The sequence below is a fragment of the Heloderma suspectum genome, chromosome 4 (assembly GCF_057233095.1).
Source record: "Heloderma suspectum isolate Gila_16-S chromosome 4, 16-S_ref, whole genome shotgun sequence".
NCBI classification, from domain to species: Eukaryota; Metazoa; Chordata; class Lepidosauria; order Squamata; family Helodermatidae; genus Heloderma; species Heloderma suspectum.
This window is the reverse complement of record NC_139461.1, coordinates 41,622,205-41,766,383: the sequence shown is the minus strand read 5'-3', so window position 1 is coordinate 41,766,383 and position 144,179 is coordinate 41,622,205. Positions and strand designations below refer to the sequence as shown.

Below are 144,179 nucleotides of genomic sequence, written 5' to 3'. Positions count from 1 at the left end.
GTGGCATCTACTGCTCCTCCTCATCACAGTCATTGTCTGGGCCAGAGCAAGAGGCAGGTGAACAAACAGCTTACAATGGTGAAGAGGAGGAGCAACTCCAGGGGGGTCTTGTCCTGACCACCTGCCTACAAACCATGACTACAAACAACTATCTTTCATTTTGCCTCACCTGGGCAGGATCTGGCAATAGGTAATGTGACTCCTTCATGTGTTCCTTCTGAAAGTAATTGGTCTGTAGATCTACAAAATTACTTCAAAGACCCTAAATATGAGGCTTTTTTATAGCCCTGAATTTTTAGATGTGAATGTTCAAATTCCCAAAGATCATATTTAATCACAGATTTTGGAATCACCTTCAAGTTTCAGAAGTTCAGCTGAAATCCCATCTTTGAAACTATTGGGCAATGAATACTTGCTAGTCAGTCAGCTAGTTAAGAAATTATTTTCAGAGGTTACACAGATTAAGCAATTGCTAAATAAGTACATCAGACTATTAATGACTGTGCAGTAACTGAAACTGGAAAGGGATCTTCCACACTGAAGGCTCTTCTCCAGGTGGAGTCCAGTCTGGCCATAGGTCCATGTGGAACCACCAGCAATCTGCTTAACAAAGGAATGGTTAGCCAGCAGGTATAATAACAACATTGCCCTGCTGAAAGCAATAATTTTGAATGGGAAAAGTTAGAAGCAGGAGAGACAAGTCATGTCGGGACAAATTGGGATGAAAAACTAAGGGCTCAATCCTACTCAGGTTTAGGCAGAAAAAAGTCCTACAACTCCCAGCATTCCTGGGAATACTGGGAGTTGTAGGACTTTTTTCTGTCTAAACCTGCATAGGATTGCACCCTGAGGGAGCAATCCTATGGCTGCTAGACAGCGGCTAGACGACCATACAATATCTGGTTTTCTGGGAACTGACCTCCACCCACTTCTGCACTGCCTCTGCCCCATGCTCAGCTGTCGCAAGAGGAGCATGGAGCGGACAAAAAGGGGCATTCCCGGGGGGCATTCCAGGGCAGGGAGGGCGGAAATGCCTGTACGACACATCCTATGTGTCGTACGGCAGCCTTCTCCCCTGCTCTGCCTTCCCACAGCTAGACAGCTGAAACCAGCTGTCTAGCCAAAAATGCAGGGCAGGAGCAGTGTGGAGGGAACGATCCCCTCTGTGCTTCTCCTGCCCTTGGATAGGTGGTTGCCTATCTGAGTAGGATTGCGCCCCAAGTCTTCCATTCCAAAAAACAAATCTTTGATCAAACATGCACAGCAGCAGACTGACAGCGTATTTTCAGAGCCTTCAAGAGGCCTAGCCTTACAGCAAAAGAATGCAAGTTGGAAAGGCTCTGGCTCAAATTTTATCACAGCAATTCACTCACTAGATCATATTAGATAAGCTGCTAGTCTTTCACCTCAACCCCCATCTGCAATTACCCACAATAGTGGCCCATTTTTCATGGTTGTTGTATTGGTTGCACAGATATAAGGAGGCCCCTTATGAATCACCAAAACAGAGGAGAAAAGATTATAGCAATTTGCATAAAACTGGCATATGCTCATTTATGTGTGTCAATGTAAATTTAAAGATAATTCTTATAATTCGTGGCAGAACGGTGACTAGGTAACCTGTGTGTCTGCCTGTTTGGTCTGCTGTCCAGGTGCAAATTGTTGACAGGCAACAATTCTTTAGTTCTTTATCTTTAAACCGGAATGAAACAAGACAGCCCTTCAAATGGAGGAATGTCCTCTGTAAAAGAGGACACATGGCCCCTCTTCATACATGAAGGACTTTGAGATTTGCAACATGTGATATTAACACAAAACTATTCTTATAGATGTTAGACAAAGAGACTCCATAACCGGTTGGCGCCTCAGTTACGTAGAAGCCCGAGTGGCGGGAAAAATGTAGGCGGAGCAAGAAGGGAACCATACTGATGCGCTCATGACTAACGGCTTGGTAAGCTGGTGTACTGGCTGTTTATTGGCTATTGGCTTGGTAAGCTGATGTGCTGACTGTTTCATTGGTTACTGGCGAGAACAATAGAAGTAATAAGGTATAAAAGGTTTTTGCACACGTGCTTCGGGGTCCAGACTGCTCTGCACCCGTTTTGCAAAACGATCAATAAAATAGTGTTGGATCCACTGCTGCCTGCCTGGCATCCTTTCTTTCTTTCAACCAGAAGCAAGAACTTTTTATCTAACAATTTGGTGCCGTGACTCGGATCCTGCTTCGGGGCGCGTCCCCTTCGCGCTGAGCCGAGGGGCCACGGAGGAGGAGTGGCCACAGGCGGTTGTTTTACACTGCCTTCTCCTCACGTCGGCGGCGGCGGAGGCGCTTGGGGACCAACGCCAGAGGGAGAGGGAGACGTGATCACCCCTTTTAGGCACCGGCAGTGGATTAATAGGCAGCTGGACGCAGCTGTGGGCGGGACAGAGGAGCCCTTGGGGTAAGTGAAACAACTTACTTTAGGGGACACACGCGGGACGGTGGTTCGTTTGTGATTGTGTGAGACACCTATGGGCAAAGCGAGTGAGGAGCCCCGATCTGCATTTCCTTGTCTCGGCAACGGGCTGGGTCAGAGGAGGGCGAAGCGCGAGATTTGTTGAGTGAAATCCCACCATCATGGGTGGGTCCCAATCCAGGCCCTCGGAAGAGTCCCATACGCCCTTGGAGTGTTGTTTGCGCAACTGGTCACATTTCAAACAAGATTATGGAACTAAAATGACAAAGGATCGCCTTGTCTTGCTTTGTGCCCGGGAATGGACGGTATTAGAACCCAAATGGCCACCTGAGGGGTCTTTTGACCCAACCCTGGTATCTGCTGTGCGTATAGTAGGAACACAGAGGGGAAGTTGGGACCAGTTTCCCTATATTGATTCATGGGCAACTTGTGTGCCCCTCGGCGGCAGGCCCGCCCCGTGGGTAGTAAAATTATGTCCTTGGCCCTCCCTGTGATAACTGGAAAAAAATTGACGAGGAAAGGGACACCTAAGGTGGTAGTTACGGCCCCCGAGGATCCATTACTTCCTCCTCCCTATGGGACGGCTGTCATGGGGGGACCACGCCTGCCCCAGCCTCCATTTCCTCCAAGGGAGTCTGCCCAAGAGTTGCAACCATTAAAAATTCCCGAGATGGACCCCACCCCGTGAGCCAAGGTCCGGCCCTGGGTCTATGACTGAGTTCAAGGACACTCTCCAAGATCGTTTGGATGCCCTCGAGAAAAATTTCAAAGAGATGAGGGGTGGTTGGGGGCCTCGAACTCAGGAAGAGGCGCCTGATAAAGAGGGGGAAACCAAAGGAGGGCCTAATTACAATTTACGAATGGACCCTCAGCCACCAGTAAAATTAACTTTCCCTATTAGGGAGGTCCCCGATCCTACCGCCCAACACCCTCAGGGGACAATGTTTGTTTACGTCCCCTTTACAACGTCTGATCTGTACAATTGGAAACAGTTCAATCCTCCCTTTGAGGAGGACCCTGGCCCATTGTTGTCCTTAATGGAAAATGTGAGGCTCACACACAATCCTACCTGGGACAACACAGAGATGTTGTTGAACACTTGTTTCCTTAGTCAGAAACCGACTATTCTTGCAGGGGCACGAACTAGATTTAGAGAGGAGAACCCCCAGGCGACTGAAGAGCCAGTGTGGTGTAGTGGCAAGAGTGTTGGACTAGGAGCTGGGAGATCTGGGTTCTAGTCCCCACTCGGCCATGGAAGCTCACTGGGTGACTTTGGGCCAGTCACAGACTCTCAGCCCAACCCACCTCACAGGGTTGTTGTTGTGAGGATAAAATGGAGAGGAGGAGGATAATGCCAGCCGCCTTGGGTTCCTTGCAAGAGGAAAAAAGGCGGGGTATAAATGCAATAAATAAATAAATAAATGAGCGGGTGGCAGAGGTTTTGCCCATTGGGAGGCCTGACTGGGGAGTGGCCACGGCAGCGCAAAGGCAATTACATGCTGAATTACTTTCGGCTTGTCTTGGCGGGCATGAATCAGGCCTCTCGAAGGGCCCCCAATCTGCAAAAGGTTTTGATGTTAAAACAGGACAAAAGTGAACCCCCCACCATTTTCCTCCAAAGGCTGAGAGAAGCCTTTGCTAAATATACTGACATCGATCTGAACGACCCAAATAACCTACGAATTCTCAGAACGCAGTTTGTAGGAAATAGCTGCCAAGATATTAGAAAGAAGTTACAAAAAGTCGAAGGAGGACTGGCGGCTGATTTGGGAGTCCTGGTTGAAGTAGCCCAGAAAGTTTATGAAAGACGAGAGGAGGAGGAGGAGAAAGAAAAAGATAAGAGGCAAGCAAAACTACTTGCTGCCATTCTCAGACCAGAAAAAGGAGGGATTAAGAAGGGTGGTGGAAAGGGGAACAGAAAAGGGCCTCCCTTAGGAAAAGATCAGTGCGCTTTTTGTAGAAAGATTGGACACTGGAAGCAAGACTGTGAAGCCCTAAAACAGAAAGAGAAAGAAAGCAAGGGGGAAGAACAAAGAGTGTTGTATGAACAAGAAAGAGATTAGGACAGACCGGGGCCCGGCCCCCTCTTGGCCGTCTCCGAGGCAAGACAGGACCCCATGGTCAAAATTAAAGTTGGGGGCCGCTCCTACGATGCCCTTGTAGACACAGGGGCTGCCTTGTCCATACTCCCCTTGAACAAGCCACCAACGGGAAGTGGGGGAACTACCACCATAATGGGAGTCGAGGGAAGGGCAACGCGAGTGCCCCTCTCTCGTCCTTTGTTTACTAAAGTTGGAGAAACACACCTAGAGCACGCGTTTGTCTGTACCCCCTCCTGTCCGGTGGCATTGTTAGGGACGGACTTATTGACTAAGCTCCAAATTGAGATCACTTTCACTCCTGATGGAAGAATGGAAGTACTGCTCCCCAAGCAACAGAGCAGCAACTATCAAATGGCCCTTCTTAGGGCCATAGAGGAACCCACCACAGAGGCAAATGAAGACTGGTGCTTAATAGAAAACAGAGTCAATCCACTGGTTTGGGCCGGGGTTGGAGGGGCCTCTCGTGCCAAATCGGCAGCACCGTACAAAATTCCTCTCAAGGAGGGGGCGAAACCAGTCCATGTGAAACAATATCCCCTTTCCCATCAAGGGAAGCTGGGTCTACAACCAGTAATAACGAAGCTCCGAGAGGAAGGTCGACTCATCGAGATAATGTCCCCCTACAACACGCCCATTCTCGCTGTGTCAAAAAGGGGGGGCAAGGGTTTTCGCCTTGTGCAAGACCTCCGCCTCATTAACCAGCAAATCGAGGCCCCCCACCCTGTGTCCCTAACCCACATGGAATTCATAAGAATTCCAGGAGATCATGCATGGTTCACTGTCATAGACCTAAAAGACGCTTTCTTTAGCATCCCACTCCACCCTGATTCGAGGCCTTTGTTCGCTTTTGAGTGGGAAAGCCCAGAGAGTGAGTCGAAGGTTCAACTAACCTGGACAGTGATCCCTCAGGGGCTAAATCTTTCACCAGTCGTTTTTGGCCAGCAACTTCAAAGGGACCTCGAGCCTTGGGTCCATCAACACCTTGAGGTGCACCTCCTCCAGTACTGTGACGACCTCCTGATTTCAGCCAAGGCTAAGGACATGTGCCTAAATGGGACAATTTCCCTCCTTAATCATCTAGCAGAGGGGGGCTATAAGGTGTCAAGGGAGAAGGTGCAGTTAGTTCAACCAACTGTAAAATTCCTAGGTTACCACCTAGCCAAGGGGACCCGAAGCTTGGGATCAGAAAGAGTTGAAGTCATTTGTGACACACCTGTCCCTACGTCCCCCCGCGAGCTAAGGGCCTACCTGGGATTAACCGGATTCTGTCAGCTATGGATAGCCGACTATGGGGAAATAGCATGGCCATTATATGAGGCACTGCAAAAAGACAAATTAGACAAATGGAAATGGACTAAAGAAATGAATAAGTCTTTCCTCAGCCTTAAAGCTGCCCTTGTGTCACCACCGGCCCTCGCCATGCCAAATCCCAGTCGACCGTTTAGACTCTACGTGCATGAGAATAATGGCGTAGCCTCGGGAGTACTCTGCCAATGGACGGGCCCTTCCTGGAGGCCAGTGGGCTACTACTCCAAAGTCCTTGATGTTGTTGCACGAGGATGGCCAAGTTGCTTGAGAGCAGTAGCAGAGACGGCCTTAATCTGTACTGAAGCTGAAAAGATGACAATGGGAGGGACCATCGAAGTCTGGGTGCCACATGGGGTGCCACAAATCCTAGGGTCAGGGGGAGGAAGCAAATTCCTTAACCCGGCTTGGCATTCCCGATATGAAATAGGCTTGCTAATGAACGAAAGCCTCACTTTCAAAGCCTGCTCTAGCTTCAATATCGCCACCCTGTTACCAGCAATACAGGCCACACGTGGGCCGGGGCTCCCAGATCATGATTGTCTTGAAGTGCTGGATTTAGATACCAAGGGTCAGCCAGATCTTGAAGATGAACCACTAGAGGGAGCCGAAGATTTGTTTGTAGATGGGTCCAGTTATATGCTAGACGGAAAGCGTTACACAGGGGCGGCTGTCGTCACCCAAAGCGAGAGTGTCCATGAAGAACGACTGCCTCCTCATTTCTCCGCCCAATCCGCTGAACTGGTGGCCCTGACAAGAGCTTTGCAGGCAGGCAAAGGAAAGCGGGTAAATATTTACACTGACAGTAAGAATGCTTTTGCTGTTGTACACGCTCACGGGCAGTTATGGAAAGAGAGGGGATTCCTCACAGCAAATGGATCCCCAGTTGCCAATGGCGGCTTAATTGTGGACCTCTTAGATGCCCTTCAGTTACCCTTACAAGTGGCTGTTATCCACGTCCGAGCCCATGGAAGGGAAAAGGAGGAAAAGTGGAAGCAAGGAAATCAAAGAGCTGATGAGGCCGCGAAGAGAGCAGCCAGGGAAGGAATCCAAGGAACATTCCTTGTCCTACCCAGAAGGGAAGAGCGCCCCATATACTCCCCCTCTGAGTTGCAAATGGCACAAGAACACAAAGTGAGTCCCCGTGACAATGGATGGATCCAAATGACGGATGGAAGACTGCTACTCCCGCAGACCCTGCAGGGAGCTATCCTGGAACAAGTGCATCATTCTCTTGGACACCCTGGGGCATCAGCCATGATTGACTATTGCAAGAGGCTATTTGTCTCTCCTGGCCTAACTGAACGCGCCCATCGACTAGCCACAACCTGCGAGGTCTGTCAGAAAACTCCCGCAGGGCACCCCCTCCACCAAAAGGAGGGCGACCATGGGTGTACTATCCCTTCCAGAGGGTACAGATTGATTTTGCTGAAATGCCACCGTGTAGGGGTTAAAGGTATTTGCTTGTAATAGTGTGTCAAATGACGGGGTGGGTAGAAGCGTTCCCATGCAGAAACTGTCAGGCAAAAACTGTAGTTGCTAAGTTGTTACAGGAGGTGGTGCCCCGGTTCTCCTTGCCTGAAGTTATAGAATCCGACCAGGGCTCACATTTCACCTCAGCTGTTACGCAAGGGTTGGCTCGAGCCCTGGGGGTAGAGTGGCACCTACACTGCCCCTGGAGACCCCAGGCAAGTGGGCGAGTTGAAAGAACCAATCGGAGTCTCAAGGAGACTCTAACCAAGCTCCAGCAAGGAGTAAGACTCACTTGGGTTGAGGCTCTGCCAATAGCTTTGACAAAGCTTCGAAAAATGCCAAGAAAAGACATAAAGCTGTCCCCCTTCGAGCTAATGTTTGGATTCCCGCCTCGGGTACACTGTGGAAGGAGGGAGGAGGTCAAATGGGAAATGGGAGATCAAATGTTAAGGGGCCAGTTAACTTCTCTACAGTCTGTTCTTTCACAGCTACGAGCCTACTCTGTCCCATTCCAGAGATTGCCGCTAGATGCTCCCATCCATCTTTTCCAACCGGGAGATGAAGTATTGCTGAAAAAGTGGAATAAAGAACCTTTAAAGGAGGGGTGGGAAGGACCCTACCTAGTGGGACCAATCAGTTATTCATGTGTAAAACTTGTAGGTTCTAGCAAATGGACACATTGCAGTTGGTTGAAGCCATTCAGACGACCCCTGCTTCCTCCTGTCACCTGGAAAGAACAGGAGGACACGGGCAACGGACCTCTGCTCCCTGACACCTCCCCGGAAGCTGCCAGGGACACAGGCGAAGAAGCCACCCAGGAGCCACAATCGCCTGTAATATATAAGTCACAACATCTGGGAAAAGCTCAGGTTCGAATTACAAAAAACTTGTAATATGAAGCAAGTATTGTGGGCGGTGTTGATAATGCTAGTCAAAGAAATATTAACATGGGTGGTGATGCCTCAAGGGTTTAGGCTTGACAGCTTTAAAATAAAACCCCAAAACGCCACACCTGCGCCTCCCAAACCACCTCTAGTGCAAATTCCCAAACCACCTTTGGTGCAAATCCCCGAGGGAGAGAAGCATCCCTGGAAAGCCAGGTTAGGAATCCCAATAACAGAGGAAATTGACAATGTGTGGTTAGAATGGGTAAAGTATACTGCCAAATCCTTAAATAAGTCTGACTGTTTTGTTTGTGCCGCAGGAAGATCGGTAGTGAAAGTGATGCCTTTTCCTCTAGGATGGGACACTCCCTCCCTCCTCACCTGTATGATCCACTTGTTCCAACACCCTGATGCATGGGGGGAAGAGGAGTGCCAGACTCTCAATAAGCTATACCCTCCTCTCAAATTAAAGAATCGTGTTAGACCTTCCATAGGTTTTTTGCAACAAAGAAACCATACTGGATGCATACACCGGGCCTTACAGGGATGGGGGAGCAATTGGGGAACGTGACAAGCAAAATAAAATGTGTTAATTCCACCTGCTTTAGGAATAATTCCCTTCCAATCCCACGGGCTGATCTCTGGTGGTACTGTGGAGGTCTAGAGTTATATGAAGTGTTGCCCTCTAATTGGTCCGGAACTTGTGGATTAGTCCAATTGGCGGTCCCCTTTTCAATTGCATATCATCCAGCAGAAAGAACTAGCCAACCCTGACGGAAGCGGTTGGTAACCCCTTTTGATGATCAAATATACATTGACTCTATAGGGGTGCCACGGGGAGTACCAGATGAATTCAAAGGGAGGAATCAAATCGCTGCAGGATTTGAGTCTACCTTGTTTTGGTGGGTGACAATTAACAAAAATGTAGATTGGATCAATTACATTTATTATAATCAACAAAGGTTTATAAACTACACCCGTGATGCTGTAAAGGGATTGGCTGAGCAGCTAGATGCCACTAGCCAAATGGCCTGGGAAAATCGGCGTGTTCTTGATATGATGTTAGCAGAAAAAGGAGGGGTTTGTATTATGCTAGGTGGGCGATGTTGCACCTTCATCCCTAACAACACTGCTCCAGACGGCACAGTAACGAGGGCCTTACAGGACCTCACTGCCTTATCCGAGGAATTAGCCAAGAATTCAGGAATTAACAACCCTGTGACTGCCTGGTTGGAAAGATGGTTTGGAAAATGGAAACACCTAGTGGCCTCGATCCTTATCTCGCTTGCAGTAACAGCCAGAGTCTTAGTACTATTTGGTTGCTGCATTATCCCCTGTGTCAGAGGCTTATCCCAGCGATTAATTGAAACCGCTCTGTCAAAACAGATGCTCTTGCTTTATTGTACCAATAAAGAGGCTCCGTTTTAAGACACTTTAAGACGTGAGTAAAGACTTAAAGGAGGGAATTGTTAGACAAAGAGACTCCATAACCGGTTGGCGCCTCAGTTACGTAGAAGCCCGAGTGGCGGGAAAAATGTAGGCGGAGCAAGAAGGGAACCATACTGATGCGCTCATGACTAACGGCTTGGTAAGCTGGTGTACTGGCTGTTTATTGGCTATTGGCTTGGTAAGCTGATGTGCTGACTGTTTCATTGGTTACTGGCGAGAACAATAGAAGTAATAAGGTATAAAAGGTTTTGGCACACGTGCTTTGGGGTCCAGACTGCTCTGCACCCGTTTTGCAAAACGATCAATAAAATAGTGTTGGATCCACTGCTGCCTGCCTGGCATCCTTTCTTTCTTTCAACCAGAAGCAAGAACTTTTTATCTAACATAGAACAGGACAGATACTATAGGAACAGAAGCTGCAGTAGTTAAGGCTTTTATTCAACGCTCCTAGTTCTGACACTTCTGTCCTTTTGATTTGTGCAAAGGTGCATAATTTAAATCTAATACTTCAAACATTCTTTGAACGGGCATGCTAAGAGACCCTAATAGAAGTGGTTTGCACATTTCCATAGTTTGTCCACTTCCATATTATGAAAAAAGGCTACCTGTTATCAGTTTTCAAATAGTTATTTATTATTTATTTAAAACATTTGCATCCTGCACTATATCATTAAGATCACAAGGTGGCATTCAGATCAAATCAATTCAGGGCGCAATCCTATCAGGATAGGCAGCCGCCTATCCAATGCAGGGCAGGAGAAGCACGGAGGGGATCATCCCCTCCACGCTTCAGCCACCCTGCATTTGCAGCTACACAGCTGATTTCGGCTGTCTAGCTGCAGGAAGGCGGAGTGGGGGAAGCAGCTGCCAGATGACACATAGGATGTGTCGTACTGGCATTTCCTCCTTCCCCGCCCTGGAATGTCCCCCAGAATGCCCCGTTTTTGCCACTCTGCACTCCTCTTCTGAGCGCTGAGCACAGGGCTTTTCCAAGCTGCATACAAGGCAGCACGGGAGGGAGGGAAGGTTGGTTCTCAGAGAACCGACCTTGGAGTGTGGGCTCTGAGGTCGGTTCCGGAAAACTAACCTATCCTATGGCAGTCTAGTTGCTGACTAGCGGCCATAGGATTGCTCCCTTAAACAATATAAAATAATAAATAATTTAAACAGCTAAAACTTATTAAAACAAGCTAATACCAATTAAAATCTAAAACAAATGAAATAGTTAAAACAGTGTGCTACTTTAGGGAATGCATTCAGCCCTCAAACGCTAAATATGCTACATGAGGCACAGAATAGAACAATACCGCACAAAGTGGCTATATGTTACTGTCTAATTTTGCACATATCCACCTATTTTGCAAGCCTTACATAGATGTCCACTAAAGACAATATTGTCATAGCTCTGAGGTTGGTCTCAATGACCTTTTAGGATCCCTTACAACCCAGTGCTTCTAACTGGAAAGAGATTGAGGATTTTGGTAGGATGCCTCTCCTCTTTCCCACTAAAGGAATGTGGCTTGGCCAAATCTTCCCAGACATGTCCTGAGAGCTACTCAAATGGAAAATGACTCATCCTTTTGTCCTACTAGTAGGCCAAGGAGATGGGGCTAGCCTGTCCTGTCCTTGTAAGCAGTTTGTGCTGGAACTGGGTCTGAAAAGGAGGTAGGGAGCTGACTTTGCTCTTGCAGGAAATTGTATGACACTATGGGTTCTCTTATAAATCTGATGGAAAACAGGAACCTGTGTTAATGCTGTGAAGCCCCATCTGTTCAACCTGTATCGAGGTGTCATTAAACTTTATATCAAAGAAACACCATAAGCCTCCTGTGACCTTCTTCCAGAGAAACTAAACCGTGGATGAATGCTGGAACCTCTGAAATTTCTCACCAGGCATAAGTGGGGTGCACACATGTAACAATATGTGTTTGGGTGTTTGTTTGCCTTGAAATGTAATTTTAAAAATTAAAACCCTTTCCCCAAAATACAGGGAACACTGTATGAAGCATGCATGTAATGCAAATAGTGGGTTAGATCCAGACTTGGTCATAGAGTAGATTCACTGAAATCAATGGGACTTAGGTTAGTCATGACTAACATAAGTTGCATTGGTTTCAATGAGTCTACTCTAAGTATGATTAAATCTGGATCCAACCCAATGTTCAAGGCTCATCAAACATCCTGCTAGGAATAAAAAGAAACAAATGTGTTAAGAATGTTAAGGTGGCAGGGAGAATTCAGTGAGTACAATGATGCTACCAGTAACAAACGAGACGATGATGGGCAGACTTCACCAGGCAGGCCAAATGTGGCCCCCAGGCCTGAGGTTCTGCACCCCTGATGTAAACAGTCTAGGTCAGGGGTCCCCAACCTTTTGGGACCTGTGGGCACATTTGGGAATTTGAGAAACTGCTGTGGGCACCACCACAAAATAGCTTCCATGGAGGATGTGGCTAGTCCCTCAATGGCTGCTGTGAGAACCTGGCTAGTCAAAAGTGAGCTAAAGAGGGGAAACAGGGAGGGAGAAACAGTGAGGCTAGAGACTGGGAGGGAGGGGAAAATAGCAAGGTAAAGAGGTAGAGGGGAAAGAAAGAGCAAGACTAGAGGCTGGGAGGGGGAGAACCAGCATGGTGGGTAGAGAAATAGCTAAGCTAGTGTCTGAGAGGGGGGAGAAACAACAAGGTAAAGAGATGGGAGGAGAAACAGAGAAGCTAGAGGCTGGGAGGGGGGGGAACAGCAAGGCAGCAGGGTAGAGAAAGAGCAAGGGTAGAGTTTAGGTGGGGAAGAAACAGCTACAGAGGGAAATAGCAAGGCTAGAGACTGAGAGGAAGTGCGCTGGGGGGAACCAAGGCGAAGAGGCAGAGGGGAGAGAGAGAGCAAGACTATAGGCTAGAAAAGGAGGGGAAAAAATTGTCCTAACATTTGCCAAGGTTTTTATTTTAAAAATGTTGTGAAGGGGGCATGGAGTGGAGAGCTTTGTGAGCACCATTGGAGATCCCTGTGGGAACTGTGTTGGGGACACCTGGTCTGGGTACAGCAAGAAAAAAAGACACCCAGTTATCGTTATGCTGCAAAACAACAACCTCACAACACAAAGCTTCAAAACATAAATTGCTAAAACAACCCTAGATTTGGAAACTGATACCATGCAACTGGCTCCTCCACATCACGCAGGACCTCCATAATCTTTGCAAGAAGGTGCCCTGTCGATATGCAGGAAGGCCTCAAAGACCTGAGGGGCATCGGCGTCTTTATAAAGAGCAAACGAAGTTCCCTTCACTCTGGGATGACTGTAGAGCCCAATTGTGCATCAGCCTCCTTTAATGCAGGAAGTTAGAAAAACTAGATGCCTTTAAACATAGGATGGTCATACTGGGAGATGAACTAAATGAGGTGTGAAACCCAAAATTAGACAGGCTCATACCATCCCATTGCTCTCTTAAATCAGGATGCTAAAATACTATCAGCCATAATGACTCATAGTCTAAACACCTTTATTATGCTCTATACAGATAAAATGAAATTTATGCCTAATAGGCAGCTAGCCAATTTGGTCAGTCACGTTCTCAGAATCTTTCACCATAGTAATACCCATAGGAAGTAGTGGCCCTACTTTTCTTGATGCCTTCAACAGGCCTGAACAGTCTTTTCTGAAGAAAATCTTAACTAAATTTGGATTTGGGAACCAATCCAGGAACATCTTCAACCAAACCAACTTGACATCAGTCAGGGCAAATGGTCTTGACTCTTCCCATACAGTATAAACAGAGACACAAAAAGCGATGTCAACTCTCCCCATGCACATTGTTTTAAAGGAAAATCACAGCTTTTTGGCAGCAAAATCAGCTCTGCAGCAGCCAGTTTTGGCAGCAGCAGGGAGGGGTACAGTCCGCGATAGGTTTCAGGAGGGCAAAAGAGGCCCTTGAGCCCACAAAAGTTGTTACTGATAAATGTAACCCTACTACTGATAAAGGTAAACACATAGCAAAACAAATTATCTCAGAGATAATGCAGAGGCAAGAAATAAACTTGTTGCAAACTCTCCAATTGCAAAGTTTTGCATCCAAATTAATAAGCAGGAATGAAGCCTCTGGTTCATTGGTTGTTTTTTAAAGTAGGTGTATAATAAAGGTATCACACAAGGTATACGGTCAGAAATATTGGAACAAGGATAACTGTTTTGGCAGTTGGCCTCTGTACACCACCACATTGAAGGTGAAAGGAAACACACCCAGATGGGAGCCAAGTCAGGACTTTCAGCTGTAATTCAAGGGGTTTGACAAAAGTGGGGCACTAACCATTCAGGAAGCACAGTCAGTGGCATACACACACACCCATCATTAGTGACTCATAAGTAATGGAACAAACCAACATGATTTCAAACTGAATGATTGCCTTTAATAGCTGGCTGAAAATCCTTTGCAGTCAATGACTGCCTGAACTCTGGAACCCATGGACATGTCCCAACGCTGAGTTTTCCTTCCTCCAGATGCTCTGCCAGGCCCTTACTGCAGCTGCCTTCAGCTGCTGCTTGTTTGTGGGTCTTTCTGCCTTCAGTCTTGTCTCCAGTAAGTGAAAAACATGCTGGTGACTGACTTGGCCATTGAAGAACATCCCACTTCTTTGCCTTGAGAAACTCTTGGGTAGCTTTTGCTGTATGTTTTGGGTCATTATCCATCTGCAATATGAAGCGGCGTCCTATCAGTTTGGCATCATTCGGCTGAATCGGAGCAGAAAGTATAGCCCTATACATTTCAGAATTCATCCTGCTGCTTTTATCAGCAGTCAGGTCATCAATAAACACCAGTGACCCGGTTCCATTGGCAGCCATGCATGCCCATGCCATAACACTGCCTCCACCATGTTTGATAGATGGTGTGGTATGCTCTGGATCATGAGCTGTTCCTTTCCTTCTCCATACTTTTCTCTTCCCATCGTTCTGGTACAAGTTAATCTTGGTTTCATCAGTCCAAAGAATCTTATTCCAGAACTGGGCAGGCTTTTTTAGGTGTTTGCTGGCAAAGGCTAATCTGGCCTTTCTGTTCTTGAGCGTTACCAGTGGTTTGCACCATGTTGTGAAGCCTCTGTATTTACATTCATAAAGCCGTCTCTTGACTGTAGATGTTGACAATGACATGCCTACCTCTGCAAGAGCGTTCTTGACCTGGCTAGATGTTGTGAAAGGGTTCCTCTTCACCATGAGAAGAATTCTGCAGTCATCCACTTTAGTTGTCTTCTCTGATCTTCCAGGCCTTTTGCTGTTGCTGAGCTTGCCAGTTAATTCCTTCTTTTTCAGGATGTTCCAAACTGTTGTGCTGGCCACTCCCAATGTTTTTGCTGTCTCTCTGATGGGTTTATGTTGTTTCCTCAGCCTAATGATGGCCTCCTTCACTCGCATGGACACCTCTTTGGACCTCATGCTGGGAGTTCCAGTGAACATCCACCAAATGCAAATGTAACACTCAGAACCACCTCCAGGCCTTTTATCTGCTTGATTGGTCATGGGGCACCCAGGAAACAGGCCACACCTGGCCATTGTTAGAAAAAAAAGGAGACTCCATAACCATTGGCGTCTCAAGTTACGTAAGAGCCCGAGTGGCGGGAAAATATAGGCGGAGCAAAAAGGGAATCATACTGACGCACTCATGACTAACGGCTTGGTAAGCTGATAGTGACTGTTTATTGGATATTAACTTAGTGAGCCGATGTACTAACTGTTTCATTGGTTACTGGTAAGAACAATAGAAGCGATATGATATAAAGGGCTTTTGCACACGTGTCTCGGGGTCCAGACTGCTCTGCACCCGTTTTGCAAAACGTTCAATAAAATAGTGTTGGATCCACTGCTGCCTGCCTGGCATTCTTTTCTTCTAAACCGAAAGCAAGGACTTTTTATCTAACAATTTGGTTCCGTGACTCGGATCCTGCTTCGGGGTGCGTCCCCTTCGCGCTGAGCCGAGGGGCCGCGGAGGAGAAGTGGCCACAGGCGGTTGTTTTATACTGCCTTCTCCTCACGACGGTGGCGGCAGAAGCGCCTGGGGACCAACGCCAGAGGAAGAGGGAGACGTGATCACTCCTTTTAGGCACCGGCAGTGGATCAATAAGCAGCTGGACGCAGCTGCGGGCGGGACAGAAGAGGCTTTTGGGGTAAGTGAAACAGCTTACATTAGAGGATAAACGCGGGACGGTGGTGTGTTTGTGATTGTGTGAGACGCCTACGGGTGAAGCAAGTGAGGAGCCCCGATCTGCATTTCCTTACCCCGGAGACGGGCTAGGTCAGAGGAGGGCGAAGCGCAAGAATTGCTGACTGAAATTCCCACCATCATGGGCGGGTCCCAATCTAAGTCTGCGAAGAAGTCCCATACGCCCTTGGAGTGTTGTTTGCGCAATTGGTCACATTTTAAGCAGGATTATGGAACTAAGATGACAAAGGATCGTCTTGTCTTTTTTTGCACCCGGGAATGGCCAATATTAGAACCCAAATGGCCACCCGAGGGGTCTTTTGACCCAACCTTGGTATCTGATGTGCGAACAATAGTAGCACAGAGGGGAAGTTGGGACCAGTTCCCTTATATTGATTCGTGGGCAACTTGTGTGCCCCTTGGTGGCAGGCCTGCTCCGTGGGTTGTTAAATGCATGTCCCTTGTCCTTCCCATGGTGGTCAAAAGGAAACCACCAAAAGAAGGACCACCCAGGGTCGTGGCCACGGCACCGGAGGACCTACTGCTTCCTCCTCCCTACAGGACAGCCGTCGCAGGGCGCTCGTTGCAACCACCACCCTCTCCTGAGGGGCCCGCCCAGCGGTTAGATGCCCCCGAGAAGGACCCCTCTCATGAAATAGTACCAGAGGACCCCACCCCTCTAGTTGAACGCCAGGACACTCTCCAAGATCGTCTATATTCCCTAGAGGAAAGATTGGAGGTCCTACAGAGAGAGGCAAAAGGGGGACCTAACTACAACCTGCGAAAGGACCCCCAACCACCGGTGAAGTTCACCTTCCCCATCAGAGAAGTCCCCGACCCTACCGCCCAACATCCTCAAGGGACGATGTTTGTTTATGTCCCATTCACAACATCTGATTTGTATAATTGGAAACAATTTAACCCCTCCTTTGAAGAGGATCCCGGGCCACTCCTGTCTCTGATGGAGAATGTGAGGCTTACTCACAACCCCACATGGGACGATACACAAATGCTATTGAACACCTGTTTTCTCAGCCAAAAGCCAACCATCCTTGCAGGGGCACGAGCCAAGTATAGGGAGGAAAATCCCCAGGCAACTGAGGAGGAGACAGTGGAGGTTCTGCCCACAGGGCGACCCAATTGGGGGGTGGCCACAGCGGCACATAGACGCTTACATGCTGACTATTTTCGACTCATTTTAGCAGGCATGAAGCAAGCCGCGAGAAGGGCCCCCAATTTGCAAAAAGTCCTGACTCTAAAGCAAGACAAAAACGAACCTCCTGCTGTGTTCCTCCAAAGGCTGAGGGAAGCCTTCGCTAAATATACTGACATTGACTTGAATGATCCAAATAATTTAAGGATCCTCACGACTCAGTTCGTGGGAAATAGCTGCCAGGACATCAGAAAGAAGTTGCAAAAAGTTGAAGGAGGGTTGGCAGCTGACTTAGGAGTTTTAGTTGAAGTAGCTCAAAAGGTTTATGAGAGGCGAGAAGAAGAAGAAGGAAAAGAAAAAGACAAGAGGCAGGCCAAGCTCCTTGCTGCGGTTCTTAAACCTGACAAGGAGGGAGCTAGGAAGGGGAGGAAAGGGGGAAGGAAAGGATCTCCCCTGGGGAAAGATCAATGTGCCTTTTGTAAGAAAATGGGGCACTGGAAGTGTGACTGTGAGGCTTTGAAGCAGAAAGAGAGAGGGGAAAATACGGGAGAAGCGCAGAGAGTTCTGTATGAACAGGAAAGAGATTAGGACAGACCGGGGCCCGGCCCCCTCTTAGCCGTCTCTGAGGCAAGACGGGACCCCATGGTCAAAATAAAGGTTGGGGGCCGCTCCTACAAAGCCCTTGTGGACACAGGGGCCGCCCTGTCCGTCCTCCCCCTCAGTGAGCCCCCAACGGGAGGTGGGGGGTTCACCACCATAATGGGGGTCGAGGGAAGGGCAACCCAAGTGCCCCTCTCTCGTCCCCTGTTCACCAAGGTTGGGAAAACACACCTAGAACATGCATTTGTCTGTACCCCCTCCTGTCCGGTGGCATTGCTAGGGAGGGACTTATTGACTAAACTCCAAATTGAGATTGCTTTTACTCCTGACGGAAGGATGGAGATACGGCTCCCTAAACAGCAGAGTAGTAACTACCAAATGGCCCTTTTGAAGGTTGCAGAAGAATCCACCCCAGAGGCCACCGAGGACTGGAGCTTAATAGAAAACAGAGTCAACCCTCTAGCTTGGGCCGGGATTGGAGGGGCCTCTCGTGCCAAGTCGGCAGCACCATACAAAATTCCCCTCAAGGAGGGAGCAAGGCCTGTTCATGTGAAACAGTATCCCCTTTCCCGACAAGGAAAGGAGGGCCTACAACCAGTAATAACAAAGCTCCGAGAAGAAGGCCGGCTCATTGAGATAATGTCCCCCTATAACACGCCCATCATCGCTGTGCCAAAAAGGGGAGGGGGGGGCAAGGGCTTTCGCTTAGTGCAAGACCTCCGGCTCATTAATCAGCAGATCGAGGCCCCCCATCCTGTGGTCCCCAACCCACACACCCTCCTTGTAGGAATTCCGGAAGAGCACGCCTGGTTCACTGTCATAGACCTAAAAGACGCCTTTTTCAGCATCCCCCTCCACCCTGATTCAAGGCCTTTGTTCGCCTTTGAATGGGAAAGCCCAGGGGGGGGTCAAAAGTTCAATTAGCATGGACAGTCATCCCTCAGGGGCTGAATCTCTCACCGGTGGTCTTTGGCCAGCAGCTCCAAAAGGATCTCGAACCCTGGGTCCAGCAGCACTCAGAGGTGCATCTCCTCCAGTACTGTGACGACCTCCTGATTTCAGCCAAGGCCAAGAATGCGTGCCTGAGTGGGACGGTTTCCCTCCTCAACTATCTAGCAGGGGGGGGGGTATAAAGTGTCAAAAGAAAAAGTACAGTTGGCCCAACCAACTGTAAAATTCCTAGGCTACCACATAACTAAAGGGACTCGAAGCCTAGGGCAAGAAAGAGTTGAAGTCATCCGTGACACTCCTGTCCCTAAGTCCCCCTGAGAATTGAGGGCCTACCTGGGGTTGACCGGATTCTGCCGACTATGGATAGCAAACTATGGGGAGACAGCACGGCCACTGTATGAGGCGCTGCAGAAAGATAGACTGGATAAATGGAAATGGACTAAGGAAATGAATAAGTCTTTTCTCAGTCTTAAAGCTGCTCTTGTGTCACCACCTGCTCTAGCCATACCAAATCCCAGCCGGCCATTTAGACTTTATGTGCATGAAAATAAGGGCATAGCTTCGGGAGTGCTTTGCCAGCGAAAAGGGCCCTCTTGGAGACCAGTGGGATATTACTCCAAGGTCCTAGATGTCATAGCACGAGGATGGCCAAGTTGCCTGAGGGCAGTAGCAGCAACGGCTCTGGTTTGCGCTGAAGCGGAGAAAATGACAATGGGAGGACCCATTGAAGTTTGGGTGCCGCATGGAGTGCCACAAATTTTGGGATCAGGAGGAGGAAGCAAATTTCTCAACCCAGCCCGGCATTCCCGATATGAAATAGGTTTACTAACAAACGAAAACCTCACTTTTAAGGCTTGCTCCAGCTTTAATATCGCCACACTACTGCCAACATTACTGGGCACAAACGGATCAGGACTCCCAGATCATGACTGCCTTGAAGTATTAGACCTAGACACCAAAGGCCAACCGGACCTTGAGGATGAACCAATACAGGGAGCCAGAGATCTGTTTGTAGATGGATCTAGCTATATGCTGGATGGAAGGCGCTACACAGGCGCGGCTGTCGTTACTCTAGAGGAGAGTGTGCGTGAGGAAAGGCTGCCTCCTCATTTCTCCGCCCAATCCGCTGAACTGGTAGCCCTGACAAGAGCCCTGCAAGCCAGCAAGGGAAAGCGAGTAAATATTTATACCGATAGCAAAAATGCCTTCGCCGTTGTGCATGCTCATGGGCAACTGTGGAAAGAGAGGGGATTCCTTACAGCAAACGGATCTCCAGTGGCTAATGGCGGCCTAATAGTGGATCTTCTGGATGCCCTCCAGCTACCCTCACAAGTAGCTGTTGTCCACGTCCGAGCCCATGGGAAAGAAAAAGAGGAAAAATGGAGACAGGGAAACCAGAAGGCAGATGAGGCCGCAAAAAGAGCAGCCAGAGAGGGAATCCAAGGAACATTCCTCATTCTACCCAAAAGAAAAGAGCGCCCCACATACTCCCCTGCTGAGTTATGGATGGCACAAGAACACGGAATAAGTCCCTGCGATGACGGATGGATCCAGATGACAGATGGAAGACTGCTTCTTCCACAGACCCTGCAGAGGGTTGTTCTAGAGCAAGTTCACCATTCTCTTGGACACCCTGGAGCATCAGCCATGATCGACTATTGCAAGAGGCTGTTTGTCTCCCCTGGCTTAACTGTATGCGCCCACCGACTAGCCGCAACCTGTGAAGTCTGCCAGAAAACCAACCCTCCCAGGGCACCCCCTCCTCCAAAAGGAGGGCGACCATGGGCCTACTATCCTTTCCAGAGGGCGCAGATTGATTTTGCTGAGATGCCACCATGTAGGAGTTATAGGTATTTGCTTGTAATAGTATGTCAAATGACAGGGTGGGTAGAGGCGTTTCCATGTAGGAACTGCCAAGCTAAAACTGTTGTTGCTAAATTGTTACAGGAGGTGGTGCCCCGGTTCTCCCTACCCGAAGTTATAGAGTCCGATCAGGGCTCACATTTCACCTCAGTTATTACACGGGGGCTGGCACAAGCTTTGGGAGTAGAGTGGCATTTACATTGCCCCTGGAGGCCCCAGGCAAGTGGACAGGTTGAAAGAATCAATCGGAGCCTCAAGGAGACTTTAACCAAACTCCAACGAGGGGTGAAGCTCACTTGGGTTGAGGCTCTGCCAATAGCTTTAATGAAGCTTCGAAGGATGCCAAGAAAGGACATAAAATTGTCCCCCTTTGAACTGATGTTTGGGTTCCCGCCTCGGGTACACTGCGGAAGGAGGGAGGAAGTCAAGTGGGAGGTGGGTGATCAGATGCTAAGGGATCAGTTGACTTCTCTACAGTCTGTTCTTTCACAGCTACGAGCTTATTCCATTCCGTTTCAGAGACTGCTGTTAGATGCACCTATCCATCTCTTCCAGACGGGAGACGAGGTGTTGCTGAAAAAGTGGAATAAAGAAGCTTTAAAGGAAGGGTGGGAGGGGCCTTATTTGGTGGGACCAACCAGCCACTCGTGTGTAAAGCTTGTGGGTTCTAGTAAATGGACACATTGCAGCCGGATAAAGCCATTTAAGCGACCCTCGCTTCCTTCTGTCACTTGGAAAGAACAGGAGGACACAGGCAACGGTCCTTTGCTCCCTGGCACCCCTCTGGAAGCTGCCAAGGACACAGGCGAAGAAGCCATCCAGGAGCCACAATCGCCTGTAATATACAAGTCACAACATCTGGGAAAAGCTCGGGTTCGAATTACAAAAAACTTGTAATATGAAGCAAGTATTGTGGGTGGTGTTGGTAATGTTGGTTAAAGAAATATTAACGTGGATGGTGATACCTCAAGGACTTGGGCTTGACAGCTTTAAGATAAAACCCCGAAATGTCACACCAACACCCCTCAGACCACTTCTGGTACAGATCCCTGAGAAAGAGAGGCGTCCCTGGAGAACCAGGTTAGGGATCCCAATAACAGAGGAAACTGATAATGTGTGGTTAGAGTGGATAAAGTATACAGCCAAGTCTTTAAATAAGTCTGACTGTTTTGTTTGTGCCACAGGGAGATCTGTAGCAAAGGTGCTGCCCTTTCCACTGGGATGGGACACTCCTTCCCTCCTCACCTGCGTGATCCGTTTGTTCCAACACCCTGATGCATGGGGAGAGGAGGAATGCCAAACCCTCAATAAATTATACCCCCCACTCAAATCAAAGGATCGTGTCAGACCTTCCACAGTCTTCCTGCAAAGAAGAAACCATACTGGATGCATACACCGAAACCTTGCAGACACAGAGGGGCGTATAGGGAACCTGACGAGTAAAGTAAGATGTGTTAATTCTACCCGCTTTAGGAATAATTCCCTTTCAATCCCACGAGCTGATCTCTGGTGGTATTGTGGTGGCCTAGAGTTGTATGAGGTATTGCCCTCCAATTGGTCCGGAGCTTGTGGGTTAGTTCAGTTGGCAGTCCCCTTTTCAATTGCATACCATCCAGCAGAGAAGACTGGCCAACCCCAGCAGAAATGATCAGTAACCCCTTTTGATGATCAAATATATATTGACTCCATAGGAGTACCAAGGGGAGTGCCAGATGAGTTCAAAGGAAGAAATCAAATTTCTGCAGGATTTGAATCTACCCTGTTTTGGTGGGTGACCATTAACAAAAATGTAGATTGGATCAATTACGTTTATTATAATCAACAGAGGTTTATAAACTATACTCGAGATGCTGTAAAAGGATTGGCTGAGCAGCTAGATGCCACCAGCCAAATGGCTTGGGGAAATCGGCGTGTTCTTGATATGATGTTAGCAGAAAAAGGAGGGGTTTGTGTCATGCTAGGTGGACGGTGTTGCACCTTCATCCCTAACAACACTGCCCCAGATGGCACGGTAACAAGGGCTTTGCAGGGTCTCACCGCCTTGTCTGAAGAATTAGCCGAGAATTCAGGGATTAACAACCCCGTGACTGACTGGTTGGAGAGATGGTTTGGAAAATGGAAACACCTAGCAGCCTCAATCCTTATTTCGCTTGTAGTGATGATAGGAGTTTTAGTGTTATTTGGTTGTTGCATTATCCCCTGTGCTAGAGGCTTATCCCAGCGGTTAATTGAAACCGCTCTGTCAAAACAGATGCTCTTGCTTTATTGTGCTAATAAAGAAACTCCGTTTTAAATGCTTTAAGACGTGAATAAAGACTTAAAGGAGGGAATTGTTAGAAAAAAAAGGAGACTCCATAACCATTGGCGTCTTAAGTTACATAAGAGCCCGAGTGGCGGGAAAATATAGGCGGAGCAAAAAGGGAATCATACTGACGCACTCATGACTAACGGCTTGGTAAGCTGATAGTGACTGTTTATTGGATATTAACTTAGTGAGCCGATGTACTAACTGTTTCATTGGTTACTGGTAAGAACAATAGAAGCGATATGATATAAAGGGCTTTTGCACACGTGTCTCGGGGTCCAGACTGCTCTGCACCCGTTTTGCAAAACGTTCAATAAAATAGTGTTGGATCCACTGCTGCCTGCCTGGCATTCTTTTCTTCTAAACCGAAAGCAAGGACTTTTTATCTAACACCATGCAGCTGCTTGTCAGCCATTCGTTCCATTACTTATGAGCCACCAATGATGGGTGTGTGTGTGTGCCACTGGCTGTACTTTCTGAATGGTTAGTGCCCCACTTTTGTCAAACCCCTTGAATTACAGCTGAAAGTCCTGACTTTGCTCCCATCTGGGTGTGTTTCCTTTCAACTTCAGTGTGGTGGTGTACATGTCAGGAGCACCCTAGCTGCCTCTTGCAGTCCCTTCCAATAGCCAGCTCAGGACACAGATGATGAGGATTCTTTCCAAGGCTTTATTCCTTTATTATTTTATGACTCTTTCAGATACTAATCACTAGCGACTAAGCAAGGAACAGCACTGGGGAAAGATAGAAGAGTAACCTAAGCTCCAGGTAAGGCAGTTGGTCCCCGTTTGAAGGAGAACTGCGGGAAGACTCTAAACTTATGGGCTATGGAGAGATCCTCCCTCTTTCCCTTGGGTCCTCCGGATGTGACCATTGTTTGAGCGCCAAACAAGTGGAGTGCCTCCTCTCGGTGCCCTCCATCTGTCATCGCTCCCTGTGTCTGCGCCGAGCATCCAGCAAGCCCCCCTCCAGCGCTCTCTCGCTGCCAGGGTCACTATCTATCCCAGGAATGCTGGCAGGAGGAATCTCTGCCAGCTCCTTTGCCTGTGAGAGATGAGCGCATTCCTCTCCCATGGATTGCTGTTCCTCCTCAGAATCAGAACTGCTCTGGGGCTCTATGGGCTCAGTTTTCACCCTGACAGTACAGAGGCCAACTGCCAAAACAGTTATCCTTGTTCCGATATTTCTGGCCCTGACTGTAGTTTCCTATAGCTATAGCTTGTTGATAGCAGACTCAAGTGGGACTTTTTGCGATCACAAAACTGTCTGGGAAGCCCATAGTGGAACTTCAATCCCAGAGCCAAAATGGGACTCATCAGCACATTTTTAGAACACTATCAACAGCAATGAGGGAATCTTCTCTGAAACTGATTCACAGGTGGCATTTAGTAGTAGTAGTAGTAGTATTGGTGTTTTTCCCCCACTCTTCAGCCAAAAAAGGCTCCCAGAGTGGCTTACAAAGATGAATATTAAGACAGTCCCTGCCCTCAAGGTTACAATCTAAAAGACATGACACAAAAGGAGAAGGGATTGGGAGGAAGGAGGGGAAGGAAAGCAAATACACCAATGACTGATGTAAAGGACCAGGTTGGTCTCCCCCGCGCGATGATGTTCATCCTGGGAGGCAGGAGGTGCAGCCCCCCAGTGGCCCTCGGTTCTCTAGCCAATGGATGAGGCCAGAGTCATTTCACACCAGTAAAGATGTAACAAATTAAAAAAGCCCTGCCACTCCTTTCATGAAGTGGATTCACTGAGACAAACTCCCTGTTCTATGTGTGGTGGATATGCCCTATGTACAGGTATTGTGGAAATCAGTTTTTCGCCATCTCTCACTGATTGTGCAGAAACCAGTTCAATTAGACCCCTTACTGCCACTCCTCTCTATTTATCATGGTCCGCAAGAAAAACTTCATGTAGACCTCATCCAGTTCCTGATGATAGCAGCCAGACTGGAAATTGCAAAAAAAAAAAAATTGGAAAAATGCCACAGTGCACACAATACATAGTTGGTTCTCTAAGATTTGGCAGATAGCCCTGAGAAATTAACACATGAAATCAGGCTAATTAGAGGAATATCCAAACAAGATTTATTTTTAGAACTTTGTTTTTCATTCATTTCTTTTGTAAACAAAGAACACCATTTATTTATTTATTTATTTATTTATTTATTTATATTTAAAATATTTCTTGGTCTCCTTTTAGGGCAGGAGCCCTCTCAAGGCAGTGTACAACACTAAAACACATAATAAAAACTGATGCTGTATTAAAAATGGTAAAAACACAATAAAACAGTAAAAATACAATAACAACAACAGCAGCAAACATTCTAAAAAACAGCAAACACTCACATAAAAGAAAACTTACAACAGACAATTACAGCCACAACCCAGTCAGATAAAACATCATCAGGGTAAAGCCAGAGTACAGTAGTACATTTTCAGGGCCTTCTTAAAAGCCTGCAATGATGGGGCAGACCCCCTGGCAGACCCCTGATGGCAACTTATTCCAGAGGTGTAGGGCCACTGTGGAAAAGGCCCTCTCTCATGTGGTCGCCATCCTAACTGCTCTCACAGGAGGGCAAATGAGAAGGGCCTCTCTCCATGCATTCCTCTTTCTGCAGATCTACATCACCTAAGTGGAAGAAGAAACTGATTTATGCAATAGTTAATGTGAACAAACTGTATTCCTCCCCCCACCCCAAAAGCCCTATCCTTTGAATTATCTGCTGTGTACACATTGTTACTTATTACTATACTGATGTTCTTTTTGTTTGACATATAAATGTTTATGGAAATCAATAAACAAATGAACACCAGTGTTTCCCAATATCATATAGCAAAGCAGGCTTCGGTATTGTCAGTGTCAACACCTTAACTTAGAATAGTATTTTGCCTATCATTAGGACTCAGTACGATGAAGGACATTTGGAAAGTAACAGCTAATTAAATATTGACTGTATTGCAGTCCTATGTAGCAAGCTCTTGCAAAATATGTCACAGCGCAATCCTATGCAAGCTTACTCAGACGAAAGTCTCTTTGTGTTCAGTCTCTTTGTGTTTATTGTTTTTGTAACAATAAACTTACCATAAACATAGCCTTAATCTATGTTTATAAGCAGGTTTAGTTTAGTATATGATGTATGCGTCACTAAAAATATATGCTAACCCACAAAGTGGGGTTTGCAACAAAAGGCAACAAGTGGCGTGCTCCTGTTCAGGGTTCTGGCCTGCTAGCTATGCCCTTTCCAAGATACTCCTTCAGAGCAACAGTGAACACGTTACCTGCTCCATCTTCTGCATGACAGCCTTTCAGATACTGAAGACCACGGTCATGGTTCCTTAACCTTCTCTTCTACAGGCTAAACATACTTAGCTTTTTCAATTGTTCCTCATAAGACTTGGTTTCCAGACCCTCACTATCCTGTGCATTCTCCTCTGCATATGCTTTTTTTTCAATGTTATTCTTAAAATGTGGCACCCAGAAACGGACACAGTACTCCAGATATGGCCTGACCAGCATGAAATAAAATGGAACTATTACTTCTCATGATCTGGACACTATGCTTCTGTTTATACAGCCTAAACATGCTGTATAAACATAAACATGCTGCATTCCAGCCTGTCAAGTCTTTTGAAACTTGATTCTATCTCCTATGATGTTAGCTACCACATCCTGCTTCAGGTCATTTGTAAAATCTCATAAGCATTCCCTCTACTCCTTTGTCCAAGTCATTTATGAAAAGGCTGAACAGCACTGGGACTAGGACAGGGGTGGAGAACCTCAGGACCGGGGGCCAAATCCAGCCTGCCTGGGGTTCCAATCTGGCCCTCCAGTGTTCCCCAGATGGCAGTGCCCTCTTTCCCCAAATCACTGATAGTGTGGTAGTTTCCTGGATTTTGTGCATCCCCTCCCCCCAACACACACACTTCTAAAAGGCTGAAATGCCACTCCTAAGGCTTAGTTACTGGCAGTAAGGGCTTTAAGCTACAATGTGCTGGTATTTTGAGCCTACCCCTTTTGCCTTTGCCCCCTCCCCCTTTGCATTCAGCCCCAGCCACAACTGGACTGCAGTGCCTAAGAGCTTCTCCAAAACTGAATTTAGCATTAAGGCTGAAAGAGGTTTCCCACCCCTGGCCTAGGACAGAGCCCTGTGACGCTCCACTTGAGACCTCCCCCTAGGTTGGTAAGGGCCATTAAGGAGCACTCGGGAGGAATGGTTTTTCAAGTTACTGAGGCTTCCCATGTCATCTTTAAGGGTTCTCTATTGCTGCTAATAGTTGCTGTGGGGCCAAAAGAATTGGTGTAGGCTGGAATTGCGGCTGAAATTTTTATGGCTTATCTTTGGAAGCTGTTTTAGGGATTAAATTAAGTGTTCAGTGCCTAAGGTCTTGTCAGTCGTTGCAATCACGTGGTCTCAGTTCCCACTCTGTAGAAGTATTGGGGGGGGGGGTTAGAGTGGGGAAATAAACTGAACATTTATCACAAAGGGCTGCAATATCCCTGTTAAATTTTCCCTCACCCCCCTAAAGTATTGTACTTCTGCAAACCTCAGAGTCCCCCTGAGTTTACTGATACCTCTCTGCTGTGCACGGGCATCCCTCCTGTTCCTGAGTGCATTAAAAAAGGTGATTGTTAACTGGGAATGAACATTAAAAAAAAATTCCACATTTAATTTCATTACAACGTACAAACTCAGTGGGTGCTTAAGAAGTGTCTTTTCATGCACTCTTTTACACACCACGCATTGATTTCTGGCAAATAAAGCTGCAATCTTATACGCACTTACCTGGGAGTAAAGGCTCTCCCTTAAGTGGGACTTATTTCTGGCCAAACATGTATAAGATTGCTGTATTTTTAAAAAAAATCCAGCCAGGCAGAAATTTTAGGAAAAAATCCAGCCAAAAGATCCCCCCCGGTATTTAGGGAAGCCAACCCATAAAGTGTGTCAATATTACGCCAAAGGAGAAAAGAGGGGGGCTTGGGAGTTCTTTTTATCCATTTTTTTATTTAAAAAGAGGTCGCATTATCTTAACGGTATTGTAATAATTACTTTAATAAATGTAATCACAAGTTATAACAAGTGAAAAGAATAATAACAACGATAATGTTAACACTGCTATTTTATTATTACCAAAATTTAAAAGGAATCTTCAAGCCCTCCCCACCTCCCCTCAGGTTATCGGTGCCAATCTATCTACACCGAGTCTCTGATTGGCGAGCTCGAGGGCCACTGCTCCGCCCCTTCAACCAGCCGCTCTCCCGCCCCCGCGAGGAAATCACTGCCACGTCGAGATTACTTACGCCTCCGCTGTCTGCACCAATCCTACGCAAGGAGTGACGTGAGCCGGCTGACTCCCCACGAGCCCCCCTTTTGCTTCGAACGCGTAGTAAAGGGGGAGGAGCCCCAACCGGGGAAGTGGGAGGGGCGGGGTTCTTTACGCGCAGGCGCAGCCTGGGCCTTCCCAACCAACGGCTCCCTGAGCTCCACGTGATCGCGTTCGTCACCGTCGCCCTGTGCGCGCAAACCCGAGGCGCGCGCGTGCGCTGGAAGGCTGCGGCCGCCGACGTTCGGCGGCGGAGGGGTGACGTTGCGCTCTTGGGCCGTGAGGGGCTGAGGAGGCGCTTCTCCCAGCGGTGGTAACCGCCGCCTTTCGGCCTTCTGACGGGCAGCCGAGCCGTGGGAGAACCGAGGAGCTTTTGGCCCCTCCGCCCCAGTCCCAGGCGGGTGAGAGATGCGCTCGGCGTGACGTGAGTCCCGCTCCGCGCTCGAGCCATGGCTGCGCCGAGCTGGCAAGAGGCTGCGGCCCAGCAGGCCGAGGAGGTGTCGGCCCGGCTGCGGGACGTGCTGTCGGCCGGCGTGGGCTTGTTGCGCACCGAGCTGGGCCTGGAGCTGCCGCTGGGCCTGGAGCCGCAGCGCCTGCCCACCTGGCTGGTGCTGCTGTCCACGTCCGTCCTGGCGCTGCTGCTGCTGCTGGGGCTTCTGTGGGCCGCGGGCTGCGCCAGAGGAGGAGATGCTCGCGGAAGGCGCCCCAGGAGAACCACCGAGACGGAAGAGGAGGAAGAGGACGAGGAAGAAGAGACGGCGGCGACCCTGGGCCTGACGGGAGGCGGCGGCCCTAACAAGGGGGTTGCTGGGACAGCCACGGGGCTCTTGCTGAAGGGCGAGGAGCAGAAGAAGCGGAATAAAAAGAAGCCACCGGAGAAAACGGGCAGGGTGAGTGGAAGCGTAGAAGGAAGGGCAGGGTGGGGGGAATTGGGTGCGTAGAAGGGGGTCGAGGGAATGAAGGAAGTCTCGAGGAAGGGGCACAGGGACTAATGATTTCTCGACCCAGCTAACGGGTTGGGTCTATTTCGTGCATTCTACACAGCACTTGTCGTGTTCAAAAAGGTGCATGTATGTGTGCGTGATTGGAAGTGCAATAGCCAGAGCCAGTCTGGATGTTGCATTTGTGAAGACTTCCTTCCTGTTCCTTTCCCCCCCATGCACTTCAATTAATATTCTGAACTGGGGCCTCACAGAAAATTGCTGCAGGTACTTTCCTAACCTGCAAACTTTCTTATCACAGAAGTAATCTCTGCAGTCATCCCTGAGTCCTTGCTTCTGACATTTCACCGCTCCTGCAACTCCTCCCATTAGCAATAATTTACAGGCGTTAACTGGTTGCTGTACCATTTGCATCAGTTCTCAATTTTCCAGTGTGCATGCATACACCAAAATGCATGTGTGTGCTTGTGTTATGTAAGGGTGCACATCAATGTTTCACACCTTTGTCCTATAGAGAAAGTGAAACATGTGAAGCAATGGCCCATGGAAGACTGCAAAGTCAAACTTCATAACTTTAGCTTGCTTGGTCCACTTAAATTAGACTGATTTTTAATCCTAGGCATGCATTTGAGTAAACCCTATGCAACTAGTGGGGCTTTGTTCAAAGTAAATATTAATTGGATTGGGTTGTTTAGTAATGTTTAGCTCATTCACACAGTTTATGGACTAGTGGCTGTAGTGGCTATTCTCCCTCTTCTGTATTTGGTGAATGAATATTAAAGTGTTGTGTTTTTTTTTAAAGAAGCTTGAACATGCTACAGAAAAGTGGCAACAAGCAGAACTAAAAATTTCCTCGCTTTGGTATTTTTTACTAGGGAGTGACATCTAAGTTTTTAGTTTTATTTTTGGAAATGTGCAAGATGCTTGCTTAAGAATGTGATGTTGGCTCCCGTTATTTATTTACTTACAACATTTTAATACTGCTGATCATTAAAGTTCTCCAGGAAGTTTACAGAAGTTATAAATCTAAGGATGATATCTAAGAAATGGAACTCTTTTTCCTGTCATGTGGTTCGGTAAATCAGTCACTATTCGTGCATTATGGTCTGGGCCATGGCAAAACTGAATGTGTTCTTGCTATAACATGATACTAAATTCCCTAACTCCTATGATAGAATCACATTTTCTGATATAATGGCATATTTGAGAATCCATGCATAGGCCTAAAGTTATATGTAATATACTATAACTAACCAAATATTTCCAAGGCTAATGTGAAAGGTCTGTGGGATACACCAGTCAGATTTCTGTATGCTGTGCTCCAGGTTATGGTACTTCTGATTCTCCTGTGGCAGAGTTTTAGGGAAGATAAATTGTTACACAGCAGAAACTTGACATGAACTGACACTTGCGTGTTTCGAAACGTTAAAGAAGGAGCTGGCATTTTCTTGAAAGACTGAAAATTGTGTTTGTTTCAAGCTCGGTGCTGTATTATGTGCAATTTGCAAATCCAATCAGTTGGATGAAAGCAGGGGATCTAAATATGACACCCAATTATTTCTTCTCCAGAGCCAAGTACAGTAATGGATTCTTTAAAGCAATGCATAGAATTGGTAATAGTCTGGATGAGGGTTGACATGCTTAAATTCAGTCCAGGCTGGTTGTTCTTTAGGAGATCACACTCTCTCCTTGAAAGAGAAATTTCACATTTGGGGGGTTTTCCCAATTCCACATTTACAGGGTGACACCCAAATGCAATCTGGCAAAGTCCACCTTTTTTAGTTGCTTCCTCTCCTGGGGATCTAGCCACAGTCTGGTAACCTCACAAATTGCAATATGAATGCTCTTAAACTCATGCTGTTCTTAAACTTTTCAGAAACTGGGCACAATTGAAGGTTCTGGTTCTTATCTTTAAATCCCTAAACTGGTCAGGATATCTTGGGGATCACCTTCTCTCAAATGAACTTTCCTATATGCTTCCATCATCTTTTGAGATCCTGCTTCAGGTGTTATGGATGGCTAGGAGAAGCAGGGGCTTTTCGGTGTTGCCCACTTTCCAGAAATCCAATCCAGAAGAGGTTTGCTAGGCTTGTTCCCTGTTGTTAGGTGTTTTTAGTGTCTGGATTTTTATGATAGTCTTGTTTTATAATTTTATGATGTAAGCTCCCTGGTTTCAGTATGAAATGGGATGTATTAATTAAATATAACACTCTTGCCTTTGACCTGTAGTTTCCAGTTCATTCTCACAAAGTCTGAAATATGGTAGGGCCTACTTAAAAATGATTCTTTGGAAAGAGAACTGGTTCACAACAAATGTGATATGACATCAGTACATTATAGGAAGAGGAGGGAAAACTAAACACAGGGTTACAACTTTGCAACAACCCCTAATTTATCTCATCTAGTTCTGCCCGTAGTTCCTATGCAAGTAGACACTGCTTGCTTTTTTTGAAGGCAGTAAGATGAACTATAGTGATTTATGAGGAATAAGTATATGCATTCAGTGTTATTTCAGTGAATCTCACTTTGTGTAGCAACAATTTTCAAGGTATCTAACAGAGCAGTTAGGCTGGGTGGAGGGGAACTACTCTCGCGGAACAGCCTTCCCTCGAAACAATACCAGTACCTATCATTTAGGACTGTGCGGTTGCCTACACCCACATGTTGCCTCGCACAGAGGAGCCAGTGAACCCGCAACAGCAAGAATACTCTCTCTCTCTCTCTCTCTCTCTATATATATATATATATATACACACACACACACACACACACACACACTGCATTACACCATGTATTACAATGCTAGAGCACTCCTAATGGCATGGCCAGCAACAACTCTGCTACTCAGAGCCCTCTGGGATTCCTCCAGGCAGGGGTTTGCGTCACTGTTTTGGAACACAGCAAACACAAAGGGATAGCCCGCACAATATAACACTCCCATAGCTCCTTATGTAGGATGTTGCCTCATACACCCAAGTAGCAGCATCCATCCTACTTGTACTCCATGAGATACATGCTCCCTCACAATCCAGGGAATTTGAGCGCATAGAGAATAGAGAAACGTGCGGTCACTACCCTTGAGCCTATCAAGCTCTTCCCTCCAACCCTGTGTCATCTTCTAAGGCTAACTGAAGTGAAATCATACTAGGATAGGAGAAAGGGATCCCTCTCTACCATTCCCTAGCAGTAAAGATACCACACATGTGGCAGTTATTTATTGAACAGTGTCCAGGAAGCAGTAGATTTTGAAAGGGACGACAGATGCATGGGGTAGCTAACCAGTCACCCTAGCACGGCTCCTGTATCTTGGACAGTGGCTCAACAGAAAGCAGGTATTGTATCCCTCATAGCTCCAGGTCTGTCCTAGAAAAACCATAATCTGTTGCATAACTTGTCTGTCATGGAGCATGCAAAGGTGCAGGACCCTGGAACAGATAGGCTGACAGTCCCACTGAGGAAGGTGGACAACCCCAATGAGGAACAGCTGGGAGTATTCTGGTCACTACTGCCTCTGTCATGGCCTGCATGGCTTGTGGGATGGATCCTGTACCTATAGGAGAGTGGCTTGTGAGAGCAAAGGAGGATGCAGACCGAGCAAGGCAACAAACAATAGGCAGCAGCTGGAGCGTATAGCCTCCGAATCTGGATGCACAGGAGGAAGGAGTGAAAGAAGAGTGCTCAGCCCATGCTCATGCCTCAGCCTCCCCCTCCTAATGAGGGGAAGGGAAGACTGCACTGACTGTGAGTATGTGTACCAGGGTTGGTAAAAATCAATGACTTTAAAAAAATGATTTTTTTATTTAAATTGGATCTTTTTAATTTAAATTGGATTTTTTAATTTTGACATTTTCTTAAAATAATTAGTAAAAAAGAGCCTAGGTCAAAGATATCATCATAAATACTAATTATACAATTTCTAAGTATATTCTGTGAATATCTTAACAGCAGTTTATGGAGATGGGAGATAATGTGATCAGTCCTATTCTACACTACAGGTGGTGTACAGAAGCGCATGCTGTCTCGTGCACTCTCTCGAGACCTTGCCTGTAAATGCAAATATAGAGAAGGTCAATGAATAGAGAATTTGGGGAGATGGAATAGATCTGAACAAGGAGGAAGAGTTTGGATATAAATGCAATAAATAGGAGAGAGGAATAGAAAGTGAAACCAAAAGTGAACAGAACATATTCATGCAGTCCTGACTTCTGAGGAAACTGCTTCTGTATATATCCTCCACAAAAATCCAGGTGCGTGTTTTATTCATGCTGTTTGTTGAAGAAAAAACTAACCAGAAGAATAAACAAGTGTATTAGTACAGTTTAAAAGCATGTTTGGTGGTGGTGATTGTGGCACATTGTGACAAAAATATCAGGATCAACTGAACAGTTGTAGCTGGTTCATCTCCTGAATGACTTCAGAAGTTCATTTTGCTTTACTACTAAAATGACCACATTATCATTCCATTTTTTGATTAAAATAAATCTGAAAACAATTCAGAATAATTGCTTAGTGTGTTGTTGCTGTTGTACAGTCGTTCAGTCGTGTCCGACTCTTCGTGACCCCATGGACCATAGCACGCCAGGCCTTCCTGTCCTCCACTCTCTCCCGGAGCATGCTTAAGTCCATATTCATTGCATCAGTGATGCTATCTAGCCATCTCATCCTCTGCCGTCCCCTTCTCCTTTTGCCTTCAGTCTTTCCCAGCATCAGGGTCTTTTCCAGAGAGTTTTCTCTTCGCATTAGGTGGCCAAAATATTTGAGCTTCAGTTTCAGTATCTGTCCTTCCAATGAGCACTCAGGGTTGATTTCCTTTAGGATGGACTGATTTGACCTCCTTGTGGTCCAGGGGACTCGTAAGAGTCTTCTCCAGCACCACAGTTCGAAAGCATCAATTCTTCGGCGCTCAGCCTTCCTTATAGCCCAGCTCTCACAGCCATACGTTACTACTGGGAAAACCATAGCTTTGATTATGCGGATCTTTGTCGGCAAGGTGATGTCTCTGCTTCTTACTGTGCTGTCTAGGTTTGCCATAGCTTTCCTCCCAAGGAGCAAGCGTCTTTTAATTTCATGGCTACAGTCACCGTCTGTGGTGATCTTGGAGCCCAAGAAAATAAAATCTGTCACTGCTTCCATTTCTTCCCCCTTCCATATGCCAGGAAGTGATGGGGCCAGATGCTACGATCTTAGTTGTTTTAATGTTGAGTTTCAAACCAGCTTTTGCACTCTCCTCTTTCACCCTCAACAAGAGGCTCTTTAGATCCTCTTTGCTTTTTGCCATTAGGGTGGTATCATCTGCGTATCTGAGGTTGCTGATAATTCTCCCGGCAATCTTAATTCCGACCTGTGATTCATCCAACCCCGCATTTCTCATGATGTACTCTGCATATAAGTTAAATAAGCAGGGCGACAATATGCAGCCTTGTCGTACTTGTTTCCCAATTTTGAACCAATCGGTTGTTCCATGTCTGGTTCTTACTGTTGCTTCTTGACCCTCATACAGGTTTCTCAAGAGACAGGTAAGGTGGTCTGATATTCCCATCTCTTTCAGAATTTGCCACAGTTTGTTGTGATCCACACAATCAAAGGCTTTAGCGTAGTCAATGAAGCAGAAATAAACGTTTTTCTGGAATTCTCTTACTTTCTCCATGATCCAGCAAAAGTTGGCGTTTTGATCTCTAGTTCCTCTGCCTCTTCGAAACCCAGTTTGTACTTCCGGTAGTTCTCGGTTCGCATACTGCTGAAGCCTAGCTTGTAGGATTTTGAGCATCACCTTGCTGGCATGTGAAATGAGCGCAATTGTACGGTAGTTTGAACGCTCTTTGGCATTGCCCTTCTTCAGAATTGGAATGTAAACTGACCTTTTCCATTCTTGTGGCCACTGTTGAGTGTTCCAAATGTGTTGGCATATTGACTGCAGCACTTTAACAGCATCATCTTTTAGGATCTTCAATAGCTCAGCTGGAATACTGTCATCTCCGCTAGCTTTGTTGTTAGTAATGCTTCCTAAGGCCCACTTGACTTCACTCTCGAGGATGTCTGGTCAAGTTCAGTGACCGCACTATCATGGCTATCAGGGCCTTTCAGATCTTTCCTGTATAGTTCTTCCGTGTATTCTTTCCACCTCTTCTTAATCTCATTTGCTTCTGTTAGGTCCCTGCCTTATTTGTCCTTTATCATGCCCGTCTTTGCACAAAACGTACCCTTGAGATCTCCAATTTTCTTGAAGAGATCTCTAGTCTTTCCCATTCTGTTGTTTTTTTCCATTTCTTTGCATTGTTCATTTAAGAAGGCCTTCTTGTCTCTCCTTGGTATTCTCTGGAACTCTGCATTCAGTTGGATATATCTTCCCCTTTCTCCCTTGCTTTTCGCTTCCCTTCTTTCCTCAGCTACTTGTAAAGCCTCCTCAGACAGCCACTTGGCTTTCTTGCATTTCTTTTTCTTTGGGATGGATTTCGTTGCTGCCTCCTGAACAATGTTACGGACCTCCGTCCATAGTTCCTCAGGCACTCTGTCTATCAGGTCTAATCCCTGAAATCTATTCCTCACCTCCAGTTTATATTTCTAAGGGATATGATTGAGGTCATACCTGAATGGTTTAGTGGTTTTCCCTACGTTCTTCAATTTAAGCCGAAATTTTGCAACAAGAACCTCATGATCTGAGCCACAGTCAGCTCCAGGTCTTGTTTTTATTGCCTGTATGGAGCTTCTCCATCTTTGGCTGCAAAGGACATAATCTGATTTCGATATTGACCATCTGGTGATGTCCATGTGAGGAGTCACCTCTTGTGCTGTTGAAAAAGAGTGTTTGCTATGATCAGCGTGTTCTCTTGGCAAAACTCTCTTAGCCTTTGTCCTGCTTCATTTTGTACACCAAGGCCATACTTGCCTGTTATCCCGGTGATTTCTTGACTTCCTACTTTAGCATTCCAATCCCCTATGATGAAGAGGACATCTTTTTTTGGTGTTAGTTCTAGAAGGTGTTGTAGGTCTTCATAGAACTGATCAACCTCAGCTTCTTCGGCCTCAGTGGTTGGGGCATAGACTTGAATTACTGTGATGTTAAATGGTTTGCCTTGGATTCGTACCGAGATCATTCTATCGTTTTTGAGATTGTACCCCAGTACTGCTTTTCCCACCCTTTTGTTGACTATGAGTGCTACTCCATTTCTTCTAAGGGATTCTTGCCCACAATAGTGGATATGATGGTCACCTGAATTAAATTCACCCATGCTTGTCCATTTTAGTTTGCTGATTCCCAAGATGTCGATGTTCAATCTTGCCATCTCATGTTTGACCACCTCCAGCTTACCTTGATTCATTGATCTGACATTCCAGGTTCCTAAACAATATTGTTCTTTACAGCGTCGGATTTTCTTTTCACCACCAGACACATCCACAGCTGAGTGTCCTTTTGGGTTTGGGCCAGCCGCTTCACTCTTTCTGGCGCTACTTGGAAATACCCTCTGCTCTTCGCCAGTAGTATATTGGACACCTTCCGACCTGAGGGGCTCATCTTCCGGCGTCATATCTTTTAGCCTTGTGATACGTTCCATGGGTTTTTCTTGGCAAGAATACTGGAGTGGGTTGCCATTTCCTTCTCCAGTGGACCACATTTTGTCAGAACTTTCTGCCATGACCTGTCCGTCTTGGGTGGCCCTGCACGGCATAGCTTATGGCTTCACTGAGTTACGCAAGCGCCTTCGCCACAACAAGGCAGTGATCCAGTGAACTACTATTTTGTAGTTGTTGCCCCCTTCTCTTGCTCTATTGATATGCACATTGCTATGCTGGATGCACTTTTTTCTTCTTTTGTGGGGAGCTTTTTTAATACACATACATAAATGTGTATATAGTCATAGCAATGAATATATATGGAACATTTACACTGACCATCGTTACTTGCCATCAAGTAGGTAAATAATTAAGAGTGAATATTAGTGAGTATTCATCAGTGAATATTAAGGACTGTTCCAATACAAAATGTATCTTTATATAACCTTCTCCCCAAAGAAAGCAACTACTGGACATTGCCAGAAAGTATGTTTAAAGCAAGCAATAGCTGCATTCCACTGCCACCAATTAGCCAACTTAGACAATCCCTTATTAAAGAGTTGTTGCACTTTCCAGTAGACACAAAAACAAAAGTTTTTGCTGAATAAGGCACAGCCTAAGATCCATAGACACAATAGGTATAGACACCAAAGTGGCAATCCACTGATTAGGCGGAATGGAACAATTCAATTCCCTTTTCCATTCCTGCTTAAAACCCTGTGTATCATATTTATTCACCAATAAGAAGTATTTATAGACATGGATCATGGGTCACTTTGCCTGACCAGCTTCAATAAGTGCTTCCAATAATGACTGAGATGTATGCCATAAAAGTGGTGGGGCCAAACCTAGATACTAACAAATGCTGCAATTGCAAGTATTGCCACAGGCACAGCTGGCAAGTCATATTTGGCATGGAAGATAGAAGATTTCAAGATTCATCAGCACCCACCAGTTGATCCAAAGTAAAAATTGCCTAACCTTTCCATGTCCGCAACAAAAAAACATTTTCTTACCAACTTTTAGATCTGGATTGCTCTATAAAGTTGATTTAAGTCACTTCAGACAGGATGCAGACGGGAAGACCAAAATTCAGTACAAGTCAGCATATACGCCCAATAGTATAAGGCAAGTTCTGGAAAACCAAGTCCACCTTCTTTAATTGGAAGTTCCATCCTTTTCAGAGATAATCTTGGTGGAGAGGAAGACCTCTATATTTACAAAACAAAGCATTGCTTTTCTGAAAATATATGCCAGGTATAGATAGCTATGTTGGGTGCTCTGCCCTGGCACCTTTAGTTAATGAAGTAGAGTTTGTGTTGGGTGTCTTCATCTGGAATACCAAGGTAAGGTATCTGTAAGGATTCTAGGAAGAGAAGAGCAAGGTGCTGAAGTTCCCATGTGCATAGCAAGACCCAGCTGATCTGTGCAAAGTGCCCTTTCTCTATAGTTAACCTAATAAACTCTAAATTTGCATGACATGGGACCAGAGAGAGATCCATGCTGCATGCCCTATCATATGCATTGTGGTCTTCCTGTATGGGGTTTATATATTGGTGACATGCTGAGGCCCCATATCCTGTGCTGTCATCGACGCAAGGGTGGCCATTTCTTTCTTTCCCATTGAAATCAGTGTTGCAGGGAAATTCCATCCACCAGGCCTGGGTCTGGTGTAAAATTATGCCATTAATATAGATGTGGCCATGGTCTGGAGAAATACGATATTGTGAAAATGTACTCATGCCCAGTGCTGACGCTGTTCTGTTGATGATCCCAGCCTGTTTTAGCTGTTCTGGTAGCATATCACTGCAATATATTTTGCCTTCTGCCTGTGTAGCGGTGCTCCACCAAATTGTATAAACCCTTAACTAAGCTTAGGAGTGCTCTGTAAAATCTAGTTTCTCAAACAAGAAACTTGTAGCCAAATATTTGGCTGGCTTTTTAGAACAACATGCAATCTGGCCCTCTCCTACCACATCACTGGCACACTGTCCAGTTGCTTTCCTAACTGTCCTGCATGTCCAGCCACAAGTCATCTCAATTGTTGCATCAGCAGCACACAGAACTTACTCTCCCTAAACCTGAAGCCTCCTAGATTGATTTCAAAAGTTTTATGCTAAGTTGACAGATGATTTAAAATAGGACTGGAGAAATAATTCAGACTTGAGGAAGGGGGACCAGGATCAGATTTGTAGACTCTAGATATATTTGTTTTGTGTTAAGGCTATAGCTGTCTGGAGCTCTTTTCACACTTTTGCTATACCCTACATTCAAGAGGGTCTACCCTTAAAGGCAGCCTAAGAATAATTTTCAGTAGAATACAGTTTTAAATAATAGGCTTGCTACTAAATGGATTACATGACATTGGTAGGAGATGTAGTCCTATATTGTATAATATAGCGGCCTCATGCTGTAATGTAGGCAAAAGTTGGAGGTGCCATAGTGGGATCTGTTTTTTCTCTTCTAACCCCCCCCCCCCTTTTCAAATATGCATGAACTCACCCTGTTACATAGAGTTCATATGGCGCTTTGTGGATGGGAAAAGCATACATTCTCAAGGCCTCTGTGTACCATGTTCCATTTTTGATGAGTTTGTGTATCCTATCTGAGGGCCTAGGATACAGGCCCTCAATGGCCTATTTCAATAGGGGGGGGGGGGTTGTTTCACTTGATATTACCAGGTTCCAAATAGAAGTTGTGCAAAGTAGCTAAACTTGAACTAAGCTGTGTGTTCTGTGTGAGAAACAGTATTGAAGGCGCCTGGGAATACAGCATAATGTATATTGGCTAGATTCTTTGCACCATTTAAATCAAAGATGAGATGTAATTATAGAAGGGATATTTTGCAACTGTGGTCGTTTCCAGCCTCCCATGTTGTAAATTGAGAATTTGTAGTGACTTAAACTTCTGTAGTTATATTTAGGAACTTGATTTTATGCCATTGCCAACTTAGAATGTTTTGAAGATAGAGCTGCCTTAGATATATCTCAAATATATTTTCAAGAAATGTTACAGGAGTATAGAAAATCTTCCTTTTTGCTCTAAAGCTGGATCTCATGTACTGGTCATGATTTAACAAATAACTGTAAATTTTTATAACTTTTTTAAAACAAAGCTATTATCAGAAGATGGATGAACATGATGGCCCATTTCACACATAATGGTGGGAATTCCTAGGTTAATTATCCCAAGATTTGCAGGGTGCATGCCGCTGTCTCTTTAAATATACAACCTCCCATCAGCCTGACCAAAGGTTGCTCCATGATGACCCAACCCGGACACTGTGAACTGGTTCGCGCAATCAAAACAATCCACCATGACATAAATAAGCCATGATGGCTTGTTTTAATCCCCAGTGTGTGCCAAGCACAATTTCCCTAATTATCTGCACAGGCAGGGCTTGTCATGTCATGGTTTGTTTGGGGGGGAAAAACCCTGAAATAACCCATGGGGAGTTGTAGGGTTATTTGAAGGTTGTTTCTTCCTCAAACACGACAAGCCTGAGCGAGTAATTGGGGAAATGGGAATTAAAACAAGCTTGTTTGAGCTTGCGAACCAGCCCTAACCTGCAATGAGTTGTTACATTAACTTTGCATTGTTTAACCCACAATTAACCCATCGTGTCCAGGTTTGGATGTCACAGATCAACCTGCAGTTGACGATTGCATATTCAAAATGATGGCAGCAAGCACCATGGCAAATTATAGGTTAACCCACGATTTTACACGATTACTTCCGAACAGGCCCTTTACCACGAAGCTGCTACAGGGCATACAAACTGATGCATAATGATGTGGGTTTTCAGGAAAAGGTTGAATTGGAAATTCTTCCTATGCAAATTTGCACAGTGTAATTTGCATCAGAAAATTTTCAGTTTGCCTTGGAAAATACTTCGATGCACTACAGTGACCTAATTTAGCATGTTTATTTTATTTGTGTTTAGTAAATAACAATGCTTAAAGTACCCCATGTTATTTTTTTGCCCTAGTACACCAAAAGTATTTGACCTGAAATATTTGTTGGGAGAAATTAAAGCACACTTAATGTGATTTAAATGTTAAATTCTGTAAATATTTTTATCGGAAGAAGCAGCATGCTGGGTGATGTCTCCATTCAGGTTTCACCTGTTCTTGGAATATGTTATACTCTGTCTTTGGAGAGTTTTCTATTGGCATTGCTAGTTACCCTGTTGAAGCCTTAGTGGGTCTCTGGAATAGGGAAGTGACCCAAATGATTGTGATAATCACTTTTAGATGTCCTCTTTTGTTTACTAGAGGCCATGCTGTTTCCTTCTACACTAGGGAGTTTATGGCAATGGCAGAATGTGGATGGAGAGAGATTCAGGACAAGTCTGACTGAACATCAGCTAGACCCCACTATAAGGCCTACTTTGTAGTGGTTGGTTGAGAGGCTTATTACATTTTAGATTCCAGAGGGGTCTGGAGGAACCTTCAGTGGCTGCCTCCTGAGCTGTTTACGAAGTACTTTGTGGATTAAAAAAGTGTTTATGGTATTGTAACATGTTTTATTGTTTTAATATGTTTTAAATTGTGTTTGAAAGCTGCCTTGAGTGCCATTTTTGGTAGAACAGCAGGGTTTAAATCAAATAAATAAATAATTAAATTTCATGCGATCTGAGTTTGATGCCACATTGGGTGCAATTTGGTCTTTGGCTTCTTCCTCTGCTTGAATTAGTTCCAGTCCTACCTAGAGGGTATAGAATGGGAATGGAATGGAATGGAAACCTGTATGGAAATACTGCAAGCTGCAACCGTTTTGTTGCAGGGCCCCACTTGCTCCTGGTAATACTGATTTGAGTCTTCCCATGGTCATGGAGCTGGAGCCAGAATGGCACAAGCCACACACATGTGAGTGGTATCAGAAGACAAAGGGTTACTTGAATACCCATAGCTGCCTGTGGACACCAATTGAGAATTCAAGTAACTAAATGTAGCTGGGATTGGGTGCATGTGTCCAAACACCCCAAGGAGGAAAATATCCCATAAAAGCCAATTATGCCCACCTTCAGCTGGTTCATCAGTTACAGGTGTTTTGGGGTCAGGATAGCCTGGCCTCAGTGACTAGCCAGTAGTAACATTCTGAATAGATTACAGCAGTGTGCTCTCCGTGGAGCTATCCTTAAAGATGGTCTGAAAGCTGCAGCTGATGCAGAATGCTGCAGCCTGGTAGCAGCAGCAAGAAGGGATCATATCACCCTGAACTTGAAAACACTGCCCTGGCTGCTGGTTAGCTTTTGAGCCTAGCTCAAGGCCTTGCTATTGGCATACAAAGCCTAGTTTGGGACCCAATTACTTTAGGGAGCACCTTCCCCTTATGAATACCGTATGATCAGCAGGGAATGCCTTGCTCATTGTCCTGTCAATAGCAGAGGCTAGGAAAGAGGTGATATGAGACAGGGCATTCTCTGTGGCTTTATGGAACTTTTTCTGAAGTGACATGAGGTCTTCCTCCACAAATTAATTGTTTAAATGAAGACTGATGGTATTTTTTATATTTTCAGGTATTTGCATCTTGATGGTTAGGGTGTTAGAGAGGCTTATCCCTACTGTTTTATGGTATTTCTGATTCCTGTTGTGATTATTTTAATGATTTTATTATCTTGGTTTGTTAGGCATCCTGTGTTCCAGAACTGGAAGAAGGGTGGGATACAAAAATGCAGAATGAATGAATACGTAACAAACACATACGCACATATGTACCGAGCATGCTCAGTGGGAAGAGAATACTGATTGTGTTGGGAGAGGGGAGGGACAGGGTCGAGATGGACTGTGTGGGACCCTAAACAGAAGTCCTCCACACGGCAACATTTTGCTGCAGGGCTCCACATGTAATTCCTGTTGTGTGACTGCACAGCATTTAGGATTGGATATGCTACTTTGGTGGCCTTGGACTGCATGTAACAGAAAGCAAATTTTAGTGGTTCTTTGCGGGAAACTATCTTTTTTTAGCCTGGAAATAAAGCAGTGCCACTTGTATTTATTTTTTTAACTCTTCCCACTTGCTGTGGACAAGTGAGTCTTTAGGATTTTCATTACTAGAAATCTAAGACTAAGCAGTGCTCTGGGTAGATAGGTTTACCCATTTAAGACAGGCTTAACTTGTGAAACATTGACTGGCTTCAAGAGGGTAAAATATTTATATTGCATAATAGTGAAAGATTTAGATTTGTAGTTCTGTGTGTGCTGTCTGAAATCATGTGGCTTCATTTCTTTTATGCATCTAGCTTAACGGTCAGCCTGCTCATGAAATGTCCGAAGAGGAAATAATGCAGACAATTCGAAGGGAGAACCTAAAGCAACCCTCAGATGTGGAAAAGAAAACTGAAAAGGTTAGTAATTGACTTGTCAGTGATGGAAAGCTGCAGATAGTATCATTTCTAAACTGGTAGTGTCCAAAGCAAATTTCACACCGCACCTCTGCTATTTTTGGCTGGTCTTGGTTGCCAGCCACAGTTTGTTCTTGCCACCACTCCTCCCTACTCCGCTCCCAAGGATAGGATTGGAGTCTGGTTTTCATTGTCATGATGAGCTTTGTGCCTCTGAGACCCAGTCTGACTGCAGAAGCAAGCCCCTGTCTTCATTTCCAGCCTGGAGAAAGATGCTGGTTTCTCTAACCTCAGAAGGGCTTTTAAAGCATCAAGACATTTTATGTTTTCCGACGCTCAGTATAACATCAAGGGTGGGCAGAAGGAACTACTAGTAAAGCTCTGGGTGAACTGCAAGGGTTTCTGGCTCCCAGTTGTTTAACAGTAGCAACAACTAAAAGACTCTTTTCTTTTCTGTTCTTTTTTGCTCTAAATAAGAAAGCTTGGGGGAGAAAACCAGGGGTGGGTTTTTGTGTGAAAAAATGTTAAGTTCATTTTCAGTACAGAAAACAAACTCCTGCAATGAGCATGTGCTTAGTGGCACCTTGTTCCTTAATTCAACGTATATGTTTGTACCCTCTAGTTGGCACCTGCCTCTAGTTGATGGATCTAACGGTTATAGTAAAACAGAATAGATCCTAGAAGTCTGTTGTCCCCTGAACAAGGGAGAGCTCCTCCCTTTTTCCAGGCTCTACAGAAGAATGGGGCACTCACTAGATTAAAAACAAAAATGTTCCCCTGATGGAGACCTTAATTGCATGTTTGTTTGACATAGTGAAGTCTGGAAGTAAACTTACCACTTCCTTTCTATATGGGGAGACTTTTTGTTTAATCTCCCATGTGCAGCCTTCAGATCTTAACACATCAGAGAACTTGTGCTTTTAAAATGCTGTGAAAGAATGTAAAATGTTTGTATGAAAATGTATTGGCACTACCCAAAATGTATTTACTGTTCAACAGATATGCAAGCTTGATTATAAACATATTGATTGGGTTCGCTAAACACAAACAACCCATGCTCAAGGTTGAGTGTGAGTTGTTGTTGAATTGTGGGTGGTTGTGTTATGTGAATCCAGCCACACTAACAAACTGTGGCTTGTTAACCATGAACAACCCACAGTTCACAAGCCAACAACAAACCATGGGTTCTCTTCATGGGTTGTTCATGGTTAATAAACTATGGTCTGTTAGCATGGCTGTGTTCACACGGCACAACAACTCACGGTTCAACAAGAGTCCATGATTCAACAACAACAAACCATACTCAACTTTGACTTGGGAAAAGCCTATTATCTGACAATACTGTGCCAGTTCGCACAACATAACAACCCACAGTCAGGGTTGCATATTCATAATGACAGCCAGTGTGCACTACAGCTCCTCAAGCATAAACTAACCCTTGATGAGCTATCATGTCATGCAAGCCTGGTCAAAGTTGGTCATCATTGTTGGCACACTTATTTCAACAGTACTGTTTCAGCAAACTCCTACTCAGAAGTAAGACCCGAGTTGAATGGGACTTCTAAGTTAAGTGGGTTTAGGTTTTTGGCCTTAATTTGTATTTTATAAAATACATTTTGATTTTAGTAATAAATATTAATCACTGTACTGTTATTTTCTATGAAACTCAAGCATGCGTTAGTTATACTTTCACTTTGGGGCATTTTTTAGGCCTCTTAAGAAGTATTTGTACTGCTTTGTGTGAAACATAGCACTTCTAAATTATTACTTCAGAATGACACCTACTACTAAACTTAACCATGTCTTCTGCTGTAATTCCTGATGCCCAACTTCAAGTATTTTAATAGCATTCATCAATACTAAGAGAAAATACTTGCCTTCTATTTTAGTCAAAGAAGAATAAGAAGAAACCAAAGGGAGATGCTAAAACGGTCCAGGATCAGTCACGTGTTGATGGAAAGGAAGTTGATGAAGGTACTGAAAAACTGAAAACATACTGCATTGGATCCAACATACTTTCTACTTGTGGAAGCATCCCTTTGAGAGGAGTTCTGCTCAGAATGCTCCTGCTAGCAAAGGGGAGGGAGTGATCTTTGCCTATAATTCCATCCCTCTGCAGCCTCCGGCACCACCTCCCTCGCTGTTTGGGGATGTTGTCCTCCAGTCCCCTAGAGAAAAGCTGGGCACAGGGAGGGCACAGGGAACTAGAGGGGAGAAATCAGCAATGATCGCTACCTCCATTCCACCAGCAGAACTCATCTCCTGAATTGGAAGCCTCCAGCATATGGAATGAACCCTTCTGTCCATGGGAGGTAGATTCTGGATCCAAACCACAATTAAGAAATTCATGGTTCATTCTATTACATCTTAAAATCATGTTTCTAATCTGTTAGGCCGCTAGTCTTTACATGATTCAGTCAATATTTACATATAGAGTTAGGAAAGCTGCCAGTTTGTATTATTGTGATATATGCTGCTGTTTTGTTAAGAATGCTATCTGAATGTTGAGTTTTATCAGGTAATTAGAGGTGTATTGAATCTTAGGTGTTGGGAAGAAGCAAACAACCAGTCATTTTAGGATATTTTGGGAGGGCTTTTGTGGGGGGAGGATACTATGCTGGGGAAAATCCATTAAAGGTAACAGCTTAACTATTAGAATGAAGACTCTTCCTTAGTAGCTATTAAAAACTTTATCCACAAGGTTTCAGGTCAGCCAAAGACTGCAGCTGCAGTGAGAACATTTAAAAGAGTATTTTGAGAAAGTATCACAGTATAATCATTTATGAAAGTTGTATACTCACGATACCCAACACTGTACAATGGCTGACCGTTTCAAGGGAAAGTTCATAGTGGTGGACAAGTAATCTTTCAGAGCTGCTTGTCTACCATTTGCTAGTTTCTTCATTGAGGAATCCCCAACAAGCTTCCAGTGAACATCCAGGATTCCCTTAAACACGGTCTAGAAATCACTGGGTTAGGTTAGTTTGTTGCAGCTAATATCCTCTTGTGGCTGTTTCAGGAGCTTGGGAAACAAAAATCAGTAACAGAGAGAAACGGCAGCAGCGTAAACGTGACAAGGTGCTGACTGATGTTGGGTCAGAGTCAAATCTAGCAGCTATGGAAAATTCAGTTACAGTATCCACTGAACAACTAACATCTGCAACATCCTTTTCAATTGGTTCCAGAAAAAGCAAAGGTAGATGTGTAACTTCTGTTACTTCTGTTTTTTGTTTCTCACCTTGGGGACAGGACAGCAACACGTAAAGAACAAGAAAATAGTAAAAAGTAATACTTGAATTATAATGAAACTCTTCTTTGTGCATTTAATTAAAGATACTTTTAAAAGATATTGTTCAGTATTAACTAAAGCATTGAGCATAAATCTCAACAGCTGAGGAGACTTGAGCATATGAGGAACCTAGAGACATTCCTTAGACATCCGTTTTCATCTGTCCTTTTTCTATGATTAAATAAATCATATAAAAATAAATATAAATATAAAAAGAAATAAATATTTCTTTTATTCAAGCCTATATGTCTTATAGGCATTCTGGGGCTCTTTCAAACTAAATTAGATAAAGAGCATTACATCAAGTATGCGAACAGTGCCATGGAGAAAATTGTTTCTAATAGGATATATACTTACCTCACACTTCACAAAGTGCGGTGGCAACTTCAATAGCACAGTGGAATTGTACTACTTAACCGTGATTATGATTGTTTTATTTATTTGGCATATTTATATACTTCCCCTTTTTGTAAAACTCCCAGGGTGACTTTTGTATTAAAATAGTAAAATAGCAAGTGCAATAACTGAATGTCAATGTTAAAATGTTAGAGTAGCTGATACAGTTATTGAGCATAAACAGTGCAAGTTCATTCAAGCAAGTGTGGTAGATACCAGGTTCATAACGTAGCATCTTTGTGGCACTTCTCTTTGTTCTTTTTGCTCACAAGCATGCCAAGGGAAATACAAATGGTACTAAACTGGCAAATCTTTGCTTGTCCGACAATTCTGGAACATATATTTTTTCATCTGTTATAGAGAATAGCACTATAGGTGTGATTTTATGGCATAATAGCAGCTATCTACCATCCTCATCTTTGCCTTGATACATGAATGTTACATTTCCCTCTACCTTGTATGACAGGTGTCAGCAACGAAAAGGTTGCCTACCCGTGTTGTATGAGGTCTGTTCTTCAGTAAACAGTGCTAGGTATCTGGAGGATAATGATGGTGATCAAGAGTTCTCTTATTGCGGATCACAAAAGCATTGTAAGAATCAAACCTACCAGCTATGGGTAATCCAGTAACAGTATTCACAGAACAGCTAACTTCTGCAACATCCTTCACCATGTGTTGAGATTAATATAAATGCTGATTTGTGATAGTTCTTTCTGAGTTTGGGGCCTCAGGTCACAATAAACACATTTTTTTTAAAGCTGTATTTAAGACCATGTTTACGAGACATTTGGGGGGTGAAATGTGAGGCTTTCGGGTTTCTGATGCATAGGCCTTGCATTGCCTACCTACCAGCATCAATTATTGACATACGTATTTAGTAGTAGGCTATTTAGTCATTAATCCCTCTCCTTTTCCTTTCTTAATCAGGTGATCCTGTTTTGAATGTTCAAGCTAGTAACTCTAAATCTGGAAAAGGTGATGGTACACTCCAGCAAGGTAAGATCTGTCTTCTTTGCATAGTACGCTCATTGGAGTTCTGATACCATTTAGGAATTTGTGTACTGGCTTACATGGAGCTTTTACCTAAGTAGGCAGTTCACCAACATCCAACATGTACGTCTTGCGTAATTGCTATACAGTCTTTCCTAATGTACACAGCATATTTTCATCTCCTCCATTTTTATTCCCCTTCCCTCCTCTAAATGATTCTGTACTCAGAGCTGCTAACCTGAATGCATAGGACACACCTGGCCCATGTGAGTTCATCTAATTCAAATAAAGAGAATTTGATGATGATAATGATAAAAAAATAAGTGAAAGTTAGTTGTGGGGCTTACAGCCTGGTCTTGCATATGTTTACTTAGAAATAAGTCCCAAGTATGCACACTAGGATTTAAAGTGAAAAGAAAAACTGCTTTTTATAGATCTAGTGATGGCTAAATGTATTGCCCTCTAGAAAACATTTTATATTTGTTGGTAAAAGAAAGCACAACTCTTTCTACTCTTGCACCATCCCCCATTCAGTTCAGTTGTGAACTGAAAAACCGCATACCCATAAACTTTATGTTTGGCCTTTCAAGCGATCTATGTGATAGCCCCATCTAGACCATCAAAGGGAGTACCTGCAGCTGCTTTGCTTTGCATAAGCCTAAAAGAAACCATGAAGTCTCATTAACCATAGTTTCCCATTTTGTCCAAACTGGAAGAGTAGGGTTACCAGCTTCAGAGCAAGACAGGATATTAAGTCATGGTGTGAAGTTGGCTGAATATTCTGGCTTGTTCTGAAGCTGGTAACCAGAGTTTACCAGTTCAGACAAAACAGAAAACTCTGGTATTTATTTATTACATTTATATCCCGCCTTTTTTCCTCCAAGTAACCCAAGGCGGCTTACATGGTTCTCTTCTTTCCTCACAACATCCCTGTGAGGTAGGTTAGGCTCTAGAGTCAGTGACTGGCCCAAAGTCACCCAGTGAGTTTCATGGCCAAGGGGGGACTTGGACCCGGATTTCCTGAGTCCCAGTCCAACACTAACCGCTATGCCACACTGGTTAATGAAAGATGTCCTGGTTTCTTTACACAGTCAATCTGATTAACAGGATCATGAAATAGTGATGGTTGCTAGCCAACTCTTGCTGGGAGGAAATTAAGGCAAAGATGTGGGTCAAAAAGGAAAAGTTGAACTGTTGGGCCAGAAACAAGAATTACTTTTAATGGGAAGTATTCTGCAGTCATGTGTATTTATGGTATTGCTTTGTTTAACACGACAAATGTTTCACTTAAGTATGTGTTTTGCCTTCAAAGTTTCTTCAGGACTGAGTGAAGGCCCCACGGTAAATGGAGGAAACTGGAATGAAAAGCCTGTAAAGCTTTCTCCTCAGATTGGTGCAAGTGAGGAGAAATGGACTCCGGTGTCATCTGCAGGTAGCAAGAGGAAGAATGAGACATCAGCTTGGGGAAAAGATGCTGGAGATAATGGAAATGGGAAGGATTGGGGAGTGTCCCTGGTGGGCAGAACCTGGGGTGAGCGCACTTTGTTCCCTGGTATTGGTAAGTGAAAATGCTTGTTCCTCCAAGAAAGTTTTTCTGTCAAGGTAGCTGGAATTAGTACTCTTAAAAACACACACACACACACACACACACATACACCCAACAACCCAGCATTAATATATCTTTAACTTCTTGCTCTGCACAATAAAATCCTTGCATCCCATTTTTCAACCATATTCTTTGAGTTGTAATTAAAAACGTTTAGTATTTTATTGTGTAAGCTATAGTTAGAATATAAAGAGCTGCCCAAGGTCAACCTGAATGTTTCCATACATCCAGAGAGCATTTTGATTTTTCAGCAGCAGACCACCCCATACTATATTATTTGAACCCCGCTCATCCATTCCACACACACAAACACTTGCCCCAAGCAGAGTCTACTTGAACATTCAGAACTAGTTATGTGTTTGGATCCTGACCTGAATCTTTGGTCCCTGTAAGTAGTATAAATTCAGCTTCGTTGTCCCTGCTGGGAAAATGAAGGGTAGTAATATTTGGACTTAGACATTTTGTGTGTATGCATGTGTGCTTGCACCCAACACACACATACACACGGTGTTATAAAGGTACAGAGGTTAGAATAAGAATGATATTGCAGACTTTAAAGAAAGTGTATCAGATCTATGTCTCTGACACTTGTTTTAGAATTTTCAGTTTCAATAAATTTGAAGTCTTCTAATTGTTTGGCATGCTAGGATAGTGTAATGGGAACATGATGGGAGTCAGATTCTTGACTACAATATTTAAATTGTCTTAGTATTTGTACAACAAATCTGTAATATTCTGGATCCTAAGATGACATGAAGGAGCTGCAATTATAAGAGATTTGTCTTAAGAATGTGTTCCTAATTGCCAGTGGAAAAAATGCTAAGATTTTGGGGTTTTTTCAACAGCCTGGTCTGGAGTAGATGGAAGGATTAATACTCCTGAACAGAGTTCTACTTCATTTACATCTTTGGGGCTAAATGCTACAGTGTCAGGTAAGATTTAAAAATCACTTTACAAATAAACTACATACTTGGCTATGTTTTTTGCTTTTTAAACCTCTGGTCGTCCTCGCTAACTAAGAATTGTTGCACCTAAGTTTGGAAAGGCTTACTAATGGATAAACCTTATACATGGATAGTCAAAATAAAGGCTAAGACACAAAAATGTCAGCTGTCATTGACTTATCAAGCTGTAATAAAATTTTGTCCCTTGTACTGTCAGAAGAGAGAAGGAAAATGCTTGACCTTGTTAGGCAAATATGGTTTTAGTGAAGCTTAATCACTAATACCAGTGACAAAAAGAAGAAAATCATTCTATCACATATAGCTTTCCCAAGATATATGGCCCTCTTCAGTTTGAAGTCTTTAATATGGAGTGACAGGCCTATCAATGGCTTATTATTCCCATAAAGCTAATGGTTGTGTGTGTGTTCTGTTCTTTTCAGGATCCAACAGTGAATCTGTTTCTCAGCCTGGTACTACAGACTTTCAGTGGGAATTAAACCGTAATCAGGCACATGTTGACGATGAATGGTCTGGGTTAAGTACGTTCCTTTTTAAAACTTTGTCCAACCTTGTTCGATGTGCAGCTTAAAGACTTGTTTTCATATTCATATTCCCAACCATCAAGTGTTTCTTCTGCAAATGGGACCAAACATTTATCTACATGCTTTCACAATAGTTTTGTGGTACTTCAAAGACTAACATTTATTGTGACATAAATCAGAGTCTTTATTAGATGAAGGCCAAGTGATGCAAGAGGGTCTGGTACATGAAACCTTATGCCACAATAAATTAGTATTTAAAACTTCTTACTGTGTTTGATGCAGCATGTTGTATCAATGTTCGGAAGCAAACTGACTGATACTTCAATACAGTGACCTGGTTTGCATGTAACGACAACCCAGAGAACAGGTTGAATCATGGGTTGTCGTTGAATTGTGGGTTGTAGTTATGTGCGAACCCTGCACTATGTTTTAACTATAGATTTTTAACCACAAACAACCCAGAGTTCACAACCCCAGCAACAAATCATGGGTTCTTTTCTTGGGTTGCTCATGGTTCAACCCATAGTTAAACCATGGTTCAACCCATAGTTAAACCATAGTTTATATGACAATCTATTAATTGACTGAAATGAAACATTCTCAGATATTCCACAAAATCAAGAATGCCACTGTGTAGCTGACATTGTTTATTTCGTGATGTTTATTTCACTTTTTGGCAAGGACAGGAGGGAAGCCTGCTTTTCCTAACTCTGCAGTGGTCATGGCAAACTTAGCAGCATAGCAGAGTTTCTCCTATTGGTCACCTGCTGTAACTGCAGGAATCTCTACACAAGAACAGGAACACCCAGACCTGGTTCATACATCATCAACAACCCACAGTTTGTTAACCATGGGTTGTTGAAAATGAAGCAGTAGCGAGCGTGCTCGTTCCCAGCTGCACTCCCACTGCGTTAAACAACCCATGGATGCTCTGTCCCTGGATTTGGTGTGTTGTCTAAACCCAGAACTCTGGGTTGTCTCTCCCCCCCAACAACCCAGAGTTCCAGGTTCAGAGTGTCCCTGGGTGGTTTATCACAGCCAGGAACCAGCTCACTCCCACTCATTCACAGTTACCCAGGGTTTGTTTAAACACTCAGTAGCTGCAATGTGTGATCTGGGCCCAGTTGTCCAATGCCAAAGGTCACCACCTAGAATTAACCATGTTGCTTGCTGCAGGAACCATGGAGTTGATGGTGGTGATTGAACAACTGGCCAAGTTAGCCCAACTGCCTTTTAAAACTGTTGCTGCTATTTTGCTATTTTGTAATAGTAGGCTGATCCTGCTGTTCTCAGGTAAAAGCTGAAGAGAATAGTGAATACTTCATGTTTTATAGAAACTTTATCTAACATTTGTTGAAGACTATAGGGTTGGATCCAGAATTGCCATTCCACAAATAGCTCTGCCCATTTGTGAAAGGGACTGAGTTCCAGCAGAGGCGGGGGGTGGGGCAGTGTTTGCTGATTCCCCCACAGTGCCTCTCATGCTGTTTTGGTGCATCACCCGACTCTCCAGAGGAACTTTTAGGCACCAGGGGCAGAAAGTTGAAATAAGTGAACTACCTCTCTCCTTCCTCCAATGGGACAGGCAAAACTCAGTCCGTGAGTAAGCTAGATCCAACCCTTGTAATTATACATTTATAAAGGTAATTTCATGGCTTCAAAATTAATTTGTTTTTGTAATCATTGAATGTAATACTTATACTAATCATCTTTTTTGTTCTAATTAAGCAAATAGGTTTTTAAGAATACTTGATGGATATTTGACGAGTCACATGATCATTTTTAAAAATTTTGTGGGGAGGGACAGGTCAAATGCCCAATCCCAGTTTTTGGTTCTAATAAATGGATATTGAAGAAAAGTTGTGTGAAATTACATATTTAGTGCGAGTCAGGATTTCTTTAATCTTGCTGTATTTGTTCAGTTAAACCACTTGTTTCTTAACTTTTCCCAGATGGGCTTTCTTCTACTGATCCCAGTTCTGATTGGAATGCCCCAGCAGAGGAATGGGGAAACTGGGTAGAAGAAGAAAAGGCTCCTTCTGTTCCACAGCTTGAAGAAGCATTGTCTGAGGCTCAAAAGGTATTGGTGTGACAGCTGCTGGAAAACACATTTGAGTTCGATGGACCACGAGTCTGGTCTACAGTGCAGTTCTTACTTTACATTGAAAGAAACACTAAGAAAAGAAGGCTAATTTCATAGGCCATTGCGTCTTTCTTCCCTTTCAACTAATTTAAGCTTCTGCTAAGAAAAGTGAACATAAATCTGGGCATTTGATATGTATGCCGCTTCTCAGTGTTAACTACAATTGAAATAGGTTTGAAAACTAAAATTACATCTAGTGATATGATTGTAAGAGGTGTTACATTCTGATGAAAAGCTCAAATCTTTCTGATTTTGCATTAGGCTTCAGATGATGAGAAAGAAAAGGCAGAACCAACTCTGCAAAGTACTGCAAGCAGTAAATCAAAAAAGAAAAAGAAGAAAAAGAAAAAGCAGGGAGAAGAGGCTAGCTCTCCTGTACAGGTACACACAGCCTAAGTATTCACTTTTGAGTAGCAATTTGAACACTCATTAAAATTCTGCTGGCGTTTTTCAAGAATATAATCTGATCACTTGCAGTCATGATAGCATCCATGCTTTTATTAAGTGTATACTGTCTATGAATGAAGTTGTTTCACCTGCTATTTAGGCCATGTAATATCATACTTTTTTTCTTGGGATGCAGAAAATTCTGTAAATCCATGGGGGCTTAAAATGTGGGTTTACTATGGATTGGATCCAGGCAGTCATGCTACAGTAGACCCAGCTAAATCAGTGAGACAATTTAGTCATGGCTTACTCGAGTCCCATTGATTTCAGTGGATCTACTCTACACATGACTAAGTCTGAGTTCAACCCCATGATGCAGAACCATTTTCCTTAACTGTTTCTTAGCCAAAGCACACAACTCATTTGCGTCATGTTCCTTAAGAGCTATTTGGAGCTCAGCTATTTTAGTAGGTAAAAACTGCTAGAAGATCATGAAGGTGAAAGCTTTTCCCCAATCTGTTAATGTTGCAAACACAGAGTAGAGAACAGTATCATGTGCAGCTGGTTTTAGAAAAGTTATTACCCTAGTTTGGTTTAATCTTGCAATAGAATGCCAAGCTTTAAAAGACCAGTTCAGTATTCCGTGTCTTCTGTTTGTTTTTCTTGGTAGGATGCTGATGAGCTGGATAGACATGCTGGAGAAGAATTTTCAGAAGATACCTCAAAAGTTCAACAGGAGGAGATAACTCTCTCTTTAAGGACCATCAGCACTAGTGAACAAGCTGAGGTATAAAGAAGATTTAGGTGAACGTTAGGCATGTATTCAGTATTTATAAAATCTCCTGAAGGAATCCAAATGCCATAAGGCTTTTTGAGGATCAAAAGGCAGGGTATAATTTAATTTTATAAATGTTGAATTTCCTTTCTCTGGGCCCATCTTCACACACTGCCTTCTCAGAGGTCAGTCTATACAGTCCAGACCAAAGTATGGCACAAAGGTAGAGCAGGTACACTGCAGAAAGATATCTGCAAGCAAAGGTGCAGATAATTCAAGCAGCTGATCACCACCCATCTCACACACTGCAGATGAAGTCCCCAGGGCTCTACAAATCGTGACAGTGAAAAAATGATTGACCCCTGAATATTGTTTTTAATCAAAATCCTAATGTAAGCAAAACCTATCTTCTAATGCTTCTGACGTTATTGAAGCCCGGTGCTACAGCATTTACTGTCCTGTCTTTCATTAGTTCCTAATGACCTGAGAAAAGAGGGAAGATATGGAGAGGCACCATGAACATTTCTATTGGAGTTTATTCCAATGCATTATTTTTGTTTGGGGTTTCTTACAAACTTGTCAGCATAAAATGGACTTGGAGCCATTGGTGCTGTGCAGCAATTTTTTTGTAACTTCTAGAGTCTGACAGCACTCTTCTTAGGATCTTAGCCCAGAATGTACTAGCTCATCTCCGCCTCTCCTTACCACTAGATTAGTTTTTAATGTTCAGTCTGAAGTCTGACACATTAAAGTCTAACTTAATTTATGCATGTGTTTGCATTGGCAAGAGTCCACTTTTTCAGACTTGTCCAAAAAAAGACCATGTATATAAAATTATTTTAGCTCTTTCTTATCTTAAAAGTTACCACTTTAGTCACAATAGTGTCTGAATAGGAGACTGTTGTCCAGCTAATAAGGGTTGTGTCCAATTCTGTCAGTTCACCAGCAGAATAGAAGCAGCTGGCAGAATGGATTCCTCAGTCCCCCACATCTGTTCCAGAGAGTTGGGGGTACTGCTCAGGCCCTTGGCTGAGCAGAATTTCATTTGTGCTTTATTGGATGGGACCCCAAGTATTTTTCTAGCCACAATACCATAAAACATATGCTAGTTATAAGAGACTGCTCTAACTTGATGTACATAGTTGCCGGATTGTATGCTTTTCTAGTTTAATGCATTTGGAGCTAATCAAGTTTTTTAAATGAAACTTGTTTGCTGAAATAATTGGATATAGGTTTCTCAGTGCCCTGCTTTGTAACTATATTGTAAATTGAAACATTAAAAAATATAAAGTCAAATCTTTCGCCATGTTGTATTAAACAAGCTTACTGAAGTGTTGCGAAAATCAGTATTTTGATCTATAATTTCTATTTTAGCCTGAGGAGATGCCCTCATTTGCTGTTTCTACTGAGCCATCTGTAACTGTATCAGAGAGTGAATCTGACAAGATACCTTCCCAAGTGCCACAGATGCTACAGGAGACAGAAGTTCCCATTTCTAATGTTAAACAAAACAGTGTGCCTCCGCCACAGAGTAAGTAATTCTGCATATTGAGTGCCAGCAAGGCCCGCTGGGAAGCATTCTATTTCCATGCAACAACATTGCGGCTGTAGTATAACAACCAAGCAAATCTTATTGCAGAATTGTGCTCAACCCTTGTAGGTATGATCATCAATGTTCAGTTTGTGTATGTCTCCTTTAAACTTGATGGCTGTTTTGATCATGTGTTTGATCATATTCTAGATGTAGAGGCTGTTACCATATTTTTGACAAGCTACCAGAATATCACCACTCTTGTGCATTTCTTTATCAGAGTAACCGTAGAATGAAATGTATGGATGAACTATACATAAATATAATTCACAATAAATATTCTTGATTTTTCTTAAACCCTTAGCAAAGTCTGAAGAGAGCTGGGAGTCCCCCAAACAAATCAAAAAGAAGAAAAAAGCCAGAAGGGAAACGTGAATTTTTTGAGATGGACGTGTGTTGCAGAAACACTTGTCATGAAGATTATGCTGTTTATGCAATAATTTGTGAACCTGTACAGAATTTTATATAAATTTCAACAGATTTTTTTAAAAAACAAACTGCTTTGAACAGAACCATCTTTAAGAACAGGAACTGAAGGAAAATAAGTTGGTGACACAATTTAACAGGAAATATGACAATACTGGAAGACGCATTGAAGAGTCTGTATTTTCACCCTGTAGGGAAAGTAATTTTAAAAACTTGGCTTTACAACAGTGCCCTGTTTACAACAGAATATCTCTAATCCATGTCCATCAGAGAAAGAGGATTGGTCTTAAAAGTCCCTAATCATCTTTGAAAGTAGTGTGTCACTCTTGAGAGGTGTCCATTCTGAATTTGTTTAATGCCTAAATCAAAGAATTCTGGTTAAAAAATCTGCCATATCTTTCTAATATTTAATAGAATGTGTTAACCATAAAGGTAATTATAAGTACAGAGAGAGGCTGGAGTCCTGGAAGCATTTACTCTTGAATAGTCCCCCAACTTGAATGGTAGTCTATTTCTGAGTAAGTGAGCATGCAAATTATGGCTAGAAACATTTAGCGAGATTTCTCCAGCAAAAAAAAAAAAGGGAAAAAAACGGTTTAGAGTTCAACACTTGCAAAAACTCTTTATCAATTAAGAAACTAAGAAGTTTGGTCAAAACCTCATGAAATTGCTTCTAGTAGTCTACTTGAATTACTCAAATAATATATTTTAAGAATATGGAGCAGAGTGCTCAAAATCAGCCTTGTGTTTTATTCCTTTTTAAGGTAGTAGGTTAGTTGTTTCCCTTTAACCTTTATTCCAAGTCATGTTCCATTTCTCTCCCACTCCCTACTTTTCTTTTTTGATTAAATGTCTTTAAAAAAATTTAAAAACTTCCATAAACTGTTCAAAGGCGTGGTGGAGAATGAAAGTGGAAAATAATGGCTTCAGACAGCTTTAATTGATGTTGAAACCACCTGTATCAGGAAGTGCTTTTTTACTGCCTTAACCTCTGTAGAATCTGCATCTAGACGTCGTAAATGGAATTAGTGTGGGGGGTTTTGTATTTTTAAAAAAAATCATGCAAGTATAGTAATGTAAAACCAACTTTCCTCTTGGAATTATTGATTAAAATGGGAGTTGAGCTGCATCATTTTCAGGCACTGTGTAATTACATTGCATCAGGCAGGCAGGTATCTATGAATAGTACATGGCCAGCCATGTATACTGTATATAGCCTTTAAAAAATGTTTGTGTGTGTTTAAAGGACCATAATTAACATAATTTGGTGAACATCTATTAAAGAAAAGCCATGATTATTTGATGTGATTGGCTTAGGGTTTTTTTTCATATCGCAGAGAAATTGTAACAGCTGTAACCAATGGTACTTATTGACTCTCCCATAATGTCTCATTGTATACATCTGAAATTTTGGTAAAATTAACTTGCAATGCAAGAACAATTAAAGCAGCAAACTGGATTTAGTTGTACTGAAGACAAGCCTTATTAATTGATAGTGTTCCTAATGAATACTAATATGCACAGGTATTAACTCCTGTTTCAGGAACATGGCAGATGTTTACATGTTCAGATGTTTTGTTTAATTCAGTGACATTTCTAAATCAATTTTGTTAAAATAAATGGAGCAAATTGATAGCATTGTGTTATTTATGGGAAGGGAGTTGTGCTTAGACAGTGTTTTATCAGGGGGAGGTGTCCATGAAAATATTTTAGTATTGAAATTTTTCAGCAGTGATTTTAAGAGGATGCTTATCATGTGAAGTCATGCGTGTTTTTTGCTGTAAACTCTTCATTCATCATATACATCTTAAGTGTGACAGACTTCATCCATTTCCAGTATTATAGTCCCTCTCCACACTTGATCAGATATAACCTTCTGCAAAAGGTAGGAATATGGTAAGCATTGTTCTGAACAGTCATGAAATTGGAGGTGGACAATGTCTTTGCTTCTGTTGGTGGAGCTAATTAAACGTTAACTTATTACATATGGCCATGAAGCCACATTTTTAATTCCCACAAATGCTAAGTCATATCACTCTTATAAGGAGACTTGTAAGATGGGAACGGTTTATATTTTTATCTGCTTGCAAGTCACGTATAATGTTGGAAGCATTTTGATAATAGGTTTTGACAAACCACTTGTGGAAGCAAAGTTGTAAATCATAGTGTGGGCCTACTGCTAAACAAAAATTTAAACAAAGAGCCAGCATGGTGTAGTGGCGAGAGTGCCGGACTGGGAGCCGGGAGATCCGGGTTCTAGTCCCCACTCGGCCATGGAAGCTCACTGGGTGACTTTGGGCCAGTCACACACTCTCAGCCCAACCCACCTCACAGGGTTGTTGTTGTGAGGATAAAATGGAGAGGAGGAGGAGGATAATGTAAGCCGCCTTGAGTTCCTTGGAGGAAAAAAGGCGGGATATAAATGTAATAAATAAATAAATAAATAAAAATTTAAAGGTTCTTTCTAACATTATAACATTGGCCAAAATTAGACTACTCACCTTAAGCTCTGACTTGTTCTGAACCAGTTTTGTGGTGTCTTTGCATTCATGTTTCCCTTGTTTAGGAGTGCATGCTCAATCCAACTTGAGCAGTTGCTCTAGAAGTTGTCTAGGAAATGCTTAGGGATAATTGGGCAGTTTTCAAAATCAGTCCACAGTGTTTATACTTTTAGAAACTAGCAAATGTGGGATGACCTTATACACGTGGGATGAACAGTTAAAAAACACTTCCATTACTTCCCTCACTCAGTTTGCCACGCAGCCCAGTCCTGTGCAGAGTTAGGTGTGCCTGTGCCCATTGAAACTAATAGGCCTAAGTGCACCTTAACTTCGCATAGGATTGAACCCTAAAATGTCAACTCTGTTTTCATCCACTTCAGTCCTAAAATTGATCCAGCCTTTTAAATCGCAGCCTTTAGCTGTTGACATTTTGATAGGTTTCCCCATACTCTTGACTAAGGATGTCCATCGCCAGGAAATCCATCCCCTTTTGGGCTTGCTGGACTTCCACAATGCGCTTGGCTTTCTTTTGCGAGCCAAGCCACATGGTATCCCCGAGTTCTGGGGACTTCTAACATAATTTTTTTGTCTTGGCTATAATTTGTGCAAATAGAGATTTGCGCAAATTTGCATAATTTGGACACATTTGGGCTGTAATTTGTGCAAATAGCACAATTTACAGCTGAAATTTGTGCAAATGCTTTTACACACAAAATATTTTACAGAAATTCCACCAGCTGGCCTGACTGGTTGCTCATTGGGTCAGGCCAGCAGATGGAAGACGAAATGGAGTCCAGGGGCTGAGCCGACAAAAGGTCATTGAGCTCCACCCCACAACTCCATTCCTCCAACTTCCCTAACTCTCACAACTTCAGACATTCTACGCGTAGAACTATGGGTTTTCCCTCAAACTTCGGTATTGTGCATTTGCTTCAGCTAGAGCTAAAATCAGATGATCACCCTGGGGAAAATAGTACTAAATGTTTGCTAGTCTTTGAAGCTTCTGATAAGGTAATGGAGCGATTTATGAACTTTTTGAAAAGTATATGACTTGAGTCCAGACAATCTGGAGTTACTTCCTAAATGAGGGAAAGTAGGAAAATCAACATAATTGCTTTATGAATGTGACTTAACCTTCTATTCAGAATGTTTACAGAATGGAAATTTTCTGAATTACACAACTGGCAATGACAAAAGTATCTCAAAATAAAGTTGTATTAGTGTAGAATTCAAACCAAGAATGAAAATATCCACATTTGCACATATTGGTTGACAGTAGCCTTTATGGGCAACTGCATCCAGATATCTGTTTATGGCACAAACAAAGCAAACCAGCTAAACATTATAGTGAATGCATGGAATGTTTTCCAAAGAGTAATGTGGGTTTTGTAACTTTTGAAATTGTTTGTATGCACAACTTTACAAAAATTGTGATATGTAATTGGGTAGTCATTGCATGCTTTAATCTTCCTTGACTTTTCTTTTGGGGTTTTCTTAGGGAAAGTGTATAGAATTCATACATGTTTGTTATAGAGTTGGCTCAAGGTGAATGAAAACTGTTTCTATTTTTTTTTAATTTAAAGGAATTACAGGAGATAGACATTATCTAACTATTTACTGAAGAATGTATGCATTAAAATAAGTTTTCAAAACTATTTACAGAAATACCTTTTTAGTGTTGCTCTTTGCCATTTTTTTTTTTTTTACTAGCACCTATTTCCCTCTTCTCTTTCAATTCAGTTTGGCTAAGGTCAGTGGTCTTCAACTCCTTCAGAGCTAGGGTCAGGCTTAGCATCAATACCTGGCACCCTGGGGCAGCTGCTAATACCATTGGATTTACCTGATGGCAGTGGTGAATGGCTGTTTTAATTGCTCACAATGTCCCTGACATAGCATCGGTCTGGGGTGCTGTGGGAAATTAAGACCTACCAATGGGCACTTAGCAAGGGCCCCCTCAAACCTGGAGCTGGCTGAGCTTGCAACATGTGACCCATTTTAATGTGTTGTCTTTGACTGTCTTTGTAAGGGCCATAGCCAACAATTATTTATTTAAAATATTTCTTGGCTGCCTTTCAGGGCAGAAGCCCTCCCAAAGCAGTTAACAGGATAAAATACATAAAAACAGATAAAATATTAAAAGTGATGAAAACATAATCACAATACGCAAACACAAAGTCATTCCGCTAATAAATTATGTTGCACTGGTATAAAGGTCCTCTAGTGCAGCGGTCCCCAACCTTTTTGGCACTAGGGACCGGTACAATTTTTCCACAGACCGGGGGGGGGGTTCCTCTGGTGGACTTCTGGTCACTGGGACACAAATGGCATCCGCTATGCGGATGCCATTTGTGTCCTAGCGGCCGGAAGTCCGCCAGCGGCTGGAGCCGGCCGGCAGCTCCGTGGAGTCGCCGCGGAGCCGGCCAGGGCAGGTGAGGATTCCGGGGGGGGGTGGACTCCCCTGCACCCCCCCGCACCCCCCCGCAGACCGAAGGTGAGGGAGTTTCACACACCCTTGCAGCCCAGTTGCTGACAGGCCACGGACCAGTACCGGTCCACGGCCTGGAGGTTAGGGACCCCTGCTCTAGTGAAATGCCAGTAGCATTAGCCTGTGCTATGGTTTTTCCAGGGCATCCTGTCATGCAAGCTAATGCTATTGGTCCTTTACATGAGTGTGATGTAATTTGTATTAGCAGAATGACATCATTGTTTAAGGTTTTGAGCAGTAACCAATCATTAAAAAGAAAATGGCAGTTGTGACTTATTCAGCCCATCTGATGTTGGATCTGAAACCAATTCTGTGGGAAACTTTGTAAATACTCAGACTGCATGGAACCCAGAAGTTTGCCAATTGTTGTCACTGTGACTCCCCCACACACACTTTCTGTCCATGTATATCAATTCACATTTAACATGGCCAATCCGATAACCAAATCTGTAAGAAAATTGCAAATTTCAGATTCTTAGAAACCAGTATCCCATAGATACCAGCCTTCTGCACAACTGAAGAAAGCATCTCAAATCCCTAGATACCTGCATAATATTTTCCTAGGGGCTTAAGCAAGGTTTCCTTGAGTGTAACAGACTTCTTAAGGTGGGAATGGTATGGATTGTACTCGAAGAAACTGTTGGTAGGAAGTAGAGAGTGGCCCTTTGAATTTGATTAATCAATACAGCTGTAGATTGTATAATCTACATTTCCATTAAAATTAGGTTGTCTGTGTGTTTAAAGTTAATGTTACTGTAGTGTGTTCCTTTCATTTAAATGCTTCAACTACAGAAATTTAACAAGACATAGAATAAAATATATAACTATTTACATCACAGATCATTTATGTACAGTAATATTAATTTATTCCAGTATAAGAGTTCGTAAAATACATAAATAATTAGTAAGTTTTGCATTAACAGATATAATTCTCACCTAAACAAATTTTAGTTGAGGGTTATATATAATTGAACATCTAGGAGACAGTGATATATGCATGTGCGTATGTTGATTTCTGTATTATAATTTGATTTCTAATAGTAAAAGGAGTCCATTCTTTCACAAACTTGCATTTTTGCTGTCTCCCATTCTGTCTCACTATTTCACTGATTCTCAATAGTTAAGCTATTTGCCATATTTGATTTATTCACTCTATGTGTAATTGTTTTTGTGTTTTTCCAGTTTTTAGCAATTATCCACTTTGTTGCCGTTTAATAAATTGGATATCGTTGATTTGTTGTAATTTTGAGAATGGAGAAGTTCTAACAACATTGTTTCTGGATCAAAGGTTAATTCATATCCAGGTGTTCTGTTTCTCTTTTTATTTGTCTACAGATATTTGAATTTTTGGACATGACCACCACATGAGCATGTAGTCTGCTGACTGAAACCCATACTTCCTCCCAGCATGCACTCTATTCATTCTATAGATCTGATTTAGTCTTGATGGTGTTAGATACCAACAATAAAGCAACCTTTAATAATTCTCTGAAGTTAACACGTATTGAGTTTGCCTTTCTTCCTGTAGAAACCACTTTCCAGTCTGCTTCATTGAGTGTTCCTTTCATTCTCCACCAGCTCTGGGAACAGTCATCACGAAGCAGACCTTAAACGTAGTGCACAAAGCTCCTGGTTACAGTTGCAGAGTGGTAATAAAGGCAATGGGTGAAGCAGACTGGCTGACCACTGGAGGCTGGGGAGAAGCGTCACCAGTTCAGAACTCACCTAAACCACGTTGTGCTTCTCAAGGGTATCTAGCGACATTTCTCTTGGCCTCAGTCTCCCATCTGCAATATTATGACTACCTCCTTTGCAGGGTTGTAAAGATTACTTGATGAATTCTTCTGACATACTTGAAACGTCCTACAACTATCAACTCAAGTACTGTTTAAGTAGACAGTCGCTGTGTAATGTCTGCGTCATTTTGAAGCCATCACAAGGATGAGCTTTGTGATGGTAGCTTCAGAAGTATTCATATGACATCTCTGCAGCTCATTTTGCTTCCATCTTGAGTCCATCAGAGGGGAATAACCTCAGTCCTGAGCTGTGTCTCAAAGCCAGCAAAACAAAAAAGAGGTTATCTTTGAGTGGTGCAGGACTAGGTTGTGGTGTGTGTGTGTGAGTGTGAGTGTGGTAAGGCTGTCATTGCAGATTCCCTGTTTGCTTAGGGCACTTCTGATTTTTCTGCATCAGAGGAAACGATAGCTAAAATCCACAATTCAGGCTGAGCGCTAATAACATTAAACCTTAATTAGCGATCAAGATCTAGATTCTAAAGCAAGGGTGGGCAATGTGTGGCCCTCCAGATGTTTTGGACTGCAACCTCCATCAGCCCTAGCCATCATAGGCTGTGGTGAGGACCAATGGGAGTTGCAGTCCAGCAAAGCCTGGAGGGCCACAACTAGCATGTCCCTGAACTGGAGAGAAAGGAGAGAAGTTTGATCTTGTCTGTGCAACAGTGTAGCTGCTTCAGTGGTTCTGTAAATTTCATCTTCCTATCCCATCATGCTTGGCCTCTAGTGCTCCTTGGGTTCCCAGAATTTCTCCTGTATTAAAATCTCTGGGTTCTTTCCCTGCAGTTAGCCCCCTGCCAACTTTTAGACAGACTTTTAAATTACGGATTTATTTACTAGATTTGTATACTGCTGAACATATTCAAATATATCCCTAAGCGGTTTTTAACTCTCCATATGCGGGATTGCAGCTTTAATGCTATTGAATTCAGTGAAATTTAAACAGCCCGCATGCCAGATTACAGGCCTTGGGTTGGATCCATTTCAATAAATGGGACTTGTGTTAGCCCTGACTACATTCCCATTGATTTAAATGGATCTGTTCAAAGTATGGCTAACTCTACATCCAACCCCTTGACTCAGCATATATGATCAGAAGATTTGCCTTCCCTTTTGTGGCTTGACATGTCTTTGAGTTTATTTCCTACTTTCAGCCTTATGCTGCATGATCCTGACCTTGGCTTTGAGTAACTTGGACCCTTCAGTCCTATTCACATATATTTAATACTGGGATGGTACTTACTAACTTAAATGGGACTTAACCCTAAGTTAATCATGTATAGGATCTGGCTATTAGGTTTGTGCATATTACTATGCACATGAATCCCATACCTGCAGTACTATAATGTCCAACTTTTCAGGTAAAGGTATTTGGCTGAGAACTTTTGGTGAGTGCAGGACCTAAATGTGAGAGGGGAAGCTACATTTTACTGGGGCCTGAAGAGTGCTTCACCCAGGCTGCAGCCCCATTACCATGAGGAAAACAAAGCTAAATTGTAGATCATGTTTGAAGATATTTATGGAAACATTTCCATGTATTCATTTACTTACTATACACTTAAATGGCCCAATAACTGCAGTTCTCTGGGCAGTGTACAATACATTAAAACATACTGTACAAATATTAAAAAATAAAGCAAAGAAAAAACCAGCAACAGTGAATAAAACTGTTACTACACCATAAAACCAGCAACAGATTAGAGCACTAAAAGTTCTTAAAATGCCCAGGAGAATAAAAAGGTCTTCACCTCGTGTCAAAAATACTGTAATGGGGGTGTTAAGGGGAAAAGGGGGATTGCCCCAGCTCCCGAACATGTAGGGGGGGGGATTGTTCAGGCTGAACACCAACGCAGCATGGTAGGCTGACACCATTCCTTACATCATTCCTTACATCATTCCTTACATCATTCCTTACATCATTCCTTACATCCAGCTCATACTGAGCTTGGCGACATGCAGACTTTACAGAACACCCCTAAAGCTTATGAAATGAGCTAAACTAGTACTCTCTAGTTCTGAGGCTTAGACCTGAAGCCTTAAACAGTAGCATTAACCAGGAGGAAGACAGTTTAATACTGAGGGAATTTAGAATGACGCATGCAACCAGCTGTAAGAGGCAGTAAGTTTATTGGGAAAGGGGAATAAAAGGCACATAAGAACCAGGGCACTGTTTGGAAACAATACTTCAAGGCAAAAATAACAAAGCTACCTAAACCTGCATATATCTACCTAAGCAGAGGTCTTCCAGTAGGAGAGGTCCTAAAAGGAAATACCTGGAGTCCAAAGCAAAGGCAAGTCGAAGACAATAGGCAGCTGTAACTCACTGGTTATACGCTTAAGCCTTTGGCAGCTCTCAGGCTGGCTAGGATCTTTTTCTCAGGCTGGTAAGGGGAGGTGAAAGTTCCCACAGGAATGCAACTGAGATCACTTAGTCCAGTTACTCTGGCCTAGAGCCATCACAAGAGAATGCATACACGGGTGGTTTACCCATTATGTGCAGCCCTAGCCTTTGTAAAAAGGGAGCTTACAGACTTGCTAGAACACAAAAAATGAAGTTCTGAGCAAGAACATTTCAAAAGCAGCATGCCACCACTGAAAAGGCCCTCTCTTGTAGCCACTCACCTTGCCTCATTTGGCAGGGGTAACTGGAGGAGGGTTTCAGACAACTATTTTAATGTTCAGGTAAGTAAATTTGGGAGGAGACGTTCCTTCAGCTAACCTGGCCACAAGCCATTTAGAGCTTTAAAGATTCCGTTCCTCCCCTCTGGAATCCTCTTTGTCTGGCTGCGTTCCGCGGCGATCCTGCCAAGCCGCCAGCCAGCTCCGAAGCACCAGCGATACGGCCTCAATGCCATATCGCTGGCTGAAGGGGACTTGACCGACTGCAGTCCTGGACGCCATTTGCGGCTGTAAAGGCCTTAGTTTAAGGTAAATGCAGCCATTTACAGCTGCATTTACCTTAAACTAAGGCCTTTACGGCCCTAAATGACATCCTGGACACCATCCGCAGTCCCATTCAGCCAGCGATATGGCATGGTGGCCGTATCTCTGGCAATCCAGAGCCAGAGGATCCAGCTGAAGAGGATTCCGTGGGGAGGCGGAAGTAAGTGTTGTGTTCCGCCACGGACTCGGGGGGGGGGGGCGGATTCTTTAGAATCCAGCCTCACTGGAGTCCATGGCAGAATTCTCTGCCATCCCTAGTTGTAGTTGGGATATCAGCCTAAGCTGCCAAAAGGCACTCCAAGCCACCAAAGCCACCTGTGCTTCTAGTGACAATGTCGGATCTAAAAGCACCCCCGAGCTATGAATCTGCTCCTTTAACTGGACAGATGAACCACCCACAACAAGTGTCTTTGTCTTCTCTGGCTTGAGTCTCATTTTATTGGCTGTCATCCAGTCCATTACGCTGCCCAAGCATTGGTTCAGAACATCAACTGCCTGACCTGAAAGGGAGAGGTAGAGGTAGGTGTCATTTGCATATTAGTGACACCTCAGCCCACATCCCTATTTACCTATTGTCCAGATCTTCTGCAACAGTGTCAGAGCAGAACAAGAAATATTCTGAGCTGTGGGCTATTGGCCCAGGCCCTTCTCTAGAACAGATAGTGAGCTTGTACAATTAAACTAGGGCCTCTCGTGCAAGAGACAAGATATTTGTGCTTGTTTATGTGACATGCTCTCTCAAGAACTACCAGCCCCAGAGTTCCTTGTGTGTAAGCAGGAGGGAAGGACAAAGCACCATCATAATCAGAGCATTGATTATAGGGACAGTGGAAGCCCATGCTGCAGCCAGGACTTGCAGGCCCAAAATATATGTAAGTAAATGTCTAGTTCACACACACTCACCATGTCTTTCATATAAATCGGGTAGCCAGAAATGTAAGGTTAATCAAAGGGAACTAAAAGTCTTCAAGTACTTGAAAGGTTGTCACAGAGAAGAAGGCCAGGATCTCTTCTTGATTATCCCAGAGTGCAAGACACGGAATAATGGGCTCAAGTTACAGGAAGCCAGATTCCGACTGAACATCAGGAAAAACTTCCTGAGTGTCAGAGCAATACGGCAATGGAACCAATTACCTGGGGAGGTGGTGGGCTCTCCCACACTGGAGGCCTTCAAGACGAGGCTGGACAGCCATTTGTCAGGGATGCTCTGACTTGGATTCCTGCATTGAGCAGGGGGTTGGACTCGATGGCCTTGTAGGCCCCTTCCAACCCTACTATTCTATGATTCTATGATTCTATGAAAACTGAAGGACACCAGTTTTTCAAAACGGACAAGACCTTTCTGTGGTCTGACTGAAGTTGGTCCATCAAAATAATTTAAAAACAAAAATCATCAGAGTAATTCATTTACTAAGACTAACCAAAAAGTTACAGACTAGCAAGCTTTGTAGGACTCATCTTCAGGCTGTGTATTATGCTAAAGAAGCATACCCAAAAAGGGACGGGCATGGAAGAAAAGCCCCAGTGGGCCATGGCACAATTTCAGAAATACAGTACATGTACTTTCAGAATTAAACTTTTATCTCACACCTGCTGAGGTTGTATGTATGCGATGGAATTGTGATGTGTGTGCAAGAGAGGCCAGCCTTAAAAGTTTCTACTGGACTCCCCCCACCCCCAAATGACTGGGCCCTGGCAAGTTGTGAGGTCTGTCTTGTAAATAATCAGGGAGAGCTATCCTAAGACCCCTAGACAGCATCTGGGGGGGGCCATAGGATAGTTCAGACTTCTGGATCTGAGTTTGGAGACTGCACTCTGATCTTGGACCCAGGAGTCCGAGCTCACCTCCCCCTCCCCCTCACAGACAGCGCAGAGAGAATCACACTGGTTGCCTCTCCGAGGTCACAAAGGCGACCTCAGAGAGGAGGGAGAGGGGGCAGTTCTGTGGGCCAGCAGGGAGGGAACTGGGGAGCCCGGCTTAGGAAGAATCCTCCAGCCTCCTTAGCCTCCTTCCCTCCCCCTCTGCCAAGCCCCAGCTAGATGGGCAAAAAAGCCCACCTAGCTAAAATGCAGAGCGGGAGGCATGCAGAGCGGGAGGCACACAGAGGCAAAGATTGCCTCCATGCTCCTCCTGCTTTGCATAGGATGCCCATCAGCCTCAAAGTTCGGAGGCTGATGGGCATCCGGATAGGATTGCACCGTAAGACTGCAATTCTATATGCCATTCTTCTCCAATCTGGTGCCATCCAGATGTGCTGGACTACAATTCCCATCCTGGCTGAGGATGCTGGGAGTTTTAGTCCAACATATCTGAAAGTCACCAGATTGGGGAAGGCTGCTATACACAATTGAAAGCAAGCCTGGTTGCACCTAATGGGGCTTGCTTTTGAGTAGACAAACATAGGATTGTACTGTAATTCTTCAGAGAGAGAGAGAGAGAGAAAAAAAAACATTAAAGCCAAGCCCATGTTTCTTCTATACTGTTTTAAATGGACTTTGGAATGTTGCCAAATATAATGCTATTTCAGTAGAAATGAACCAGGATTTATAGTGGAGTGAGCAGTAAATCTTAAAATAAAGAGACAAAACCATAGATATTTTAATTTCAGCCATCAATCTTCCAGCATGAAAGGGTCCTTGAATGGAGCCTAAGAGGAGAATCAGTGAACAGCAGAGGAAAGCAAGGCATCCTCCATGTCTATAAATGGAGAAACGGCATTAGCAGGACCAATCCAATCAATCTCTTAAGAAATAAAAAGAATCTACGAAGCTCTACAATAATTAAAGACTTCAGTCTTCCCTTACTTTAGAACAGGAAGCTCCATTGTCTGTCTTTGACCTTGTCAAGAGAGGATATGAAAGATTAACATCTTTCAGTAAAGGAAGCATTAGAAATAAATGCCCCATCCAACATTGGACAACCAAATTTTCCCATCCTCCCATGTTAGCCCCAGATCTTCTCCAACAGGTCAGCCTCTGCCAGTTCATCTCCAGAGGTACACTCTGGAGCAGATTTGGGGTGCAAGGGGGCTGCAAGGGGAAGGGGAAATAATTTTTGCTGGAAGATGCTGCATCCTCAGTAGATGGACACAACTGCATGTTACCTGATGTCTTTTTCATTTCATTTATTACATTTCTATACTGCCCAATAGCCAAAGCTCTCTGGGCAGTTTACAAAGATAAAATGTAATTAAAAATACATTATACATAGTACAAAAACCATTTACATATAAACAAACAGCACACACAGAGATATACATAGAATTGCTGCTTTCGAACTGTGGTGCTGGAGAAGACTCTTACGAGTCCCCTGGACTGCAAGGAGGTCAAATCAGTCCATCCTAAAGGAAATCAACCCTGACTGCTCATTGGAAGGACAGATACTAAAGCTGAAGCTCAAATATTCTGGCCACCTAATGCGAAGAGAAAACTCCCTGGAAAAGACCCTGATGCTGGGAAAGATTGAAGGCAAAAGGAGAAGGGGACGGCAGAGGATGAGATGGCTAGATAGCATCACTGATGCAATGAATATGAACTTGAGCACGCTCCGGGTGAGAGCGCAGGACAGGAAGGCCTGGCGTGCTATGGTTCATGGGGTCACGAAGAGTCAGACACGACTTAACGACTGAACAACAAACAATTTTAAACAAGAAAAATCCAGGACCTGATTAAAACCTCATCATATACTGCCAAATGCCTGAGAAAAGAGGAGGGTGTTAACCTAGCATCAAAAAGATAACAATATTGGTGCCAGGTGGGTCTGGTGGGGAAATAATTCCACAATTGGGGGGCCACCACCAAGAAGGCCTTCTCCCTTGTTGCTGCCTTCTGAGCCTCCCTCAGTGGGGGCACCCAGAGGAGGGCCTTAGAATGTTTATATATATATATATTGAACCCTTAAGACAAGTAAGGTGAGATAAGAAAAAATGGGGTGGGGGAATCACTCAGGACTAAATAATAAGTTAGTACCTTTTCATCATAGGGGACTGGAATGCTAAAGTAGGAAGTCAAGAAATAACCGGGATAACAGGTAAGTATGGCCTTGGTGTACAAAATGAAGCAGGACAAAGGCTAATAGAGTTTTGCCAAGAGAACACACTGATCATAGCAAACACTCTTTTCCAACAGCACAAGAGGCAACTCTAGACATGGACATCACCAGATGGTCAATATCGAAATCAGATTGATTAAGTACTTTGTAGCCAAAGATGGAGAAGCTCCATATAGACAGTAAAAACAAGACCCGGAGCTGACTGTGGCTCAGATCATGAGGTTCTTGTTGCAAAATTTCGGCTTAAATTGAAGAACGTAGGGAAAACCACTAAACCATTCAGGTATGACCTCAATCATATCCCTTATGAATATACAGTGGAGGTGAGGAATAGATTTCAGGGATTAGACCTGATAGACAGAGTGCCTGAGGAACTATGGACGGAGATCCGTAACATTGTTCAGGAGGCAGCAACTCAACCCATCCCCAAGAAAAAGAAATGCAAGAAAGCCAAGTGGCTGTCTGATGAGGCTTTACAAGTAGCTGAGGAAAGAAGGGAAGTGAAAAGCAAGGGAGAAAGGGGAAGATATATCCAACTGAATGCAGAGTTCCAGAGAATAGCAAGGAGGGACAAGAAGGCCTTCTTAAATGAACAATGAAAAGAAATCGAGGAAAACAATAGAATGGGAAAAACTAGAGATCTTTTCAAGACAATCGGAGATCTCAAGGGAACGTTTTGTGCAAAGACGGGCATGATAAAGGACAAAGAAGGCAGGGACCTAACAGAAGCAGATGAGATTAAGAAGAGGTGGAAAGAATACACAGAAGAACTATACGGGAAAGATCTGAATGTCCCTGATAGCCATGATAGTGCGGTCACTGAACTTGAGCCGGACATCCTAGAGAGTGAAGTCAAGTGGGCCTTAGGAAGCATTACTAACAACAAAGCTAGCGGAGATGACAGTATTCCAGCTGAGCTATTTAAAATCCTAAAAGATGATGCTGTTAAAGTGCTGCACTCAATATGCCAACACATTTGGAACACTCAACAGTGGCCACAAGATTGGAAAAGGTCAGTTTACATTCCAATTCTGAAGAAGGGCAATGCCAAAGAGTGCTCAAACTACCGTACAATTGCGCTCATTTCACATGCCAGCAAGGTTATGCTCAAAATCCTACAAGCTAGGCTTCAGCAGTATGTGAACCGAGAACTACTGGAAGTACAAGCTGGGTTTCGAAGAGGCAGAGGAACTAGAGATCAAATTGCCAACATTCGCTGCATCATGGAGAAAGCAAGAGAATTCCAGAAAAACGTCTATTTCTGCTTCATTGACTACGCTAAAGCCTTTGATTGTGTGGATCACAACAAACTGTGGCAAATTCTGAAAGAGATGGGAGTACCAGACCACCTTACCTGTCTTCTGAGAAACCTGTACGAGGGCCAAGAAGCAACAGTAAGAACTAGACATGGAACAACTGATTGGTTCAAAATCGGGAAAGGAGTACAACAAGGCTGCATATCGTCGCACTGCTTATTTAACTTATATGCAGAGTACATCATGAAAAACGCCAGGACGGGTGAATCACAGGTCGGAATTAAGATTGCCGGGAGAATTACCAACAACCTCAGATACGCAGACGATACCACCCTAATGGCAGAAAGCGAAGAGGATCTAAAGAGCCTCTTGTTGAGGGTGAAAGAGGAGAGTGCAAAAGCTAGTCTGAAACTCAACATTAAAAAAACTAAGATCATGGCATCTGGCCCCATCACTTCCTGGCATATAGAAGGGGAAGAAATGGAAGCAGTGACAGATTTTATTTTCTTGGGCTCCAAGATCACCACAGACGGTGACTGTAGCCATGAAATTAAAAGACGCTTGCTCCTTGGGAGGAAAGCTATGGCAAACCTAGACAGCACAGTAAGAAGCAGAGACATCACCTTGCTGACAAAGGTCCGTCTAATCAAAGCTATGGTTTTCCCAGTAGCAACGTATGGCTGTGAGAGCTGGACTATAAGGAAGGCTGAGCGCCAAAGAATTGATGCTTTCGAACTGTGGTGCTGGAGAAGACTCTTACGAGTCCCCTGGACTGCAAGGAAATCAAATCAGTCCATCCTAAAGGAAATCAACCCTGACTGCTCATTGGAAGGACAGATACTGAAACTGAAGCTCAAATATTTTGGCCACCTAATGTGAAAAGTCACTGGAAAAGGCCCTGATGCTGGGAAAGATAGAAGGCAAAAGGAGAAGGGGACGGCAGAGGATGAGATGGCTAGATAGCATCACCGATGCAATGAATATGAACTTGAGCACACTCCGGGAGAGAGCAGAGGACAGGAAGGCCTGGCGTGCTATGGTCCATGGGGTCATGAAGAGTCGGACACGACTTAACGACTGAACAGCAACAACAACATTATTAAGGCTGTGATCCTTTGCATACTTATTTGGGGATAAGCCACACTGGACTCATTGGAATTTAATTCCAAGTAAACATATGTAGGATTGGGCTGAATATAAAGGTCTCTTTTAAGCCTACTTTGGTTCTTACAACATGAAAAAACAATCTGTTCTATGCAAAAACAACTTGTGGCACCTTGAAGACTAGCAAATTTATCCTGGCATAAGCTTTGTGGACACTGTCCACTTCATCAGATGCATTAAGTGTTAACTTCAAATTGGTGGATTTATATACACATGTAGAGGTTTGTTGATGACCTTCATGTGGCCATTCTTGAACAAAGGAATTTCAAAGACTGATTTGTTGTTGTTTATTCGGTCAGTCGCTTCCGACTCTTCGTGACTTCATGGACCAGCCCACGCCAGAGCTTCCTGTCGGCCGTCGCCACCCCCAGCTCCCCCAAGGTCGAGTCCATCACCTCCAGAATATCATCCATCCATCTTGCCCTTGGTTGGCCCCTCTTCCTTTTGCCTTCCACTTTCCCTAGCATCAGCATCTTCTCCAGGGTGTCCTGTCTTCTCATTATGTGACCAAAGTACTTCAGTTTTGCCTGTAATATCAATCCCTCAAGTGAGCAGTCTGGCTTGATTTCCTGGAGTATGGACTGGTTTGATCTTCTTGCAGTCCAAGGCATTCTCAGAATTTTCCTCCAGCACCACAGTTCAAAAGCATCTATCTTCCTTCGCTCAGCCTTCCTTATGGTCCAGCTCTCGCAGCCATGGGTTACTACAGGGAATACCATTGCTTGAACTATGCGGACCTTTGTTGTCAGTGTGATGTCTCTGCTCTTCACTATTTTATCAAGATTTGTCATTGCTGTCCTCCCAAGTAAACATCTTCTGATTTCCTGGCTGCAGTCAGCATCTGCAGTAATCTTTGCGCCTAGAAAGACAAAGTCTGTCACTGCCTCCACGTTTTCTCCCTCTATTTGCCAATTATCAATCAAGCTGGTTGCCATAATCTTGTGTTTTTTTGAGGTTTAACTGCAACCCAGCTTTTGCACTTTCTTCTTTCACCTTTGTCAGAAGATTCCTCAGCTCCTCCTCACTTTCAGCCATCAAAGTGGTATCATCTGCATATCAGAGATTGTTAATGTTTCTTCCAGCGCTTTTAACTCCAGCCTTGGCTTCATCAAGCCCAGCACGTCGCATGATGTGTTCTGTGTACAGGTAGGGTGAGAGTATACAACCCTGCCGTACTCCTTTCCCAGTCTTAAAGACAGATACCAGTGGGAAATTGCTATAGTACAATTCATCAAGAGATGCAGCTCTATTTGCTGTTTTGAATAATGACAAAGGATTTCTTAAAAACCACACTACATACGTTAATCAGCGTGCCACTGCAATGATGTCTCTGTTATCACCCAACAACGTTTTGTGAATGGCAACTGCTAGGGTGACAGGGCTGGCCCTACCATGACGCAGGCTTATGCACCCTCATCAGAGTGGCAAGAGTGGCAAATTCACTGCTCTCCCCACCACCACCAGGCGGGCCCACTGCTGCCCCCCTGCCACCTGCAGCGGGTGCCCTGGAGAGCTCTGCTAGCTTCTCTCCCACTGTAGCATTTGCCTCAGCAAGAAAGCAACTGGTGGAGTTCTCTGTGCACTACCGCTTTTCCTGGCCATGGCGATGGGGGCCTGGTGAGAGCTTGGACGAACTCTCCTGACCTCTTGCAAGAGTTCAGCCAAGTTTTGCAAGAGTTTCACCGAGCTCTCACGAAAGCGCAGCCAAATTCTCATGAGAGCCCCATGACTGGAAAGAGGCACAAGGCGGGAGCAGGTGGGAGTGAATGGGGCGGGCGCGAGCAAGAGGAACAGGTGGGTGGGAGGGGCAGCTGTGGACGCAAGATACATTGGACTGCGCCTGTACAGCGATCCACACTATCTGTACTTTTTGTATTTGAATTCTGTTTGACAACAGAATTTTACATCCCTCCTGCCCCAGCATGTCTATATAAATTACCAATTTGAGGTTAACAGTTTATGCACCTGATGAAGTGGACAGTGTCCACGAAAGCTTGTGTCAGAATAAACGTGTTAGCCTTTAGGGTGCCACAAGAGTCTGTTTTTTGCTGCAGCTGCCTAGCACGGCTGCCCCTCTGGAACCTGTTCTATGATTTCTGCTGTGTGAGGATTTGCTTCAAAAGGTTATCTCAGAGATCACTCTCTTGTCTAAAATATACGACTAATTGTGACAGCATATTTTACTCTACACAGAGCTTCATGTTTGCAACAACTCTGTGGAGTATATTAGACTGACTCAGGGGAAGAACCAAGTTCAAGTCCTACTGTGTGAAGTTCATCGTCACAACAACTCTGTGAGCTACTTTTTGCTCTTCCCATTTTACAGATGCAGGACTGCGGCAGAGACAGGAACTGGCTCACAGCTGTCAGAGTGCAGGAAGAGCATGCCCCCTTAAACTCGCACTGAGCACAGAAAAGTCTGTCATGATTATGAAAACTATAGCAGGATAGGTCTCTCTAATATAGCGGATGGGCTGTAGTCTTGTGCTGGTGAGCTTTCCAGAGGCATCTGGTTGGCCACTGTGGGAACAGCATGCTGAACTGGACAAGGCCTTTGGTCTGATCCAGCCAATGGCGGTGCAAGACCTCTTGCTGCCTGAGGTGAAGGACAAGATGGTATGGCCCCTCCCATTCCATGTACAAAAACCAGCTGGACTGGCAGATAGATCTGTCTTCAACACTGATAATTGGACAGTATCCTCCACTCCCCCTGAAGGCCACAGGCTAATTTAGGGGATTGCAGAACGGGCTGCATGGATCACAGGTCTCTCCTCCAACACCTTGCTGCCGCCTCCCAGCATCTGCCGCCTGAGGGAACTGCTTCACTCTGGCTACTAAGTTCTTACAGAGGGAAACAGGCTTATGAAAGACAGGACTACTACCTAAATGGTGTAATGAAATACCCTAGGATTTCCTGTCTCTGGAGGGAAGGCTTGTTGGGTCAGGATAAGATCCTTGTGGCATGAACTTTGCTGAACAGTTATCTATTTGACTCTGCCAAATGCATAAAACAGTAGGGGGCAGGGGACTGAGGATGAAAGATATATACAACTGTGGATTTATTTTTATTTAATTTCTTTAAAACATTTCTTGGCCGCCTACCAGGGCAAAAGCCTTCCCAACATGGCTTGCAGCAATAAAATACATAAAAACAGTTAAAATATTAAAAGCGATAAGACCAGCAACAACAGCAGCAGCAGCAGCAGTAACAGCAACAACAGCAGTCTACCAAATAAGTTTGGGGTCATCACTGTAAGTCAGTGGAGGCTGGTGGCTCCTATTGCAGTGGGGCAGTGCATCTGCTCTGGGTTTCAGTCAGAACCAGCCAGAACTCTAAAGGAGCTCTCAAAAGTGCTGAACCCTATGGGATTCACTGCTCCACTGAAACAGGAGCTACCAGCCTCCACTGCTGTAAGGTTGACACCAACAGTACTGGGAGCCTGTCCCCTACAGGGGCCTTCCCCAACCTGGCACGCCCCAGATGTTTTGGACTTTAACATGCCTCAGCCCCCACCAGCATGGCTGGGAGATGCTGGGAGTTCTCCAAGTTGGGAAAAGTTGCTATATAGGAATGCTCTAAGAGACCTTCCTCAAATGCCTGGATTAGTTTCCATTCTTAAAACGTCTTAATGTCAATTGAATTCCCATTCATTCATTCATTCATTTCATCATATCCCGCCTTTTTTCTTCTTGCAAGGAACCCAAGGCAGCTTACGTTATCCTCCTCCTCCTCTCCATTTTATCCTCACAACAGCAGCCTGCAAGGCAGGCTGGGCATCTGCGATGGGCCCAAAGTCATCCAGTGAGCTTCCGTGGCCAAGTGGGGACTAGAACTCCCAGTCCAGCACTCTCACCACTACACCACAATCTGCTTGATCAATGTAAGTAATTTTACAGTCGATGTTTCGTAAATGCGTTCCTCACATCGCTCCTGTGGAGCAATCTTGTAGATGTGAGAGAGATCTTGGAAGCATAATACACCTCTCTCCCCCACCCTCTCTCATTCTTTTACTCACATAACCATAGCCTTCATCATCATTCCCTTTGACTTGAATTCATTTTGCATCTACTTTTAAATAGCCAAGTTCAGAGTCACTGCAAGGTCAACCATATGGAAGCACCTCCTGGCCAGACACCAGGTCCCTCCTGCCATTGCAAATTCAGTTACATTTCCACAGCACTTCAATTACATGAGATGCCAGGAAATGGAGTGGAGTGAAGCAAAGCACAGACACACAAGCCAGGGAGGGCTGTGACCCACACAAATGAGTTAAAACACCAAGTAGTGCTTGCGGACCTAAGATAGGGTGGCCATTGGTCCTCTTTTACAGAAGACTGTCCTCTATTCTGAAGGTGTCCCATATCTGGGGGGCTGTGCAATCCAAGTCTGCTTTAAAGATTAAGAACCATGAGAAAGAAGAGCTGGGCCCACCCACTGACAGCACCCGGACAGCAGACTGAGGGAGGCACACAGATCACCTGGTCACGTCTTCTCCACTGTGGTGAGATGTGCTGTGTTTCTCTTTAAATTCTAATCCCTAAATTTACATTTATATGTGTCAATTAGCATATACACATTTTATGCAAATCGCTGCCCGCTGTTGTTCTCTTTTTTGGTGATTCATACCTGGCCATCCTCAGCACATGTTTACTCCCGAGTAAATCCTACCACTCCCCTTCATGGATCACTGCCTTGTTGTGGCGAAGGGGCTTGCGTAACTCAGTGACACCATAAGCTATGCCGTGCAGGGCCACCCAAGACGGACAGGTCATGGCAGAAAGTTCTGACAAAATGTGGTCCACTGGAGAAGGAAATGGCAACCCACTCCAGTATTCTTGCCAAGAAAACCCCATGGAACGTATCACAAGGCTAAAAGAGATGACGCCGGAAGATGAGCCCCTCAGGTCGGAAGGTGTCCAATATACTACTGGGGAAGAGCAGAAGGTATTTCCAAGTAGCGCCAGAAAGAGCGAAGCGGCTGGGCCAAAGCCGAAAGGACACTCAGCTGTGGATGTGTCTGGTGGTGAAAAGAAAATCCGACGCTGTAAAGAACAATATTGTTTAGGAACCTGGAATGTCAGATCAATGAATCAAGGTAAGCTGGAGGTGGTCAAACATGAGATGGCAAGATTGGACATCGACATCTCGGGAATCAGCGAACTAAAATGGAGAAGCATGGGTGAATTTAATTCAGGTGACCATTATATCTACTACTGTGGGCAAGAATCCTTTAGAAGAAATGGAGTAGCACTCATAGTCAACAAAAGGGTGGGAAAAGCAGTACTGGGTACAATCTTAAAAACGATAGAATGATCTCAGTACGAATCCAAGGCAAACCTTTCAACATCACAGTAATTCAAGTCTATGCCCCAAACACTGATGCCGAAGAAGCTGAGGTTGATCAGTTCTATGAAGACCTACAACACCTTCTAGAACTAACACCAAAAAAAGATGTCCTTTTCATCTTAGGGGATTGGAATGCTAAAGTAGGAAGTCAAGAAATCACCAGGATAACAGGCAAGCATGGCCTTGGTGTACAAAATGAAGCAGGACAAAGGCTAATAGAGTTTTGCAAAGAGAACACGCTGATCACAGCAAACACTCTTTTCCAACAGCACAGGAGGCGACTCTACACGTGGACATCACCAGATGGTCAATATCGAAATCAGATCGATTATGTCCTTTGCAGCCAAAGATGGAGAAGCTCTATACAGTCAGTCAAAACAAGACCTGGAGCTGACTGTGGCTCAGATCATGAGCTGCTTCTTGCAAAATTTCGGCTTAAATTGAAGAACGTAGGGAAAACCACTAAACCATTCAGGTATGACCTAAATCATATCCCTTATGAATATACAGTGGAGGTGAGGAATAGATTTCAGGGATTAGACCTGATAGACAGAGTGCCTGAGGAACTATGGACGGAGGTCCGTAACACTGTTCAGGAGGCAGCAACTCAATCCATCCCAAAGAAAAAGAAATGCAAGAAAGCCAAGTGGCTGTCTGAGGAGGCTTTACAAGTAGCTGAGGAAAGAAGGGAAGTGAAAAGCAAGGGAGAAAGGGGAAGATATATCCAACTGAATGCAGAGTTCCAGAGAATAGCAAGGAGAGACAAGAAGGCCTTCTTAAATGAACAATGCAAAGAAATCGAGGAAAACAATAGAATGGGAAAAACTAGAGATCTTTTCAAGACAATCGGAGATCTCAAGGGAACGTTTTGTGCAAAGACAGGCATGATAAAGGACAAAGAAGGCAGGGACCTAACAGAAACAGATGAGATTAAGAAGAGGTGGAAAGAATACACAGAAGAACTATACAGGAAAGATCTGAATGTCCCTGATAGCCATGATAGTGCGGTCACTGAACTTGAGCCGGACATCCTAGAGAGTGAAGTCAAGTGGGCCTTAGGAAGCATGACTAACAACAACGCTAGCGGAGATGACAGTATTCCAGCTGAGCTATTTAAAACACTCAACAGTGGTCACAAGACTGGAAAAGGTCAGTTTACATTCCAATTCCAAAGAAGGGCAACGCCAAAGAGCGTTCAAACTACCGTACAATTGCGCTCATTTCACATGCCAGCAAGGTTATGCTCAAAATCCTACAAGCTAGGCTTCAGCAGTATGCGAACCGAGAACTACTGGAAGTACAAGCTGGGTTTCGAAGAGGCAGAGGAACTAGAGGTCAAATCGCCAACTTTCACTGGATCAATGAGAAAGCAAGAGAATTCCAGAAAAACGTCTATTTCTGCTTCATTGACTACACTAAAGCCTTTGATTATGTGGATCACAACAAACTCTGGCAAATTCTGAAAGAGATGGGGGTACCAGACCACCTTGCCTGTCTCCTGAGAAACCTGTACGAGGGTCAAGAGGCAACAGTAAGAACTAGACATGGAACAACCGATTGGTTCAAAATTGGGAAAGGAGTATGACAAGGCTGCATATTATCGCCCTGCTTATTTAACTTATATGCAGAGTACATCATGAGAAACGCCGGGTTGGATGAATCACAGGTCGGAATTAAGATTGCCGGGAGAATTATCAACAACCTCAGATACGCAGATGATACCACCCTAATGGCAGAAAGCGAAGAGGATCTAAAGAGCCTCTTGTTGAGGGTGAAAGAGGAGAGTGCAAAAGCTAGTCTGAAACTCAACATTAAAAAAACGAAGATCATGGCATCTGGCCCCATCACTTCCTGGCATATAGAAGGGGAAGAAATGGAAGCAGTGACAGATTTTATTTTCTTGGGCTCCAAGATCACCACAGACGGTGACTGTAGCCATGAAATTAAAAGACGCTTGCTCCTTGGGAGGAAAGCTATGGCAAACCTAGACAGCATAGTAAGAAGCAGAGACATCACCTTGCCGACAAAGGTCCGTCTAATCAAAGCTATGGTTTTCCCAGTAGTAATGTATGGCTGTGAGAGCTGGACTATAAGGAAGGCTGAGCGCCGAAGAATTGATGCTTTCGAACTGTGGTGCTGGAGTAGACTCTTACGAGTCCCCTGGACTGCAACAAGGTCAAATCAGTCCATCCTAAAGGAAATCAACCCTGACTGCTCTTTGGAAGGACAGATACTGAAGCTGAAGCTCAAATATTTTGGCCACCTAATGCGAAGAGAAAACTCCCTGGAGAAGACCCTGATGCTGGGAAAGATTGAAGGCAAAAGGAGAAGGGGACGGCAGAGGATGAGATGGCTAGATAGCATCACTGATGCAATGAAAATGAACTTGAGCATGCTCTGGGAGAGAGCGGAGGAGAGGAAGGCCTGGCGTGCTGTGGTCCATGGGGTCACGAAGAGTCAAACACAACTGAACGACTGAACAACAACAACGAAGTCCTACCACTGTAGCCAACAGAAGGTACGTCTTCATTGCGAATGAGATTTTAGGCTTAAAGCTTTACTTTGAAGACCAACAAGGGCTGCAGGGTGAAAACGTAATTTATTCGGTAGACCCATTGACACGAATGGGCCCTAAGTTAGACTAACATTGGATACAACCCATAATGTATTGATTATGGGAACTTCCTTCTTCCGCCTTAAACAAACACACACCCCAACCCCCACTTCGGAATCGGTGCGGCTGTAACCCGATCTGTCCGCGTCGGGCCAGGTTGCCCTCCTGGCACGGCGGGCTCGCCTGCCTGCCTGCCTGCCTGCGGTCCGCCTGGCTTCCCTCGGGCACGTGCTCTCGCCTCCCGTCCCTGGGCCCACCTGGGCCTCCAAGGCTCCGCCCCTCGCACCTGGCGGGCGGGGCAGCCCGATGACGTCATGGAACGGAGGTTCCCCGCCCCGCCCCGGCTGCGGGAGCGCGCCGCTGCCCTCTGCATCTCCTCCTCCGCCCTGCAGGCGCTGAGCGGGCGCCGCAGGATTTGCTGCCGAGCTGCTGGCGAGCGCGGAGCGGTATCTCCTTCTGCCGCTCGCCTCGGGGGAGATCTGGGCGGCAGCCACCCGCGAGCGCTCGGAAGAACGCGATGAAGATGCTGGGCTCCCCGTGGGCTCGCTTCTACTCCAACAGCTGCTGCTTGTGCTGCCATGTCCGCACCGGCACCATCATCCTCGGCATCTGGTACTTGGTAAGGAACGCGGGGCTCTCTGCCTGGGGCGGGGTTGCCCAGGAGCTAGGGCTAGCGATGGAGGGCGAACGCGGAGCCGGGCCCCGCTTCTCTGGGGCTGGGGGCCGAGAGTGGCGGCTTGGCGGCAGCGTGCTCCGCTCCTCCGCCGGGCCGCGCCAGTTCCGCGGAACGCGCCCCCGAGAGAGCGGGAGGGGGCGGAGGGGCATCGCGCGCCCCCCTGCTGCTCTCCCTCCGGCCAGGCACGGTGCCCCGTGGGCAGCCTTCGCCAGTGCGGGGCCCTCCAGATGCGTCGCGCGACAGGAGATGGGCGTTGGAGTCCGACGCCCCGCGTTGGCGAAGGCTGCGAGAGGGAGGGCGGGAGGGGGCCCGCGCGTCGCTGCGGCGCTTGCTCGCTCGTCCTCCCTCCGTCCCTCCCTCGCTGCCGATCCGTGGGGAGGATGGCCCTTTTCCGGCCCCACCAGCCCGACCGCCGCCTTGCCCGGGGAGAGCGCGCGCGCGCGGGAGCGCAGGCGTCCGCAAGTGTCTGCGCTTGCTGGCTTGGCCGCGCTCTTCCTCCGGGCCGCGCAGTGGCCGCGGCGTTCGGCCCGGCCAGGCCGAGCCCCTCTCTCTGCCGCGCGGCTTGAGGCCGTGGCTCGCGCTCTCCGCCGAGGGCAACGCAGGTGTCCTTATTTCATTCCCTATTATCGGGCGGCATCCAGTGGAGGCTGGTGGCTCCGATGTCACTGGGGCGGTGGATCCGCGCCTGGTTTCAGCCAGAACTCTAAAGGAGCTTTCCAAGGTGGCGGAACTGTGGAGTTCTGACTGGTTCTGACTGAAAGCTGGAGAGATTTCATCGCCCCACTGACATCGGGGCCACCAGCCTCCACTGATGGCATCCAGTGCCAGCCCTACCTAGGGTAGACTCCTTGAAATGAATGGGAGTGAAGCTAGTCATGGCTGACTTTGGTCTCATTCATTTCAGTGGGTCTACTATTCATAGGACAAACACCAGAGACTACCCATGGGGGGGGGGTGTTACTGCCAGGGAGGAGGAGAGATGCATGTGGGATTTTTATTTATTTATTTAATTGTATTTTTTTGCTTCAGGTGCAACAAATAATTTGACTGGCCTTGTGTACTTGAGGGAGGGCAGGCCATTTGCTGCTCTGCCTCAGGCAGCAAAATGTCCTGAGGTGGCCTGGCTTGTGTTCACTCCTTTTATGCACACTCCTTTTACTCCCAGAGGCCCCCGGTCAGCTCTGGGTCCAACCTTGTAACTCTCACAAGACCTGCAAAGCCTAATTTGAGTGTCTGCAGACACCTCCTTCCCCACTAAATCATGGGACTCTGAACCTGCGGACACGTGCAGACACTGAGACTTCACTCTCCAGTCAGGTTCTCCCCGATCCCCTGCCACGAAACTGCTTTGCCTGGTGAAGAGACCTGGAGATCTTGAAAACTTGCACTTCTTAAAAATAAAACCTTTTGGTTGGCCTAGTAAAAGTATTACACTAATACAGATTTTGGAAGTTTCCTTTGATTTTGAAGACTTAGATAAGTGTTTCCATTCTGGAATGGTGCAGTGGGGGAGTACTTGTCCTCCAAAGAAATTTGCAATTTAAAATAAGTATAGCTTTTTAAATGATCACAACTTTGTATAGATTTGGGGGCTGTATTGCCAGTGATGCTACAAGCACTATCCAGTAGGGACTCGCACCACATTTGGCCCAGTACTCATAATGGGAGTGGATGCATTAAGCTGAGGAGAAACCTGCTGTTTTTTGGCAAATGATTTTTCTGGAAAAACATGATATCCCTGGCACAGAAGTGTTGCCTGCCTCCCCTACAACAAACAGGCAACAAGTGTTCATTTCTTTCATAGAAAAAACCACACTGGGTAGGATGCAGACTTAGTCATGCTTAGAACAGATCCATTGAAATGAATGGGACTTAAGTTACTCATGACTAACTTTAAGACCCATTCACTTCAATCGGTCTAGTCTGGGTATGCCCCCTATCTGGAAAGACCTTTAGTGGGATGCACCAGAAAGCACTTTTTTTACACTTTGGAGATGATGTTTAATTTTATTCATTGGCTTCTGAGTTATTGATTCTATTTTTATAATGTGGAGGAGTTGCATTTGTGTTTGTGATATTTAGGTTCAAGTTTGAGCTCTGCCATAGATTGGCAAATCACTTTTGTGCCTTAGTTCTCCATGTGTAAAAAGGGGGCATTTACAATAAAAAGATTGTAAAGCATTTTGTAAATTAAAAGTGCTGCATAAATTATAATTTGTAGTAGTTCTATGTTTGTAGCCTTGAGCTGATGGAGAAGATTTATGACTTCTTCTCTCTTTCCATATGATGTTTAATACATTTCATTACTGCTTTTTAAAATGGTTTGTGTTTTGTTGGACACTGAAGTTGTTGTAAACTGCTTTAGATATTTTAATTAAAAATAAAATTCCACCCCTTGCAAATAAACATCTGGGTATAAATTTGAAAACTTGGTTGTATATCTAGAGCAGCCTTCTTCAACACAGTGCTCTCCAAGTGTTTTTGGACTACAAACACCATCATCCCTGATTATTGGCCGTGCTGGCTGGGGCTGATGGGAGATGCAGTCCAAAACATCTGGAGAGGATCACATTGGAGAAGGCTGGTCTAGAAGATATAGCATATGGTAAGGCAGAGGTGGGCAGCTTGTAGGCCAAAACTTCTGGAGAGTTACAACTCCCCTCATCCCTCACCATTGGCTATGCTGGCTAGGGCTGATGGGATAATGTAGGCCCAAACATCTGGAGGGCCACAAGTTGCCCACCCTTTTAAGGGATGTTAATATTAGTGATGCAGGGGAAAATGAGTAAGATTCTGGCTCTTCAGTTCTTTGCTTCCATTTCCAATATTTATTAGGATCTAATAGCAGACATGTGTGAGGATTTTTTACTTGTCATTCCTGTGCCCTGGGATTTTTGCTATCCTATCCTGTCTTGAAGTTGGATTCAAGTGGACTTAAGTCAATAGAAGTAAACTGGTTTAAATCCTACTACTTCAGCTTAACTAGATTATGGTTTTATTGCTAGCTGCTGCTGCATCTAAACCAGAGGTAGGCAACCTGGTGCCCTCCAGAAGTGTTGGACTACAACTCCCATAATCTGGGATTATGGTGTTTGGGACACAAAATAATTACTGTCACTGCCCTGTCAGGTACACTTCTGAGGGTTATGGTTTAGCAGAAGGTAGCAAGAGCCTGAGTTTCATGCTTATTTTAATATGAAAGAAATTTTAAAGCTGTTGAATTTTACCAGATTGGAGCTGGAAAAGTGTATTAAGGAGGATCAAAAGGCCTGGGGTATTGCCATTCTGGAATGTGGTGTGGCACTTATATGCTTTTCCCCACTTTGGTCTCAACATTTTTTCAGAAGAGATTGTTAGAACATAAGAAGAGCCCTGCTGGATCAGACCAAGGGTCCATCTAGTCCAGCATTCTGCTCACACAGTGGCCAACCAGCTGCCCAGGGGGAACTAACAATCAGGACATGACTGCAAAAGCACCCTCCCAGTTGTGTTCCCCAGCAAATGATGTACATAGGCATACTGCCTCAGATACTGGAGGTAGCATATAGTCATCAGGACTAGTAGCCATGGGTAGCCTTATCTTCCATGAATTTGTCTGCCTCTTAAAGCCATCCAAATTGGTGTCTATCACTACATCTTACGGAAGCAAATTCCATAGTTTTAAAAGACAATTAAAAGCAGAACTTGCTACAGTTTCCCACCACCACCACCACCTCTCCCCCAATATGTTTGGCAGGTTCCAGAATGATGTCATATTTTTGCTACTCTTACCATAATTCAGTCACCCTTCTTCTGTCTCCACGCATGCTTACTTCCATTATCTTGGCTCATTGCCTCTTACCATTGGCTTGTTTCCCTTTCTACTTGCTGTTCAGCATCTTTTCATTGTGCTTCTGTGGGATGCTGACTTCAGCAGCTAATGCTGCTTTTCAGAAGAGTGGTTATTTCTGGAGAGATAACCCTCTCAAGAGATGTATTATTAGCAACATAATTCTTTATAAGATTCAGTAAGTCCCTTGGGCTGCCACTGTTTGTAAGCCCACAGGCGGTTTCCTTCACAGATGGGCCATAAAGTATTTGAAGTGCGGCACAGAGAGAGAGCATGTGAATGGCAAAATACTTGGATTTGATTCTGCATGTAAAAGATTGCTTGTTTTTCATGTTTAGGTATTCGTGTTTCATTCAGGGAATCTATGCTTTCATTTTTAAGAGGCTGCTGTAATTTTAATCTATCTTCTGTAGTTTTAGCTCCCTATTAAGTCCTGGAAATGTCTACCAAGAAATACAGTTCTGTCTTAAAAATGAAAGTCTGAGATGAATTGGGAATCAATATACAATGAATGAATTGGAACTTCAGCAGCAGATTGGAAGGCAGTTGGTGGGAAAGGGGGGTGGGGGGACTGGATCTGTTCCAGTGCTTAGTTTCTGTTATGATTTGGCATACTTTGCTGGCATTTAGAGGAATCCACTTCCCAGAAGTCAATGATCACATTTTTCTGGGATTCACACTTAATGCCAAATATTGTCTTTGCCACCTGGTATAGAAGATCAAACAGCCTTAGGAGCCAGGACTTTGTATTCCAGAAATGACATCATGGACCAATGCAGATGATAAGTGGATTTATTCATTGGATAGTTTAAAACAAAATGCTTGGAAAACTACAGCAAATTTTGGCTTTAGGACACTCTGGTTAAATATATGAAACTGTGGGTTGTATTTTAGTCCTACAGTGTTAGTTCTACTTAGAGTAGACCTATGGAAATGAATGGGGTTTAAGTTTGACTAACATTAGATACAACCTTGCATACTTAAGACCAAATTGACAGTGATGGACTAGAACTGCTGGAATCCAATTAAGGACACATTGCACCACAGAGTAAATGGTAAACTGAGTTAGCGTTTTCATTGCATTTTGAATTAATATAGTAAAGTTAAATGAACTCACCACCAGGCACATGTGATAGTATCTGAATATTTATAGGACTGGAAGAGTCTGCTTTCCACGCACACACCCTTTCCTTTAATTTTATTAAGGTATCTCTGATGTGGTTGTAAAGCCTTAATTTTATGCTGTAAAGCTTTTTCTGAAGCTTTTGCCAGAACTGCAGTTTACGACCTCTTTTTAGAAAGCTTTTACAAATATTTATGAATGAACACTTAAGATGAGAAATAGGGAGATGATGGCTACATTGACATTGTGCTGTTGTCGTGAGTGATGTTAAGATTACCTCTTTGTCTGGAATTCATCTCCTGTGAATATTTATTCAGGATAAAAAATGGAAATGAGCCATTTTGAAATCAGAGGTATGTTGTTCTAGTCGATGTCAATTCAGCATACAGGTATGTTATATGTAAAAAATATAGGAATGTGCAGTCCCACTGCGCAAACGGACGTCTGCTCACAGGACATCGGATCCACCCCAGTGTGCCTGCATTTCAGAATCAACAAATGTTAGGATGGCAGGGAGGGTACAAGGTGGAGTCCTAAGACTTGACTTCCAAGGACAGAGTGGCATTAGGAACACAAGAAGCTGCATCTTCTTGTACAGATTCTTCTGGAAAGGAGAAGAGACTACTAATGCAAACAGTTTAAAAGAATGCTGAACAGACAGAATGCTGATTCATTCAGTGGAGGCTGGTGACTCCAGCTATCCAAGTTGCTGAACCTTATCCCCAAAATCGATTCAGCACTTTGGATAGCACCTTTAGAGCTTTGGCAGGCTGTAACTAAAACCCAGAATGGAATCACTACCCTCTGGAACTGGGGTCACCAGCCACCACTAGATTCATTAGGCAAAATCCAACATAAGTCCAATTTAGAATAGACCCACTGAAATGAAGGGAACTTAAGTTATTTATTGCATTTCTATCCCGCCTTTTTTCTTCCAAGGACCCAAAGCAGTTAGTTAAACATAACTAACATAAGCCCCATTCATTTCAGTAGGTCCACTCTAAGTAATACTTATGTTGGATTTTGCCTATTATCACCACTTGGAATATTTAGGCTGTCTGGCCTTGAACAAATTACTTCCATTCAGCCTCTGTTCTCTATTTGTATTTAGGAATATGTTGCGGTTTTGAAAAGTATTGCTCATGAAGGATATAGAAGACACCTAAAGCAAGTGGCAGGAGAGAGAAACAGGTGGATATTGGGCTATAGTTGATTGGAATTGTTTGCATGGAAGTACAGCTTTGAGCACCACTATATGGGTAGGGGCACCAGCTGTCCCTCTGATATTGGTCGCTATAAAACAAGGGTGGGGAATGTGTGGCCCGCCAGATGTTGTTAGACTGCAGCACTCATCAGCCCTAGCCAGCACCTTCTGCAGGCCAAAACTTCAGGAGGGCCACATGTTCCCCATCTCTGCTGTAAATGGAATAACGGCGGGGGGGGGGCATTTCTACATGAGAGTTTTATCCTGCACCTTTACCGGGGTTTCTGCTTCCAGGTTCTTTGCAGGATTGAGATTGGCTCCTTTATGCATGCTTTTTTCCAGGGGGTTTCTTTCTCTGCCTTTCTATATGTTTCATTATACAGCCACTAGATGGCGCTGTGGTACAGCAAAATTTCACAATTATGCCAAGAGCTTAATGGTGCCATTCAGGATGTGCCAGACTCCCTCCCCACAAAAACATGATAATGCTCACAAAGCACGGGAGAGGCCCTGGAGGATGGCGACATTGTCTAAAACACCCATAAATTACCATGAGTGACCAATCATGAGCACACAATAAAAGCCCTGTGTTGAAAGGCTCTTTCAGTCATTTGAGGAGTTCTAGCATTGCTCTTTTGGTCAACTGAATTAGAGCAAATTCGACCTGAACCATCCTTCATTAATTTTATTTACTTAGTACATTCATGTCCTGCCTTTCTATACTGCTCAAGGTGGTATATGTAGGGTTTCCAGACAGTCTCCCATCCAGGCAATGGCCAGACCCAGTCTTGCTTAGCTTAAGCCAGACCCTAGACCTGGCCCCATGTTTGCCTGCTCCTTCCTTTGGCTCCTAGTGGGTGCCATAGTTATCCCAGCTGTGGAAGCGGAATTCTTGTGCCCATCTTGATCCTGCATGCAGAATAGTCCTGTCGTTCTTCACCTGTGAACATCCATTTACTAATCCTGCCTGGCTACTAATCCTACCTGCTGCTTGTAGACCTGTGTCCTGGCAATTTTATAGCAACCAAGGCTATCATCTTTCTGAAAGGAAGAGGATAGTGTTTCCTTTGTTCTTGGTTATGCTTGCTATGCGTGTGCAGATGGTTGCCCTGAGCAAATTTTCCATTAAGTTAATTTCTTGAGATCGCTCGTTTGCCAAAGCACCCAGGGCCTTTTATAAAGGAGCCAGGCACAGAGTTCAATGCTTTCCTGACAGGGGTGAATTTCATGCTAAGAAGGCAAGTTCTCAAATTCTAGTGCACAGGGATTTGCCTGCTTTATGCAGGAACTCTCTTTTGGACTGGAACATAGGAAGCTGCCTTATGAATTGGCCCATGTAGCCCAGTATTGTTGACCATAATATAGCAAAGGAAGCATAAGAAATTGCCTTATTCCAGGTCAGGCTATTTGTCTGTCTAGCCTGACATTGACTACTCTGACTGGCAGCAGATCTTTCAGGGTTTCTGACTTACGGATGTCTGTCCCAGGGAAATCCGGTTCTTTTTTGGCTCAACAGAGTTCCACAGTGTGTATGACTCACTTTGTGAATGCGAGCTGAGCTGAAGGCTGTTCCCAGGAACTTTTTTGCACATTTTTGGAAGGTACTGCAATTTGCACAAATTTTGGGGTGAGTTGCACAAATTATGGCCAATTTTGCACAAATTACACAAATTCAGCTGTAATTTGCGCAAATTGCTCAGAAATTTGCGCAAATTGCAGAGCCTTAAAAATGCGCAAAAGGCCCATAAAATCCACAAACTGGCCCAACTTGCTGCAGATTGAGTCGGGAACCTCAGGGGGAACCCGAATGAAGTCCAGGGGGGGTGATCCTAAGAAAACTTATCGAACTCCACCCCACAAATGGATTTCTCTGACATCCCAACTCCACCTGTGGTGTTTCCCATCAACTGCTATCTGATCCTTTTAGCTGGAGCATGAGACCTTCTGCATGCACTCTACCACTGAACAATGGTCCATGCCACTTCTTTTTTACTGATGCAGGTGGTAGTGGTATGCCTTGTGCATCATGATGGAATTCTTTGTTTGGCGCATAACAGGATGATTATGGAGGGAAAGGGGGAAATCCCACCATCACTAAACTGTCCCAAGTTTTTTATTTCCCCTGGCGATGGATATAGATGACTATTTACTAAGCAACAACCTACCACCCTATGCATGTAACCATCAGGCTAATGACCCATAAAGTAATGAGAAGTTTACCACACATATGCATCTGATCACAAATCTGGGGGAATTTGGAAAAGGTACAAAGTGGTTCTTTCCATTTGTCAGGATGTTGCAGATAACTAGATTCCTGTGCACATCTTGATGAGTCATCACTTGATAAACTGTTGTCTGAATTTTTAAAATTATTATTGCATTTATATCCTGCCTTTTTTCCTCTTCCAAGGAACCCAAGGTGGCTTACATGATCCCCACTCCTCTCCATTTTATCCTCACAATAACCCTGTGAGGTAGGCTAGGCTGAGAGTCAGTGATTGGCCCAAAGTCACCCAGTGAGCTTCATGGCTGAGCGGGGACTAGAATCTGGATCTCCTGAGTCCCAGTCCAACATTCTAACCACTACACCACACTGGTTTGTATGTGGAGCTCAATACACTGGATTGAGCTTTCCTTCTTTATGGACCAGACTCATCCAAAGCTACTATAGCATATCTAGCATTCCCACCACACACAGGTCGCCCTGTTGTTTCTTCCTTACCCAGCCATAGTCCTTGTCCCAGCTGAGCCATGGTGTGTGTTAGACCTCCCTTTCCCTGCCCAGCTAGTGTTCTCCAACTGGGGTACTGAAGATGGTATTGTCATTGGCATCTCCTTCTTATTTCTAATCTGTGGTCAGAGAGTGAGGGAATTAAATCCCTGCTGTTCCGTGCACTTACTTATTTCCAAGCGACCTTTAGGGCAAATGATCCCAAGATGGTATACACAATTTTAAAGCCACAAAATATAATAAAATAAAACAGTGATAAAAACAATAGTCAAAATTAACAATTAAATTCAGGTAACACCATACACACAATGGCACACAATAATGTCCTGACTCAATTATAGGCCAAGGTAAATAAAGAGGTCTCTAGAGCCTGCTTGAAGGCCTGCAATGCTGCTGCTTTTCCTTCACTATCTTGGGCTCTTGCTTTTTTCCTTGCCCTTTATCTTCTGGGCCCACCCTGAGGAATTTTGTTCAATAACATGATTCATATCAGTGGTTGCTTCCACATTAGCAATTTAGCCTTGAATTACCATCCTTCGTTCGTTCGCTTTGGACAATTTCCAGAGGGGTAGCCATATTAGTCTACTGCAGCAAAAACAACAGTTGGTGCCTTAAAGACTTAACACGTTTATTCAGGCATAACCTTTAGTGGACACTGTCCACTTCATCAGATGCGTGAAGTGTTATCAAGAGTTTTGTGCATATTTGCAGCCCATATTGTGGGAGGGGGGAGTTAACTGTAAATGGTGTGGTCAGAAGGAAATAACATGCAGAAAGTACTGAGATGGACTATTGCATTAACAGTGGCCATTCACAAAACAGTTGCTGCTCATAACACATCCCGGCAATGGCTAAGCCTATCAAAACATGTATAGTGATTCTAGCAAGGGAAACATCGTGAGATCCATGTGCTTGAAAAAGAGATTCATTATTTAGTTAGGTGTCATATGGATGTAAGAACAGGTTTGGGTTCAAGTTACAAAGTCCTTCGCAACAGCACCTTGTCCTATATTTGTCAGTGCTTGTGGGACATCCTGCTGCTTATGCTAATAGTTAGGGTGGTGTGTGAACTTCTAGAGGCTGATATAATTATATTTCTACATGGTTGGGATTAGGTGTTTGAGGTTGGTTTGTTGCTAGTAACAGAACATCTTTATCATGTCCAAACAATTTTATCACCTTTACCTCCCCAGGTGATGTACAGGTTCTTTTGGAAGTCTGCACCTCCCAGGCAGGAGATAAAGCAATATTATGTTTCAGAGGAACAAGAAAAGGCACTTTGCATTTCCAGCTCCCTCCATGTGTATATAACAGAGGTGGGCAACTTCAGGAGGCTCAAGGGCCATTTTTGCTCCCTGGGTGCTCCCCTGCAGGTGCCAATAAATAAATATTTTTTTTAGAAATGACATCTGTAGTGGCTACAGAAGAGGATCAAAATTAGCTTGTTTGTAAGCTAATTTTAAGCCTTTTGGTCCTCCACAGCAGCTACAGAGTATCAAAGTGTTCAAAATAAGTTTGCAAACAAGCTATTTTTGACCCTTTTGGTGCTCTGTAGCCACTAGGGATGCTATTTTTTGTTGAAAAATTAATTTGGAGGGTGGTGGGGGCTGCGTGCGGTCTGCAGCCTGCATGTTACCCACTGGTGTGTAATATCCGATGTCCCATTTAGGAAGGCTTAGCATTGGCTCACATGGTAATTCAGTTTAAATGGCAGAATGCCCACATAGCAACACTGGTTGTAGATGATGTACATGCCTGTCATATAGAGGTGAAGCCTCATTATTGCTTCCCTGTATATTGCAGGAACCCAGGCAATTTAAATGGGTGTATGCACCATTCACAGTTGATGGCACCATGCGTGGATTTGTTGTTTTAAATGTGAGTAATTTTTGTGCCTGCTTTTTCACAAAGTAACGGGCAAATCAGCCCTTTACTTTGCGTTTGAGAACCCTAGAATATAATGCTGTTCACAATTGGTTCTTTGTGTTTGTATTTCAGGAGCCCATTGTGATTATGTTAACAAAAATTAAATATTTATTTTGGCAATTCATTGTTGAACAGTATTCTGTCCTGCCAAGAAATCTTTAGAGCCCCAAAGGATAAGATGTCAGTATCAAAGTGAAAAGTTTGAGTGTGTTCCAAAATTATCCTGAGCCTGCAGTTGTATCATTCTTACTTGGAAGCTCATCCAAGTGTGACTTGTACAGAGATGTAAAATTTCCAGACATTTTGAAGCCATGGGAAAAAAACCCAGAAATTTGGGGGAAATGAAAAAATAAGCAATACTTATTGTTTTAAGTATTAAGTATAAATAAAAATGGGGGGCACTCTTTACAGATCTAAAGTCACTTTGTTGCCAACCTGGTGCCCTCCAGATATTTTGGACTTCAGCTCCTATCATCCTCAGGCAGGGATGGCCAATGGTCATGAATGCTGGTCATTGTAGTCCAAAGCATCTGTAGGGCACCAGGTTGAGGAAGGCTGCTTTAGGAACATAGAGCAGGCTTTATGTTCCCAAAGTTATATTATGTATAACTTGGTTTGCTCATACAATTATCATTATATTTGAAAACTTTAAAAAGCAAATTCAGTAAATGTGTAATTCTTACCTGAATAAACTATATTTTTTAAAAAATGTAATATACCAAATATGATTATTTTTATGAGGAAACCAAGTTATACTTAACATACTTTAGGTTCCTAGTTTATGTGTGACCACAGGAAACTTCAGCAAGTAGTCACTGAAACATCGAATCATCCTAGAAACCAGAAAGAACTGGAAGAACTGGAGCAGAGGAAGACAAGTCCAGAAACACAGGATTGGGTAGAACAAAACCCAAACTGTCAAGAATGTGCATTCTATTCCATATTATGATATAGTGACTCTATTCACATGCTGGGAAACTGAGCATGACTTGGAGCATCCCAAAATGACTATCAGTAAAAGATACATTGGATCAATAATTTTAATAAGAAATGGAAGAAATAACTGTGCTTACAGAGAGGATTAGAAACATTTTTCCTCATGGCTTCATTGGGTTCATTATTTCCAAGCAATATACATCTCTAGTCTTTCTATAAAAGTCTTCTTATTACAGCATTTTTAGAAATCATTTGGGGGGAAGTAAAGGCTTGTTAATGATATATAACCGACCTTTTCGCAGACTGACCAAATCAGAGGAATTTCCTTAGCCCTTCATGTCATGCTGTTCCTAACACTCACCTGCTGGGATCCTGGTGGGATGCTGCGGCTGCCTGCAGCATCCAGCTGCTCCTAATCTGCTCGATAGAGAACTGAATTGCTTGTTCTTTAGGCTGCAGATATGGGAACTGTGTACCCAGATAAGCAGCGTTGTTAGCTATTCTTGTATCTCGTGCTATGTATAAAATGCCATTCTTCTGAACTGGAATCATCATCTGTTCATTGCTTGGCCTTTTTTTTTTTTGCAAAGAGAAGACTTTTCAAAGGACCTTTGTAACGTTGTTGTTTTTTTAAAAAATGTATCAAAACCCTCAGATCTTTTAGAGAACATAAATCTGTACCACACAGTGCAGCTTACTTAGCAGAGGCACTTCTTGTGGTTTGGGTACAGCCAGAGAGTTCATGAGAACCGCCAGGGGGCTGCAGCTGCTGCCCCCCTGCAGCTGCCGCCTGAGGCAATTCCTTCACTCTGCCTAATGGAAGGGCCGGCCCTGGGCACACCTGCCTGGGAGTAAGCCCTGCTGAACATAGCGGGACTTTGAAGAAACATACGCAGGATTACGCTGGGAGATGAGGGTACTTGCAGATCAGGGGTAGCCAACCTGGTGCCCTCCAGATGTTGTGGATAAAAACACAGAATTCCTGACTGTTGCCTGTGTTGACTGGGGCTGATGGGAGTTGAAGTCCAAAACATCTGGAGGGCACCAGCCTGAGGAAGGCCGGTCTAGACTTTCAACATTCAGTAGTTTATGTTGACAAGCAGATGAAAATTGAGATACAGTTAAATAGTAAGTGCATGTTTGTGCCTGTCTTTGGCCACTATTGAAGACAGTGGGGTGGACAGTTGAGTCCAGACTGAGCTTGTCAAATTTCTGCCCGAGGCTGGGTTCTGCTTGTTACTTTGCTTTTTCCTGTCAGCGTGCTGTGTGACTGTCCAACCAAACCTGAGACGGCGTATCCCATGCATTAGTGAGACTTACGAGATGGTTATTAGTTTCAGATTTGTAGCTGAAGCAAATTTTGCAGCAGATGAATGGAAATGCTGAACTACATGCAAAGTGATTTGCTCAAGCTTTATCCTTTATGTAACCATAGCATGTCACCTAATTTGCCCAGCATGCAGACAGAACACTCAGCATCCTTTGGGTCAGTCACCCTCCTTTAATCCATCATGTGCTAATACCGTCTGCCTGCTTGTTTGCCTGTGTGCTTGTCTCTGCTGTTTCTGCCTTTGATTTATCTTTCTCTTCCTCCTCCCCACAATTTCCTGAACACTTTGGTGAATGGCAGGTTCCTTTTTCTATTTATAGTTATTTGCTAGGGCCAATATATGGTAAGATGGGCCACTATGGACACTGACGAGAGATTGACATTTTTGAGTCCAGCAACATCTCAAAACCTACATATTTCTCTGGATGAAATGTTGAGACAATTCCGGGAAGCATTAAACTCCATGGTACTCCATTGTGTATTTGTGTACTGGTATATCCAATGCTCCATTGTGGGTTTTCTTTCAGGACATGAAGGGGTAAGCCATTCTTCTTTCTTCCAGTAGGTTAGTATAATGGGCCTTCTCCTATCTGGCACCCTCCAGAACTTTCACACTACAACTCCCATCAGCCACAGCCAGCATGGCCAATGGTCAGGAATGATGGAAAGTATAGTCTAAAACATCTGGAGAGCACAGCAGGGTGGTGAAGAATGGTATAGATACACACATTGGCACAGAGAAGCAAAGGGTGGTGGGCAAGCTTCCAACTATGGAGCCCAAAGTCATGAAAAGGGTATGCCAAGCGCACATGAACGCAAGATCCTATCCTAGTGGGTGTGACTGCTGGTGATTAAATTAATACAGCATGGGAGCTGGTATGAAACATCAAAGTGTTTTTAAGCTTTTAGTGTGCAGCTTGTGGGCCGTAGAAAAAAGAAAAAGCAGCATCTTGTGCATATGCTGTCCAGTGACCTATGCAACATTGTGTATAGCTCTTCCTTCTTAAAGGAGGATTGTGGAGAATAAGGCTATCAATGGCAACTAGTCATGATTGCCATTACCTCCAGTACCAGACGGAGTACACCCCTGTATACCAGTTGCTGACAGCATGAGTGGGATGGTGCTGTTGTCCTCTTCTCAGACTTGTGGGCTTCCCATGGGCATCTGGTTGGCCACTGTGCGAATAGGATGTGGGACTAAATAAGCCTTTGGTCTCATTCAGCACTGCTCTTCTTGTGTTCTTAAGCAGAACTGACGTAGCTTGAACTTTCAAGCTGTGTGCGACAACAGCAGGCCCATTTGTTTAAATACGTGTCTTGTATAAAGCGGGAACGAGGGATCCAGTCCTTGGAGTGAAAACGATATGCAGGTGGGGGGGGGGAATACTAAACTCACCCCTGCCTGCAGCTTACTTCCTTGCCCTCTTGTTGCCCCATGCTTTTCTCCTAGCTGAGCTCCATCCTAGCACTGGTGCTTAGCTGAGGACAAAAGCACTTGTGGGAAGGGGGAGAGGGGACAAAGAGACGACTGGTGGCATGGGCAGGCTTCGGGTCCCTTCACCCATGTGTCCCTTTGCCCCCAAAATCTCACCCTCTTCTCTGTGGTGTTTGGGTCAGATCCAGGCAACTAGGTCTGCTGCCATTACAGATGTGTCAGCCAGGCTACCATCAGGACCATATCACACCTGCCTTGAATGACCTGCACTCATTGCCAGTTGCTTTCCAGGCTCCATTCAAGACATTGCTTTTAACCTTTAAAGCCCTAAACCAGCCTTCCCCAACCTGGTACCCTCCAGATATTTTGTACCATAGCTCCTGGGATTCCTGCCCATTGGCTATGGTGGCTGGGGCTAATGGGAGTTGAACTCCAAAACATCTGGAGAGCAGCAGGTTGGGGAAGGCTGCCCTGAATGGGTTAGGACCTGGCTGTCTAAGGGGCTACCTGTTTTGTTTTGAACCTGCCCAAGTATTATGATATGCAGGAGAGGCCCTTTTGCTAGGCTACTGAGGCCCGTTGAATGGACTGTGTGAAAGTGTTTTCTGCTGTGTTGCCTCCAAACTGCGGAATGTTCTCCCTCAAGAACTACGATTAGCCCCCAGTCTTTTGGCTTTTACAAAGGGTGTGAAGGCTTGTCTTTTTAATCTAGCCCTTTAAATTATGTAGTTTAATGTTGTAATGTTTTACTGTTTTAATTGTTCTTGTTTTTTATTGCATTAAGGTTTGATTGTTTAAAATTGCAGTGAAACCCCTTGATGGCTTTTTAGCAAATAAAGCGATATATAGATGATGATGATGTTGATTATTATAATAGTTGAAGTTTGTCAACTTGGCAATGGGAGCATGTGCGGCCAAAAGCAGCCTGACGTTTCAACCAATCCGTGGCCCACAGCCATGAGCCTAGTAGCTTGGGTGAATCAGCTCTGATTGGTCTCACCAGGCCTCTTCACACAGACTGGCACAGTTATGGTTGCCTAGCAACAGTTTAGATCTGGTTGACTGCAGCTCATCAACATTATCCAGATTAGTAATCTGTGAATTGGAAACATTTGCAAGAATCTCATTTAAGATTATTATTATTCCCCCCACCCCTAGTCATTTAGATTCCTAGAACTGAATCAACTATAAATAGGGATTTTATCATCAAAATGGACAGGATTACTGAGGCAGCATGAATAGCCTATTGTTAGAGGTGACTTTTATTTCTGACTAGCATTATGACAGACTGTGTGTGTGTATGCATGTGTGTATGCATGTGTGTACGCGCGTATGTGCGTATGCATAGAGAGAGCCTGCATATTGCAGAGACCCCTGGGGTAAGGATATAAGAAGATCCCTGCTGGATCAAATCAAAGGCCTATCCTGTTCAGCATCATGTTCCCCATAGTGGTCAACCAGATGCCTTTGGGGAGTCCACAAGCAGGACAGGGAGACCTTCCCCAGTTGTAGGGGAACCCACAGGTAGGACATGAGTGTAATGGCACCCTCCTGTTCGTGTTCACCAGCAACTGGTATTCAAAATCATGCTGCCTCTGATCCTGGAGGTAGCTTATAGCCATCACAACTAGTAGCCATTGACAGCCTTATCCGCCATGCATTTGTCTAATCTCCTTTAAAGCATCTAAATTTTCTGGCAGTGAATTCTATAGTTTAAGTATGTGGTGTGAAAAGAAGTACGTCCTATTTTTGTCTCGAATCTCCCAACATTCACCTTCTCTGGATGACCCTGGGTCCTAGTATTGTGAAAGAGGGAGAAAAACTCCCCCTCTACCCACTTTCTCCACACCATGCATAATTTTATAAACTTCTCCTATGACTTCCCTCCGTACTTGCCTTTTTTCTAAACTAAAGGTAAAGATAAAGGTGTCCCCAGCCAGTCGTGTCCGACTCTAGGGGGTGGTGCTCATCTCCATTTCTAAGCCGAAGAGCCAGCGCTGTCCGAAGATGCTTCCATGGTCATGTGGCCGGCATGACTGAGCACCAAGGTGCACAGAACGCCGTTACCTTTCCCGCCGAAGCAGTACCTATTTATCTACTTGCAATTTCTTGCTTTCGAACTGCTAGGTTGGCAGGAGCTGGGACTGAAGACGGGAGCTCACTCCATCACGCGGCACTCGGGTCTCGAACTGCTGTCCTGCCGACCTTCCGGTCTACAGTTCAGCGTCTTAACCACTAAGCCACCATGGTCCTTTTCTAAACTAAAAAGCCCCAAACATAACTTTTCATCCTAGAGAAGGTGCTCCAATCCCTTGATCGCTTTGGTTGCCAATAAGTAAGAGAGCAGTAGGAAAAGAAATGCTTTGGTATAGTTGTGCTGAAATGTCATCTAGTAAGTTGCTCAGTGTTGTGTATCAAAATACAGACTTATCAGACCAAGAGAGATTTTCAGCATTCTCCAAATGCTTCAGTTCAATTGCAATGCTTCCCATCTTAACTGCTAACCTCACTGAGTTGCCTACTGCTGATCCTGTATCTATGCTGTTTATGTGTTTGTTTGTTTGTTTTAATATAGAATATTTGTATCTCAACCTCCTTCATAAATCAGAGAAGTTTACAACAATTAAAACAATGTCTATATATAAGCCTCTGGCTTGAACACCTCCCCCTGCCCCCAGGCATCATGTGAATCATCTTTAATGAGGCTTATAAGGCTACACTTTTATAAAAGCAGAGGCAAATAAGCTCTGCTCACATGTTCACACAAGTGGGATATAACTGCATAGGAGTATATGCACAAAAGGTGTGGTTCGGCTATCTGTGAACCAGCCCAGAGTAGCAAAAGGGATAAAAAATAAAATTTGGGGGCACAAAACCCACAAGGGGGATCAGTCCTCTATCATGGTGGCTCAAACCAAATGATACTCTCGTCGTTCCCTCCTTTGCACACTGGGTGTGCCTGTCACGCCTCTGAAAACACTGGATGCTCATGAGTGGGCAAAACATGTGAAGAAAGTATGCCTGTGTAGGCCCGGATTTGGGGCAGTATCCAAGTATGAGGAAGAGATTGGGGAGAAGTATTGTCCGAGGCCATTCTCATGATAGGAAATATTGTCTGTTCTGTTAGCACAAATTTGTATATCCCTGATCCTTCTGATTTTTCTTTTCATATATAGATCATCAATGCGGTAGTACTTCTGATTATACTGAGCGCCTTGACCGACCCTGACCAGTATCACATAACAACAGCTGAATTAGGGGATGACCTTGAATTTATGGATGATGCCAGTAAGTATATATCATTTCATTAGTAATTTACAATCTAGTCCCTATTAAATTGAACTGGTCTCATGCCAAGACAGCACTTTGAGGGTCAGATTTAAAATTCATGCACACACACAAAATCTTCTCCAAATTTTTTTTTTTTTTGACAAATAAGGAACATTGAAGATGAGACTTCCAAAGAGGACCACAACTGAAGCTGATTTATTAAAACTGGCTGCCATGTCTTAATTCTCAGAGATTAACCTTGGTAATGAAGGTTGCTGTAGGTTTTATATAGCAGTCATCAGAGGTTGTATTAGCAACCTGGTGCGGCAACATGGGCTGGTTTGGATGAACTGCTTAACTATGGTATAGTGTTACATTCCTGAGCCTTGGGCTCCTGCGTTTCCCTTCTTCACCAGAGTGGCAGCGAGGAAGAGATCAGAAGTTTTTGTTTATGTTTTCAATTAACCACAGTTTAGCGTTGCACCTGAACCCAAAACTGTGATTAGCCTTAACTATGGTTAGAAAACAAGCCAACCCCATATACCATGGGTTGGAGTTGTCTAGCTTCCATAATTTATTTATTTAAAATATTTCTTGGCTACCTTTCAGGGCAGAAGCCCTTTCAAGGTGATGTACAACAATAAAACCATAAAACACAATAAAAACAGTAATAACACAATAGAAACAGTAATAAAAACAGCAACAACAGCAAACATATGAGGAAGGTCAGAGTAAAATAGTATTTTTTCAGGGCCTTCTTAAAAGCCTGCAGTGATGGGGCCTGGAAGACCCTTGCTGGCAACTTATTCCAGAGGTGTGGTGCCACTGCAGAGAAGGCCTTCACATGTGTGTTTGCCCACCTAACTGCTCTCACAGGTTGACAGATGAGAAGGGCTTCTCTTGCTGATCTTAAAGTGTGGGCAGGCTGATATGGATGAAGGCCATTTCAGGTTAGTTAAGTCTAACTGTGGTTTGTCCAGGTTTAAGTTAGTTAAGTCTAGCTGTGGTTTGTCAAGGTTTGAATATTACAATAAACCATAGTTAGTTTAAAAGCAGGGCTGTGGAACCTCTGGCCCAAGGGCCTGATAGGCCCACGAGGGTCCCCACTTGGCCAGCTAGCTTCTCCCCATCTCCAACCCCTCCCCCTGCCCCTCAATCTCTTTATCTCCAATCAGCATCAGATCTATGATGACAGATTTTCCCAGCTGAAAATCTCTTATGTCCGATCTTTGTACAGATCAGAGATAACAGATTTTCCCTGTTCCCTCCCCTCACCCCTGCTGCCATGCTGCACCTAGGCTTTTTAAAAGTCTCTGTTGGTGCTAGTTGAGGCTTTTTAAAGCTCAATTGCAGTGTGTGTGCATGTGTGTTGGGGGGGCTGCATTTTGGAGTGAGGGTCTCTGCTGGGCGGAGGAGGGCTAACCCACTTCTCCCCAATGCAGTGACCTCACCCCTCAAAAAGTCACCCCTCCCGCACTGCAATCAGGCTTTTAAAAATCCTAATAGCAGCAGGGCGGGAGGGAGTGGGTGTGTGGGTGTGTGAATGGGGTCTGAATAATTACGTTGGGAGCCACTGCCAGCCCTGGTTTAAAAAGGAAGTGAAACACAGAGTGGAGGGAGGAGCTAATGAGCCCAAGACACAACGCCAGACCACAGTTTAGCATTAAATCTGAATGAGGCTTGTAACTTCTTAGATCAAAAGGATTTATTTATTTTAAAGTGTTTTTACTTCTTTCTTTAGCCAAAAAGGCTCTTGGTTTACAAATATCAGTAGTAAGAAGACCCTGCCCTGAGATATACAATCTAAAAGATATGACACACAAGGAAAAGGGAAGGGAGGAGGAAAAAGGCAAGCTCAGGCACCAGTTCTTAAAGTTTCTTAACATGACCTTAAAGTTTCTTAACATAACATTTCTTAACATGACCAGCTTGGGTAGAAGCAAGCCTGATGGAATGCCTGCCAGCTAAGTGACAGTTGAGGGAAGGCAACTGGTCCCTCAGGAAAGGAGATGGAATAGCCCTGCTTCTCTTCTCTCCCGCTTCCAAATGCTTCTAGAATTCCCACTTTATTATGCAAGGCTGCAAAAATGATGCTGCTTCAGTCCTTCTGCTTCTTAACCACTTTCTTAGCAACATCATCCTAATGAAGTCTCCACATTTTCTATAGCAACAGAGACACCAACTTCTCATCCCCTTTGCTTATGTAGAATTATGTAGGATATGTTAAAACATATATATTTTAATCCTTTTAAACCAACAAACAGCACTTCAGACGAGTTTGTTCTGGATCCCAGAAGGATGCAGTTAAGCACTTAAAACATATCTATTTTTAGAGTGACTAACAAAACCGAAAAATTAAAATGTTAAAGTGAACCATTTCAGCTTCTCCCTTCAGCTCTGATATGAATCAAAGTGGATGGGATATTCCAAGGTATGGCTTATGCCTTGGATGAGTGATATTAGATGTTATCTTCCAGGTTAAGGCCATGTGGTGTTAAGGCGTTAAGTCTATACATCAGGAACTTTTCTCTTGTTTCCAATGTTCTTGGATCAGATAGCATCTCTGTGGCAATAACTGATAAATCACATAGGCTGTGACCTTCTGAATTAAAGTGCTTTGCAACCGGTTAGTCCAGGGTTGTTGTTTTTTATGATTGCAGATTTGTGCTTCCTGAATTACATGTGTAGTTCAGTTGTTGTTTTATCTACATACTGCATATGACCTCCTGGACATTTGCATTCAGTGATGTAAATCACCTGCAGGGCATGCAATGTTATGTTTTGTTTGATGTTCAATCAATATTTTGTTTGATGTTCAATCAGGGCATGCAATATTAAAACAACAACTGTCCTGTGCACATGTTTCAAAGAAAATGCATGGGGGGGGGGTTTTCCCTTGAGAAACATCCTATTAACTAGAACTTTGAGGAAACACCCTCTGAACTAGGAGACAAACGTGTAACTATTGCCCTTGAGGAAGAAATTTTTGTCAGAACACATAAAGGTTTGAACTTATAAATTCTCCTTCAGATAGCAGTTTGAGGACTGACACCTCTCTCTCCCTCCCGCTCTTTTTCTTTTTTTGCTTTAGACATAGAGAGCCAAAGAACCATATCTTCTTGTCTTCTCCGTGCCCTGATAACCAATATAACTGTGGGATAATCAGTCATAGACATGGTTTCCCTTTTGAACTCTTCTGGGGCCTTGTTTGCTCAGGTTAATGAGCCATGGAGGTAGTACCCACCTCCCCTCTCCCCTGCCCTAGAAATTATTATTAAGATATACTCGGGCATGTAATCTTGAGGCCTAACATATATGTGACACAGCAATAGACAAAGCATGTATCTATATGCGCCTTCCAAGTGCACCCCAAAGTGTGTTTAATGCATTGATCATATGCATTGACCCATTCGTGTGTAGCACTGGCACACCAGCAATTGGTGGCCTGGGTGGGAAGGCCATTGGTGTGTTAGAACTGTAGGCAAATGGGCCAGTGCACATGGTAAGTACGTTTACATGTGACCGGCTGTATGTGTCACATTTAACATATTGTCCTGGAAGGCTTAGAGGACAGACCAGTAAGGAAGCTAGAAACAAAGTTATTGTCTCTTTCCAGCAAGAACAGAACAGCAACATGAAACCCCTGACTCCATTCACATTCAACTAAGTCCCGTGCCACCTAGCAGGGCCAGCCCTTCCATGAGGTGGGGTGAATCCCCCACCTCAGGAGAACTGCACACCCCACCCTGTGCTCCAGAAACCATGCAGCTGGCATAACTTTCTGGAGCACCACCCGCCTGATGTCTCGCTTTGAGGACCCCTCAGAGTGTGGCATCAGGTGGGTAGACTCTCTAGGAAGGCCTGCCAGCCACTCAGAAGAGAGAGCAGTTAATGCAGCTCTCCCGAGAACCCAGCCCAAATGCCCCAGTGGAAGGGGTCCTCCTGTCAGGACTGTAGCCTTCCCTCTACACAATCAACAAAAGAGAGACTCAGCCTTGGAGCGGATACTGCTTTATTATGCTAATGGCATGCTTTTCCGCAATACATACTCAGTGATGCTCATAGACTATTCCAGGGACTAAATAGCTAATCCTGAGCTCTCTATCTTTAGCAAGGTAGAGAGGTTGCCACCAAATTGACCACAGGCACCTACAGCAAGACCTGAAAGGCTGCTTAAGCCCCTCTCTTAGGATGGCTCCCTTCTGCATTAGCTCTGGTAGGTGGCTATTCTGGCAGAGTGTCTCAACCTACTCCCTAATTCTGCCCTCTTAGACTGATGACGCGCCCTCACATTGCCCAAGTCATGCCCCCCTCCTCCTCGTTGGAGGGGACTCGGTTTTTCATGGGGGAGTGGGGAGGCAGTGCCTTGGCTTGGGTCAACTTTTTGTCAAGGCCTTGGGAAGATTCTTCCCCAATTCCTGGAGACGCTCAAGGAATTTCTTCCCCCACTCTCTGATCTAACCGTTCTATTTCTGGCTCTGAATCAGAATTATCAGAAACCACAGGGGGCTTAGGCCCAGTCATGACACCTTCCTGCTGCTGCAGTACAGACAGTCTCCAGAGCCTCCCCACTCCAATGCTTCGCTCTCAGGAAGGGCTCCTCACAGCAGTGCAGGCTGGTGGCTGTGATGTCAGTGGAATGGTGAATCCGCTCCAGGTTTCAGTCAGAACCAGCCAGAACTCTAAAGGAGCTATCCAAGCTGGTTTGCAACATGGAGGGCAACATGGACAACGACCAAGACCAGCAACCACCATCGCTGGGAAGGGAGGAGGAGGGCCAGGCCACTGTTGTGATGTCATGGCTGGGGGGTGGGCAGAAGAGAAGAAATATCAAGAAATCAAGTTTTATAATGCTCCAATCAAAACTGTAAAAACAAAAAACAAAAACCAAATTGTCCTGGCTCTAATACTTCAGTTTGTATCGATGTCATTAGTAGCCAAGAACATTACTTATATTTGTGTTCCTTAGGAACGTTTTGTGGTGATATCATTTCTGCTTCTGAATGCTTGGCCTGGACTCGCTTTCCAGTACTTGTCCAATGTCAATTTATTTAGTGTAGTGTGGGAAATAAGTTTGTTTTTAATCATCTGTCTCCTTGTACTTGCTCCAGGCCTCTGAATACACAGCCTAGAAGATAATAGTGCCATAATATAATGCTGTTTTTGGCTGGGGTGTCTTGCTTTGAGGCTTATGCCAAAAGAGCACAGAGGCAGTATCACAGCTGCCTCGGCCCTTAAACTTTAAAAGATGGGAGATCAGCATACACATTCCTCTGCAGATCTCTTGCAGTTAGCAAGTGGCTATGGATATCTTCACACAAAACAAAATTTGTTATATAGAAGGCATTTGAGCTTAGACATTTAGTGTAACACACACACACACACACACACACACACACAATCACTGCACGTAGTGATTACACACGTGACATAGCCACTTCATGTGCATGTTGAGGAAGCCAGTTGCGACCGCTCAACATGTGTTACACACCATGGAAAATCTGTTTGTGCAGTTGCCATACATGATGATCCTCATGTGGTTTGTACACTCATTCCTGTACAGAAAAGTAGATAAATTTATTACAATCATAGACCTGCACATTACATGTATGATACTTACACACAGCATACATAATTATATAGAAAATCAAAAAGACTAACATGGCCCCAGAGGATTAGCCTAGTGGAATAGCACTATTTTACTAAGCGTTTGCAGGTGCTAGCTGCTGCATAAAACCTAGCCACCTTATCTGTGATCCGGGAATCCTGATCAAAAAGAACAGAAAGATAAAATTCATTTGATCTGCCTGGCATTTTTTATAAAATAGGCATAAGAAAAGCACAATGAATTTCTCAAAAAAGAACAGTATAATAAAACATGCCCAAGAGTTGCCACTTCCCCTCCATCACATTCCTGTGCAGAAATGTCCCCTGTATAGGAATTTTATATGTGAAACAATGTTGACCTCAAAATGTCTAGCTCATCCAATCCTGACTGTGAAAAGCAGGCCATATAAGCATATATAAATAATAGTAGTTACAAGAATTTTTGCAAGAGCAAGAACTTCAGCATTTGTTGTGATTCATTTAACTTGTTAATCTATTAGTAAAACTTCATATGTTGCTCATATAAGTTGAGTTTAATGGCTGCATGTTGACTGCGTGATTCTGTTGTACCGTTCGTGCTGAAGTGGTACCCTGCTTAGCCATTTGGGATGCTGGGATTTTATTTTATTTTTAGGGCAAGATCCATGCAGAATAAATTACAGTCAGAACTAGGGTTGGGTGAGAAATTTGCTTTGACAAGTTTTTTTTAATTAATATACACTATTCACACCTCCGGAGCCTTTCAGTGCGGTGTGAGAGAGTTGCATATTGAAATCCTCATTTTTGCAAGCTTTCTGATGGAATTCATTCGAGGGGGAAAACATGCACAAAAATTGGACACAAAATGTATATATTTGAAAAAGATGTGTGCACAAAACTGCATTTCAGGAATGTAAAGTACCTGGAAAATGAGTATGTTTTTTAAAATGAGCACAAAAATGTGTACATTAGGAAAAATACACGCACATGAAATACAAATTTCTGTACGGGTTTGTTTTTTTAAATCGCACAGTCATGTGGAAACGGGACAGAGTGAGCCTGACCATAAAAATCCAACCATCTCAGCAAGACCATGACTGACACATTTATCCATCCCTAGTCAGAACCCATTTTTTATATTGGATCCAGAATTGGTGTGTGCTGTGATCTGAGGGAAGAGACTGGGAACCAAAGCTGGAATGTGAGATGCAAGTGGAGACCGATAATAAGGGGAAATGGTTTGGAAACTAGCACTGGATTAATTCGTTCATTTCTTTATTATTGCATTTATATCCCAACTTTTTTCGTCTTGCAAGGGAACCCATAGCAAGCCAGCTTACATAGTCCTCCTCCTCTCCATTTTATCCTCACAACCCTTTGTGGTGGATTAGGCTGAGAGTCAGCGACTGGCCCCGAACTACCCAGTGAACTTCATGCCCAAGTGGGGGCTAGAACCCAGATCTCCCGAGTCCCAGTCCAGCACTCTAACCACTGCACCACACTGGCTGTGTGGATTAAGACGCATGCCGGGATAGTGTTGATGTATACACCTGGTATGAATCAAAGGCAAGGGCTGACTAGGCAAGGTTGGGAGTTTAGGTTGAAGCATGAGTGGTCTTGTTCAGGTCAGAGATCAGTGTGGTTCTGAATCAGTAGCTTCCGCACATTCTGAAATAGCTGGACACACAGTCGCAAAAGGGAACGCATCCTAGACTCTCCAGTCCTCCAGCAGAGGCTGCTCATGCATCAGAGGAGTGCTGATGCTGTCTAAACTGAAGGAGATCCAACAAGGCCTGATGCAACTTATAATGAAACCAAATTTTGTGCCTGGCCGATTCTTGCAATGCTTTTTGGAAGGGGAAAGAGCCTTCTTTAAGAGGAAAAAGCAACCTGATTCCTGTGCCCTGAGATACTGCCATGAATTTGTGTATATATTGCTTCCTTCTGTCAACAGAAGAGTTACAATTCAAGTTTTGAATGTTTTCATTAAAAGCCAGTCATAGTCAAAGCATTCCCCCAGTACCTCCAAAAAAACATGAGGTGACAGTGTACTGAGGGGATGAGGAGAACAGATGAACCAGCTCTCTATGTACCTGTACTGATTGGTTATTCATTTCAGATATGTGCATTGCCACTGCGATTTCTCTTCTCATGATCCTCATCTGTGCCATGGCCACATATGGTGCGTATAAGGTAATGCATGATTTATGGCATCTTCTTCTGTTTGAAATCGTCCTGCTTAAAAATAAGTAAGGCTGGCTCTCAGTGTGACCAAGGAGGTTCATGGGGAAATAATGTTATTGCTACTTGTAATGTATTTGTCATATGAAATTGCCATGAAGATGCTGCTGAAGAAGGAATCATCATGGCAATTATACCTAACATATGTGTATCCACATGTACATACAGAGCCTGTATAATTTAAAATGCCTTAACAGTGCAGTTGGCCAAAATCACTCTGAGTGTGGAAGCTCTACATCAGAGGTGGAGAACCTCAGGCCCATGGGCCAAATCCAGCCCTCCAGGGTTCCCCAGATGGCCACTTCTCCTTCCCCTGGTTCCACCCGCTTTCCCCCAACTGTTGGTCTTTGGGTGGCTTCCCAGCTTTTGTGCAGTTTTTCCCCATTCTAAAATACTTGAACGCTTCTCTTAAGGCTTGGCTACGGGCAGGGAGAACAGTATGCTACAATCTGCTGCTATTTTTGGTTTCTTGCCCCCCCTTTTGTCTTCAGCCCTGCCCACCCCTAGAATGTGACCCCCGAAAACTTCTCCAAAATTTAATTCAGCCCTCAGGCGGAAAGAGGTTCCTTGCCCTATGTTTTCAGCCACCCGTGAGCATCATCTAAAGGGCCTGCAAACTTCCATGAATGAGCAATCTCAAAAGCAGGATAAAAGCTCTGTGGGAAGAAGCCCTGTGTGGCAGGGCATTCTTAATGATACAGTGGAGAAAGTGCATGGAGAACTCAACACAGGGAAGCCACGGGGATGAAGTACATCCATCCGAAATGGCAGCCTGCCCAGCGTATGCCTGCTCTTCTTAGATTTACACCCCAGTTCTCAGTGTTTTCAACAGTGCCTGCCTATGATACCAATGTTGTTATGGCATTTCACCAGCACTATGGCTTGTTTCCAATGTTAATCTGACTTGAGTCCCATTCATTTCAATGGGTCTACTCTAAGTAGAACTGACATTGGCTGCAACCTTACAGCACTTTGTGTGGTAGCTGGTGGGCATATCATCCTGAACGTTTAGATAGAGGTGCAGTAAGTTAAAGTGTACATCCATCCATATGAACAACCCTCTTTGGTCACTTCTAATTTGTACATCCCAGCTTCATCAGGTCCAGTTGAACCATTTTTTCCACGTTTGTATCTTCGACAAGACATTGAAATGGCGAGGAAACACCCTTTTGTAGATACTGAGCATATGCAATACTTTAAAAGGTGTTGGTTTTGGTTGGGGAAATAAAAGTTAAATGATAGTTTTTAGTCCAGCTATGGATGAGACTACCTGAATTTTAAAAATGGTCACTTTCCTCCTACTTGTTGTCTACATTTTCTTATAGTAAGTGTCAAAGATAAGAACTGTGAATACATATAAGCAAACACAGGACCCACAAAAAATAAATTTATATTTATTCCACTCGAATATTGGATGTTCTAGGCAGCTGGAAAAATATAATCCCCACCCCCACGCTTCACAGCACTTCTTGGGTGTATGTCATTGTATAGCAGTTTTAACAGATATTTTCATCCTGTGAAAAATGTTAATAGAAGTGTTTAGTAGACTGGGCTTGCTGTGTTGATTCTGGAAGATACAAGATAACGAAATAGGTAATGGATAAATGATATATTTTATAGGACTAACCTAAATCTAACAAAATCGGTTTGGACCCAAACTTGCCCTTCTGCAAATGCAAGGGATGGAGATCCCACTGGAGGAACAGGTGAGGTGATTTCACCAAACTCCCCCTGCAGCACCCAGCAGCACCACTTATTTATTTATTATTTATTATTACATTTAAATCCTGCCTCTTTTCCTCTTGTAAGGAACCCAGGGCAGCTTACATGATCCTCCTCCTCTCCGTTTTATCTTCACAACCACCTGTGAGGCAGGCTAGGCTGAGAGTCAGTGACGGGCCCAAAGTCACCCAGTGAGTTTCATGGCCAGGTGGGGACTAGAACCCAGATCTCCTGAGTTCCAATCCAACTACACCACAACACTTAAGCTGTTCTGGAAGGTCTACCGATCTTCTGGAGCACATTTAAAGGGGGCTGCAGGGAGAAGCGGAATCAGCTAAAATTGCCTCCCATCTTCCTCCAGTAGGAGAATCCAGTAGGAGAACTCCACCCTCGTGTAATCCGGATCCAGCCTATTGATCTACTTGGTATCACCTTGTTTTTATAATTTGGTTCTTCTTATGCTGTGAACCACTTTGAACTATTTTGGAAAAGTGGTAAAAATGTGTTAAGATGCTATAGCTAAATGTTAAGTTTCTTTTCTCTCTCTTTTTTTTAATATATAGCAACATGCAGCTTGGATCATCCCTTTCTTCTGTTACCAAATCTTTGATTTTGCACTCAATACCTTAGTTGCTATCAGCATCCTTGTTTATCCGAACACAATTCAGGATTACTTGCGGCAACTGGTAAGACATTTCTTATTCACTATTTTATTTATTTGCTAGTGCATGGACCTGGCTTGGCCAGTTGGAATAGCCCCAGGTATGACTAAATCTGGATCCAGTCCAATATTTAACAACAAAGTAACTGGAGCTGACCACATGCAACCTAGCCTAGATGAAACAAGGGACAGAACCCAGGCAAGGTTTGGATGAGCTGTAGCTCCTATCTACCATAGTTTGGCTTTCACAAAAACGCAAGGCATTTTCACATATTCCTCCTGTTGGAATTGAATGCTTATGCAGGTGTAGGCAACCTGGTGCCCTCCAGATGTCTTGGAAAACAACTCCCATCAGCCTCAGCCAATACAAATAATGGTCAGGGATTATAGCAGTTGTAGTCCAAAACATCTGGAGGGCACTAAGGTACCTACCCTCCGATGTATGTAAAGCCAGTTTGGGCCAAAATGTTCCTCATCTCTGCTCTATTTTCTGCATCAGCTACAATCAGATTGTAATATAAAAGTTACAAGAGAGACTTAAGGGCAGTTTCGATTGTTGTTCTGCACTGCTTTATGGTGCTATGGTTTTACACCAGATAATGTAGTATATACATTTAAAATAAAATTTAAGCCTGTGATGTGGAATTGCCCTTTGTGTGAGTTCATGCAACGTGTGTTTCATGTGATACTTTGAAGTCTATAACTTCACTACTTGAACATGTGAAATTGTTGTCATGGTAAGCTGCTACCAAACATTCTCCCACTTATTACTTGTGTCTTTTACTGCGGACAAAGAATGCAGTCAGAGAACAATGTTAATTGCATTAGAATTGCAGTTGTCCGGTGATGGCTTGGTTATTTGTAGCATTCATCACTCGGGCAGCAAGGAAGTGCAAAACTTATAAACGAGTGTATAGGAAGCTGCCTTTAGCAGGTCGGACTGTTGGTCCATATAGACCAGTATTGTCTACTCTGACTGGCAGTGGTTCCCCAGGAACTACCAGCATATTTTCGCTTAAAGCTCTTACTACTTGTAACTAGGCCTTAGGAGAGGCATTTCAACATTACAGAATGGGGGGGGAAACTGCCCCAAAGTTAGGAAACCACCAAACAATTGGTGGTTGGGAGAAAGGGGATGGGGCCAGGAGAAGGGGGCATGGCCATTTGGGGAACCCCAGAGGGCTGGATTGGGATGCCAGGTGGGCCAGATTTGGCCCCTCGACTTGAGGTTCCCCACCCCTGCCCAATAGAGAAGTCCTCCTTGTCTCTTACTCCTCTCCCACAATTAAGTCGGGGGGGGGGGGGCTGTAGCTCCGTGGTAGAGCACATGCTTTTCAGGCAGAAGGTCCCAGGTTCAGTCCCTGGCATCCGCAGTTGGGAGTGGGAAAGACCCTGAAACCCTGGAAAGCTGCTGCCAGACAGTGTCGACAGTACTGGGCTAGATGGACCAAGGGCCTGACTCCGTGTAAGGCAGCCTCCTTTCTCCACCAGGGAAATGTGCTGCATTGCTGTTTGTGTAAATTGTAAAAGCAAAGGCCTAATAAAGTGCTAACTTGAAAAACCAAGTTCTTGCAAATGGGATCTGTGGTCCTTCCTCATATTATGCATCCTGTTCATAGTTGCATTGAGAATAATAGTGTGATGCTGGAATGCAAGCATTTTTCAGAACACATTGTCCAAGTTTTTCTTCTTCCTGTGGCAAGCATTTTGAAAAAGGGAAATAGCTCTAACTCCTTAGAGGATTAGAACAGATTAGTGTTTTGCTGAGCTTGAATCCTGGTTATTCTCTTCTGACAAAAGACTTGAAAAGGCTTCATAGGCTTAAGGTTTTGTTTGTTTGGTTGTTTTACAGTAAGTGCATTACTCAAAGAGCACTTTTACTAATGGTAGAATGACATTGGCAAGTACTGCATATGTCAAGTTTATCTCTTCCTTTTGCTTACGATGCTCATGTTCAAACATAGATTTTACTTCATTAAATTTGTAGTGTGTTCTGGATGACCCAACCTCACCAGAAAGCATTCTGGCATGCTCTAAACCAGGTGCAGCTTTCAAACAGTGGTCCAGTCCATTCTACCCTGAATGTACAGACAATGGCCCTGAGTGAGCCATCATGTTAGTGCATATTTATTTATTTATTACATCCCACCTTTCTTCCATTGTGGAACGCAAGGTGGCTACTTGTGGTTCCCAGATAGTCCCCCTCCAAGCACTGACCAGACCCAGACCTGCTTAGCTTCAGCAAGGTGGCTGCCTCCTGTGCCATATGAAGCATATGCTTCATTGCTCCCACTTGCCTCCTCCTGCCAGTGGGCATGGCTAAACAAGCCAGGGACTCTCTGTCTCTGGCTTGGTTAGTGTTACATCTGAACTGGGAACTCTGGCTTGTTTCTCCTCAAACAAGCCAGAGTCATAAGCCAGCGTTTGTTTTTGGTTGCCTCCCATTGGGGAGCTGAAGGAACCATTTCCTACCCACTCTCAATAGAAATATTAGGAACATACTTAGGAACATAGGATTGTATTGAGCGAGACCATTGGTCCATCTAGCCCAGTACTGTCGACACTGACTGGGAGCACCTGCTCAGGGTTACAGACAAGAGTCTTTTCCATCCCTACCTGGAGATGCCAGGGATCAAACCTGGGACCTTCTGCATGCAAAGCAGGGGCTCTGCCACGGAGTTATGGCCCCAATAGTTTCCTTCCCTGTGTTTTGTCTATGCAAGTGCACATGTAACCTCCCATCTGATACTGTATTTAGGCAACAGCAGTTATGAGATCCTCAGGCCTCCTTCTAGCCTATCTCTATAGTGGATGAAAGCTGTATATCAGGGCACCATTTGTTTCAATATGTCTTGCACAGCAGAGGAGATAGTCCAGTGCACCGTGTTCAAGTGTTGCCAACACCATAAACAGAAGTGTACCAACTGCATTGCGCCATGAGCTGCTGTATTCCCCTGCTATATTGACTCCCCACCCTCACCCCCGCGGACAGGTTTTATAAAAGCCATTTTTTTAATGGCCATGTTTCCATGCCCGTGGCTTAATTCATTGTGCATACTGAATCAAATGATAGAAAATGTAAGAGTTTAATGTTGTGTTTTTGACAGAACACATAGCAGGACTTTAGCAAAGATGATAAATTAGGATTGCCTCAGGGCAACCGCCATTCAGTCATCAGCTTGTAAGACATGATGTGCCACTTGTTGGTGGAGGGGGGCGGGGTTGTTGCAATATCTTAATATGAAAGTAAAAAAGCAAGCAAACAACACTTAGAATGTATTATTTTTGTCCCCAGCCAGTGCTATTAATTCCATTTGTGCTTAGTTGAGTCAGAGCAGTGCTTCAAAAGGTCCAAGGTGCTATCTAGAGCAGCCTTCCCCAATGTGGTGCCCTTCAGATGTCTTGGACTACACTTCTCATCACCCCCAGCTACAAGCCTGGTAGCTGGGGATGCTGGGTTGTATTTTCCAACACAGAACTACATTTCTGAGGGTTCTTTGCTGTGAACCCATTACAACAGGAATGGAAAATCTGCAGCTCTCTAGATGTTGCTGGACTACAACTCCTAGTGTCCCTGACCAGTGGCCTTGCTGGCTGGGGCTGTTGGATGGAGGTTTCCCACTCCTGCATTACAGTTTAACTGGAATGATTTCAGTAGTGTAAACAACATTTCTACTTATGGTTTTCTCCCCCTCGCCAAGCTTCAAATCAAACTGATGCCTTTATTTAACCGATCTGAAGAAATTCCGTAGCTAGTTAGTTATACAGCACTGCCAATAAGATTTGCATCAATAAATATTTTTTAATGTGTTTAACATGGGGACCTCCGGACTGCCCAAATGACCAGCTGCAATGTTGCACATCTGGACTGCCCAAATGTCCAGCTGCAAGTAATTAACAGGTTCATGTGTAGTATAGATTAAGGACTTGCTGTTTTGTTTTCTCCTTGTCCCAAAAAGATATTTAACACAATGTGAGATTTGGCAATTCTTTCATCATCTGATCTAGGTGCAAGTGCTGCTATTTGAGAAGCATAAAACACCCACACACATCTACATAAATATTGTGGAATCTTGGCAATAGTTCCCTAGTGAACTACGTGGATGGTAGAAGTCCTGCTGACTGCCTAGGGATGCACAAAGATTGTTTAACTGCATTTTCTCAGCACCTTGCTGAATTTCTCCTTTCTGTTATTTTACTGTGCTGCGAAAGGTTAATCTACTTCTTAACTGTATCTCTTCTCATATGCTTTACTAGTGGCATGATTAGAGTAACAGCCTTCAACATGTGTGTGTGTGTGTGAGAGAGAGAGAGAGAGAGAGAGAATTTCCCCCCACTCTTGCCCACTTCTAAGCCAACAAGTGGCTAGTGCTTACAACTTGTGTTCCCCCCTTCCTTGAGGTATCAATCAAATCCCTTTGTGCCTCTTTCCTTCAAAGGTGTTTCCTGACACACAGCAGCGGCTCCCTAAGCAGAGAGACAATTTGTATGCTGTGCTAATCATGTCCTGCTTGTGGGCTTCCTGTCGGGGCATCTGGTTGGTCACTGTGCAAACAGAATGCTGGACTAGATAGGCCTTTGGTCTGGTCCAGCACAGCTCTTCTTATGCAGTCTGAAGGACAGGATTTGAAAGGTGTTGGAAAGCCCGAATTCAAGGCTTGGAATATCCAAAAGGTATTTGAACTGGGGAACTCCATGCTGAAGCTTTGCAGCTATAAACTCTTGCAAAAAATCATGTGAGAGGAAACGATCCCAAGGGCAGCTGCTTTACTTTTGAAAGAAGTAGAAGTGCTAAACTGAATCACATCCATGTCTGAAGTAACATGAGAACTACAATGCAGGTGTATTTTCCTCTAAGAGAAGTACTGTCTAAGTCAGGGGTTTGTCCACATTATCACAGCAAGAGTGCTTTTATTGCATTCTTGCCCCATCTCAAAGAGCTGACTTTCAGCTATGGCAGCTCAATGGATCTGCATGAGTAGAGCACCCACTCGGTGGGCGCCATGTTGCAAATGTTCATTTCAATCCAACCTCCACTGAAAGAATGCCAGAGTTTTAGGCGATTCAGTTTTGCTATACTGAAATAATAGCTTGTGTTCTCAGGTCTCAGGAATATGTATTTTTGATTCTTCTATTAAATTTCCCAAATCTTCAGATTTGTTACTCAACACAAGGGCATCCATGCCTTAAAAAAAAAAAAAAAAGAGTAACATGACAAACTTCCTGTATTGTCCTCTTCAGATTTTCAAACCAGCACATTAAAAAAAAAATTTTGACTTGATAAGTCATTCAGAACCAACATGTTGAATGAGATGTAGTCTCAGCAGCTGTAAGATGAAAGACCTGGTCCCTGTTCTAATCTGCAGCACGTGTTTCTGCTAGATTGGACTTGTTAGCTGTTTATGACTATGGCAGATGTTCCTGCCTTTTACAGCAAAGGGAGCACTTTATTGGTTATTTGGTTTTCTCTGCCTCCTTTCCTCTATCTCCCCACACCCCTTCAATAGCGCAGTGAGGTCATTTTAGACTCCGGATGTAACAGTCCTGTGTACCCACTTCTTTAGAAGGTAACGTGCACTTACTTCAAATGGTGGAGGGTGGTGACTCTGAGGTCCTTTAGAGTTCTGACTGGTTCTGACTGAAACCTGGAGCAGATTCACTGCCCCACTGACATCAGAGCTGCCAGCCTCCACTGACTTCAACATGTGGTAAGCCAACAATGCTGCAGTTGGGAGCCCTCCCGATCATTCTCTTCAGTGGAGCCCTGTACTTCTGCCCCAAAGTCCTGCCCTTATGGTGCCACTGCCCTCGTTCCCACTCAGGAGAAATTAATACCAGCATGTTCAATATATGGGAATGTGTCCCTAAAGGAAGAGCAAAATCCTGATATAACAATCTTCCATGTTTAGATAAATGGATCCGGGTTCTATAATACCAAAGTGTATAACTTGAGCAAAATATGGCTTCCACCACTGGATGCTTTGTTGCTATATAAAGAGCTCAGAATAATTACAGTTGGTCAGTTTTAACTGAAACTGTGTTGCTTAATTGTAGTGGCATAAGTAACTTTCTGGAGTGTCTATGAACCTCTTAAATATCCTTTTTATTTACTAATTGTCCATGGACAATCTTAGTGATAAAAGAGCAATATAAATATTAAGGGTGCCATATTTAGTCCATTACTCTATTAAAGTGATCAGTTTTAAAACATTAAGGTTTAATGAATTAAAAGGTGCCCCTAGTTGATAAATCTGCAGATTTTAAAAAATGTAACAATTGTAAGACAGCTTTAAGTGCCGTCGTACAAAGCATTCCTGTCATATGAGAGAGAACAAGGAATGTGACCCAGGTATGAATCTTCTTAACTAAAAGCTTTTCTACATGAGACTGTTCATCCGTTATTAATCTGCTGTATCCACTTTCAGTTTTATCACAGAGCTGAGATCCGAGTCCTACACGAAGAACGTTTCCTTTCCTGCTACATAATCTCTAGGTGACCCTGTGGAATAGCAGAATAGCGCAAATACACAAGTGAAAAAGGAGTTCTTCACTTTCACAATTAAATGCCACATTTTCCCTGCTCTAAAAAAAACTTGTTGAAAGTGTGCATTAGACACGGAAGCAAATCTGGAGCGTCATGGCATCATCTGAAGAACCCAGAAACAATTGTGAGTAGGGAATGATGAGTACATGCTAAATGCCTCATGTAGGAAAGCCCTAAGAGGCAGAGCAATCCTATTTAGGTGCATGGAGAAGAGAGAATCCTTGGCAGAGGGACCTCCATGTCCTCAGCCCTGCTGGCTCATGCTGGCCAGGGCAGAAAGTAGGGGCTGGTTTTTCCTTCCCCTTTCCTGTACTTTCTTAAAAAAAAAAAAAAAAAAGTATTTTATTTTATTTCCTTCGGACCCCAGTGGGAGGGAGATTCACTATGCTAGCTGTAGGGCTAGGATAGGTTTTCTCCCTTGTCAGGGGAATAAGGCAGCTTTGGAGTTTGTGGATCCAAGGCTGCCTCCAACATGGCCCCCAAATGCCCTTTTCCTCTCCTACTGGTGGTGGTAAATCTGCACCAGCAGAGCTCTCTGCCAGTGTACTGGGGGCTCCTCCAGGGGAGTAGGCGCCAACCCACTGGCACTTCCACAAACCCTACAGCCCATGGGAGGAGGAGATCTGATCTCTGATCCCCCTCACTGCCCTCATGGATCTTTCTGCAGATCTTCCCTCTCCTACATCAGAGAGGGGGTAAATGGGTGGATCAGTGGTGTGGAGTGGGGGAGGCTGTGGACATGAAGTATTCAAAGCCCTCCCCACTCCCTGCCACGCCCCCAGCACATGTGGTGGGGATTTAGACCAGCTCAAGAGCTGGTCTGTATGTTTCCCTCTCACATGCAATGGGAGGCAACTGATAACCTGGGAAGAAAGGAGCAGTGAATGCCACTCTTCTCTCCCTCCTGCCCTCCTGCGGGAATCCAACAGGGCTTAGGAAATCTCAGAGCGTCCCAACCTCGAGCGCTCCAGCTAAACTGTAGGATTGCCCTGTTAATCAGTCAGCAAAAACTCAAATGATTGATTGACTAAGATTTCTTTGAATGGCAGACAGCTCTGATAAATAGTAATCTTGAGACATTTTTCTGATGCTGTTAAATGCTATTGGCTTTATAAGGGGAACAAAACAACAGCCCAGTGTCCTGGCTGATAACAAAGGGGGTTAATGTTAGACTGGAATTCTTCCCAAGGTATGAGAACTCTGGTATAGTATCTTATGTTACTTTCTGGAAAGATATGGCTGCATCCTCAGGAAGCCTATCAGTATCTGAAAAGTGAGGGGGAAATGCGACAAGTAGAACCATAGTCTCAGGGAAATATTTAAGGAGAGAATCTGGAAATGAGCTCTTCATCTAAGATACTTATGGATCGTTAAATGAATGTTTAAGCAAAACTAGTAGAAATGTAGGAAAATAGACATTCTCATCAACACTTTGCTTTATTTTATTAAAGCAAAGTTCACAATGCCTTCTCCCACCCCTCTCATCCTTGGGCTAGGGTTGCCAGACCTCATTTGTGTGTAAGGTAGTCTTCCCCAATCTGGTACCCTCTAGATGTTTTAGATTACAACTCCCACCATTCCTGACCATTGGCCATGCTGGCTGGGGCTGATGGGACTTGCAGTCCAAAACATCTGGAAAGCACCTGGTTGGGAAAGGCTGCCCTATAGCTAGCAAAACAATCTCCTGCCAATTCCTTTTACAGAGCCAGTGCTATTCTAATCCAAGCTAGTCTGTGTTGGAGTTTCTGTCTCTGAATCCTACCTTGACCTGACTGAAGGACCAGAATCCACCCTTTCCCCTCCACTCTGTCATCTGTTCCTCAAATACCACATCCCTTCGAAAAAATGGCTGTTACAGTTTTACTCATATAGGAGAGATCTACCCTGCCTTTCCTCCATGGTACACAAGATGGTATGCTTGGGGTTCCCAGACAGTCTCCCATCCAGGCACTGGCAAGATCCAGACCTTCAGCAAGATGGCTGTGTCTTGTGCCTTCAGAACAGGGGTAGGAAACCTTGTGCTCTCCAGATGTTTTGGACTACAAATCCCATCAACCCAGCCAGCATAGCCAATGGTAAGGGATTATGGGAGTTATCGTTCAAAACTTCTGGAAGGCACCAAATTGCCTACTTCTGCTTCAGAACATGTCCTTGGACCAAGGCATGATATAAGAATGCCAAGTTCTGAAATTTGCACTTGTGCCTTTCGACCACGGCTTGGGGAGGTAGCACTAAGCTTGCCACGTGACTAGCCAAATTCGGTTCGAGTAGTTGAGCTACAGCCTGGATTTCAGATCCACACATCCTTAATGCAATTTGTCCCACTGTAATGACATCCGGTGTGTTAGTAACTAGTGAAGTGTATTCATTAACAGATGAAGAGGTTGCTGGAGTGGTGGAGGGGAATGAAATTATCCTTCTGTTTTGATGCCGTGTTTGAAACCCCCCCAGAGATAATTGCCTTCCAGTGAAGGCAACTGTGTATTCACAGCAAAGCAAAAAGTGATCAAAATATCGTCTCAGCATGAGAACAGAATAATAAAGAAGCAGAAAGCATAGTTGCATAACATTTATCTCCAATCTGTTACACACCATCTGGTGGGATTAAACAATCGGAACACTTCAGTGACATTCCAGATGAAGAAAATGTCTTGCCAGCAGCTGGCAGAAAAGAAATTTGTGCAGAAAAGTATATTTGTCTTGATTTATGCCTGAATGAATCTAACAATAATACCGAAGAATTAATACTGGTCCCAGAATATCTAAGAAGGAAGAGGAGCTCTTCCTCCCCACCTCCACCCCAGTAACTGAAAATGTAATTGAAAAGAGCCTTTGTGGATTCTGTAAAGAAACAAAAGAATTGCATCAAGTTATTTTATATATTATATCCCATCTTTTCTTCAAGGAACTCAGTGTGAAATTCAGGGGAGGATGGTGGCTCCAGTTTTGGAGGGGCAGTGATTCCATTCTGGGTTTTAGTTAGAACCAGCCATAACTCTAAAGGTGCTATCCAAGTTTCTGAACTCAATTTGGGGATAGGGCTCAGCACCTTGGATAGCACCTTTAGAGCTCTGGCTGGTCCAAAACTGGAGCCACCAGCCTCCACTGGTGAAATTCATGATTCTCCCCCTCTATTTTATCCTCACAACAACCTTGTGAAATAGGTCATGTTGAAGTATGGTGACCAGTCCAAGGTCTTCATGGCTGAGTGGGCATTTGGACCTAGCTCTCCCAAGTTTTAGTCCAACATCCTGACCACTGCACTGCACCGACTGTTGTGTATCAGCATCACTTTCCATGATGCATATACAGTGGTGAGAAAAAGTTTGTGAACCCCATAGGCTTGTCACATATTTCCAACCTAAAATGTTATTAGATCTTACTCTAACCTCATAATCCTAGATAAAGAACAATAGATAACCTGATTAAACAAATGACACACAAACATGATAATTTTTCAACATTTATTTATCCACAACTGATTCAACATTCAATATCCATGTGTGAAAAAGTATGTGAATCTTTACATTCAGTACTTGGTGGCACCCCCTTGAGCAGCAAAGACTTCAAGTAAGCGTCTCCTGTAATTGTTGGTCAGTATCTCACATCGGCCTTGAGGAATTTTGACCCATTCCTTCTTACAGAACCGCTTCAGCTCAGTGACATTTGAGGGTTTCCTTGCATGAACAGCTCACTTCAGGTCCTGCCACAACATTTTGATGGGGTTTAGGTCTGGACTTTGAGTAGGCCATTCTAAAACACGGAATACCTTCTTCCACAGCCATTCTTTTGTAGATCTGCTTGTATGTTTAGGATCATTGTCTTGTTGCATGACCCACTTTTGGTTCAGCTTCTGCTCATGTACAGATGGCCTGACATTCTCTTCTAGAATCTTCTGATACACTGCAGAATTCATGGTTATGTCAATACTGGTGAGCCATCCAGATCCTGGGGCAGCAAAGCAGGCCCAAGACATCACATTCCCACCGCCATGCTTGGGCAGTTAGGATGAGGGTCTTCTGTTCGAACTCAGTGTTTGTTTTTTGCCAAACATAACGTTTCTCATTGAGGCCCAGGAGTTCTACCTTTGACTCGTCTGTCCAGAGAACATTGTTCCAGAAGTCTTGGGGATTATCTATGTGATCTTTAGTGAACTTCAGACAGTCAGCAATGTTCGTTTTAGAGAGCAGTGGTTTCCTCCTTGCTATCTTCCCATGAACACCATTCTTGTTCAGTCTTTTTCTGATCATTGAGTGAGGAACACTCATGTTAGCCAAGGCGAGAGTGGCCTGCAGATCCTTGGATGTTACTCTGGCCTTCTTTTTGACTTCCTGGATGATGCACCGGTTTGTTCTTGGAGAGATTTCGGTAGGACAACCACTCCTGGGTAGAGTGACTGTGGTCTTGAACCTTCTCCATTTGTAGACTATCTGCCTGACAGTGGATTGGTGGAGCCCCAAATCCTTAGAAATGGTTTTGTAACCCTTTCTAGTAACAGCTTTTCTTTTGATCGTAGCATGAACGTGTTTCCACACAACCGTATGGTGAAAACCAAACTCACAAAGATTTTGATCCTTTTATAGGCTGGGGCCTCCCAAACTCACCCCTGAAGATCTACCTAATTACTTCAGTACATGATTCTAATTATTGAGTTGATGCAACCATGGGTTCACTTACTTTTGCACATACCCTGACTCTTAAGTACTCATTGTTTGCCCAATATATACATTGCTTTATTTCACAAGACATGGAATTGGTTAATATGAACCCTATTGGATATTTAGAAAAGGACTGCTTTTGATTCACGAAGGCTATAATGGTAAAACTATGGAATTTCTGGAATTATCATTAGGGTTCACAAACTTTTTCTTGCCACCATGTATAGCACTATAGCATGAGCAAAAAAAGGAGCTCTATGCAGCTTAGAGCAGCCTTCTGCATCCTGGTACCCTCCAGATGTGTCAAACTAGGGGTGATGGGAGCTGTGGAAGGCACCATGTTGGAAAGGCTAGCTTACAGCATCTCAAAGTAAATGTTAGTCTACAGAACAAGTTTGTGTTTATTTTGCTGGAATGTGAATGTTGTGTGCAGAATGCAGAGCATCCTCTGGAGCAGGGGTAGGCAGTGTTTTGGGGCAGATTTGGCAAGTTGAGAAACTGCTCTGCACACCATCTTCTTGGTGGCAGGATGTACTAAGGAGAAAGGCATCAGCTGGCAGCCAGCTGCTATCTTCACTTCCTAAGAATAACTCTGAGCCCCCACGTGTGGCCCAGCGGTATGTATGTATTTATTTATTGCATTTATATCCCGCCTTTTTTTTCCTCTTGCAAGGAACCCAAGGTGGCTTACATTATCCTCCTCCTCTCCATTTTATCCTCCCAACAACAACCCTGTGAGGTAGGTTGGGCTGAGAGTTTGTGACTGGCCCAAAGTCACCCAGTAAGCTTCCATGGCCGAGTGGGGACTAGAACCCAGATCTCCCGGCTCCCAGTCCAACACTCTCGCCACTACACCACACCGGCTCTTTATAGGAAAAGAAGAAGGGAGCAGCAAGAGGCCCTCACTTTGGTTTGAAGCAATCCCAGCTGCCAGTAAGAAATTCCGTTGTTGTTTTTTAAGTAGGAGGGGCAGGGCTCCTTGGTGGGCATCAAGAAAGGTGTTCGAGGGCACACAGGTGCTCACAGGTGGCACAATGCCAACTCCTGCTCTAGAGGGCTCTGTGATGATGCTGAAGGTCTGGGGTGGGGTCTCACTCCTCATCTCTCACAGCCCCATCTTTCCCGGCTCTCACACGAGCTCCATATTTCTGAGCCCATGCATCTGGGCATATAGCCTTTCTAAGTCTCTATAGTTGACTATCCCTGGTTCATAGCAAGATCTTTCTTTAATATTTTGTGAGCTCTGAGTGAGGTTTTCCAGTTAATCTTATGGCTCTAGAAACCATTCTTCCTGCTCAGTATAGTGGCCAATATCTCTTCTTGTCCCCCAATTACATATTTGCCAAACCCAGATGGGCCTATCTACATGCGGCATTTACTCTGGTTCTATTCCACCCCCAAGTCAATAGTGTCAGATGATGCACGCTGCTCTCTGTAGCTAGCCTGGTGTTCCTTGCCTTAAATCTGGTGTTTTTTCAAACTCATTTTCTGTTGGATTTTCCTGTCACAGCAGCTTCAGTGCTGTTCGGGAGTCCATGTGACCTCAGCTGGCTTCAGCGCAGGCTGGTGGAAGTGGCGCTGATTGGCAGAAGGGGAAGCTGTGTGGCACGGGGCTGTGGGGAGAGCAGAGGGTAAACATGTCTACCCGGAAGTAACTCACTGCCTTCAGTTCCACTTTGCTGAGTTAAAACTGTGCTGTTGTGAACGTGGGCTCAGTCGCTGCCTCTCAATTTACATAGTCATTGAGCTTGGGAGTGGAGACGGGAGCAGCCCTGCTGTTTAGAAACTGTGCAGCTATGAAGAAGGAGTCGGTGCCTCTCACTTTACATAGTCATTGAGCTTGGGGATGGGGGAGCCAGCCCTGCTGTCTTGAAACTGCGCAGCTACAAAGGAGTACAGCTGAGAAACCGTGGACGCCGGTTGATTTGAAGCTGCACAGCTAAAAAAGGGTGGATACAAGGGCAGATGTTTTTCATGAACATGTACGCAGCCTGTGTTTGGTGTGTGTGGGGGGGAGTCTGTTGATTGGGCAGTTAATATACATCAAAGACAATGTGCTAGTCATTCTCCCTCCTTGCTGGCTCTCTGCTCTCAACACCTCTTGCACTCCCACTCATTCTACTCAGCCTCCATGCAGCAGTGGCTGCCTGCTTGCCTGCCCTCCTCATAACTGTGTGTGTGTATGTGGGGTATGTCACGAAAGTCTACTCGTAAGCAAGTCCTCCACTGCACTTCATTGAACACATGAGGGAGGGGGAGGAAGCCTCCGCTCATTGGCTGCCCCGCACCTACGCATTTACTGACATTCATTTCTACTTGCAGCAGGACTCGCCCATCCCCCCCAACTAATGCTGCTTCAGTTCCCGTATACCCTGCAAAAGCGGAGGAATACAGCACTGCGTGTACTGTGGAAAGCGCTAATTCGATTCTGTGAAAATGTGGGTTTTGCCCAAATCGCTTCACAAAGCAGTTCCATTTAGATTGGCCCATGGTCACGCAAGAGACTGGAGCTTGGTTTCCCCAGCAAGGAATATCATGCTTTGTGGAAATTTGATTTAGTGCACAGATTTCAAACCAAACCTCATGGGTGGCAGTGAGCAACCTGACCTGCTGCCTCACAGGCTTGTTGTGAGGTTTAAAATGACTGCTCTGAGCTTTTTAGGATATAAATGCAACAAATAAAACCTTGTCTCTGGATCTAAAGTATTCAATAGCAAGGGAGGGGGACTCTTTGATGATGATTACTCACAACATGCATTTTGTCTTTTTGCAGCCGGCTAATTTTCCCTACAAGGAAGAGATTATGTCAGTGAATTCCACCTGTCTAGTTGTGATTATTCTTCTTTTTATAAGTATCACCCTGGCTTTCAAGGTAAGTGTGCACCCATCAAAACTGACTTGAGAAATTTGTTGAATGGTTTTTATCTATCTCCTGTATAGCGGTGTTTGTGAGCAGGGGAAGACCGAAAAGGGCAGGAGTCACAGTACATGTTACTTTGAAACCTGCATGGCCAACAGTGGGTCTGGTTCCAGAGGGTGGTGAGGTCAAGAATTTCCTCAAGTTGTAGGCTGGCAGTGGGTCCACTGCCAAAACAGCACCCTAATTCTGCCTTTGTGCAGAAGGTCAGATGCAGTGTGAAAGGATTAATTCAACCTCTTTCTGAGGAGGGAGACCCTGTAAAGGTGCCTTGTCCCAGGACCCAAAAATCCTGGCAGTGACTAATTGGAAGAAGAAGAGTGTTCTTTCTATACAGAAATGGGCAGGTTTTATGAGTACAAGAGAAATCTTTTCTTGTTCATGACCCATCTGTACAGCCCATCTCCTTGAATAAGCAATAAACATGGACAATATCTGGAAGTCTCACTAGGCCAGTTCAGACATAGTGGGTAGACATGATTTCTTGCTACATGAACAAGATTACATGAGTCTTGGGCTTACGTGCTTCCCCACTCCCCCTCCTCTTACATGGCCACAAGGAGGAGATTGGAAGCTTGTTTCTGCTTTTAAATAAAACACAGTTTTCTGTTATGTCTGAACAATTCAGGGACCTGCGGATTGTTTAAATTGTGTTTTGTTAGAACAAGCCAGGATCAAATGGTGGTTTCCGATCTTGGTTTGTTCTAAAACCACAGTTTATCTGTACCACAGATCTCTGAGTTCACACATGGAACTGTGGTTTATTTTAAAAGCTTCCAATCTCCTCACGGCTGTGCAGGAGGAGGGGAAGAGGAGTGTGTGGAGCCAAAGCTCATGCAGCCTTATTCATGTCTGAACCAGCCCAGTGTGTGTTTCTTCCTTTCTTTCTCTGTCACAAATGCACACCTTTGACCTGTGTCATTTCCAGACAAGAAGACAGAAGTCCTTGCTGCTCATGGTGTACATGCTCATTTATTTTTTCCTGCTGGTATCTGTAGTCAAACAGGTTTTGCAGACCTTTGAAGCACCACAAAAACATGCAAAATCTACTTACTGGAGATGGCAATAGAATGAATGTGCACACCACAGGCCTTCATCGTATCAACTTTAGCTTTGTGGGGAGGGGGGAAAAAACTATTGTTGGTTCCCATCCTGAATTATTTACATGAACTGAATGTAGAGAAAAGATAAGCCACAAGCCAAAGAGTTCATTTAGACCAAAGGTGGGCAAATTCCAGGAGACAGGGGTCCACGTTGCCTCCCCCTGGGCTGCAGCGGGGGTCAAAACCCTGCCCTCATTTGCCCAACTGCCAATGCCAAATTTCAAAGGTGGCTGCTGCTAGAAAGTGGATATTTTCCTTTAAAGTAGCCACTTTATAAAGTTGCTGCTGCCACTTCTGCACAGTCAGGATTTTGGCCACAAACTGCTTTGGGAGGGCTTCTGCCCTGAAAGGCCGCCAATAATTTTTAAAAAAATTCCTTTTGCGGGTAGCTTTTTCCCCTGGCCACTGCACTGCTGAATTTTGCAAGCACAGCTGTGTTGGGGCAAGTGGGTGCCTTAAACACAGCCAAGGGGAGGCTGCATGCGGCTTGCAAGCCATGTGTTGCCCACTCATGATTTAGAAACATGCACAGGTATCAGGGTTTCCCTTTGGGATTCCCCACCCCCACTTCTTTTAGATAGCAGCTCCTACACTGCTACAGAAAATTCTTTTGAAGCATCCCTGCATCTCAGAGATAGTTTTCCAAATGCTTCTGGAAATGGAATCTCACTGTGCATGTGGAGTCTGCCATACAGCTTTTTGGACTGGAGCCATGGGGTTGCTTTTTCAAGCCAAGCATTATAGGGGTTGTTCAGGAAACAAGACCATACTCTCATTTTAAAAGATGACCCAGGACTCGTCTTCCTACAGTAAGCCTGGTGTGGCAGGATGGGTCTCTCGGGCTGCATTTCAGGACATGGTGGGGAGGGGGCAAGGACAGAGAAAGCAAAGGTGGGCAGGGCTGGATGTAATTCTTCTGGATTTGGACATTCTCCCACCAAGCATACAAAACACAGCTCTCAATCCTGAGCAAGTCTACTCAGGAGTAATCCCCAATGCAACAGCTCTCATGCCTGCAAAATGCTCGCCTCCATTCTATGCGACAGCTCTCATGCCTGTAAAGCATCGCTCAGTTCTTTTCAGGTAACTTAAAGGCAAAATCCCTTTAAATGCCTTGTCATTTCCGATCACTGATTGGAGATAACTGCAAAAGAAGTTTGCAGGCGGATGGGGAACCCCTGGGGGCACATCTGGCACAAGAGCCAGAGGTTCCCCATCCTTGTTCTGTAGAATGAGCCACTGATCTGCAAAACAGCCAAGCTTGTATAGTTGGATGTAAGTCTCATTTATTTCACAAGGCTTAAACTGGCTTAAGTTTGTTCACTCAACTAGTTTTGCTGAAAGTAGGTCAAGATTATCTCATTTCTTGGACTAACCTTTTGTTTTGGAGGATGGAAAACCCTTCAGCGGGCAAAAATGGACTAAGTGAAGCCAAAGTTGTGTGTGTGTGTGGGGGGGGTATTATTGGGAAGATGGACTTTGGCCCATATTATAACATCTCTTATCATTCTAGCATTCACTTAGCCTCTGATGTGCTAAGTGAGAAATATAAACTTAATGCAGAAGTCCAGCCATCTCTGGCATTCTAATTTTGAATTCTTTGTGTTTTGCATAAAGCCTAAATCTGCTTTGCAGATTTATGGAATCAGCACAATGAAATGAAAGCCATAATCAAGTACACTGTGTCGTTCACCATTGATAGATATGCCATATAGTGCCAGTTCCATTACATTTTGATACTCATTTCCTTATTCCTAATGAAGACAGCAGTAAGTAGCAGAGGCAGTCTGACATAATCCAAGAGATCACTGAGGATAGCAGGAAAGGACAGGTACTGATATCTGGTAGATTAGCCTTTCTCAACCTGGTGTTATCCAGACAAGTTGGACTACAAGTGGGCAAAGCAACCAACAATAGTGGTCTGACACATCTGGGGAATGCTGTTGAAGACAGACAGAATGACAACTGAAACTAAAGCTGGAGAAATTCCAGCAGAGCTAAAGCCTTGAGATAAGACGGTAGTTTTCATGAGAGTTAAAAGGTGGGTTCAAAGTAGCTTTGCATTGTGAAACACACATTTGTTCCACTTCTGTGGCTAATCAAATAGATATTGTAGAGTTCTGTGATTTTTTTTAAAGAATATGAAAATTTCAAAATCTGTTTATTCAAGGCGGAAGTGGGATGAATGTCTACATAGTGAGCAGTGGGCATCTTCTTCAAATGCTCTTCAGCTCTGAAAAATATGGTCACTTGTATCCAGACATAATTTGGGCAACTTAATGATGCCTATAGTTCTTCTGTACTTTGAAAAACATGTCCTCTATTTATTTATTTTATTTATTACACCTATATCCCATCTTTTTTCCTCCTTAAGGAACCCAAGGCGGCATACATAATCCTTCTCCGCCATCATTTTATCCTCACAACAACCACCCTGTGAGGTGGGTTGGGCTGAGAGTCTGTGACTGGCCCAAAGTCACCCAGTGAGCTTCCATGGCCGAGTGGGGACTTGAACCCGAATCTCCCGACTCCCAGCCCAACACTCTTGCCACTACACCACACTGGCTCTATTTGAAAACCAAAAAAACCTTCCCTCCACCCCCAAAAGTATGCTGTACATAATTACCTTGAAGCAAATTCAGCTTAACGAAGTGGGGCTTCTGAGTAGACATGGATATGATTGTGCAAGGTCCATTGAACTCCGTGGGATTTACCTCTGAGTGGAGATGTATAGGATTACACAGTTGGCTTCTTTTCTAGAATGTATTTTCTAAACAGCGTACCTGTTTCATGTAACACTGGAATGGATCAACTGGAGACTCCCAAGTCTATAAGTGGAACAAAACATTATGGTATATCTATTCTGAAATCCTGCTATGACAATGCAGAATAAAGGATTTTGTCATGCCCTTGGCCAAATGGGCACAGACATGAGAGCAGCCTCATTCTGCTTTGCATCTACAGCAGCCTTCCCCAACATGGCACCCTCCAGATGTGTTGGACTACAATAACCAGCACCCCCTAGCCAGCAGGAGGGCACCAGGTTGGGGAAGGCTGTTCTAGAGCACGGTCTTGCTTTCCATTTTGTTTGGACTTTGGCATGTATCTCCCATCACTCATGATGGCTTAATATTCCATATATATCTGCATTATTATGGATCTTTCTTATTACTTCAGTATTTACGAGGTAACTTTTTAGTTTCCAATAACAGAACTGTCTAACCTTCTCTTTATTTTATATTCTGGTGTTACCTGTCCAGTATTAAGTTTTCGAGATATCTATGATGGGTAGTCTACGGATGTATTTAGTTACTTTCAGGCAGTGTTGGAAAGAACCACCAAGGTCCTGTAGTCCAACCCAGGCTCCACGTATCTTGTGACCAAGGCAAATGCAGCCCCACAGTAGCTCACTAGACTTCCTGGTTTTGCTGTGTGCTCTGCCAGTGGCTACTGAAGAAGCAAGAAATTTGCTGAACACCAGGCAAGCTTTCAATACACAGCTGTGTTCAGCTTGGTGGGTCAAGAATTAAGCAAGCTTTGCCAGGATGCATGTCATCCCAGAGATCGAAGTTGAGAAGTATCTTCTCAAGCTTCCTTTTAATAGCCTTTACCAACAAATAGCCTTTGAATAGCCTCTCCAACTTCACTAGACCAATATGCTCCATAACTAAAATGTTCTTCATAGGAAATGCTTAACATTATTCAATTTTTTAAGAGTTGCCCCATCTTTTAACCTAGTTGCCTTGAATTCTTTTCTTTTTAAGATAGAGAAAACAATTGTTTGGCATATTTTAGTGTATTATGATATAAATTTATTATTTATATTTATTGTTCACAGCCCTGGAATATATTGGATGGAGAACTGTTTACAGATGTGTTAAATAAAGAATTAATTGTTCCCCTTTCTATTTATAAAAAATCTTTAAGAGGTTTGAAGATGGTTATCACTCTTCCCCACACCCCCAATCCCGCTACTTAAATATTTTCTCCTAAATGCTTACTTTTCACTACTTGTACAATTTCAGTTCCAATCACATAATCATGATCGCTGCTCTTAACTTTTCAGTATGCATTTGGGCCTCAACTTTTGACATGTTGAGAGAAAGTAGTACCCCCCCCCTGCAATCTTTGATATGATGCTTCTGCTAATGCAGAGTGAAATAGGATTAGGTTTCTTTGCAACCATACTGCATTGCTGACTCAATCCATTTGTGGGGAAGTATAATCCCCAGCTCATTTTCTCAGCATGGCAATCTTTAAACCATTTACCCCCTACTTTATTCTTGCTCGGTTGGATTTTCATTCCTCCCAATCTCACTCAGCAAATTTCATGAGGCCCTGTACATTGAAACTTTGTTTTGAATTAGTAAAAGTTATAAATTGTTATCGGTCCCTGCTAGGCAGGAAAAGGATGTTCAAGGCAAGGAGCAACCATCCTCTTTAAATATGCCTGAGTTATTTTTATTAAAGATAAATTTTAATTTTGTCACTGTTTATGAGCCAAAAGTTGAAGCCCAGGTCTATGTTAGTAGCCCTTTAAAACCTTGTAAAACCAAGCCACTGGATCCTATTAATCTTTGGCAGGCAGCACGGCACTGCTTTGTGGTTTCCTGTACATGGAGAGCTTTTATATTTGGCCATCTTTACTTTCTTCTGCCGTATTTCTTTTAATACTTCACCAGATTGCATTTGCTTACACCAAGATGAAATTACTCTCGCTCCTAACACACACACACACCCTTTTCTGCATTTCAGAACACAGAAGCAACTGAAGAAATGTATGGCTAATTAATCTTTTATACTCATCGTGTATATGAGATTATTGTAATCTTACAATTGAAAAAGGAGGGTGCTAGTAAAATAGAAGTACGTTTGGAGTTAAATAAATTCTGTAACGTTTAAACTGGTGTTCCAGGGCTTTTTCTTCACTCCCTTAAGAGAGAGCATGCAAGTTCAGTTTAGAATGGAATGTTCAGCCATTGAGGGCATTTTTTTAAAATAGGCCAAGGAACTTAATTGTGCTGAAGTTTCATGTTCTTCCTTTGAAAAGCACTACGGGGGCCTTTTTACATGTTACACAGAGGGGAAGTTCAGTCGTAATGCTAAACCATATTTTAGCATTACAGGAATGGGCCACAGCCAGCTTTGGGCTCACATGCATCTGGTACGCACCAGAGGGGGAGCTCAAAAGCATCTCCTTTCAGTGTTAAACTTAGCAGAGTTCCCCAAACTCTGGAAATTCTAGATTCTACATCTGAACTCTGGGAATTCTAGATTTTATATCCAAACTCTGGGAATTCTAAATAATTTAAAGTATGGTTAGTTCAAACGAGCCAGCATCAAATGGCACTTGATTATAAGTTTCTTTATACCTTGCAGTGTTCTAGTGAGAATGAATTATCTAGACTGTAGCGCACTTCGTACACTAGGGGATGGAGGTGTACTATTAAGTCTTTAATTTAAAGAACTACTTTTGTATAGTGCTTTTGAGAGTTCAGAGCATTTCACTTGCATTATCTAACTGTATTCCCTACAGAAATCCTGTAAGGTGGAGGTGGGGAACCTCAGATCTGCAGGCCAAATCCTGACTGCCTGCAGTCCCAATCTAGCCTTCTGGAATTCCCCAGATGGCCACACCCCTTCCTCTGGCCCCACCCCTTCCTACAACTACCAGTCGTTTGGTGGTTTCCCAGCTTTTGCAGTTTCCCCCATTGCAAAAGGCTGAAATCCTTCTCCTAAGGCTTAGTTACTGGCGGAAAGAGCTTCAAGCTAATCCGTGTTGGTATTTTTGGCCCCACCCTGTTCACCCCACCCCCCCATACTTGGGACGTGGCTCCCAGGACCTTCTCTGCAGTTAAGTGTAGCCCTCGGGTTGAAAGGGGTTTGACACCCCTGCTGTTAGGGAAGTCTCACCATCATTAATATCTGTTGTTGTTGTTATTCCGTACATATTGCAGATGGGGGAACTGAGGATGAGAGAGTGACTTACCTAAGGCCATAGCAGAAGTGAGATTTGAACCAGCAGCTGCCTTGAGCTCAGCCTCTTAGCTTTCCCCAAGCTGGTGCCCTCCCAGTGTGTTGGACTGCAATTCCCATCATTCCCAACCAGCATGCGAGTAATGGAAATTCTTAGCCACTATTCTACACCAGCTCTCTTTACAGAAGGAACTCAAGGAATTAGCTTCCTGTTCTAGCTAGACTACTGAGTGAAGTATATTAAAGCCATATTTGGGGGGGAAATCACTCCTGTATTTTTAGATAGGAAAGGTATACACTGTAAAATAGGTCAGTGACTCAGTCTAATGGTGTTTCAGCAGAATAAAAGGCTTTTAAGGACAAATCTGCAGGAAAGTGGCCGGGCAGAATGAATTTCCATTACAACGGCTGTGTGTGCGTCTCCAACGCACTTGGCGAGCAAACTGAGTTTAGCTGCTCATATTCCCAAATATGTGTCAGTAATCACTCTCGTTGCCATTGCCTGTTGTCGGGGAGCCATGGACCTCTTTGATTAGGAAGCCCCCATGAGCCTGGCTCACAGGGAAACTGCTCCCCTCTTTAAGCACATGTTTTCGGGGCCTAGCCACAAGTACTGATAGGCAGAACCCATTTTTGTGACTCCAGCAACAAACGATTAAAAATGTTTGCAGAGCAGCGACAACTGCAAGCCAAGGTTGCTGTCATTTGAAATAACAGTTGCAGTTTTGTTCCAGTACATCAGAGCAGGAACTGCTTAGGCTTAATGTTCGTACAGCCCCTACGTCTGCATTTCCTTGGAGAAAACCTAAAGGGGGATGGATTTGCACTCCCTGAACTGCGCATTTTCTGCTTTTGTGGAGTTTTAAAATGTGCATAAGATCCATCTACTACAGCGTTTGCCTTGTGAGAGCTTATGAGCTTATGTCACAAATCCGTTAAGTCTTTACAGCTGCCTTGCAAATAAGTCTATAGGTGGAATTAACCCAGAGAAATTAAGAAGTAACTGCAAAACTGTTTTGGGGAAAGAGGAGGGTGATTTCCACTGATGCTGAACAGGAAATCGTATTGTCTGTACATGCTTTCCCCAGTGCGGTGCCCTGCACATGATTTGGACTCCAAGTCCCGTCATCACTTACCATTGTCCATGCCAGCTGGGGCTGATGGGAGTTTTAATCCAAAACATCTGCATGGCACCAGGCTGTAAGTATGCTTCCATGCTGTCTTGACTGTTCCTATAACGTAAGTCTGATTTGTGCCCTTAGACATTAGTGGCCTATTTACGACCTGAAGCAAACAAATGAAGAGTACCAGTTCTCTCCCAACTAAGGAAGTCTTCTCTTCCTGACTGCTTGCAAGGAATTCTTGCGTGCCACATGCTGCTAGATTTTAAGGTTTCACCATGCTCTTCATTGTTTTTGCTCCTACAGACTAATGTTATTCTTTTCACAGACAGGCAGTGGTGAAGTGGTAAATTTTGAAGAGCAGGCACTCATCGTGACAGTCCCCGTAGCCACCCAGGGAGAGTCCAAAATTGCAGGCAGCTCTGTTGAGCCATATCAACAAGCCAGTTCTAGGATTTTTCATCTGCTGGGAGCAGGTCTTTTGCAAAGCTAAAGGGTCAATTGCCCATTTCAGACCAAGCTGCTCCAAAATGGTTTACATTACAAGGAGCAATATATTGTTGCTGGGAAAATTCATTTCCCCCCCAGCTATTGTGAGGATTGCTGCTAAGCTCAGAGGGAACAGGGAATTCTGATGTGGGGAGAGGGTGACGCATGACGCCAGCGTCCCCGCTTAATAACGATGTGCTGGTGCTGCGTCCCTGCGAACCCCGGCCACTCTACACCACTGCAGATGGGATAGAAAAAAAGGATTTCTTAAGCATCAGATAACACTCCATGGTAAGAAACATGTGGTAAAGAAACTCTATTACAAACTCCACCCATGTCTTCTCTCTCTTCTCCCTGCCCCCAGGCTTACCTGATCAGCTGCGTATGGAACTGTTACCGGTACATTAATAACAGAAACAACTCTGATGTCCTGGTCTATATTACTACTAATGACACGGCGGTAAGGGTGTTGAAACTGATTGGGGCTCTGATGGTTTCTAGGTCTGGATAGTATGACCTGCATGGCTGTGGCTCAGTGGTAGAGCACCTGCTTTACATCCAGAAGGTCCGAGGTTCAATCCCCCAGCATCTCCAGGTAGGGATAGAAAAATTCCTGCCTGACACCCTGGAGAGCTGTTGCCAGTCAGTGTCAACAATACTGGGCTAGATGGACCAGTGGGCTGGCTCAGTACAAGCCAGCTTCCTATGTTCCTAAAATCCTCTGCAGCAAGTGTCCCCATTGATGCACTGGTGTGGAGGAAGCAACACCAGTTGCCCTGGCACAGCTGCTGCTTCCTAGATGTGGTTCATGTTAGCATGGGGGCAAAGACTGGTCTTAGCAAATTACTGCTAAGAAGTAAGGGCTGTTAGCCAGATCAGAAGTACTTCCTCCACACTAGTATATACCCCTTTTAAAAGGGATTCAATAAATTCATCAAGGTTAGGTACAGCATGGACTATTAGCCATTGCAGCTAAAAGGACTGGCTATGTTCAGAGGCTGTATGCATGCTTCTGAATACCACTTCCGGCAGGGTGGGGAGCTATTTCCTTCATACTCTGCTTCTTGGATTCCTGGTAGCATCTGGTTGACCACTGCTGGAAACAGGATGCTGGTCCAAATGGAGCTTTGGTCAGATCCAGCAGGGCTCTTGCGATGATGTTATATTCACAGTGGTGGAGTTCCGATGTACATATCTCCACTACCTGAGACATGCGTGAGCCTTGGGTAGTATCCAGTGTTAGTCCTATGTGGAGTAGACCCATTGAAATGAATGAGTCTTAAGTTAGTCATGACTAACATAAGTCTCATTCATTTCAATGGGTCTACTGTAAATAGGACTAACATTGGATACCATCCCTCTTGCCCACACACTGCATCATTGCGCCAGCCCCTTCCTTCCCCACTTCTCAGCATACTTCTCTTCAACACTTCCTGGGTTAATTAACTGTAATCTTCCATTGTGTCTGAAGCTCAAAAAGATGGTTACCAGGATTGGAACAAGCCGGAATCTTATGCCAACTTCAAACCAAGGTTTCAAATCCTGAGCTGTTCTGATCCTGGTAAACAGTTTCCAGATTCGATGCAACAGGAAATTATTATTAATTTAACACAACGGCCAGCACAAGGATAAAGCATGCAGACATTTGTGCATAAATTGGCTAAATAAGCCATGATATGTATATCCAAACCATAGTGTAGCCACAGGGATGTTCCATTTGTACATTTTTATAATACCTGAACTGAGCTTCTTGTGTAAAATGAGAACCAACAACCCATTTTTGACCCTCCCTTTTTCCTGCTTCCTCCAAGTCCCTTTCCTCCCTCAAAACCTCCATCTGTTGTCTCTGGAGCCTTGGAAGCCCTAGACAAAAGAATGTGACACAATGGTGACCCCCTGTCCAAATATTTGAATGTTGTGGCGTATGATGCAGCAATGTCATTGAATCAAAGTAATTTGCAATTTCCAGAACCTATGACTGTCCACACCCCAACGTACTGGAAGACTGCAATACTGTGGACTTTCCCCCACAAACTCTGCTCTGCATGAGGCCCTGCAGGCCAGTTTCTTGGAGATACCCATCTGGGAATGAGTCCCAGATGCTCTTGCTACAGCACAGTATATATTTTATGTAACTTCATCATTTGCTAAATGTATGCTATCTGCCTAAAGAGAGCTCTTTTATTTTCCTAAAAATAAATAGATATTCTATGCCTGGGCTACCACACACACATACACACACGTGCATGTAGCAAATGTACAAATGTGTTCCTAGGAAAACGTTTGGCAGCACTGAGAATCAAGGTTATAAATTATCTCAGAGCGGTCTGGCTTCCATCTGTAATTACTCCGGGATGGTTTCTAATGGAAATGCTCAAAGATAAACATTTAGGTTGCTTCCTGCTCAGAGGAAGTGGGAGTTACCCTGGAATATACTTCTTGACAAATGACAATACATTAAGAAACACTTAAACTGTCCATAGCCAGCGTGTTTCAGACAGAATCTCCGAACCATGTTCTGGTTTGTATGAAGCACACACTAACGTTTTCCTTGTAACAAAAGGAAAAAGTTGGCTGAGGGCACAGTCCTCTGCACAGCAATAGCATGCAGAATGCAAAGTATAGAGGCCCTGTATGTCCATAGGTACACTATGCAGGTTAGTGCATGCTGCTGCCAGTGATCACAAGCAGTTTCCAGGGGCACCCCATGATGGAGCACTCCCCCCACCCCCGTTGTTCCAAGCCACACATAGTGCGTAGATCATGGGTGAACAGCCTTTTGGACCTGAGGGCCACATTGGGCGGCACCAGGGGGCTGTACATATGCATGTTCGCACGAACACACACACCTGGGTTTCCCTGGGGTTTCCCTTGTTAGCATGGGGAACCCCAGGCAGTGCCACCATGAAGGTAGATGCAGGGGGTGGGGTCTTGCGGGCTGCCAGAAATGACTTGGCAGGCCACATGCGGCCCACGAACTTCACCTTTTGCAACCCTAGTGTAGATGTTCTGTAGACTAGCTGTACAAAATAGAGGGCCAGTTCCAGCACAGCCAGAGGAGCTGCCTTTTTACTGAGCCATTGGTATGTCCAACCTTGTCCAACAACTGGCAGTTTTAACTGGCAGTGGCTCTCCAGGGTCTGTGGCAGAGGCCTTTCCCAGCCCTACTCTTGGACCATAGCTCTCCGGGTCGAGTACATGCTTTGCATGCAGAAGGACATCTTGGGGATCTTTCTGGATTGAAAGGCAGGATAGAAGTCAAAGAAATAACATCATGCCAACAGAGTGTGTTCACATTGTTGTTGTTGTTCAGACATTCAGTCGTGTCCGACTCTTCGTGACCCCATGGACCATAGCACGGCAGGCCTTCCTGTCCTGCGCTCTCTCCCGGAGTGTGCTCAAGTCCATATTCATTGCATCGGTGATGCTATCTAGCCATCTCATCCTCTGCCGTCCCCTTCTCCTTTTGCCTTCAATCTTTCCCAGCATAGGAAGCATCAAAGGAAGCATGCTGTGGATCCCAACTCCTGCATTGGATCTTATCCTGGCTATATGCTTTAGGATATGTGCAAGGTTAATGATTTAGCAAACTCTGAAATTACTTGGTATCCTTGGTAATTTCTTGGTAATAATTACATTATTAGTGTAATTCTAAATAGACAAATGGAAGGTCTATGTAGACCGTTTCCATGTTCATTCATTTCCCATTCCATCCACTCTTGCTCTAATTAATTGACTGGACAGGCTGTAGGAGTAAATGCATTGCTAAATTTTGCCTGGCAACAGGGGAGAGAAAACAATACCTCTACCATCCTTCTCTGTGCCTCATTGTTCCTTCTGCATGATGCAGCAGTTCCATAACTGTGCATGGCTCTGGGTGGTCTTCAATTTGTGCATATGTAGATACAAATACATCATGACAGAGCTTTTGGGAAAAAGCTTAAGCAGGTGGCCAGTTCAATGACCTGGCCTCTCATGTTTCCCCTAAACTGGTTGTTTGCTTTATTACAATTATTGGCTGGATGAAATGTAGGTTTGCTGCTGCTCCTAACAGCTCTTCACAGCTGGGCTAGTGTGGATGGAATGTCTCCAAAGACAAAACAATAAGAGGCCCAAGAAAGCAAATGTCCAATCAATAAAAACCAATGTGCAGTATTGTTTGAACCAAATCTGTCAGAACATACGTGCAGCACTGTTGCATTCAAGACTGAAGTAGCTAATATTTGAAGATAGGGAGCACAAGTCTATGCTCCACTTCAATTCTGGAATCCCCCAAGGAGCTACCTTGAATGAAGGTGTGTGGAAGTGCGGGGGGACACAGTTTGAACATTCCCCAGTGTAACTTAACAGCCTGATGCTATAGTCTGTTAGGGCACAATCCTATGCATGTTTAGACAGAGAAAAGGCCTACAACTCCCAGCCTTTTGTAGGCCTTTTCTCTGTCTAAACATGCATAGCATTGCACCCTTAGTACATCAACTTAAGGTTCCATGGCACAAAGGTTTACTGTGCAGCAGCTAAATCCAAAACTGCTGCTGTTAGCAGGAGCAGAAGCAGTGCTCCTGTGACTTCTACTGAGTCACTGCTTTGGGGTTGCTAAAGGAGGGGGAGGCTAAAGCCTGTCCCCTCCCCCCTGCACACAGCGACCCCAGTTTGGATTGTTGCTTCCCTGCCTCTATTAGCAACGCAGAAGCAATGATCCCAGCTCTTTTGGGCTGCACCCCAACTGGGATGGTTGTCCCAGCACAGTTAATAGCGCCGTTAACAGCGGTCTTTTCCCTGCGGCCCATCAGCTTGGTGGGCTTCCCCAGATTCTCCTAGGCCACTCAAAGAGCACTGCATGCGGGCTGCGTGTTGCCCACTCCTGGTCTAGTCTACCTCACAGAGTTTTATGAAGGTAAAACAGGGACAGCACACTTCCTTCAGCTCCTTGAAGGAGAAAATGTGGGATACACATGTAGTAAATGCAGTCAGCTGGATATATCATGGTAAGGCTTGAATAATAAAATAGTAGGGTTGGAAGGGGCCTACAAGACCATCAAATCCAACCCCCCTTGAGATGAATTGCTATAAGTCTTTGTAAATTTCAGCCTTAACATTTTCAAAATCAAGATTTCTTTTTGCTCCTCTTCAGGTGCTGTTGCCACCGTATGATGATCCTGCAAATGGCACTGCCAAAGATCCACCACCCCCCTATGTGTCTGCATAAGCAGCATGTGTGAAATGTACCTAAAGAACAAATAGCTTTACTTTTCACAACACCTGAGCAATAGATCCTTTCATTTTCAAGACGGGATGTATAATCTCCCAGATTTATGTATTCCTATTTTGCTGTAGACCGATTATTTTTTAAAATGATGTTTGCCTAAAGCAGCATTGAACTGGCTTGAGAACCATCTTGATTTAGCTAAGGTTGCAGTTGTTTATTTTCTTGATTTAGCTAAGGTTGCAGTTGTTTATTTTCTCATGTCTTATCCTGCAAATCTAGGAAATTTGTACTTTACACCCCCAGAAACTGTAGAGTGTGGAATTTTGTGCGGTTGTTATCTTCAGAGTTTTCAGATCAATTAGAGCAGGTTTCTGAAATTTCCTTCATGCTTCAAGTTGTAGCATTGTATTGGATCAAGACTTGCCTATCCATGAATGGAAGGGGGCTTTTCATGCGTGGAAAGGACAAACTGAAATCCAGCAGGGAATGGCTTTCTTCCAGCAGGAAGAAAGAGGCAATTTTTGCCAGTTCCCCCTTTTCCCTGCAGTCCTCAATGCCGCCTCCCATACTCTTCCAGAGAGTTCCCCAATCCTCTGGAGCATATTTTCAGCGGGCTGCTGGGCAAAGGTGGAATTGATGAAAACCATTTCCCCCCGTTACTGTAGCAGGAGTGTCTATGGCAAGTCTGGATCCAATCCACAGTCAGTTTTTTTAAAAGAAGATAAGCCTATATTCATGTTATCAAGGACAATAACTATCCATTTTCTTTTTAAAAACATAATAAAAAGTAGCATTTTAAGCTAAGATAATCTTATTGGGAAATATTAAGAACAATTTTCAACACAGTTCTCAGGTGCCGTAAGGAAAGCTGGTGTCTTCAAAAATCATCCTTCACAAGAGTGGATGGCTACCCTGAGGTCTGAAGAAACAAATGCTCAGCACTCTATGATAGAACTGTGTTTAGAAACATAAATTTATTTCATTTATAAAGTTCAGGATCAGCTGTAAAAAGAAAAAAAAGACAAATACACTCTGTTGTTGTTCAGTCGTTCAGTCGTGTCCGACTCTTCGTGACCCCATGGACCATAGCACGCCAGGCCTTCCTGTCCTGCGCTCTCTCCCGGAGCGTGCTCAAGTTCATGCTCATTGCATCGGTGATGCTATCTAGCCATCTCATCCTCTGCCGTCCCCTTTTGCCTTCAGTCTTTCCCAGCATCAGGGCCTTTTCCAGGGAGTTTTCTCTTCGCATTAGGTGGCCAAAATATTTGAGCTTCAGCTTCAGTATCTGTCCTTCCAAAGAGCAGTCAGGGTTGATTTCCTTTAGGATGGACTGATTTGACCTCCTTGCAGTCCAGGGGACTCGTAAGAGTCTTCTCCAGCACCACAGTTCAAAAGCATCAATTCTTCGGCGCTCAGCCTTCCATATAGTCGAGCTCTCACAGCCATACGTTACTACTGGAAAAACCATAGCTTTGATTATATGAACCTTTGTCAGCAGGTGATGTCTCTGCTTCTTACTATGCTGTCTAGGTTTGCCATAGCTTTCCTCCCAAGGAGCAAACGTCTTTTAATTTCATGGCTACAGTCACCGTCTGTGGTGATCTCGGAGCCCAAGGAAATAAAATCTGTCACCTCTTCCATTTCTTCCCCTTCTATATGCAGGAAGTGATGGGGCCAGATGCCATGATCTTAGTTGTTTTAATGTTGAGTTTCAAACCAGCTTTTGCACTCTCCACTTTCACCCTCAACAAGAGGCTCTCTAGATCCTCTTCGCTTCCTGCCATTAGGGTGGTATCGTCTGCGTATCTGAGGTTGTTGATAATTCTCCCGGCAATCTTAATTCTGACCTGTGATTCATCCAACCCGGCATTTCTCATGATGTACTCTGCATATAAGTTAAATAAGCAGGGTGACAATATACAGCCTTGTCGTACTCCTTTCCCGATTTTGAACCAATCGGTTGTTCCATGTCCGGTTCTTACTGTTGCTTCTTGATCCTCGTACAGGTTTCTCAGGAGACAGGTAAGGTGGTCTGGTACCCCCATCTCTTTCAGAATTTGCCACAGTTTGTTGTGATCCACACAATCAAAGGCTTTAGCATAGTCAATGAAGCAGAAATAGACGTTTTTCTGGAATTCTCTTGCTTTCTCCATGATCCAGCGAATGTTGGCGATTTGATCTCTAGTTCCTCTGCCTCTTCGAAACCCAGCTTGTACTTCCGGTAGTTCTCAGTTCACATACTGCTGAAGCTTGTAGGATTTTGAGCATAACCTTGCTGGCATGTGAAATGAGCGCAATTGTAGTTTGAACACGGAGATGACAGTATTCCAGCTGAGCTATTTAAAATCCTAAAAGATGATGCTGTTAAAGTGCTGCACTCAATATGCCAACAAATTTGGAACACTCAACAGTGGCCACAAGACTGGAAAAGGTCAGTTTACATTCCATTTCCAAAATACACTCTGTACTGTGCTCTAAACACAAAAATGCATTCTGTCTGTGGCTGGTAACATCACTTAGTTCCTTAGAGCTGGCCATTGTGGAGCACGATCATGGGCCCAGAGAGCCTGTAGGGGCAGCTGTGAAGGTGGAAGGACCAGGGGCAAGTTGGCACACCATCCATGGTGGGGTGGGGAAGAAAAGGAGATGGAGTTGACAATGGCAAGTGGCACTTTCTGGCCTGCCTTGGGCAGCAGGAGGTCTTGGGCCAGCATCCCTACTGATACATCAACTCTTCTCTAGAGTTGGGGGTCTAATGTTAGCCTCCATGCCCCACCCACTCTAGGTTGTTTCACTAAGGATATTTTTAAGGAGCATCCATAAAACATTGTACATTTACACTTTGAAATGTGAGCATACATGTGTGAAAAAGAGATACAAGTGCATATTTTCAACTACGTGTGTATCCCAGGGACGAGCGCCAAGAAATTTGCTTCACAGTGGAAAACCTGTTTGCTGCTGCTTAATGTAGAATGCGGCCCTTAGATATATCATAGGAAGCTGAGTGGGAAACATAACCCTGTCCTATTCAGGACACTGTATACTTCAAATTCCCGCCTGAAACCCTAGAGAACCACTGCCAGTCAGTGTCGACAGTACTGAGCTTGATGGACCAAGGGACTGACTCGGTATAAGGCAGCTTCCTATGTTCCTATAACAAATTGATTGGCAAGCAGTAAATTATCACAGTCCCTCAGATTAGGTTTTATAAGTTCTCTGTTTTCAGCCTGTGGCCAAGTTATTTATTTTACAGCTGCCACAGTTCTTTGATATCCTTTGCCGGCTTGTATAATCCCATCCAGCAGTTACAGACAATGGGAACAAGCCCCTTTTAAAATCCCATTGATTGCAGTGGAAGCTAAACAAGGTCTTTAATCTCCCCCCTTGAAATGGATGGTAATTTTTAAATGCTGAATTTTGTATGGCTTGTTGTGCCCCGTGTGATTTAGAATCATGCCATCCATTCTTTTGAGTCATTTCGTGTGGTAAATAAATACCTCTTAAATATCCAAAATGTGAACATTTTTACATGGGAGCTTGCTTGCAAATATAGCTGTCGGGGGACCCTACGCTAGCTAAGGTATAAAAAGGTAAAGGTGTCCCCAACCAGTCATGTCTGACTCTAGGGTGCGGTGCTCATCCCCGTTTCTAAGCCGAAGAGCCAGCGCTGTCCGAAGACGCTTCCGTGGTCATGTGGCCGGCACGACTGAACACCGAGGTGCACAGAATGCGGTTACCTTTCCCGCCGAGGCGGTACCTATTTATCTACTTGCAATTTCTTGCTTTCAAAGTGCTAGGTTGGCAGAAGCTGGGACTGAAGACGGGAGCTCACTCCGTCACGCAGCACTCGGGTCTTGAACTGCTGTCCTGCCGACCTTCCAGTCTGCAGTTCAGCGTCTTAACCACTAAGCCACCGTGGCCCCAGCTAAGGTATACAAGTGCTGATATAAATTCTTCCAGTTGGAGCCTTCAGCCCATAATTCTCTGTTCATGACTGACAGACGTGTATATCTTGCTATCTGCTTTGGTGTAAAAACCGTCTTGTTTGCATTTGAAATAATTCCAGTTAGGTTTAATTATTAGTGCCTGGCCCTGTTGGTAATAATTAATAATGCTAATACTTAACATTATCTGGCGCTGTCCAAACACTTCACATCCATTATCATGTCACTTTACAGCAACTCTGTAAGGTAGGTCAGTATTATATCCATGTTGTAGTTGCTGCTATGTAGCTGAGGTAGAGAGAGGCTTGCCCAATGGCTACCTGGCGAGTTCATGGCAGAAACAAACTCCAAGCCAGGCACCTCCTGATCTGTAGCTTGGTCTCTTACAACCAAACTGCATGTGACCTACAAACGTGCTTAGCCAGGCCACTTTTTTTTGGGAGAAAAAGCAGGCACAAGGCCCCAATCTGGACTGGGGAGGACACACCAGTTTTCTACCGAAAATCTCCTTTCCTGGCTGCTTTTTTATCCCCCAAAGCAACAGCACCTTCAGGGGGAGAAAGCTGGGTCATGGATGATTATCAGCAAAACAAAAACCAAGCATACGCCCTTAATCCAGATTGGGAGCACATTCCAGATTGGGGGCCCATAGCTCCTTTTTCTCCAAAATAAAACCAGCTGAGGTAAGCACACTTGTTTGAGCTAATGACTAATGTCATGTGTAGTTTGGCCCTTAGCCTCTACATGACACCAGCCCTCCTGTTTTTTTTTATAAATATGTGAAGTACAGAGAACATAGTGGGTTGCATCGAGATTTAGTCATGCCTAGAGTAGACCCATTGAAGTCAGTGGGAAATATTTGGCATGACTAACGTAAGTCCCATTATTTTTAATATCTCTATAGATGTTTAAATCAGGATCCAGTTCTGTGTCTCTTGCACATATAGGCGTGTGCCTGATTTTTTGTTATTGTCTGAAGTTCTGATTTTGTTTAAAATGTATAATGTGAAAATATGGGTTTCTACCTCTTGTTCTTTAAAACCCCATTCCCTCTTGCACTTTTTGGATGATGGAGGACTTGGGGACTATTATTTTTTGCTATTTACCAGCTGGAGACATTTTGACACCAAATGTGAAGAACGCCGAATTATACCCTGACCACTGCTTTGGGATGGAAAGGGTTGTTTTTTATGATATAAAAAGGAGAAGGACAAGAAAATCACACACACACACACACACACACACACACCCCTTTTGATCTGCAACTTGAGGTAAATTTCATATTGCTTCACCTTCACATCATCTTCCATTTGATTTTCTTTTGACGGTTGCAGAGGTTCTTCAAAAGGGTGGTATTCTGGGAATTGGCAAAATGGTCAAGTGGAGAATGAAGTGAAGACACTGGAAGCAAAGTAATTTCTCTCTTCCTGCTTGGGTGACTGAAGGGAGATGTTGTACAGGCAGGGCACAGCTGTGGATGCCCATACATCCAGTGCAGGCAGATCATGACTTCATGCTCACTTGCCAACTAGGCAATAATGTGGCCAAGATTAGTTGCTAAAGTCAGTGCATAACTTTCTCACTCATTACATAGGTTGGTTGGTTTTTCTTCATTTGTTTTGCAGGGTAACATGTATTCTGGAGTAGGCTTTGTAGCTGTGTTAAATTCTAGAATTTTCTTTAGCTTTGGTTTGCCTGGACAGGATATTATACTACGCACTTGTTTTGTTTAATGATTTGATTTTGTGGGATTCTTAAACATCTGTATGAAAGTAAACGCTTGTACATATTTCTCATTCAGATCTTCTGTGTAAACAAAACTATATCTAATAAAAGGGATATTTCCTCATGCCTGTGTAACATTCATTCTTTGTACATCATTCACTTACGAGACTTTTTAATACATACATTCTGATGTGAATCTACTATTTCTGTATATTTCTGATTTGCATGCAAATCTTATCAAACTCCTCACTGCTGTTTCAAACTCTGAACTTTTCCTTATCTTCTGCAAAAGTGAAGAAGAAAAACCAACTACAGTCACACTTCACCAGGGAAATTTGGCATATTACAGTCAACAGAAGGCCATTTCACAGACTTCCCTAAACTGGTGTCCTCCAGGAATTCTGGAGTTGTAGTCCAAAACATCTGGATCACCCCAGGTTGGGGAAGGCTGGTGTATTAGCACAACTGTATTCAGCTGCATAAGGGATATCGGCAATGAATGAATGATTAACAGAGCAATCCTAATGGATGGTGGCAATCCTAATGGCACAATTCATGGGTATCAATGTTCACTATGCTCTGGAATTTAGTGTTCCAGTTCAACATGTGAAGAGACATCGCCCATCTGCTTTCTCATGACCCTTGATTCTTCTATTATTAGATGACTTGCACTGGTCTTAACACTCTTACTTTTTCCCCTTCTATTACACAAGTTCACAGTTCTTACTTCACTGCAGGTTGTTCTTGGCACTGCTTTTTTCCGAACATCTCATTTCAACTTAGAATACATTGCTTCACTTGGGTGTGTAGGTGTTTTTCCCTGGGATATTATCAACAGTTGTGTAGCTCTTACACTCTGAATTCTGTATCTCAACTGTGTGACCCCAACCCTTCCTCTGAGAAACTGAGGGTGGTATCTGTAGAGTCATTGTATTTTATCCATTATAGATGTGAAGCATATCAGACAGAGAGGATGAAAGGTCATAGCTGACAGATGCAGAGTGGAGGTGGTACCAGGGTGGGGGGGGGTCCCTCACAGCAGGAGTAATAATAACATCTGCTGGAGTGCCAGGGTAACTGAAGAATTCTGTTTACTCTGGCAAGTGAGTGAGGTGATAATGAGGCTTTCTTTTACTATTGTTTGTGACAGATTACCATAGAGCAAGGGATTCCCACCCTGCAAAGGATCCAGCTGTTGTAAAGACTCTGAGCTGTGCATTTTGCAGGCGGGAGACCTGTTTACTTGAGAGTAGCCATGCAGAAGTTTGGTATAAGGCATAGCAAGGGTAGGCAAGCTTTTTGGGCCATGGACAGATCTGGCAATTTGAGAAACTGTCCTGGACAGCACCACAAATGGCTGCCATGGGAGGTGTGGTAAAGGACAAGAAACCTGCCCTAAATACCGAGCACAAGACAGTGGTAGGCCTGAGCCCCAACACACTAAACAACTTATTTGAACCCACAGTTTTCAGCACCAACAGAAACCTATTTCACAGCAGTCCCAGCTGCGGGTAAAGAAAAATGTTATTTAAAGAAGGGGGGGGGGAGAGAGGTTGGGCACCTTGTTGCCTACCCCTGGTATAAAGGATGCTATTTGAAAGTGCTGCTGAGTGATTCAGTCCTTCTTGCATCTCAATAGACGCGCAGAAGCCTTGTCCTGCTTACTTCTGAGTAGGCTTAAAACTGTAATACTCA

General features: G+C 44.1%; 2 protein-coding genes across 4 annotated transcripts; both read left to right on the top strand.

The window, feature by feature from the left end:
- The first annotated feature begins 28,251 nt into the window (after window positions 1-28,251).
- Window positions 28,252-57,607, top strand: MTDH (metadherin). 3 transcript variants are annotated; one of them, XM_084849066.1, is made up of 13 exons: window positions 28,252-28,937; window positions 42,784-42,888; window positions 44,775-44,859; window positions 45,905-46,081; window positions 47,498-47,566; window positions 48,873-48,992; window positions 50,012-50,098; window positions 50,551-50,649; window positions 52,605-52,732; window positions 53,057-53,176; window positions 53,853-53,969; window positions 55,332-55,488; window positions 55,853-57,607. In XM_084849066.1, the coding sequence occupies exons 1-13, from the start codon at window positions 28,497-28,499 to the stop codon at window positions 55,921-55,923; spliced, it is 1,776 nt and encodes a 591-aa protein (XP_084705192.1). In that variant the 5' UTR covers window positions 28,252-28,496; the 3' UTR covers window positions 55,924-57,607. The 3 variants fall into 3 exon arrangements, with proteins under 3 accessions (XP_084705192.1, XP_084705191.1, XP_084705190.1); XM_084849065.1 differs by having other exon boundaries at window positions 48,873-49,091; XM_084849064.1 differs by having other exon boundaries at window positions 48,873-49,118.
- Window positions 57,608-80,518: 22,911 nt separating this feature from the next.
- LAPTM4B (lysosomal protein transmembrane 4 beta) lies at window positions 80,519-142,607 on the top strand. The gene is made up of 7 exons (XM_084849063.1): window positions 80,519-80,747; window positions 98,495-98,606; window positions 106,294-106,367; window positions 108,701-108,823; window positions 122,774-122,872; window positions 131,971-132,066; window positions 136,741-142,607. Exons 1-7 carry the CDS (start codon window positions 80,646-80,648, stop codon window positions 136,813-136,815), a joined length of 681 nt encoding a protein of 226 aa, XP_084705189.1. The 5' UTR covers window positions 80,519-80,645; the 3' UTR covers window positions 136,816-142,607.
- The last annotated feature ends 1,572 nt before the right edge of the window (window positions 142,608-144,179 follow it).

Bases quoted from the DNA above. Each gene is read 5' to 3' on its own strand.
- MTDH (XM_084849064.1), top strand. From the start codon at position 28,497: ATGGCTGCGCCGAGCTGGCAAGAGGCTGCGGCCCAGCAGGCCGAGGAG. The intron at 50,099-50,550 runs GTAAGATTTAAA...TGTTCTTTTCAG, and splicing joins GCTAAATGCTACAGTGTCAG to GATCCAACAGTGAATCTGTT. The intron at 55,489-55,852 runs GTAAGTAATTCT...TTAAACCCTTAG, and splicing joins CAGTGTGCCTCCGCCACAGA to CAAAGTCTGAAGAGAGCTGG.
- LAPTM4B (XM_084849063.1), top strand. From the start codon at position 80,646: ATGAAGATGCTGGGCTCCCCGTGGGCTCGCTTCTACTCCAACAGCTGC. The intron at 108,824-122,773 runs GTAAGACATTTC...GTCTTTTTGCAG, and splicing joins AGGATTACTTGCGGCAACTG to CCGGCTAATTTTCCCTACAA. The intron at 132,067-136,740 runs GTAAGGGTGTTG...GCTCCTCTTCAG, and splicing joins TTACTACTAATGACACGGCG to GTGCTGTTGCCACCGTATGA.